The sequence below is a fragment of the Anomaloglossus baeobatrachus genome, chromosome 7 (assembly GCF_048569485.1).
Source record: "Anomaloglossus baeobatrachus isolate aAnoBae1 chromosome 7, aAnoBae1.hap1, whole genome shotgun sequence".
NCBI lineage: Eukaryota > Metazoa > Chordata > Amphibia > Anura > Aromobatidae > Anomaloglossus > Anomaloglossus baeobatrachus.
This window is the reverse complement of record NC_134359.1, coordinates 304,078,792-304,222,970: the sequence shown is the minus strand read 5'-3', so window position 1 is coordinate 304,222,970 and position 144,179 is coordinate 304,078,792. Positions and strand designations below refer to the sequence as shown.

Genomic DNA, 144,179 nt, shown 5'->3' with positions numbered 1-144,179 from the left:
ACCCTACACCACCAGGGACTGTACTAATATCCTCATTCACTGCTCTACACCACCAGGGACTCTACTAATATCCTCATTCACTGCTCTACACCACCAGGGACTCTACTAATATCCTCATTCACTGCCCTACACCACCAGGGACTTTACTAATATCCCCATTCACTGCCCTACACCACCAGGGACTTTACTAATATCCCCATTCACTGCCCTACACCACCAGGGACTTTACTAATATCCCCATTCACTGCCCTACACCACCAGGGACTTTACTAATATCCCCATTCACTGTCCTACACCACCAGGGACTCTACTAATATCCACATTCACTGCCCTACACCACCAGGGACTGTACTAATATCTTCATTCACTGCTCTACACCACCAGGGACTGTACTAATATCCTCATTCACTGCTCTACACCACCAGGGACTCTACTAATATCCTCATTCACTGCCCTACACCACCAGGGACTCTACTAATATCCCCATTCACTGCCCTACACCACCAGGGACTCTACTAATATCCCCATTCACTGCCCTAGACCACCAGGGACTCTACTAATATCCCCATTCACTGCCCTACACCACCAGGGACTCTACTAATATCCCCATTCACTGCCCTACACCACCAGGGACTCTACTAATATCCCCATTCACTGCCCTACACCACCAGGGACTCTACTAATATCCCCATTCACTGCCCTACACCACCAGGGACTTTACTAATATCCCCATTCACTGCCCTACACTACCAGGGACTCTACTAATATCCCCATTCACTGCCCTACACCACCAGGGACTCTACTAATATCCCCATTCACTGCCCTACACCACCAGGGACTCTACTAATATCCCCATTCACTGCCCTACACCACCAGGGACTCTACTAATATCCCCATTCACTGCCCTACACCACCAGGGACTCTACTAATATCCCCATTCACTGCTCTACACCACCAGGGACTCTACTAATACCCCCATTCACTGCCCTACACCACCAGGGACTCTACTAATATCCCCATTCACTGCCCTACACCACCAGGGACTTTACTAATATCCCCATTCACTGCCCTACACTACCAGGGACTCTACTAATATCCCCATTCACTGCCCTACACCACCAGGGACTCTACTAATATCCCCATTCACTGCCCTACACCACCAGGGACTCTACTAATATCCCCATTCACTGCCCTACACCACCAGGGACTCTACTAATATCCCCATTCACTGCCCTACACCACCAGGGACTCTACTAATATCCCCATTCACTGCTCTACACCACCAGGGACTCTACTAATACCCCCATTCACTGCCCTACACCACCAGGGACTTTACTAATATCCCCATTCACTGCTGTACACCACCAGGGACTTTACTAATATCCCCATTCACTGCTCTACACCACCAGGGACTTTACTAATATCCCCATTCACTGCTCTACACCACCAGGGACTCTACTAATATCCTCATTCACTGCTCTACACCACCAGGGACTTTACTAATATCCCCATTCACTGCCCTACACCACCAGGGACTCTACTAATATCCTCATTCACTGCTCTACACCACCAGGGACTTTACTAATATCCCCATTCACTGCTCTACACCACCAGGGACTCTACTAATATCCCCATTCACTGCCCTACACCACCAGGGACTTTACTAATATCCCCATTCACTGCTCTACACCACCAGGGACTTTACTAATATCCCCATTCACTGCTCTACACCACCAGGGACTCTACTAATATCCTCATTCACTGCCCTACACCACCAAGGACTCTACTAATATCCCCATTCACTGCCCTACACGACCAGGGACTCTACTAATATCCCCATTCACTGCCCTACACCACCAGGGACTCTACTAATATCCTCATTCACTGCCCTACACGACCAGGGACTCTACTAATATCCCCATTCACTGCCCTACACGACCAGGGACTCTACTAATATCCTCATTCACTGCCCTACACCACCAAGGACTCTACTAATATCCCCATTCACTGCCCTACACGACCAGGGACTCTACTAATATCCCCATTCACTGCTCTACACCACCAGGGACTCTACTAATATCCTCATTCACTGCCCTACACCACCAAGGACTCTACTAATATCCCCATTCACTGCCCTACACCACCAGGGACTCTACTAATATCCCCATTCACTGCCCTACACTACCAGGGACTCTACTAATATCCTCATTCACTACCCTACACCACCAGGGACTCTACTAATATCCTCATTCACTGCTCTACACTACCAGGGACTCTACTAATATCCTCATTCACTGCTCTACACTACCAGGGACTCTACTAATATCCTCATTCACTACCCTACACCACCAGGGACTCTACTAATATCCTCATTCACTGCTCTACACTACCAGGGACTCTACTAATATCCTCATTCACTGCTCTACACTACCAGGGACTCTACTAATATCCTCATTCACTACCCTACACCACCAGGGACTCTACTAATATCCCCATTCACTGCCCTACACCACCAGGGACTCTACTAATATCCTCATTCACTGCCCTACACGACCAGGGACTCTACTAATATCCCCATTCACTGCCCTACACCACCAGGGACTCTACTAATATCCCCATTCACTGCCCTACACCAACAGGGACTCTACTAATATCCTCATTCACTACCCTACACCACCAGGGACTCTAATAATATCCTCATTCACTGCTCTACACTACCAGGGACTCTACTAATATCCCCATTCACTGCTCTACACCACCAGGGACTCTACTAATATCCCCATTCACTGCTCTACACCACCAGGGACTCTACTAATATCCCCATTCACTGCTCTACACCACCAGGGACTCTACTAATATCCTCATTCACTGCCCTACACCACCAGGGACTTTACTAATATCCCCATTCACTGCCCTACACCACCAGGGACTTTACTAATATCCCCATTCACTGCTCTACACCACCAGGGACTCTACTAATATCCTCATTCACTGCCCTACACCACCAGGGACTTTACTAATATCCTCATACACTGCCCTACACCACCAGGGACTTTACTAATATCCCCATTCACTGCCCTACACCACCAGGGACTTTACTAATATCCCCATTCACTGCCCTACACCACCAGGGACTCTACTAATATCCCCATTCACTGCCCTACACCACCAGGGACTCTACTAATATCCCCATTCACTGCCCTACACCACCAGGGACTGTACTAATATCCTCATTCACTGCCCTACACCACCAGGGATTCTACTAATATCCTCATTCACTGCCCTACACCACCAGGGACTCTACTAATATCCCCATTCACTGCCCTACACCACCAGGGATTCTACTAATATCCTCATTCACTGCCCTACACCACCAGGGACTTTACTAATATCCCCATTCACTGTCCTACACCACCAGGGACTCTACTAATATCCCCATTCACTGCCCTACACCACCAGGGACTGTACTAATATCTTCATTCACTGCTCTACACCACCAGGGACTGTACTAATATCCTCATTCACTGCTCTACACCACCAGGGACTCTACTAATATCCCCATTCACTGCCCTACACCACCAGGGACTCTACTAATATCCCCATTCACTGCCCTACACCACCAGGGACTCTACTAATATCCCCATTCACTGCCCTACACCACCAGGGACTCTACTAATATCCCCATTCACTGCCCTACACCACCAGGGACTCTACTAATATCCCCATTCACTGCCCTACACCACCAGGGACTCTACTAATATCCCCATTCACTGCCCTACACCACCAGGGACTCTACTAATATCCCCATTCACTGCCCTACACCACCAGAGACTTTACTAATATCCCCATTCACTGCTCTACACCACCAGGGACTCTACTAATATCCCCATTCACTGCCCTACACCACCAGGGACTCTACTAATATCCCCATTCACTGCCCTACACCACCAGGGACTTTACTAATATCCCCATTCACTGCCCTACACCACCAGGGACTTTACTAATATCCCCATTCACTGCCCTACACCACCAGGGACTCTACTAATATCCCCATTCACTGCCCTACACCACCAGGGACTCTACTAATATCCCCATTCACTGCCCTACACCACCAGGGACTCTACTAATATCCCCATTCACTGCTCTACACCACCAGGGACTCTACTAATATCCCCATTCACTGCCCTACACCACCAGGGACTTTACTAATATCCCCATTCACTGCTCTACACCACCAGGGACTTTACTAATATCCCCATTCACTGCTCTACACCACCAGGGACTCTACTAATATCCTCATTCACTGCCCTACACCACCAGGGACTTTACTAATATCCCCATTCACTGCCCTACACGACCAGGGACTCTACTAATATCCTCATTCACTACCCTACACCACCAGGGACTCTACTAATATCCTCATTCACTGCTCTACACCACCAGGGACTCTACTAATATCCCCATTCACTGCTCTACACCACCAGGGACTCTACTAATATCCCCATTCACTGCTCTACACCACCAGGGACTCTACTAATATCCACATTCACTGCTTTACACCACCAGGGACTCTACTAATATCCCCATTCCCTGCTCTACACCACCAGGGACTCTACTAATATCCCCATTCACTGCTCTACACCACCAGGGACTCTACTAATATCCCCATTCACTGCCCTACACCACCAGGGACTCTACTAATATCCCCATTCACTGCCCTACACCACCAGGGACTTTACTAATATCCCCATTCACTGCCCTACACCACCAGGGACTTTACTAATATCCCCATTCACTGCCCTACACCACCAGGGACTCTACTAATATCCCCATTCACTGCCCTACACCACCAGGGACTCTACTAATATCCCCATTCACTGCCCTACACCACCAGGGACTCTACTAATATCCCCATTCACTGCTCTACACCACCAGGGACTTTACTAATATCCCCATTCACTGCCCTACACCACCAGGGACTTTACTAATATCCTCATTCACTGCTCTACACCACCAGGGACTCTACTAATATCCCCATTCACTGCCCTACACCACCAGGGACTTTACTAATATCCCCATTCACTGCTCTACACCACCAGGGACTTTACTAATATCCCCATTCACTGCTCTACACCACCAGGGACTTTACTAATATCCCCATTCACTGCTCTACACCACCAGGGACTCTACTAATATCCTCATTCACTGCCCTACACCACCAGGGACTTTACTAATATCCCCATTCACTGCCCTACACCACCAGGGACTCTACTAATATCCTCATTCACTACCCTACACCACCAGGGACTCTACTAATATCCTCATTCACTGCTCTACACCACCAGGGACTCTACTAATATCCCCATTCACTGCTCTACACCACCAGGGACTCTACTAATATCCCCATTCACTGCTCTACACCACCAGGGACTCTACTAATATCCCCATTCACTGCTCTACACCACCAGGGACTCTACTAATATCCCCATTCACTGCTCTACACCACCAGGGACTCTACTAATATCCTCATTCACTGCCCTACACCACCAGCGACTTTACTAATATCCCCATTCACTGCTCTACACCACCATGGACTCTACTAATATCCCCATTCACTGCTCTACACCATCAGGGACTTTACTAATATCCTCATTCACTGCTCTACACCACCAGGGACTCTACTAATATCCCCATTCACTGCTCTACACCACCAGGGACTGTACTAATATCCTCATTCACTGCTCTACACCACCAGGGACTCTACTAATATCCCCATTCACTGCTCTACACCACCAGGGACTCTACTAATATCCCCATTCACTGCCCTACACCACCAGGGACTTTACTAATATCCCCATTCACTGCTCTACACCACCAGGGACTGTACTAATATCCTCATTCACTGCTCTACACCACCAGGGACTCTACTAATATCCCCATTCACTGCTCTACACCACCAGGGACTCTACTAATATCCCCATTCACTGCTCTACACCACCAGGGACTCTACTAATATCCCCATTCCCTGCTCTACACCACCAGGGACTCTATTAATATCCCCATTCACTGCTCTACACCACCAGGGACTCTACTAATATCCTCATTCACTGCTCTACACCACCAGGGACTTTACTAATATCCCCATTCACTGCCCTACACCACCAGGGACTCTACTAATATCCTCATTCACTGCTCTACACCACCAGGGACTTTACTAATATCCCCATTCACTGCTCTACATCACCAGGGACTCTACTAATATCCCCATTCACTGCCCTACACCACCAGGGACTTTACTAATATCCCCATTCACTGCTCTACACCACCAGGGACTTTACTAATATCCCCATTCACTGCTCTACACCACCAGGGACTTTACTAATATCCCCATTCACTGCTCTACACCACCAGGGACTTTACTAATATCCCCATTCACTGCTCTACACCACCAGGGACTCTACTAATATCCTCATTCACTGCCCTACACCACCAGGGACTCTACTAATATCCCCATTCACTGCCCTACACCACCAGGGACTCTACTAATATCCCCATTCACTGCCCTACACCACCAGGGACTTTACTAATATCCCCATTCACTGCCCTACACCACCAGGGACTCTACTAATATCCCCATTCACTACCCTACACCACCAGGGACTCTACTAATATCCTCATTCACTACCCTACACCACCAGGGACTCTACTAATATCCTCATTCACTGCTCTACACCACCAGGGACTCTACTAATATCCTCATTCACTACCCTACACCACCAGGGACTCTACTAATATCCTCATTCACTGCTCTACACCACCAGGGACTCTACTAATATCCCCATTCACTGCTCTACACCACCAGGGACTCTACTAATATCCCCATTCACTGCTCTACACCACCAGGGACTCTACTAATATCCCCATTCACTGCTCTACACCACCAGGGACTCTACTAATATCCCCATTCACTGCTCTACACCACCAGGGACTCTACTAATATCCCCATTCACTGCTCTACACCTCCAGGGACTCTACTAATATCCTCATTCACTGCTCTACACTACCAGGGACTTTACTAATATCCCCATTCACTGCCCTACACCACCAGGGACTTTACTAATATCCCCATTCACTGCTCTACACCACCAGGGACTCTACTAATATCCCCATTCACTGCTCTACACCACCAGGGACTCTACTAATATCCCCATTCACTGCTCTACACCACCAGGGACTCTACTAATATCCCCATTCACTGCTCTACACCACCAGGGACTCTACTAATATCCCCATTCACTGCTCTACACCACCAGGGACTCTACTAATATCCCCATTCACTGCTCTACACCACCAGGGACTCTACTAATATCCCCATTCACTGCTCTACACCACCAGGGACTCTACTAATATCCCCATTCACTGCTCTACACCACCAGGGACTCTACTAATATCCCCATTCACTGCTCTACACCACCAGGGACTCTACTAATATCCTCATTCACTGCCCTACACCACCAGGGACTTTACTAATATCCCCATTCACTGCCCTACACCACCAGGGACTTTACTAATATCCCCATTCACTGCTCTACACCACCAGGGACTCTACTAATATCCTCATTCACTGCCCTACACCACCAGGGACTTTACTAATATCCTCATACACTGCCCTACACCACCAGGGACTCTACTAATATCCCCATTCACTGCCCTACACCACCAGGGACTTTACTAATATCCCCATTCACTGCCCTACACCACCAGGGACTCTACTAATATCCCCATTCACTGCCCTACACCACCAGGGACTCTACTAATATCCCCATTCACTGCCCTACACCACCAGGGACTTTACTAATAGCCTCATTCACTGCCCTACACCACCAGGGACTCTACTAATATCCCCATTCACTGCCCTACACCCCCAGGGACTTTACTAATATCCCCATTCACTGCTCTACACCACCAGGGACTCTACTAATATCCCCATTCACTGCTCTACACCACCAGGGACTCTACTAATATCCCCATTCACTGCCCTACACCACCAGGGACTCTACTATTATCCCCATTCACTGCTCTACACCACCAGGGACTCTACTAATATCCCCATTCACTGCCCTACACCACCAGGGACTTTACTAATATCCCCATTCACTGCCCTACACCACCAGGGACTCTACTAATATCCCCATTCACTGCCCTACACCACCAGGGACTCTACTAATATCCCCATTCACTGCCCTACACCACCAGGGACTTTACTAATATCCCCATTCACTGCCCTACAATACCAGGGACTTTACTAATATCCCCATTCACTGCCCTACACCACCAGGGACTCTACTAATATCCTCATTCACTGCCCTACACCACCAGAGACTTTACTAATATCCCCATTCACTGCCCTACACCACCAGGGACTTTACTAATATCCCCATTCACTGCCCTACACCACCAAGGACTCTACTAATATCCTCATTCACTGCCCTACACCACCAGAGACTTTACTAATATCCCCATTCACTGCCCTACATCACCAGGGACTCTACTAATATCCCCATTCACTGCTCTACACCACCAGGGACTCTTCTAATATCCTCATTCACTGCTCTACACCACCAGGGACTCTACTAATATCCTCATTCACTGCCCTACACCACCAGGGACTTTACTAATATCCCCATTCACTGCTCTACACCACCAGGGACTCTACTAATATCCCCATTCACTGCCCTACACCACCAGGGACTTTACTAATATCCCCATTCACTGCTCTACACCACCAGGGACTCTACTAATATCCCCATTCACTGCCCTACACCACCAGGGACTCTACTAATATCCCCATTCACTGCCCTACACCACCAGGGACTCTACTAATATCCCCATTCACTGCCCTACACCACCAGGGACTCTACTAATATCCTAATTCACTGCTCTACACCACCAGGGACTTTACTAATATCCTCATTCACTGCCCTACACCACCAGGGACTTTACTAATATCCCCATTCACTGCTCTACATCACCAGGGACTCTACTAATATCCTCATTCACTGCTCTACATCACCAGGGACTGTACTAATATCCCCATTCACTGCCCTACACCACCAGGGACTTTACTAATATCCCCATTCACTGCTCTACACCACCAGGGACTTTACTAATATCCCCATTCACTGCCCTACACCACCAGGGACTTTTTTAATATCCCCATTCACTGCCCTACACCACCAGGGACTTTACTAATATCCACATTCACTGCCCTACACCACCAGGGACTTTACTAATATCCCCATTCACTGCCCTACACCACCAGGGACTCTACTAATATCCTCATTCACTGTCCTACACCACCAGGGACTCTACTAATATCCCCATTCACTGCCCTACCCCACCAGGGACTTTACTAATATCCTCATACACTGCCCTACCCCACCAGGGACTTTACTAATATCCTCATACACTGCCCTACACCACCAGGGACTTTACTAATATCCCCATTCACTGCCCTACACCACCAGGGACTTTACTAATATCCCCATTCACTGCCCTACACCACCAGGGACTCTACTAATATCCCCATTCACTGCCCTACACCACCAGGGATTCTACTAATATCCTCATTCTTTGCCCTACAACACCCGGGACTCTACTAATATCCCCATTCACTGCCCTACACCACCAGGGACTCTACTAATATCCTCATTCACTGCCCTACACCACCAGGGACTCTACTAATATCCTCATTCACTGCCCTACACCACCATGGACTCTACTAATATCCCCATTCACTGCCCTACACCACCAGGGACTTTACTAATATCCCCATTCACTGCCCTACACCACCAGAGACTTTACTAATATCCCCATTCACTGCCCTACACCACCAGGGACTCTACTAATATCCCCATTCACTGCCCTACACCACCAGGGACTCTACTAATATCCCCATTCACTGCCCTACACCACCAGGGACTTTACTAATATCCCCATTCACTGCCCTACACCACCAGGGACTTTACTAATATCCCCATTCACTGCCCTACACCACCAAGGACTCTACTAATATCCTCATTCACTGCCCTACACCACCAGAGACTTTACTAATATCCCCATTCACTGCCCTACATCACCAGGGACTCTACTAATATCCCCATTCACTGCTCTACACCACCAGGGACTCTACTAATATCCTCATTCACTGCTCTACACCACCAGGGACTCTACTAATATCCTCATTCACTGCCCTACACCACCAGGGACTTTACTAATATCCCCATTCACTGCTCTACACCACCAGGGACTCTACTAATATCCCCATTCACTGCCCTACACCACCAGGGACTTTACTAATATCCCCATTCACTGCTCTACACCACCAGGGACTCTTCTAATATCCTCATTCACTGCTCTACACCACCAGGGACTCTACTAATATCCTCATTCACTGCCCTACACCACCAGGGACTTTACTAATATCCCCATTCACTGCTCTACACCACCAGGGACTCTACTAATATCCCCATTCACTGCCCTACACCACCAGGGACTTTACTAATATCCCCATTCACTGCTCTACACCACCAGGGACTCTTCTAATATCCTCATTCACTGCCCTACACCACCAGGGACTTTACTAATATCCCCATTCACTGCTCTACACCACCAGGGACTCTACTAATATCCCCATTCACTGCCCTACACCACCAGGGACTTTACTAATATCCCCATTCACTGCTCTACACCACCAGGGACTCTTCTAATATCCTCATTCACTGCTCTACACCACCAGGGACTCTACTAATATCCTCATTCACTGCCCTACACCACCAGGGACTTTACTAATATCCCCATTCACTGCTCTACATCACCAGGGACTCTACTAATATCCTCATTCACTGCTCTACATCACCAGGGACTGTACTAATATCCCCATTCACTGCCCTACACCACCAGGGACTTTACTAATATCCCCATTCACTGCTCTACACCACCAGGGACTTTACTAATATCCCCATTCACTGCCCTACACCACCAGGGACTTTTTTAATATCCCCATTCACTGCCCTACACCACCAGGGACTTTACTAATATCCACATTCACTGCCCTACACCACCAGGGACTTTACTAATATCCCCATTCACTGCCCTACACCACCAGGGACTCTACTAATATCCTCATTCACTGTCCTACACCACCAGGGACTCTACTAATATCCCCATTCACTGCCCTACCCCACCAGGGACTTTACTAATATCCTCATACACTGCCCTACCCCACCAGGGACTTTACTAATATCCTCATACACTGCCCTACACCACCAGGGACTTTACTAATATCCCCATTCACTGCCCTACACCACCAGGGACTTTACTAATATCCCCATTCACTGCCCTACACCACCAGGGACTCTACTAATATCCCCATTCACTGCCCTACACCACCAGGGATTCTACTAATATCCTCATTCTTTGCCCTACAACACCCGGGACTCTACTAATATCCCCATTCACTGCCCTACACCACCAGGGACTCTACTAATATCCTCATTCACTGCCCTACACCACCAGGGACTCTACTAATATCCTCATTCACTGCCCTACACCACCATGGACTCTACTAATATCCCCATTCACTGCCCTACGCCACCAGGGACTTTACTAATATCCCCATTCACTGCCCTACACCACCAGAGACTTTACTAATATCCCCATTCACTGCCCTACACCACCAGGGACTCTACTAATATCCCCATTCACTGCCCTACACCACCAGGGACTCTACTAATATCCCCATTCACTGCCCTACACCACCAGGGACTTTACTAATATCCCCATTCACTGCCCTACACCACCAGGGACTTTACTAATATCCCCATTCACTGCCCTACACCACCAAGGACTCTACTAATATCCTCATTCACTGCCCTACACCACCAGAGACTTTACTAATATCCCCATTCACTGCCCTACATCACCAGGGACTCTACTAATATCCCCATTCACTGCTCTACACCACCAGGGACTCTACTAATATCCTCATTCACTGCTCTACACCACCAGGGACTCTACTAATATCCTCATTCACTGCCCTACACCACCAGGGACTTTACTAATATCCCCATTCACTGCTCTACACCACCAGGGACTCTACTAATATCCCCATTCACTGCCCTACACCACCAGGGACTTTACTAATATCCCCATTCACTGCTCTACACCACCAGGGACTCTACTAATATCCCCATTCACTGCCCTACACCACCAGGGACTCTACTAATATCCCCATTCACTGCCCTACACCACCAGGGACTCTACTAATATCCCCATTCACTGCCCTACACCACCAGGGACTCTACTAATATCCTAATTCACTGCTCTACACCACCAGGGACTCTACTAATATCCTAATTCACTGCTCTACACCACCAGGGACTCTACTAATATCCTCATTCACTGCCCTACACCACCAGGGACTTTACTAATATCCTCATTCACTGCCCTACACCACCAGAGACTCTACTAATATCCCCATTCACTGCCCTACACCACCAGGGACTTTACTAATATCCCCATTCACTGCTCTACATCACCAGGGACTCTACTAATATCCTCATTCACTGCTCTACATCACCAGGGACTGTACTAATATCCCCATTCACTGCCCTACACCACCAGGGACTTTACTAATATCCCCATTCACTGCTCTACACCACCAGGGACTTTACTAATATCCCCATTCACTGCCCTACACCACCAGGGACTTTATTAATATCCCCATTCACTGCCCTACACCACCAGGGACTTTACTAATATCCCCATTCACTGCCCTACACCACCAGGGACTTTACTAATATCCCCATTCACTGCCCTACACCACCAGGGACTCTACTAATATCCTCATTCACTGTCCTACACCACCAGGGACTCTACTAATATCCCCATTCACTGCCCTACCCCACCAGGGACTTTACTAATATCCTCATACACTGCCCTACCCCACCAGGGACTTTACTAATATCCTCATACACTGCCCTACACCACCAGGGACTTTACTAATATCCCCATTCACTGCCCTACACCACCAGGGACTTTACTAATATCCCCATTCACTGCCCTACACCACCAGGGACTCTACTAATATCCCCATTCACTGCCCTACACCACCAGGGATTCTACTAATATCCTCATTCTTTGCCCTACAACACCCGGGACTCTACTAATATCCCCATTCACTGCCCTACACCACCAGGGACTCTACTAATATCCTCATTCACTGCCCTACACCACCAGGGACTCTACTAATATCCTCATTCACTGCCCTACACCACCATGGACTCTACTAATATCCCCATTCACTGCCCTACACCACCAGGGACTTTACTAATATCCTTATTCACTGCCCTACACCACCAGGGACTTTACTAATATCCCCATTCACTGCCCTACACCACCAGGGACTCTACTAATATCCCCATTCACTGCCCTACACCACCAGGGACTTTACTAATATCCTCATTCACTGCCCTACACCACCAGGGACTTTATTAATATCCTCATTCACTGCCCTACCCCACCAGGGACTTTACTAATATCCTCATTCACTGCCCTACACCACCAGGGACTGTACTAATATCCCCATTCACTGCCCGCTCCCCTGCCACTCCCCTGCTGCTCCCCTGCCGCTCTCCTGCTGCTGCTCCCCTGCTGCTGCTCCCCTGACGCTCCCCTGCTGCTCCGCTGCTGCTGCTCCCCGGACACTCCCCTGCTGCTCTGCTGCTGCTTCTCCCCTGCTGCTGCTCCCCTGACGCTCCCCTGCTGCTGCTCCCCTGACGCTCCCCTGCTTCTCCCCTGCTGCTGCTTCCCTGCTGCTCCGCTGCTACTACAGTGCTGCCGGTCCCCTGCTGCTTCGCTGCTGCTGCTCCCCTGCCGCTCCCCTGCTGCTCCGCTGCTGCCGCTCCCCTGACGCTCCCCTGCTGCTCCGCTGCTGCTGCTCCCCTGACGCTCCCCTGCTGCTCCGCTGCTGCTGCTCCCCTGACGCTCCCCTGCTGCTTCGCTGCTGCTTCTCCCCTGCTGCTGCTCCCCTGCTTCTCCCCTGCTCCTGCTTCCCTGCCGTTCCACTGCTACTACAGTGCTGCCGGTTCCCTGCTGCTGCGGTGCTGCCGTTCCCCTGATGCTCCGGTGCTGCCGCTCCCTGCTGCTCCGGTGCTGCCGCTCTCCTGCTGCTCCGCTTCTGCCGCTCCCCTGCTGCTCCGGTGCTGCCACTCCCCTGCTGCTCCGGTGCTGCCGCTCCCCTGCTGCTCTGGTGCTGCTGGTCCCCTGCTGCTCCGGTGCTGCTGCTCCCCTGACGCTCCCCTGCTGCTCACCTGCTGCTGCTTCCCTGACGCTCAGCTGCTGCTCCAGTGCTGCCGGTCCCCTGCTGCTCTGGTACTGCCACTCTCCTGCTGCTCTCGTGCTGCCGCTCCCCTGCTGCTCTGGTGCTGCCGCTCCCCTGCTGCTCTGCTGCTGCTGCTCCCCTGATGCTCCCCTGCTGCTCTGCTGCTGCTGCTCCCCTGCCACTCCCCTGCTGCTGCTCCCCTGACGCTGCCCTGCTGCTTCTCCCCTGCTGCTGCTCCCCTGCCGCTCCCCTGCTTCTCCCCTGCTGCTGCTTCCCTGCCGCTCAGCTGCTGCTCCAGTGCTGCCGGTCCCCTGCTGCTCCGCTGCTGCTCCTCTGCTGCTCTGGTACTGCCGCTCCCCTGCTGCTCTGGTGCTGCCGCTCCCCTGCTGCTCTGGGCTGCCGCTCCCCTGCTCCTCCGGTGCTGCCGCTTCCCTGCTGCTCTGGGCTGCCGCTCCCCTGCTTCTCCGGTGCTGCCGCTCCCCTGCTGCTCTGGGCTGCCGCTCCCCTGCTTCTCCAGTGCTGCCGCTCCCCTGCTGCTCCGGTGCTGCTGCTCCCCTGCCGCTCCACTGCTGCCGCTCCCCTGCTGCTCCCCTGCCGCTCCCCTGCTGCTCCTCCCCTGATGCTCCCCTGCTGCTCCTCCCCTGACGCTCCCCTGCTGCTCCGCTGCTGCTGCTCCAGTGGTGCCGCTCCCCTGCTGCTCCACTGCTGCTGCTCCCCTGCCGCTCCCCTGCCACTCCCCTGCTCCCTTGCCGCTCCGCTGCTGCTCCAGTGCTGCCGCTCCCCTGCTGCTCCGGTGCTGCCGCTCTCCTGCTACTCCGGTGCTGCCACTCCCCTGCTGCTCCGGTGCTGCCGCTCCCCTGCTGCTCCAGTGCTGCCGCTCCCCTGCTGCTCCGGTGCTGCCGCTCCCCTGCTACTCCGGTGCTGCCGCTCCCCTGCTGTTCCGGTGCTGCCGCTCCCCTGCTGCTCCAGTGCTGCCGCTCCCCTGCTGCTCCAGTGCTGCTGCTCCCCTGCTGCTCCGGTGCTGCCGCTCCCCTGCCGCTCTGTTACTGCCGCTCTTCCTCTTAGTTACAGGGACATGACAACTTCAACAAAGTTCATTTATAACTGTACGTCCTGTAAATAATCGCACAGGGCGGCGCTGCTATAAAAATGCTTCACTTATCAGAAGCAGGACTAGACCGGTCAGGATACAGGATAGAGGATAGAGAATGGAGGATAGAGGATACAGTATAGAGGATTGAGGATAGAGGATGATAGATGGAGGATGACGGATAGAGAATGGCAGATAGAGGATACAGGATAGAGAATAAAGGATAGATAATAGAGAATGGAGGATAGAGGATATAGTATAGAGCATGGAGGATAGAGGATGATGGATGGAGGCTAGAGGACAGAGGATGGAGTATGAAGAATAGAGGTTGGAGGATAGTGGATGGAGGGTAGAGGATACAAGATAGAGGATACAGGATGGAGAATAGAAGATGGAGATGGAGGATAGAGGATGGGGATAGAGTATAGCGGATACAGGGTAGAGGATAGAGGATACAGGATAGAAGATGGAGAATAAATGATAGAGAATAAAGGATGGATGATACAGGATAAAGGATGGATGATAGAGGATGAAGTATGGAGGATAGAGACTACAGGATAGAGGATGGAGGATACAGGATTTATAATTAGACTGGAGGATGAAGGATAGATGATAGAGGATGGAGGATACAGGATAGAAGATAGAGGATAAAGGATATAGGATGGGGGATAGAGGAGGATGGATGATAAAGGATAGAGGATGGTGTATGGAGGAGGGTCATCATCATGATGAGGGAGATGATGATGATGATGATTATGATGATGATGAAGATGGAGAGGATGATAATGGTAATGGAGATGATGATAGAGATGATGATAGAGATGATGATGATGATGATGATGGAGATGATAACAATGATGGAGATGATGCTGGTGATAATGATGATAATGGAAATCATGATGAAGATGATGATGATAGAAATGATGCTGGTAATGATAATAATGGAGATGTTGATGATGATGGAGATGATGATAGCAGAGATAATAATAGTGGTGGAGATGATGATGATGATGATGATGATGATCTTTTAATGTGGTGTTTCCGGCAGGTGGATGAAATGTTTACGTGACTGCTGCAGTTGCTGCACATCAAGAGAAGGGTAAGAGAAGCCTGTGATCACCTGATGATGATGATGATGATGATGATGATGATGATGATGATGGAGGTCACCTGTGATCTCCTGATGATGATAGAGGTCGCCTGTGATCTCCTGATGATGATGATGATGGAGGTCGCCTGTGATCTCCTGATGATGATGATGATGGAGGTCGCCTGTGATCTCCTGATGATGATGATGATGGAGGTCGCCTGTGATCTCCTGATGATGATGATGATGGAGGTCGCCTGTGATCTCCTGATGATGATGATGATGATGATGGAGGTCGCCTGTGATCTCCTGATGATGATGATGATGGAGGTCGCCTGTGATCTCCTGATGATGATGATGATGGAGGTCGCCTGTGATCTCCTGATGATGATGATGATGGAGGTCGCCTGTGATCTCCTGATGATGATGATGATGATGATGATGGAGGTCGCCTGTGATCTCCTGATGATGATGATGATGGAGGTCGCCTGTGATCTCCTGATGATGATGATGATGGAGGTCGCCTGTGATCTCCTGATGATGATGATGATGGAGGTCGCCTGTGATCTCCTGATGATGATGATGATGGAGGTCGCCTGTGATCTCCTGATGATGATGATGTTGATGGTCATAATCCTTTACTCCTGTTTCCGGCAGGTGGATGAAATGTTTGTCTTGTGATCCGGTCTGCTGTGATAGCTGTAAATCAGGAGAGGGGTAAGTGAATAAATGTGACCTACCAATGATGATGATGATGATGATGATGATGGAGGTTACCTGTGATCTCCTGATGATGATGATGATGATGGAGGTCACCTGTGATCTCCTGATGATGATGATGATGATGGAGGTTACCTGTGATCTCCTGATGATGATGATGATGATGGAGGTTACCTGTGATCTCCTGATGATGATGATGATGGAGGTCGCCTGTGATCTCCTGATGATGATGATGATGGAGGTCGCCTGTGATCTCCTGATGATGATGATGATGATGATGATGGAGGTCGCCTGTGATCTCCTGATGATGATGATGATGGAGGTCGCCTGTGATCTCCTGATGATGATGATGATGGAGGTCGCCTGTGATCTCCTGATGATGATGATGTTGATGGTCATAATCCTTTACTCCTGTTTCCGGCAGGTGGATGAAATGTTTGTCTTGTGATCCGGTCTGCTGTGATATCTGTAAATCAGGAGAGGGGTAAGTGAATAAATGTGACCTACCAATGATGATGATGATGATGATGATGATGGAGGTTACCTGTGATCTCCTGATGATGATGATGATGATGGAGGTTACCTGTGATCTCCTGATGATGATGATGATGATGGAGGTTACCTGTGATCTCCTGATGATGATGGAGGTCGCCTGTGATCTCCTGATGATGATGATGATGATGATGATGATGATGGAGGTCACCTGTGATCTCCTGATGATGATGATGATGATGATGGAGGTCACCTGTGATCTCCTGATGATGATGATGATGATGGAGGTCGCCTGTGATCTCCTGATGCTGATGATGATGATGATGATGATGATGGAGGTCACCTGTGATCTCCTGATGATGATGATGATGATGGAGGTCGCCTGTGATCTCCTGATGCTGATGATGATGATGGAGGTCGCCTGTGATCTGATGATGATGATGATGATGATGATGCTGGAGGTCGCCTGTGATCTCCTGATGATGATGATGGAGGTCGCCTGTGATCTCCTGATGCTGATGATGATGATGGAGGTCGCCTGTGATCTCCTGATGCTGATGATGATGATGGAGGTCGCCTGTGATCTCCTGATGATGATGATGGAGGTCGCCTGTGATCTCCTGATGCTGATGATGATGATGGAGGTCGCCTGTGATCTCCTGATGCTGATGATGATGATGGAGGTCGCCTGTGATCTCCTGATGATGATGATGGAGGTCGCCTGTGATCTGATGATGATGATGATGATGATGCTGGAGGTCGCCTGTGATCTCCTGATGATGATGATGGAGGTCGCCTGTGATCTCCTGATGCTGATGATGATGATGGAGGTCGCCTGTGATCTCCTGATGCTGATGATGATGATGGAGGTCGCCTGTGATCTCCTGATGATGATGATGGAGGTCGCCTGTGATCTCCTGATGATGATGATGGAGGTCGCCTGTGATCTCCTGATGCTGATGATGATGATGGAGGTCGCCTGTGATCTCCTGATGCTGATGATGATGATGGAGGTCGCCTGTGATCTCCTGATGATGATGATGGAGGTCGCCTGTGATCTCCTGATGCTGATGATGATGATGGAGGTCGCCTGTGATCTGATGATGATGATGTTGATGATGATGTTGATGGTCATAATCCTTTACTCTTCTGTTTCCGGCAGGTGGATGAAATGTTTGTCTTGTGATCCTCTCTGCTGTGATATCTGTAAATCAGGAGAGGGGTAAGTGAATAAATGTGACCTACCGATGATGATGATGATGATGACGATGATGACGATGATGATAGCGCTCAGCCTCCTCGCACTCCTGCATTGTCTCCAGTCTTGCAGACCTGACTCATCTCTTGGTGTAGCAATGAAGCAAAGAAAGAACCACAGAAACTGAAGTTTAATATTCCGCATGTGGGAACCGTGGTGGGGACGGCCACAATCCCGTCTGCCCAACACCTTGATTGCGGCCTGTCTTATGTGGGTGATAATGGAGGCTGACAAGTTATGGCTCACATAGGACTCAGGCCGTGATCAAGGCATTGGACAGCCGGGATTGTGGCCGTCCCCACTACGGTCCTCGCACACAGACATCGCTATTTTCAGCCGTGGTTCTTTCTTCACTACTTGGCACTCAGCAGCATCTATGAGCTACGAGTGACAGCCGTGCTGAGACCTGATGTAACACTGTGGACTTTCCCTCCAGGTTACAAGGTGGTCAAGTCTCTGGTCCATGCCCTCGCATGGGGGAACACTGTGGATTTTCCCTCCAGGTCCCAGGGTGGCGGAGCCCCTGGTCCATGCCCTGACCTGGTGGGACACTGTGGACTTTCCCTCCAGGTCCCGGGGTGGTGAAGCCCCTGGTCCATGCCCTGACCTGGTGTAACACTGTGGACTTTCCTTCAGGTTTCAGGGTGGCAGAGCCTCTGGTCCATGCCCTGATCTGGTGGAACACTGTGGACTTCCCTCCAGGTTCCGGGGTGGCAGAGCCTCTGGTCTGTGCCCTGACCTGGTGTAACACTGCGGACTTCTCTCCAGGTTCCGGGGTGGTGGAGCCTCTGGTCCGTGCCCTGATCTGGTGGAACACTGTGGACTTTCCTCCAGGTCCCGGGGTGGTGGAGCCTCTGGTCCGTGCCCTGATCTGGTGGAACACTGTGGACTTTCCTCCAGGTTCCAGGGTGGTGGAGTCTCTGGTCCGTGCCCTGATCTGGTGGAACACTGTGGACTTTCCTTCAGGTTTCAGGGTGGCAGAGCCTCTGGTCCATGCCCTGATCTGGTGGAACACTGTGGACTTCCCTCCAGGTTCCGGGGTGGCAGAGCCTCTGGTCTGTGCCCTGACCTGGTGTAACACTGCGGACTTCTCTCCAGGTTCCGGGGTGGTGGAGCCTCTGGTCCGTGCCCTGATCTGGTGGAACACTGTGGACTTTCCTCCAGGTCCCGGGGTGGTGGAGCCTCTGGTCCGTGCCCTGATCTGGTGGAACACTGTGGACTTCCCTCCAGGTTCCGGGGTGGTGGAGCCTCTGGTCTGTGCCCTGACCTGGTGTAACACTGCGGACTTCTCTCCAGGTTCCGGGGTGGTGGAGCCTCTGGTCCGTGCCCTGATCTGGTGCAACACTGTGGACTTCCCTCCAGGTTCCGGGGTGGCAGAGCCTCTGGTCTGTGCCCGGACCTGGTGTAACACTGCGGACTTCTCTCCAGGTTCCGGGGTGGCAGAGCCTCTGGTCTGTGCCCGGACCTGGTGTAACACTGCGGACTTCCCTCCAGGTTCCGGGGTGGCAGAGCCTCTGGTCTGTGCCCTGACCTGGTGTAACACTGCGGACTTCTCTCCAGGTTCCGGGGTGGCGGAGCCTCTGGTCCGTGCCCTGATCTGGTGGAACACTGTGGACTTTCCTCCAGGTTCCGGGGTGGCGGAGCCTCTGGTCCGTGCCCTGATCTGGTGGAACACTGTGGACTTTCCTCCAGGTTCCGGGGTGGCGGAGCCTCTGGTCCGTGCCCTGATCTGGTGGAACACTGTGGACTTTCCTCCAGGTTCCGGGGTGGCAGAGCCTCTGGTCTGTGCCCGGACCTGGTGTAACACTGCGGACTTCTCTCCAGGTTCCGGGGTGGCAGAGCCTCTGGTCTGTGCCCGGACCTGGTGTAACACTGCGGACTTCCCTCCAGGTTCCGGGGTGGCAGAGCCTCTGGTCTGTGCCCTGACCTGGTGTAACACTGCGGACTTCTCTCCAGGTTCCGGGGTGGCGGAGCCTCTGTTCCGTGCCCTGATCTGGTGGAACACTGTGGACTTTCCTCCAGGTTCCGGGGTGGCGGAGCCTCTGGTCCGTGCCCTGATCTGGTGGAACACTGCGGACTTCTCTCCAGGTTCCGGGGTGGCAGAGCCTCTGGTCTGTGCCCGGACCTGGTGTAACACTGCGGACTTCCCTCCAGGTTCCGGGGTGGCGGAGCCTCTGGTCCGTGCCCTGATCTGGTGGAACACTGTGGACTTTCCTCCAGGTTCCGGGGTGGCGGAGCCTCTGGTCCATGCCCTGATCTGGTGGAACACTGCGGACTTCTCTCCAGGTTCCGGGGTGGCAGAGCCTCTGGTCTGTGCCCTGACCTGGTGTAACACTGCGGACTTCTCTCCAGGTTCCGGGGTGGCGGAGCCTCTGGTCCGTGCCCTGATCTGGTGGAACACTGTGGACTTTCCTCCAGGTTCCGGGGTGGCGGAGCCTCTGGTCCATGCCCTGATCTGATGGAACACTGCGGACTTCTCTCCAGGTTCCGGGGTGGCGGAGCCTCTGGTCCGTGCCCTGATCTGGTGGAACACTGCGGACTTCTCTCCAGGTTCCGGGGTGGCGGAGCCTCTGGTCTGTGCCCTGACCTGGTGTAACACTGCGGACTTCTCTCCAGGTTCCGGGGTGGCGGAGCCTCTGGTCCGTGCCCTGATCTGGTGGAACACTGTGGACTTTCCTCCGGGGTGGCAGAATCTCTAATCCGTGCCCCATCAAGGACCTGACCGTTGTTGCTCCCGATGCTGCTCTGGGTTGAACTGGCTCTGCCATTACCTTATAATTTAATAAGGGAGATGTTACACACTTCTGCTCTTTGCACCCCCCTGTGGCCCTATTGATAAATCTCTTATTTTGGGGCCACACGGGAGGCCTCAGGGGCCGGCGGTGTCCGGGGCCTCGTCTAATCTACTTGTGTTTTATTGCAGTGAGAATGGGGCGCTGTTGGGTAAGAAGCCGAAATCACCGCGACAATGTAATGTAATAATCCTGATCCTGGAGAAATGTCCCCACAACTGACGGAGATACATCCCCCTCCCCCGGTCCATGGCCCAGCGCAGAACCCGCCACCGTCATCTCCTGGAGAATGGACGCTCCTGCAGCTTTATGAGGGACTTTGTGCAGAACGTCTCGCCATGTCCGGACCTCCGCCTGCCGACCATGAATGGGGCAATCCTGAGGACATTCACAGCATTGAACGCTGGTCCTGCGCACACAGCTGAGGGGCGTTACAATGTGTCAGTCCAGTCAAGAGTGACCGGCTCAGAAGAGAGAATTGTGATACACTGTGACAAAACCTCAGCTGTGTGAGCTGGACCTGGGCAGGGGGACCTTCACGAGCAGTTCACCGACCGCAAACACTGATCCAAGGGCTGAGTAATTGTAAAGTTCCTATTGAGCAGCGGACACTGATGATAGAGGGATGGAGGATGTGACCGCGCTCACCACTCACATTGCCAGGATATAAAGGCTCTGGAGCCGCTTTTCATTGCACCGATCCTCTGTTATTCCTCCTGGAAATGTATGAATACACTGACAACTGGGCGTTACCATTTCCCCAGTCAAAGTGGTTTATCCCTGCACAGTCCGATACCGTCAGTGCTGATTGGACAGTGAGGTGTGCACGGACACCTACTTTTTAAGTTTAGATTCATACATTTCCAGGAGGAATAGTGTTTTAATAATGGGGAAAACAAACATTTTCTAACCAAACAAGTCAGGAGAGGGGACGGATCCCCCACAATCTGCCGTAAAAATAGGCTGGACACTGGCCCTTTAAGAAACGTCTGAAGCCTGGCCGTGGTAGAGTGTGGACGTGTGACCCGCGTGACAGCTTGGTGGAGAGACTGCAGCGGTGACTGTCTGCAGCGCTGCCGTATCCTTCATTCATTCCTGCATGCACTGGTTACAGGGGCCTCAGAAATGAGATATTCCAGCTCCGCCTATGGAAGTGACACTGGTAACACTGGGCTCGGGGGGAGGGCGGCTGGCACTGGATACGGGGGCACTATACTGTGATTAATGTGCAGTGTTGGGGGGCTCTAATAACCCTGCATTATTTACACCGCTGTCTATCACCCCCAGGAAACAACAAGCAGCGGGCGACGCCTCCACGAAGCGCCATCATCTCCCGGCAGCCAACGCCGACCCCACCAGGTGAGAAAAGCTTCAACTCCGCCAAAAGTGCCCCAACTTCTCCAAAAGTGCCCCAACTCCTCCAAAAGTGCCCCAACTCCTCCAAAAGTGCCCCAACTTCTCCAAAAGTGCCCCAACTCTGCTAAAAGTGCCCCAACTCTGCCAAAAAGTACCCCAACTCCGCCAAAAGTGCCCCAACTCCTCCAAAAGTGCCCCAACTCCTCCAAAAGTGCCCCAACTCCTCCAAAAGTGCCCCAACTCCGCCAAAAGTGCCCCAACTTCTCCAAAAGTGCCCCAACTCCGCCAAAAGTGCCCCAACTCCGCCAAAAGTGCCCCAACTCCGCCAAAAGTGCCCCAACTTCTCCAAAAGTGCCCCAACTCCTCCAAAAGTGCCCCAACTCCTCCAAAAGTGCCCCAACTTCTCCAAAAGTGCCCCAACTCTGCTAAAAGTGCCCCAACTCTGCCAAAAAGTACCCCAACTCCGCCAAAAGTGCCCCAACTCCTCCAAAAGTGCCCCAACTCCTCCAAAAGTGCCCCAACTCCTCCAAAAGTGCCCCAACTCCGCCAAAAGTGCCCCAACTTCTCCAAAAGTGCCCCAACTCCGCCAAAAAGTGCCCCAACTCCGCCAAAAGTGCCCCAACTCCTCCAAAAGTGTCCCAACTCCTCCAAAAGTGCCCCAACTCCGCCAAAAGTGCCCCAACTCCGCCAAAAGTGCCCCAACTCCTCCAAAAGTGCCCCAACTCCGCCAAAAGTGCCCCAACTCCTCCAAAAGTGCCCCAACTCCGCCAAAAGTGCCCCAACTCCGCCAAAAGTGCCCCAACTTCTCCAAAAGTGCCCCAACTCCGCCAAAAAGTGCCCCAACTCCGCCAAAAGTGCCCCAACTCCGCCAAAAGTGCCCCAACTTCTCCAAAAGTGCCCTAACTCCGCCAAAAAGTGCCCCAACTCCGCCAAAAGTGCCCCAACTCCTCCAAAAGTACCCCAACTCCTCCAAAAGTGCCCCAACTACTCCAAAAGTGCCCCAACTCCTCCAAAAGTGCCCCAACTTCTCCAAAAGTGCCCCAACTCTGCCAAAAGTGCCCCAACTCCTCCAAAAGTGCCCCAACTCTGCCAAAAAGTGCCCCAACTCCGCCAAAAGTGCCCCAACTCCTCCAAAAGTGCCGCAACTGCTCCAAAAGTGCCCCAACTCCGCCAAAAGTGCCCCAACTCCTCCAAAAGTGCCCCAACTCCTCCAAAAGTGCCCCAACTCCGCCAAAAGTGCCCCAACTCCTCCAAAAGTGCCCCAACTCCGCCAAAAGTGCCCCAACTCCGCCAAAAAGTGCCCCAACTCCGCCAAAAGTGCCCCAACTCCTCCAAAAGTGCTCCAACTCCTCCAAAAGAGCCATAACTCTGCCAAAAATGCCACAACTCCGCCAATAATGCCACAACGCCTCCAATAATGCCACAACTCTGCAAAAAGTGCCACAACTCTGCAAAACGTTTTGTTTTTTGTTTGTTTTTTTGTCAGTGTGGTCGCAGTGTAAATGTTCTGACCTCCAGAATCGTGTCACTGGGTCATTTTTAATGAACTCTGTAAAAACAAAACCCAAAAAACATTTTTTTTCCCAGTTTTCCATCTCATTTTATGGTAAAATGATGGGTGTCATTCAACAGAACAAAAACATCAAGGTTTCGCCCCATCGCGGACGCTCATTGTCTGTCACACTGTCAGCCTTTTTTCAAGATGGATTCAGAAAGTTTCATCCTCTTTAGACTGTTGGGATTCCCAAGAGGGAGACCCCAGCCTGACAGGTCCACCATTAGGGTTGGACCGTTATCTCCATAATGGACGGGGTTGGATTACGAATGATGCAGCTGAGGCCGGATATAAAGCAGTATCGTGCAAAGACAATTATTTGGTAAAACTGCGTTTCCTCTATATTGCACAAGGAGTAATTCCATCCTCTGGCAATACTAATGTAATCCTGATGGGCCGTGAGGACTGAAGTGGAGAAGCGCTGCTCTATAGCTTCTTTCCATTTGTCTTGATGTGATGTAGGAAGAAATCTGTGATGCCTCAGTTTCGGGACTCGATCCGGTGACCTCTTGCTCCGTGGCCGGTCTCCTTCCCTGCTGAGCCACAGTCTGGTTGGTCCTGTTGAATTGCTGATGGTTCTTTTATCTTTTCTTTTCTCCTTTCCTTTGCTGCTGTCAGGTGTTCTCACTTTCTCATTTTGTCTCTGTCCTATCACATCTCGGGTGGGGCTAGTTATACTTTCCCCAGCCTTATTTGCGGCTAGAGTTCTTCGTTGTTTGCCAAGGACATCCGGCCCTGCAGCCAATTGATTTCCCCTGCTAGGCAGAGACCGGTTCTTTTACTCCTCTGTGTTTTCTTATTGATCTTTTCAGCCCCTTTCCTCTTTTTCTTTCCTCTCTCCTTTTTCCTCCCTTGACTCTAATAAACAATATTAAAGTCAATGACCCTTATTGGATCCAGAGGATTAGATACACTTTTGTACATCTTAACACTACATGAAGATGTTACCACCAGGCTTGGATGAACCAACTGCAGGAACATCTTCTTGCACGTTTCACTACAAAGCTTCATCAGGAGATATAGTTTGTGTCACTAAGTTCTAGCATCAGCCTTATCTCTTTGTCAGTTGGTGTGCTGCTCTGTTTAGCACTGTATCCTGAATGTCCTGGTGGTTAGTTCCTGACCTTGGCTTGTTTTTTTACTACGTCTCATAATTCTGTCCCTGACTTTTATGTGCTGATTTATTCCTGGCATCACAGCAATTCTCCGCCAGCTCGCTCCACCAGCCAGCTGCTACTGTGTAGATGTAGGGAGGCCCTGAATACGTCCAGAACCCTGTATAAGGCATAAAGGATAAAGGATCTCCTGGGATCTACTAAGAGGAGTAACTTTTGCAAGTTTTGTCTGTGGAAGTTCTATTAAGAGCTACCAGACTTTTAAAAAAATGTGACTTTACAGCTATAAACTCCCCAGTAATCTTGCCAAAGACTGGTGTCTGGGGATGCATCACGTGAACAGCAGGTCATAACAGCCAGAGCGGAAGCAGGTCATAACAGCCAGAGAGGAGGAAGGTCATAACAGCCAGAGGGGTGCCAGGTCATAACAGCCAGAGGGGTGCCAGGTCATAACAGCCAGAGTGGTGCCAGGTCATAACAGCCAGAGTGGAAGCAGGTCATAACAGCCAGAGGGGCAGCAGGTCATAACAGCCAGAGGGTCAGCAGGTCATAACAGCCAGAGGGTCAGCAAGTCATAACAGCCAGAGGACAGCTGATCATAATAGCCAGAGGAGCATCAGGTCATAACAACCAGGACACAGCAGGTTATAATAGCCAGAGCAGAAGCAGGTCATAACAGCCAGAGGGGAGGAAGATCATAACAGCCAGAGGGGAGGAAGATCATAACAGCCAGAGGGGCATCAGGTCATAACAGCCAGAGGGGCATCAGATCATAACAGCCAGAGGGGCATCAGATCATAACAGCCAGAGGGGCATCAGGTCATAACAGCCAGAGGGGCATCAGGTCATAACAGCCAGAGGGGCATCAGGTCATAACAGCCAGAGGGGCATCAGGTCATAACAGCCAGAGGGGCATCAGGTCATAACAGCCAGAGGGGCATCAGGTCATAACAGCCAGAGGGGCATCAGGTCATAACAGCCAGAGGGGCATCAGGTCATAACAGCCAGAGGGGCATCAGGTCATAACAACCAGGACACAGCAGGTTATAATAGCCAGAGCAGAAGCAGGTCATAACAGCCAGAGGGGAGGAAGATCATAACAGCCAGAGGGGAGGAAGATCATAACAGCCAGAGGGGCATCAGGTCATAACAGCCAGAGGGGCATCAGATCATAACAGCCAGAGTGGAAGCAGGTCATAACAGCCTGAGGGTCAGCAAGTCATAACAGCCAGAGGACAGCTGATCATAATAGCCAGAGGAGCATCAGGTCATAACAACCAGGACACAGCAGGTTATAATAGCCAGAGCAGAAGCAGGTCATAACAGCCAGAGGGGAGGAAGATCATAACAGCCAGAGGGGAGGAAGATCATAACAGCCAGAGGGGCATCAGGTCATAACAGCCAGAGGGGCATCAGGTCATAACAGCCAGAGGGGCATCAGATCATAACAGCCAGAGGGGCATCAGATCATAACAGCCAGAGGGGCATCAGGTCATAACAGCCAGAGGGGCATCAGGTCATAACAGCCAGAGGGGCATCAGGTCATAACAGCCAGAGGGGCATCAGGTCATAACAGCCAGAGGGGCATCAGGTCATAACAACCAGAATGGCATCAGGTCATAACAGCCAGAGGGGCATCAGGTCATAACAGCCAGAGGGGCATCAGGTCATAACAGCCAGAGGGGCATCAGGTCATAACAGCCAGAGGGGCATCAGGTCATAACAACCAGAAGGGCAGCAGGTCATAACAGCCTGAGGTTCAGCAGATCATATCAGCCAGAGGGGAGGAAGATCATAACAGCCAGAGGGGCAGCAGGTTATATCAGCTAGAGGTGAAGCAAGTCATAACAGCCAGAGGAGCATCAGGTCATAACAGCCAGAGGGGCATCAGGTCATAACAGCCAGAGGAGCATCAGGTCATAACAGCTAGAGAGGAAGCAAGTCATAGCCAAAGGGGAAGACGATCATAACAGCCCGAGGAGCACCAGGTCTTAACAGCTAGATGGGCAGCAGGTTATAACAGCCAGATAGGCTGCAGATAACAACAGCCAGAGGAGCTCTTCTAGGTAGTAAAGACTCCGGTGATGATGGGGTGAATATCCCTTAGATTGCAGTAGACAGTAAAAGTTATATTTTTTAGTGAATCAAGAGAAAATATTTTATTTAGTTGCGCTCAGTCGTTTATATTGTTCTTGTTCATTGTTTTAGTGAAAACAGCAGAAACTTTGTAGATTTTCCTAATATAGATAAAAACAGGGAAAATAATAGTTTTGATTCCAACTGGATCCGCATCATCCACAGGAAACGTCACATCAGAGGAGCGGATCCCACAAAGGACAGAGGATCCCCCAGAGACTCCACACACAACGCCAGGTAAGAGACAATGGAGGAGAAATCATCACTCCATACTGAGCACAAGAGGGATAAAGGTCATAACAGCCAGAGGGACACCAGGTCATAACAGCCAGAGGAGCATCAGGTCATAACAGCCAGAGGAGCATCAGGTCATAACAGCCAGAGGGGCAGCAGGTCATAACAGCCAGAGGAGCATCAGGTCATAACAGCCAGAGGAGCATCAGGTCATAACAGCCAGAGGGGCAGCAGGTCATAACAGCCAGAGGAGCATCAGGTCATAACAGCCAGAGGAGCATCAGGTCATAACAGCCAGAGGAGCATCAGGTCATAACAGCCAGAGGAGCATCAGGTCATAACAGCCAGAGGAGCATCAGGTCATAACAGCCAGAGGAGCATCAGGTCATAACAGCCAGAGGAGCATCATGTCATAACAGCCAGAGGAGCATCATGTCATAACAGCCAGAGGAGCATCATGTCATAACAGCCAGAGGAGCATCAGGTCATAATAGCCAGAGGAGCATCAGGTCATAATAGCCAGAGGAGCATCAGGTCATAACAGCCAGAAGAGCATCAGGTGATAACAGCCAGAGGAGCATCAGGTGATAACAGCCAGAGGAGCATCAGGTGATAACAGCCAGAGGAGCATCAGGTGATAACAGCCAGAGGAGCATCAGGTCATAACAGCCAGAGGAGCATTAGGTCATAACAGATAGATGGGCAGAATGTAATAACATTCAGAGGGGAAGCAGCTCATAACAGCTAGGTGACAGCAGGTCATAACAGCCAGAGGGGCAGCAGGTCATAACAGCCAGAGGGGCAGCAGGTCATAACAGCCAGAGGGGCAGCAGGTCATAACAGCCAGAGGGGCAGCAGGTCATAACAGCTAGAGAGAAAGCAAGTCATAGCCAAACGGGAAGAAGGTCATAACAGTTGGAGGGGCAGCAGGTCATATCAGCCCAAGGAGCACCAGGTCTTAACAGATAGATGGACAGCAGGTTATAACAGCCAGAGGGGCAGCAGGTGATAACAGCCAGAAGGGCAGCAGATTATAACAGCTCTACTAGGTAGTAAAGACTCCGGTCATGATGAAGTGAATATCCCTTAGATTGCAGTAGTCAGTAAAAGTTACATTTTATAGTGAATCGAGAGAAAATATTTTCTATATTAGTTGCGCTCAGTCATTTATATTGTTCTTGTTCATTGTTTTACTGAAAACAGCAGAAACTTTGTAGATTTTACTAATATAGTTAAAAACAGGGAAAATAATAGTTTTGATTCCAACTGGATCCGCATCATCCATAGGAAGCGTCACATCAGAGGAGCGGACCCCACAAAGGACAGAGGATCCCCCAGAGACTCCCCAGACCACGCCAGGTAAGAGACAATGGAGCAGAAATCATCACTCCATACTGAGCACAAGAGGGATAAAGGTCAGGAAAAAGCAAGCGATGGACACAAGGCTATATATATATATATATGTGTGTGTGTGATAGCGGCATGTAACATCACAGTAAGTGTGTAACACACTGAGATACATACACTGGTGCATACAGTGCCTCGAAAATTATTCATCCCCCACGAACGTTTCCACATTTTTTAATGTTGGTCCTACAAAGTACTGACTCGGGGGGCTGAATATTAATGCATGTTTCCTTTTTCAGATTTTTAGTTTTAAAATATTTAGAAAACCAGGTACTATTTCCTTTACACGTCACAGATACTTGGTATTACATAAAATCCCAATAAAATACATCTGTTTGTGGCTTTAGCATTAAAAAATGTAAAAAAGTTTACAGGGTATGAATACTTTTTCAATGCACTGTATATATCCAGAAATGTGTGATGTACTCAGCAGAGAACTTGTATATGTCACGGGCGGAGGGGACGCGCTTGCCACGCTCGGTCCGGGGCTTCTGCTGCTCGGTGGCTCGAGCGGTGGACCGGACCCGGGGACTCGAGCAGCGCTCCTCACCTGTGAGTGAAAAGGGATGGTTTGTGACGCCACCCACGGGTCGTGGTGATGATGGGCACCACCGCTGCTGGTGATGGGGATCCCGGGAGCGATGGTAGGGAGCAGCTGGGATGTTGTCCCCTCCGTGGGTAGGGGTTGGTGATCCCGGGGCCTGGTGGTGTAACGGGAAGGCTGGATGGCTGAGGTGCAGGGTTGCAGGGGCAGCGCGGCGCGGTGCCGGACGGCACTGGTGTTACTCACTCAGGCAGTCAATGACAGAGTCTCTGGTAAACCAAAACGGCTGGATGGACGGGTCCCGCAGCCGGCTGCAGTGTTGTTGTGCTCTCCCCGGACGGCTGATGGTGGCTGTCTTTTCCTGCACCTGTTAGAATGTTCTGACTCCTGTGGTTGCCCACCCGTAGTCCACTCCCCGGCGTATAGATGCCGTAGGAGCCCGTTTTGCCCGCAGGCGCTGGCCCTTAAATCTCTAGCCTGTGGCGGTGGCTGTATATCCTCACGGTGTGAGCGGTTGCCTTCTGTCGGGACTTGGTTGTAGGGAAACCCCTGGGGTTCCTGTCACACTCCGATTTGACCATTGTCGGCGGCTCCAAGCCTGGTCGGGGTCCCTACCCAGACACCGACAGTTTCTGACCTCTCGCTTTCACCTCCAAACTCTAACTAACTGCTTTTCCCGCCTCCAGGCCTGTGAACTCCTCGGTGGGTGGGGCCAACCGCCTGGCTCCGCCCCACCTGGTGTGGAGGACATCAGACCCTGGAGGAGGCAACAAGGGTTTTTGTCTGACTGTTGTGACTGTCTAGGGTGGGGGTGTGTGTGATGTTATGTCTGTGACTACCTGGCTAGTCCAGGGCATCACATATACAGGTATAATAATAATCCTACAGACACAATTACGCACACAGCGCCCCCTGTGGCCGACTGACCCCTAATGACAGCGCTGCCCATCCCCCCACAGGAGACAGTGACAACCAGAGCGAGAAGACTCCACAAAGGACGGAGAGTAACGAGGAGCAGCCACTGGAGACTGCAGGTAACGTATACATAGAAAGCACACAGGTATGGGGTCTGAGGCTGTGGTGCAGGGTCTGTGTCATGGCCGTATACTGTCCTTGTCTATATAGTGTCTATATATTATCTATGATTTGTGTCTTGTCCATGTCTTGTCCATGTCTTGTCTGTGCCTTGTCTGTGCCTTGTCTGTGCTCCTTTCGTGCCTTGCCCATGTCTTGCTTTGCATTGTCCGTACCTTGTCCCGTTCCTTGTCAATGCCTTCTCTGTGCATTGTCTGTTCTATCCGTGCCTTGTCTGTGCCTTGCCCGTGTCTTGTCCGTGTTTTATCCATGCCTTGCCCGTGTCTTGTCTGTGTTTTATCCATGCTTTGCCGTGTCTTGTCCGTGTTTTATCCATGCCTTGCCCGTGTCTTGTCCGTGTTTTATCCATGCCTTGCCCGTGTCTTGTCTGTGTTTTATCCATGCCTTGCCCGTGTCTTGTCTGTGTTTTATCCATGCCTTGCCCGTGTCTTGTCCGTGTTTTATCCATGCCTTGCCCGTGTCTTGTCCGTGTTTTATCCATGCCTTGCCCGTGTCTTGTCTGTGTTTTATCCATGCCTTGCCCGTGTCTTGTCCATATCTTATCCGTACCTTCTCTGTGCCTTGTCTGTGCCTTGCCCGTGTCTTGTCCGTGTTTTGTCCATGCCGTGCCCGTGCCTTGTCCATATCTTATCCGTACCTTCTCTGTGCCTTGTCTGAGTGTTGTCAGTACCTTGTCTGTGCCTTGCCCGTATAGTGATAACATCCAGAGAGGCAGCAGGTCATATCAGCCTGAGGAGTACCAGGTCATAACAGCTAGAGGTGAAGCAAATCATAGCCAAAGGAGAAGAAGGTCATATCAGCCCGAGGAGCACCAGGTCACAACAGCCTGAGGAGCAGAAGGTTATAATAGTCAGAGGGGCAGCAAGTCATAACAGCCAGAGGGACAGCAGGTGATAACAGCCAGAGGGACAGCAGGTGATAACAGCCAGAGGGACAGCAGGTGATAACAGCCAGAGGGACACCAGGTGATAACAGCCAGAGGGGCAGAAGGTCATAAATGCTAGAGGGGCATATCATATCAACCTGTGGGGCACCAGATCATAACAGTTGGAGGGGAAGCAAATCATAGCCAGAGAGATAGCAGGTTATATCAGCCTGAAGGGCAGGAAGTCATAACAGCCAGAGGAGCAGCAGGTCATAACAGCCAGAGAGGTAGCAGATCATAACAACCAAAGGGGCAGCAGGTCATATCAGCTAGAGGGGCTCTTCTAGGTAGTAAAGACTGGTCATGATGGGGTGATGGGGTGAATATTTCTTAGATTGCAGTAGTCAGTAAAAGTTACATTTTTTTAGTGAATCAAGAGAAAATATTTTGTGTATTAGTTGCGCTCAGTCCTTTATATTGTTCTTGTTCATTGTTTTGCTGAAAACAGCAGAAACTTTGTAGATTTTCCTAATATAGATAAAAACAGGGAAAATAATAGTTTTGATTCCAACTGGATCCGCATCATCCACAGGAAGCGTCACATCAGAGGAGCGGATCCCACAAAGGACAGAGGATCCCCCAGAGACTCCCCAGACCACGCCAGGTAAGAGACAATGGAGGAGAAATCATCGCTCCATGCTGAGCACAAGAGGGATAAAGGTCAGGAAAAAGCAAGCGAGGGACACAAGGCTATATATATATATATGTGATAGCGGTATGTAACATCACAGTTAATGTGTAACACACTGAGATACATACACTGCTGCATACAGTGCCTTGAAAAGTATTCATCCCCCATGAACGTTTCCACATTTTTTCACGTTACATCCACAAACTTAAATTATTTGGATTTTAAGTGACACCAACACTGAGTGCAAGGATTTGTGACGTGTAAAGGAAGTGATTCCTGGTTTTGTGATCAGCCCCCTGTAGTCTGGTCCCCTAAAAAAATCCTGAGTGACCAGTCACCCCCAGAAGTCACATTATCAGTACATTGTCTCCCCCTGTGTGTGATTTCTTCTCACTATAACTACAGCTGTTCTGTGATGGCCTCAGAGGTTTCAGGGATCAAACAGCATTAAGAAAACCAAGGAACCCACCAGACAGGTCAGGGATAAAGAGGAGGAAAGTAGGGTTAGGTTATAGAAAATAGCCCAAGCTCTGATCATCTCATGGAGCACTGTTCAATCCATGCAGGAGATCACAGATCAGGGGAGAGTCTGTCCACAGGACGACTATTAGTCATAAACTCCACACATCTGGCCTTTATGGGACAGCGGCAAAAAAAACCCAAAACATTTTTGAAAGCGAAACATAAGAGGGCCTGTAGCAGTTTCCAAAATGTCATGTATATGGCACAGCGAGCAGAGGAGGAAGGGGCTCTGGTCAGATCAGACCAAAGGAGAACCTTTTGGGCTAAATGCAATACATTATGTGTGGCAGAAAACTAACACTACACATCACACTGAAAACCCCCTCCCCACCATCACACATGGTGGAGGCAGCATCCCGCTGTGGGGGCGCTTTTCTTCAGCAGGGGCTGGTCAGAGGTGATGGGAAGATGGATGAAGATAAACACAGGAAAATTTGGGAGGAAAACCTGTAGAGGCTGCAGAAGACATGAAACCGGGGCGTAGGTTCACCTTCCAGAAGGACAACGACCCCCTCAACATCCTGTACAGCTACAATGGAGTGTTCAGATCAGAGCATATTCCTGTGAGTGAGCGGCCGAGTCACAGTCCAGACCCAAATCCACCCAGAATCTGTGACAAGACGGGAAAATCACCGATCACAGACGTCTCCATCCAACCTCACTGATCACAGACGTCTCCATCCAACCTCACTGATCACAGACGTCTCCATCCAACCTCACCGATCACAGACGTCTCCATCCAACCTCACCGATCACAGACGTCTCCATCCAACCTCACCGATCACAGACGTCTCCATCCAACCTCACTGATCACAGACGTCTCCATCCAACCTCACTGATCACAGACGTCTCCATCCAATCTCACCGATCACAGACGTCTCCATCCAACCTCACCGATCACAGACGTCTCCATCCAACCTCACCGATCACAGACGTCTCCATCCAACCTCACCGATCACAGACGTCTCCATCCAACCTCACCGATCACAGACGTCTCCATCCAACCTCACCGATCACAGACGTCTCCATCCAATCTCACTGATCACAGACGTCTCCATCCAATCTCACTGATCACAGACGTCTCCATCCAATCTCACCGATCACAGACGTCTCCATCCAACCTCACCGATCACAGACGTCTCCATCCAATCTCACCGATCACAGACGTCTCCATCCAATCTCACCGATCACAGACGTCTCCATCCAACCTCACCGATCACAGACGTCTCCATCCAACCTCACCGATCACAGACGTCTCCATCCAACCTCACCGATCACAGACGTCTCCATCCAACCTCACCGATCACAGACGTCGCCATCCAACCTCACCGATCACAGACGTCGCCATCCAACCTCACCGATCACAGACGTCGCCATCCAACCTCACTGATCACAGACGTCTCCATCCAATCTCACTGATCACAGACGTCTCCATCCAACCTCACCGATCACAGACGTCTCCATCCAATCTCACCGATCACAGACGTCTCCATCCAACCTCGCCGATCACAGACGTCTCCGTCCAATCTCACCGATCACAGACGTCTCCATCCAATCTCACCGATCACAGACGTCTCCATCCAACCTCGCCGATCACAGACGTCTCCATCCAACCTCACCGATCACAGACGTCTCCATCCAATCTCACCGATCACAGACGTCTCCATCCAACCTCACCGATCACAGACGTCTCCATCCAATCTCACTGATCACAGACGTCTCCATCCAACCTCACTGAGCGAGAGGAGAGGAAGACAATATCACCTCTAGATGAGCAAAGCTGGAGAGAGACCCCAAAAGACAGAGGAAGGTGGTCCCACAAAGTGCTGACTCCAGGGGCTGAATACTAATGCAAGGCAGAGTAAGGTGCTCCTACAAACCACTGACTCCAGGGGCTGAATAGAAATGCAAAACAGAGAAAGGTGCTCCTACAAAGTATTGACTCCAGGGGCTGAACAATAATGCATGTTACCTATATCAGATTTTTATTAACATTTAGAAAACCAGGTTCTATTTTCTTTTCACGTCACAGATACTTGATATTACATAAAATCCCAATAAAATGCATTTGTTTGTGTCTTTAGCGGCAAAAAATGTGGAAAGGTTCCCAGGGTATGAATACTTTTTCAATGCACTGTATATATCCAGAAATGTGTGACGTATGCAGCATAGAGCTTGTATACAGGTATAATAATCCTACAGACACAATTACGCACACAGCGCCCCCTGTGGCCGGACTGACCCCTAATTACAGCGCTGCCCATCCCCCCACAGGAGACAGTGACAACCAGAGCGAGAAGACTCCACAAAGGACGGAGAGTAACGAGGAGCAGCCACTGGAGACTGCAGGTAACGTATACATAGAATGCACACAAGTCTGGGGTCTGAGGCTGTAGTGCAGGGTCTGTGTCATGGCCGTATACTGTCCTTGTCTATATAGTGTCTATATATTATCTATGATTTGTGCCTTGCCCATGTCTTGCCCGTGCCTTGTCTGTGCTTTGTATGTGCTTTTCCCGTGCCTTGTCTGTGCCCCTTCCATGCCTTTCCCTTGTCTTGCCCTGCCTTGTCCATGCTTTGTCTGTGCTTTTCCCGTGCCTTGTCCATGCCTTGTCTGTGCCTTGCCTGTGCCTTGCCCTGCCTTGTCTGTGCTTTGTCTGTGCTTTTCCCGTGCCTTGTCTGTGCCTTGCCCTGCCTTGTCTGTGCTTTGTCTGTGCTTTTCCCGTGCCTTGTCTGTGCCTTGCCCTCCCTTGTCTGTGCTTTGTCCATGCTTTTTCTGTGCTTTGTCTGTGCTTTTCCTGTGCCTTGTCCATGACTTGTGACTCGCCCACCCCAGGGCTATGGGACACCCGGTGCCGGGCCGGACTAGTCCGGAGGTAGCCAGTGGTGGCGGGGCCCGGCTCCGTGGCCCTGGTGGGTGTCAGTTAAATATGGCTGCAGTGTTGGGGGTGAATAAAGTTTGTGTTCGTGACGCCACCTGTGGTATGCAGCTATTAAGCCGCCGCTGCTGTATGAGGCCTCCGGGGTGATGGTATGGCAGCAATGATGGTCCTGCTCCCCACAGGTGGAGCAATACCCCGGGACACAGTTGGTGCTTATTAGTGTCTATGCAGAGAAATAACTGAGGCAACACCAGGGGTGCAGTTTCAAGGTCTTTACTCACAGTTCTTGTCAAGGCCTGCAGGAGCCTTTGGACTGCTGGGACCACCGTCAGGGACCTCCTCCGATCCCGGGTAGATCTGGGGGTTGATGCCAGTGCACCCCTCTAATTGTGTCCTTTCTCAGCTGACTTCACTGGCCACCAGCTCTGAAGCTATCTGTGGCCCTGGAATCCCTTCGTTCCCTGCTTGGTGTCACCTGGACCCTCCGAGTCCCAGGGTCTTCACCAAGAAGCGTCTCTTTCTTTCCTTTCAGCTCCTGACTGACTTGGAGCTTTCTTTCCTTTCTCTTCTCCTCCTTGCCTGCCTCCTGCAGACCTCTTCCTCCTTCCCCACTCTCTCAGACTTCTGTTGCTTTCTTTCTCTGTTGCGGACGCTCTGAGCTCACAGAGCTCCTTTCTCTTTCATAGCTACATGCTGTCTCCTCACTCTCTCACTCTCTGAGGTAAACTGAAACTCTGACCTTCCTCTCTGCTCTACACTCGGCTGGCTCTCCCCACCCCCCGGTTGCTAAGCTACCACCCTATGGGAGCAGGGATGGGTCTTACGTCTCCTCCCAGCATGCAGCATGGGAGGGTTTCTGCCACTGTCCCTGGTCCCAGTGTGTGCCTAGCAATGGGTGTAGTGCAGTTTTACCTGTGAACTGGCATGTACCCCCTTTCTTACCCAGGATGGGACATCACACCTCTGACTGGGGTGCAATGTCTCTGTGGCGACGGAAGCCTCAGGGGCGCCACACTTGTCCGTGCCTCGTCCGTGCCTTGTTTGTGCCATGCTTAAGCCTTGCCCGTACCTTGTTCATACCTTCTTTGTATATTGTCGCATGCGTTGTCTACCTTCCCCCCAGTACCAGACCCATACCCCCCTCTGTCCTGTATGTCACTCCCTCACTTTATTTTCCTGTATATATTTCTTGTAGGTGACTCTACTGATGGTAAAAGTTCTTCTTTTGAAGCTAAAATGCAGCAGATCCTCGGAGCCATGAGAAGTAATCGTCTTTCCTTCCTTTGTCTCCAGCTCAATGTGAACATCACTAAAATCTTCTTTTGTTCTATTTTTTAGGGAAACCTCTCAGGCAGGTAGGTGGACATGTTCAATATTTTCCTCCCGTAGAGGCACAATCTGAACCTGGGCCCGGTGTATAACCTGTACAAGGGCCCCAACCTACCTTATATAATACTAGTGTCTTCTTATGTGACAGAGGGGCCCCAGGTCTCAGGGTCCCGGTGTTAGTGCCCCTCTGCACCCCCAATAGTGCAGAGAAAGGACAGAAGACGTGTTCCCTCCACGCTGCTGCTGAAGACTTTCCAAAGAAGATCCAGGACACTGGTGGGGTGGAGAGAAGTGGTTTATATTCAACACATTTCCAAGCCCTTACAAGCTTCTTCTTCAGGACCGGAGCTACAGCCGTGATTCCTTCCTGAAGAAGAAGAAGAAGCTTGAAATGGCTTTGAAATGGGTTGAATATAAACCACTTCTCTCCACTGGTGTCCTGCATCTTTCTTGGAAAGTCTCCAGCAGCAGCGCAGAGGGAACACATCTTCTGTCCTTGCACTTGAGAATCTGCAGCAGCGGCTCCATTATTAGGCGCATGTCTTCTTGTGTGTCACACTACTTGGATATGTGAGCGGACCTCTTGCTCTTTTATTCCGTTTATACCAGATGAGACCCTATATGACGCTTCTGCTCCTTAGTGTTCTTTCACTCCGCTATGGGGCCCCGGTGATAATCTAGTCCCAGTAGAGATCTTTGTGTTTTCCACTAGTCCCCGTAGAGATCTTTGTGGTCTCCACTGCTCCCAGTACAGATCCTTGTGGTCTTCACTGCTCCCAGTACAGATTCTTGTGGTCTTCACTGCTCCCAGTACAGATCCTTGTGGTCTTCACTGCTCCCAGTACAGATCCTTGTGGTCTTCACTGCTCCCAGTACAGATCCTTGTGGTCTCCACTGCTCCCAGTACAGATCCTTGTGGTCTTCACTGCTCCCAGTACAGATTCTTGTGGTCTTCACTGCTCCCAGTACAGATCCTTGTGGTCTTCACTACTCCTAGTACAGATCCGTGTGGTCTCCACTGCTCCCAGTACAGATCCTTGTGGTCTCCACTGCTCCCAGTACAGATCCTTGTGATCTCCACTGCTCCCAGTACAGATCCTTGTGGTGTGGTCTCCACTGCTCTCAGTACAGATCCTTGTGGTCTTTACTGTTCGTAGTAAAGATCCTTGTGATCCTCACTACTTCCAGTACAGATACTTGTAGTATCTACTGCTCCCAGTACAGATCCTTGTGGTCTTCACTACTTCTAGTACAGATCCTTGTGGTATCTACTGCACCCAGTACAGATCCTTGTGGTCTCCACTGCTCCCAGTACAGATCCTTCTGGTCTTCCTGCTCACAGTACAGATCCTTGTGGTCTTCCTGCTCCCAGTACAGATCCTTGTGGTCTCCACTGCTCCCAGTACAGATCCTTGTGGTATTCACTGCTCGCAGTACAGATCCTTGTGGTCTTCACTGCTCCCAGTACAGATCCTTGTGGTATTCACTGCTCGCAGTGCAGATCTTTGTGGTCTCCACTGCATCCAATACAGATCCTTGTGGTCTTCACTGCTCACAGTACAGATCCTTGTGGTCTTCACTGCTCACAGTACAGATCCTTGTGGTCTTCACTGCTCACAGTACAGATCCTTGTGGTCTTCACTGCTCACAGTACAGATCTTTGTGGTCTCCACTGCACCCAATACAGATCCTTGTGGTCTCCACTGCTCCCAGTACAGATCCTTGTAGTCTTCACTGCTCACAGTACAGATCCTTGTGGTCTTCACTGCTCACAGTACATATCTTTGTGGTCTCCACTGCACCCAATACAGATCCTTGTGGTCTCCACTGCTCCCAGTACAGATCCTTGTGGTCTCCACTGCTCCCAGTACAGATCCTTGTGGTCTCCACTGCACCCAATACAGATCCTTGTGGTCTCCACTGCTCCCAGTACAGATTCTTGTGGTCTCCACTGCTCCCAGTACTGATCCTTGTGGTCTTCACTGCTCCCAGTACAGATCCTTGTGGTTTTCACTGCTCCCAGTACAGATCCTTGTAGTCTCCACTACTCCTAGTACAGATCCTTGTGGTCTTCACTGCTTGCAGTACAGATCCTTGTAGTCTTCACTACTCCTAGTACAGATCCCCGTGGTCTCCACTGCTCCCAGTACAGGTCCTTGTGATCTCCACTGCTCCCAGTACAGATCCTTGTGGTCTCCACTGCTCCCAGTACAGATCCTTGTGATCTCCACTGCTCCCAGTACAGATCCTTGTGGTGTGGTCTCCACTGCTCTCAGTACAGATCCTTGTGGTCTTCACTGTTCGTAGTAAAGATCCTTGTGATCCTCACTACTTCTAGTACAGATACTTGTAGTATCTACTGCTCCCAGTACAGATCCTTGTGATCTCCACTGCTCGCAGTACAGATCCTTGTGGTCTTCACTACTTCTAGTACAGATCCTTGTGGTCTCCACTGCTCGCAGTACAGATCCTTGTGGTCTTCACTACTTCTAGTACAGATCCTTGTGGTCTTCCTGCTCACAGTACAGATCCTTGTGGTCTCCACTGCTCCCAGTACAGATCCTTGTGGTCTTCCTGCTCACAGTGCAGATCCTTGTGGTCTCCACTGCTCCCAGTACAGATCCTTGTGGTATTCACTGCTCACAGTACAGATCCTTGTGGTCTTCCTGCTCACAGTACAGATCCTTGTGGTCTCCACTGCTCCCAGTACAGATCCTTCTGGTATTCACTGCTCACAGTACAGATCCTTGTGGTCTTCACTGCTCCCAGTACAGATCTTTGTGGTCTCCACTGCATCCAATACAGATCCTTGTGGTCTCCACTGCTCCCAGTACAGATCCTTGTGGTCTTCACTGCTCACAGTACAGATCCTTGTGGTCTTCACTGCTCACAGTACAGATCCTTGTGGTCTTCACTGCTCACAGTACAGATCCTTGTGGTCTTCACTGCTCACAGTACAGATCCTTGTGGTCTTCACTGCTCACAGTACAGATCCTTGTGGTCTTCACTGCTCACAGTACAGATCCTTGTGGTCTTCACTGCTCACAGTACAGATCCTTGTGGTCTTCACTGCTCCCAGTACAGATCCTTGTGGTCTTCCTGCTCCCAGTACAGATCCTTGTGGTCTCCACTGCTCCCAGTACAGATCCTTGTGGTATTCACTGCTCGCAGTACAGATCCTTGTGGTCTTCACTGCTCCCAGTACAGATCCTTGTGGTATTCACTGCTCGCAGTACAGATCTTTGTGGTCTCCACTGCATCCAATACAGATCCTTGTGGTCTTCACTGCTCACAGTACAGATCCTTGTGGTCTTCACTGCTCACAGTACAGATCCTTGTGGTCTTCACTGCTCACAGTACAGATCCTTGTGGTCTTCACTGCTCACAGTACAGATCTTTGTGGTCTCCACTGCACCCAATACAGATCCTTGTGGTCTCCACTGCTCCCAGTACAGATCCTTGTAGTCTTCACTGCTCACAGTACAGATCCTTGTGGTCTTCACTGCTCACAGTACATATCTTTGTGGTCTCCACTGCACCCAATACAGATCCTTGTGGTCTCCACTGCTCCCAGTACAGATCCTTGTGGTCTCCACTGCTCCCAGTACAGATCCTTGTGGTCTCCACTGCTCCCAGTACAGATCCTTGTGGTCTCCACTGCACCCAATACAGATCCTTGTGGTCTCCACTGCTCCCAGTACAGATTCTTGTGGTCTCCACTGCTCCCAGTACTGATCCTTGTGGTCTTCACTGCTCCCAGTACAGATCCTTGTGGTTTTCACTGCTCCCAGTACAGATCCTTGTAGTCTCCACTACTCCTAGTACAGATCCTTGTGGTCTTCACTGCTTGCAGTACAGATCCTTGTAGTCTTCACTACTCCTAGTACAGATCCCCGTGGTCTCCACTGCTCCCAGTACAGGTCCTTGTGATCTCCACTGCTCCCAGTACAGATCCTTGTGGTCTCCACTGCTCCCAGTACAGATCCTTGTGATCTCCACTGCTCCCAGTACAGATCCTTGTGGTGTGGTCTCCACTGCTCTCAGTACAGATCCTTGTGGTCTTCACTGTTCGTAGTAAAGATCCTTGTGATCCTCACTACTTCTAGTACAGATACTTGTAGTATCTACTGCTCCCAGTACAGATCCTTGTGATCTCCACTGCTCGCAGTACAGATCCTTGTGGTCTTCACTACTTCTAGTACAGATCCTTGTGGTCTCCACTGCTCGCAGTACAGATCCTTGTGGTCTTCACTACTTCTAGTACAGATCCTTGTGGTCTTCCTGCTCACAGTACAGATCCTTGTGGTCTCCACTGCTCCCAGTACAGATCCTTGTGGTCTTCCTGCTCACAGTGCAGATCCTTGTGGTCTCCACTGCTCCCAGTACAGATCCTTGTGGTATTCACTGCTCACAGTACAGATCCTTGTGGTCTTCCTGCTCACAGTACAGATCCTTGTGGTCTCCACTGCTCCCAGTACAGATCCTTCTGGTATTCACTGCTCACAGTACAGATCCTTGTGGTCTTCACTGCTCCCAGTACAGATCTTTGTGGTCTCCACTGCATCCAATACAGATCCTTGTGGTCTCCACTGCTCCCAGTACAGATCCTTGTGGTCTCCACTGCTCCCAGTACAGATCCTTGTGGTCTTCACTGCTCACAGTACAGATCCTTGTGGTCTTCACTGCTCACAGTACAGATCCTTGTGGTCTTCACTGCTCACAGTACAGATCCTTGTGGTCTTCACTGCTCACAGTACAGATCCTTGTGGTCTTCACTGCTCACAGTACAGATCCTTGTGGTCTTCACTGCTCACAGTACAGATCCTTGTGGTCTTCACTGCTCACAGTACAGATCCTTGTGGTCTTCACTGCTCCCAGTACAGATCCTTGTGGTCTTCACTGCTCCCAGTACAGATCCTTGTGGTCTTAACTACTCCTAGTACAGATCCTTGTGGTCTCCTGCTCACAGTACAGATCCTTGTGGTTTCCTGCTCACAGTACAGATCCTTGTGGTCTTAACTACTCCCAGTACAGATCCTTGTGGTCTCCACTGCTCCCAGTACAGATCCTTGTGGTCTCCTGCTCACAGTACAGATCCTTGTGGTTTCCTGCTCACAGTACAGATCCTTGTGGTCTTAACTACTCCCAGTACAGATCCTTGTGGTCTCCACTGCTCCCAGTACAGATCCTTGTGGTTTCCTGCTCCCAGTACAGATCCTTGTGGTATTCACTGCTCACAGTGGTTTTTATGTTCTTATTTTAACAAGGTAAATGTCGGGATATTTACGAGGTCGGCGAAGAGTGATTATGAATGGCTGAAAACGAGGCTGGAATCTGAGTTCTCTGTAAGACCTTGTTACATCTCCAATAATGGATACCGGGAATTCTCAAACAATGTGTCCTGGTGCAACGTCGGGATCCTGTATCACACACAGAATAGAGGACGGGTCAATCTCACCGATGTCACTGACGCTCTGTATGACGAGGAGATACAAGAACTGTCCAGGAGGCTGGGTAAGAGAAAGAGATGAGACCGGGGAAAGGACGGGTGATACAGGGATGAGGCCATAGAGGTGCTTCCGAGGTATCGGGTAAAGGGGAACACTTCTTAATAAGTATTTATTAGACTCATCCAACGGGAGAACTCCCACATCATTGACCGACCACTAAAAGATAAATGGTGACGGCCATATTGTGCATGTAGCCACTGGTCATTGGCTAAACATTCACCTGACTACACCAATCACTAATCTGATCCAGTCAATCCTCCATTGTCATCAGGCCATCAAGTCAGTTCTTGGACGTCACCATTGGAAAACTACAACTCCCAGCATGCATAGATTGCACATCATAATTCCGGTTATATGTCTGATGGGTATTGGCTTCCATGATGTCCAGTCCACAGTGTTACTCATGGCCGTCAGCGAGCGCCTCGTCCTCCACTTCTAAAGACTCCTGTCCGGGCAAAGCTCCATCACTTGTACCAAGTCAATTGCTGCACCCCTTATCGCCTTGGGACAACTTAGCCAAAGTTTCAAATTGTAACATCTGCTGATGTTTGCATTACAAATATGGAGCGAGCTTAAGAGCTAAGTCCCCTTCATACAGCACAGGTGGTGGCTGTGTTATACAGCTGGCGTCTGAGCTAACTCCGATCAGTGGTGTTTAAGAGGTGGAAATGATGGAAGGTGTCCATTACCAAGTTCATCAATTTCTACTCTGAAAATTGTGCGCCGAGGCTGGAGGCATTGTGGTAGTGTGGCGCCCTGTACAAGCCAGGGGCCACAGAGCACAACACCCTACACACCCCACACTCCCAGCAGGCACACCGAAGTCAGACAAAAACCCTTGTTGCCTTCCTCCAGGGGCTGATGATCACACCAGGGGGTGGGCCAGGCGGTTGGTCCCGCCCACCGAGGAGTTCACAGTCCTGGAGGCGGGAAAAGAGCTCAGTTTAGTTTGAGAGGAGTTGAGGAGTGGACAGAGTTAAGCTAGGGAAGTGAAAGTGGTAGGAGGAAAGTGGTAAAGGAGCAACTGACGGACGGCGTCTGGGTGTGTGGCCTGGGCGAGACAGCAAGGTTGGCAGATGGTGGTGACCGTCTGCAGGAGTGGCCTATCGGAGTTACCGTGAGGACCGTGGACGGACGGTGGCCCGGCGGTACCGGACCGGTACACGAAGAGAAGTCAGCACAATCTGGCAGGGGCTTGCGGACCCCGGCAAGGCTAGGAGTCGCCGTGAATTTGCCGAATCCGTTAGTGAAGGGGACCTCCTGGGTTTCCAAACAACTAAGTCCCGACAGAAGGCAACAGTCCAACCAGAATAGGGAAACACCGCCACCGCCAAGGCAACCGTTTCTCAGGGCCAGAGCCTGCGGGCAAGAAGGGGCTCCTCCAGCCCACATCCAAGCTGGGGAGCGGGTTACCGGTGGGGACCCATCGGAACCAACAACCGTACACAGGTGCAGGGAAAGGCAGTCACCATCAACCTGCTGGGAGTAACAACACCGCAGCCGTCTGTGGGACCTGTCCATCCAGCCGAGTGTTTTACCGAGAACTGTGTCTTCATCATTGGGCTGAGTGAGTACCACCGTGCCGTGCGGCACCGCGCTGCCCCCGCGACCCTGCACCTCACCAGGCCCCGTAACCCGCCTGCCATCCACCCCTACCCCATCACCGGTCAACCAACCCCCTACTCACGGAGGGAGGAATTAACAACAAAGCTGCTCCCTGTCATCGCTCCCGGGATCCCCGTCCAGAGCAGCGGTGGTGTCACCAAAATCACCACAACCGTGGGTGGCGTCACGGACAATAAATCCTCACCATGAATCCCCCTCTTTTCACTCATGGGCGAGGAGCGCCGCTCGAGTCCCCGGGATCCGGCCCACCGCTCGAGCCACCACCGAGCAGCGGCAGCCGCAGCAGCAGCCGGACCCGAGAAGGGGGAGCGCGGCGTCCCCTCCTCCACCCGCGACAGTAGCAGTAGGGGACCTTGTGAAGGCCACTGTGTCTGCCAAAAAAAGAGGTGATCAGTACATTTACAATACATTGCAATCAGAGATGAGCAGAACAGAAGGAATTCACATGTTTACGTGGATTTTCCTGGGAAATTCGATTAGTGCAATTAAGGTCATGAACTCACCACGTGTTGTGAACTTTGGAGAAAAACCTTCCCTGGTGCCATGACAGCTGTAAGTCCGGCACAGTGTGAGAGGTCCGAATATTAGAACGCAAGCAGTGGAGAATCAGAAGACGAGATCTGGACAGGTGGTGGTGAGGAGCGGAGGGGCCGGAGAGGTGAGCGGAGAGGACAGAGAGGTGAGCGGTGAGAAGCAGAGGGGCCGGAGGGGTGAGCGGTGAGGAACGTTGTAGCAGGTGAGGAGCGGAGGGGCCGGAGTGGTGAGTGGTGTGGAGCGTTGTAGCAGGAGAGGTGAGCGGTGAGGAGCGGAGGGGACAGAGAGGTGAGCGGAGAGGACGGAGAGACGAGCGGTGAGAAGCAGAGGGGCCGGAGGGGTGAGCGGTGAGGAACGTTGTAGCAGGTGAGGAGCGGAGGGGCCGGAGTGGTGAGTGGTGTGGAGCGTTGTAGCAGGAGAGGTGAGTGGTGAGGAGCGTTGTAGCAGGAGAGGTGAGCGGTGAGGAGCGGAGGGGACGGAGAGGTGAGCGGTGAGGAGCGTTGTAGCAGGAGAGGTGAGCGGTGAGGAGTAGAGGGACCAGAGAGGTGAGCGGTGAGGAGCAGAGGGACCAGAGAGGTGAGCGGTGAGGAGCAGAGGGACCAGAGAGGTGAGCGGTGAGGAGCAGAGGGACCAGAGAGGTGAGCGGTGAGGAGCAGAGGGACCAGAGAGGTGAGCGGTGAGGAGCGTTGTAGCAGGAGAGGTGAGCGATGAGGAGCGTTGTAGCAGGAGAGGTGAGCGGTGAGGAGCGTAGGGGCTGGAGAGGTGAGCGGTGAGGAGCGTAGGGGCTGGAGAGGTGAGCGGTGAGGAGCGTTGTAGCAGGAGAGGTGAGCGGTGAGGAGCGTTGTAGCAGGAGAGGTGAGCGGTGAGGAGCGTTGTAGCAGGAGAGGTGAGTGGTGAGGAGCGGAGGGGCCGGAGGGGTGAGCGGTGAGGAACAGAGGGGCTAGAGAGGTGAGCGGTGAGGAGCGGAGGGGCCGGAGGAGTGAGCGGTGAGGAGCGGAGGGGCCGGAGAGGTGAGCGGTGAGGAGCAGAGGGGCTGGAGAGGTGAGCGGTGAGGAGCGGAGGGGCTAGAGAGGTGAGCGGTGAGGAGCAGAGGGGCTGGAGAGGTGAGCGGTGAGGAGCGGAGGGGCCGGAGGAGTGAGCAATGAGAAGCAGAGGGGTCGGAGGAGTGAGCGGTGAGAAGCAGAGGGGCTGGAGAGGTGAGCGGTGAGGAGCGGAGGGGCCGGAGGAGTGAGCGGTGAGGAGCGGAGGGGCCGGAGGGGTGAGCGGTGAGGAGCGGAGGGGCCGGATGAGTGAGCGGTGAGGAGCGGAGGGGCCGGAGGAGTGAGCGGTGAGGAGCGGAGGGGCCGGAGAGGTGAGCGGTGAGGAGCAGAGGGGCTGGAGAGGTGAGCGGTGAGGAGCGGAGGGGCTAGAGAGGTGAGCGGTGAGGAGCAGAGGGGCTGGAGAGGTGAGCGGTGAGGAGCGGAGGGGCCGGAGAGGTGAGCGGTGAGGAGCAGAGGGGCTGGAGAGGTGAGCGGTGAGGAGCGGAGGGGCCGGAGAGGTGAGCGGTGAGGAGCAGAGGGGCTGGAGAGGTGAGCGGTGAGGAGCGGAGGGGCCGGAGGAGTGAGCAATGAGAAGCAGAGGGGCCGGAGGAGTGAGCGGTGAGAAGCAGAGGGGCCGGAGAGGTGAGCGGTGAGGAGCGGAGGGGCCAGAGGAGTGAGCGGTGGGGAACGTTGTAGCAGGAGAGGTGAGCGGTGAGGAGCGGAGGGGCCGGAGAGGTGAGCGGTGAGGAGCAGAGGGGCTGGAGAGGTGAGCGGTGAGGAGCGGAGGGGCCGGAGGAGTGAGCAATGAGAAGCAGAGGGGCCGGAGGAGTGAGCGGTGAGAAGCAGAGGGGCCGGAGGAGTGAGCGGTGAGAAGCAGAGGGGCCGGAGGAGTGAGCGGTGAGGAGCGGAGGGGCCGGAGGAGTGAGCAATGAGAAGCAGAGGGGCCGGAGGAGTGAGCGGTGAGAAGCAGAGGGGCCGGAGAGGTGAGCGGTGAGGAGCGGAGGGGCCGGAGGAGTGAGCGGTGGGGAACGTTGTAGCAGGAGAGGTGAGCGGTGAGGAGCGGAGGGGCCGGAGAGGTGAGCGGTGAGGAGCAGAGGGGCTGGAGAGGTGAGCGGTGAGGAGCGGAGGGGCCGGAGGAGTGAGCAATGAGAAGCAGAGGGGCCGGAGGAGTGAGCGGTGAGAAGCAGAGGGGCCGGAGGAGTGAGCGGTGAGGAGCGGAGGGGCTAGAGAGGTGAGCGGTGAGGAGCGGAGGGGCCGGAGGAGTGAGCGGTGAGAAGCAGAGGGGCCGGAGAGGTGAGCGGTGAGGAGCGGAGGGGCCGGAGGAGTGAGCGGTGAGGAGCGGAGGGGCCGGAGAGGTGAGCGGTGAGGAGCGGAGGGGCCGGAGGAGTGAGCGGTGAGGAGCAGAGGGACCAGAGAGGTGAGCAGTGAGGAATCTGGGAATCTGTCACCCCCAAACAGCGCAGAAGCCTGGAGCGGGCACTAAGGGACCCCACTGAGCAGGCACCAAATAATAAAGTTTAGAAGAAACGGCAAAAGCTGAGCAGACGAGCGCCGCTCTGGGGGTCCGAGATGGCACCACAGGTGATGGACCCAGGGGGGACCCATGGAAGTCTCATTATAGGACAGCATTTCTCCTGACGCTTCTTCTTCTCGTCTTTTTATTACTTTTATTATAATCTTGTAATTTTGTTCTAAAGAGAAAATATTATTTTCCCGAAATCCAGAAAAGAAGAACGTGATTGTGGTGATCGACGACCTGAAGGACAGCGGCGAGGAGCGGAGGAACCAGATCCTGGAGGGTCAGCCCAAACTCAGGGATCTGGCCGCGGAGGTGATCTTATTCTCCGGAGACGAAAAGAAAGAAGGGAAAGAAGGAAAAGAAGGATCCTGCGATAAATGATGGGTAAGACACAGCGAGGCCTGAGAGGAGGAAGCGCACAGATCACTCGCTCCTCCCCGCTGTCACAGATCACACGCTCCTCCCCGCTGTCACAGATCACACACGCTCCTCCCCGCTGTCACAGATCACACGCTCCTCCCCGCTGTCACAGATCACACACGCTCCTCCCCGCTGTCACAGATCACACGCTCCTCCCCGCTGTCACAGATCACACACGCTCCTCCCCGCTGTCACAGATCACACGCTCCTCCCCGCTGTCACAGATCACATGCTCCTCCCCGCTGTCACAGATCACTCGCTCCTCCCCGCTGTCACAGATCACACGCTCCTCCCCGCTGTCACAGATCACACACGCTCCTCCCCGCTGTCACAGATCACACACGCTCCTCCCCGCTGTCACAGATCACACGCTCCTCCCCGCTGTCACAGATCACACACGCTCCTCCCCGCTGTCACAGATCACACAAGCTCCTCCCCGCTGTCACAGATCACACATGCTCCTCCCCGCTGTCACAGATCACACGCTCCTCCCCGCTGTCACAGATCACACGATCCTCCCCGCTGTCACAGATCACTCGCTCCTCCCCGCTGTCACAGATCACACGCTCCTCCCCGCTGTCACAGATCACACGCTCCTCCCCGCTGTCACAGATCACACACACTCCTCCCCGCTGTCACAGATCACACGCTCCTCCCCGCTGTCACAGATCACACACGCTCCTCCCCGCTGTCACAGATCACACGCTCCTCCCCGCTGTCACAGATCACACACGCTCCTCCCCGCTGTCACAGATCACACGCTCCTCCCCGCTGTCACAGATCACACACGCTCCTCCCCGCTATCACAGATCACACACGCTCCTCCCCGCTGTCACAGATCACACGCTCCTCCCCGCTGTCACAGATCACACACGCTCCTCCCCGCTGTCACAGATCACACACGCTCCTCCCCGCTGTCACAGATCACACGCTCCTCCCCGCTGTCACAGATCACACGCTCCTCCCCGCTGTCACAGATCACACATGCTCCTCCCCGCTGTCACAGATCACACGCTCCTCCCCACTGTCACAGATCACACACGCTCCTCCCCGCTGTCACAGATCACACGCTCCTCTCCGCTGTCACAGATCACACGCTCCTCCCCGCTGTCACAGATCACACACGCTCCTCCCCGCTGTCACAGATCACACGCTCCTCCCCGCTGTCACAGATCACACACGCTCCTCCCCGCTGTCACAGATCACACGCTCCTCCTCGCTGTCACAGATCACACACGCTCCTCCCCGCTGTCACAGATCACACGCTCCTCTCCGCTGTCACAGATCACACGCTCCTCCCCGCTGTCACAGATCACACGCTCCTCTCCGTTGTCACAGATCACACGCTCCTCTCCGCTGTCACAGATCACACACGCTCCTCCCCGCTGTCACAGATCACATGCTCCTCTCCGCTGTCACAGATCACACGCTCCTCCCCGCTGTCACAGATCACACGCTCCTCCCCGCTGTCACAGATCACACGCTCCTCCCCGCTGTCACAGATCACACACGCTCCTCCCCGCTGTCACAGATCACACACGCTCCTCCCCGCTGTCACAGATCACACACGCTCCTCCCCGCTGTCACAGATCACACACTCCTCCCCGCTGTCACAGATCACACACGCTCCTCCCCGCTGTCACACATCACACGCTCCTAACCGCTGTCACAGATCACACGCTCCTCCCCGCTGTCACAGATCACACACGCTCCTCCCCGCTGTCACGGATCACACACGCTCCTCCCCACTGTCACAGATCACACACGCTCCTCCCCGCTGTCACACATCACACACGCTCCTCCCCGCTGTCACAGATCACACGCTCCTCCCCGCTGTCACAGATCACACACGCTCCTCCCCGCTGTCACAGATCACACACGCTCCTCCCCGCTGTCACAGCTCACACGCTCCTCCCCGCTGTCACAGATCACACGCTCCTCCCCGCTGTCACACATCACACACGCTCCTCCCCGCTGTCACAGATCACACGCTCTTCCCCGCTGTCACACATCACACACGCTCCTCCCCGCTGTTACAGATCACACGCTCCTCTCCGCTGTCACAGATCACACGCTCCTCCCCGCTGTCACAGATCACACGCTCCTCCCCGCTGTCACAGATCACACACGCTCCTCCCCGCTGTCACAGATCACACGCTCCTCCCCGCTGTCACAGATCACACGCTCCTCCCCGCTGTCACAGATCACTCGCTCCTCCCCGCTGTCACAGATCACACACGCTCCTCCCCGCTGTCACAGATCACACGCTCCTCCCCGCTGTCACAGATCACACGCTCCTCCCCGCTGTCACAGATCACACAAGCTCCTCCCCGCTGTCACAGATCACACACGCTCCTCCCCGCTGTCACAGATCACACACGCTCCTCCCCGCTGTCACAGATCACACGCTCCTCCCCGCTGTCACAGATCACACGCTCCTCCCCGCTGTCACACATCACACACGCTCCTCCCCGCTGTCACAGATCACACGCTCCTCCCCGCTGTCAGAGATCACACACGATCCTCCCCGCTGTCACAGATCACACGCTCCTCCCCGCTGTCACAGATCACACACTCCTCCCCGCTGTCACAGATCACACGCTCCTCCCCGCTGTCACAGATCACACGCTCCTCCCCGCTGTCACACATCACACACGCTCCTCCCCGCTGTCACAGATCACACGCTCCTCCCCGCTGTCACAGATCACACACGCTCCTCCCCACTGTCACATATCACACACGCTCCTCCCCGCTGTCACAGATCACTCGCTCCTCCCCGCTGTCACAGATCACACGCTCCTCCCCGCTGTCACAGATCACACACGCTCCTCCCCGCTGTCACACATCACACTTGCTCCTCCCCGCTGTCACAGATCACACACGCTCCTCCCCGCTGTCACAGATCACTCGCTCCTCCCCGCTGTCACAGATCACTCTCTCCTCCCCGCTGTCACACATCACACTTGCTCCTCCCCGCTGTCACAGATCACTCGCTCCTCCCCGCTGTCACAGATCACTCGCTCCTCCCTGCTGTCACAGATCACACTCGCTCCTCCCCGCTGTCACAGATCACACGCTCCTCCCCGCTGTCACAGATCACACACGCTCCTCCCCGCTGTCACAGATCACACACGCTCCTCCCCGCTGTCACACATCACACTTGCCCCTCCCCGCTGTCACAGATCACACACGCTCCTCCCCGCTGTCACAGATCACACACGCTCCTCCCCGCTGTCACAGATCACACACGCTCCTCCCCGCTGTCACAGATCACACGCTCCTCCCCGCTGTCACAGACCACACACGCTCCTCCCCGCTGTCACAGATCACACACGCTCCTCCCCGCTGTCACAGATCACACACGCTCCTCCCCGCTGTCACAGATCACACGCTCCTCCCCGCTGTCACACATCACACACGCTCCTCCCCGCTGTTACAGATCACACGCTCCTCCCCGCTGTCACTGATCACACACGCTCCTCCCCGCTGTCACAGATCACTCGCTCCTCCCCGCTGTCACAGATCACACGCTCCTCCCCGCTGTCACACATCACACACGCTCCTCCCCGCTGTTACAGATCACACGCTCCTCCCCGCTGTCACAGATCACACACGCTCCTCCCCGCTGTCACACATCACACACGCTCCTCCCCGCTGTTACAGATCACACGCTCCTCCCCGCTGTCACAGATCACACGCTCCTCCCCGCTGTCACAGATCACACGCTCCTCCCCGCTATCACAGATCACACGCTCCTCCCCGCTGTCACACATCACACGCTCCTCCCCGCTGTCACACATCACACTTGCCCCTCCCCGCTGTCACAGATCACACACGCTCCTCCCCGCTATCACAGATCACACACGCTCCTCCCCGCTGTCACACATCACACTTGCCCCTCCCCGCTGTCACAGATCACACACGCTCCTCCCCACTGTCACAGATCACACGCTCCTCCCTGCTGTCACAGATCACAGGTTACCTATCATTATTACTGGAAAAGAGAGCGGCCGCTGCTCAAAAACCAGTCTACAACAACAGGACCATTGGTATTATTTATACAGAGGGGTAATCAGTCATGGTAAGGGAGGGGAGGAGGTGAGCTGTGACATCACCTATTGTGTATGGATTGTGGATCCTGTGATATCAGCTGTATATAGAGGTTTTATCGGTCCGTGTACAGAAGGAGGAGGTGAGCTGTGATGTCGCCTATTGTGAATGGTGAATCCTGTGTTACCAGTTGTTTACAGAGGTGTTATCAGTCATTGTACAGAAGGAGGAAGAGGTGAGCTGTGACATCACCTATTGTGAATGGTGAATCCTGTGTTACCAGTTGTTTACAGAGGTGTTATCAGTCATTGTACAGAAGGAGGAAGAGGTGAGCTGTGACATCACCTATTGTGAATGGTGGATCCTGTGTAATCAGCTGTATATAGAGGTGTTATCAGGTATGTTGTGTCTGGCTAGGAACTCGCGGAGTGTCAGGACAACTTCTGACACAGTTCACACAGCAGATTCAGACACTCCACACGACGCTGCTTTTGAGTTGCACAGACAGGCTCAGGTGTCGACCAGCTGTGCTCTTGTTAGCTATCGGGCTTGCAGGAGTTAATTTCCGCTAGCCTGTGGATTGCTGCTGGAGTCACATGATGCAGGAGACCTATCACAGTCGCCTCTGTCCTTTGTAAGAGGGTGGAGCCTGTTCTCCCATGCCGATGATAGCTTTGTGTGATCCCGGTCCTTGTGCTTTGATATCCAGCTGCTGGTGAACTTCTGGTGTGTTGTGGAGATACTCTTGTTATCTTATTGTTTCCTCCCTTCGCTTGGTTTCCTCCTGATCACATATTGTCTATACCTCTGTGAGTGATTGCTGTGAGTTTGAGTTTTGTTTTTTCCCCATCTATTTGTGGGGTATTAATCCCTCCTGTCCAGGCCCTCTTCTGGGTGGAGGTAGAGGGGCCACTAGACCAGGGCAGTACAGGACCTAGGGCAAGGAAGGCGGCCCACACGTCATCACCTTCAGACGTATCTTTGGGATCAGGGTCAGGGATTGTTCCGCTACCCTGAGGGCCACTTTAGGCTCCCCTGTTCCTAGTAATCTCGTCACGCCCTGTGATAACATTATCAGTCATTGTACAGGAAGAGGAGGAGGTGAGCTGTGACATCACCGATTGTAAATGTTGTGTCCTGTGTTATCACTGCCACCTGCTGTCTGCCTATGAAGTAAAGGGATCGTCCGAGGCGCCTGTGCGAGCAGGAGTGGTCATGCGGACAGTCTGCAATATTGGTGGAAGTGAGAGGAGCACACGAGCTATTATTTATTATGTATTTTTTCTATAGCACCAGCATATTCCGCAGCGTTTTACACTGATGATCCTCGCAGACGGCCGGCGGAGCGCCTCCTCACACCATCCTCCGGAGCTGCGCTCACTTTACAGTACGACTCTCATCTGTGGTCCCTGAAAAGGAATATCGGCAGCAGAAGACGGCATGTGGTCCATCCGACATCCCGGCGTTCCTGCCTCATTCTGCACGTTTATATACTCGTCCGCATTGTGAACTGATTGCCGTCCGCCTGACTCTAATATCATTTATGCCTCTTACTAACATTATCCTGGTCTCCGACCTTCCCCTTTTATTATATTTTTATTGCAGTTTTTGTCTTTCTATATTGGGTCAAACTTTTTGAAGAGCAGAAAAGCATTTGATGATGTAAAACCTGATGGCAGAGTTAGCAACTGCAGGACGTCAGACACAGCCAGACTCCACATACAGAAGGCAGAGGTGGTTAATTACTGATATGTCTGCGCGCTGAATACACATCTCTGATAAATGCGGTAATAGCCCCTCCCCCGAGACACAGCCAGACTCCGTATACAGAAGGCAAAGGTGGTTAATTACTGATATGTCTGTGCGCTGAATACACATCTCTGATCAATGCGGTAATAGCCCCTCCCCCGAGACACAGCCAGACTCCGTATACAGAAGGCAAAGGTGGTTAATTACTGATATGTCTGTGCGCTGAATACACATCTCTGATAAATGCGGTAATAGCCCCTCCCCCGAGACACAGCCAGACTCCGTATACAGAAGGCAAAGGTGGTTAATTACTGATATGTCTGCACACTGAATACACAGCTCTGATAAATGTGGTAGGAGCCCATCACCCAAGACACAGCCAGACTCCGTATATAGAAGGCAGAGGTGGTTAAATACTGATATGTCTGCACACTGAATACATATCTCTGATAAACGCGGTAAGAGCCTCTCGCCAAGACACAGCCAGACTCCGTATATAGAAGGCAAAGGTGGTTAATTACTGATATGTCTGTGCGCTGAATACACATCTCTGATAAATGCGGTAAGCGCCTCTCGCCAAGACACAGCCAGACTCCGTATATAGAAGGCAGAGGTGGTTAAATACTGATATGTCTGCACACTGAATACATATCTCTGATAAATGCGGTAAGCGCCTCTCGCCAAGACACAGCCAGACTCCGTATATAGAAGGCAGAGGTGGTTAATTACTGATATGTCTGCACACTGAATACACAGCTCTGATAAATGTGGTAGGAGCCCCTCACCCAAGACACAGCCAGACTCTGTATATAGAAGGCAGAGGTGGTTAAATACTGATATGTCTGCACACTGAATACATATCTCTGATAAACGCGGTAAGAGCCCCTCCCCAAAACACAGCCAGACTCCATATATAGAAGGCAGAGGTGGTTAAATACTGATATGTCTGTGCGCTGAATACACATCTCTGATATCACTCTCAGATCACCTCCTCCGATACACAGCCAGACTCCATACACAGAAGGCAGAGGTGGATAATTACTGATATGTCTGCTCACTGAATACACATCTCTGATAACATGCTCAGATCACCTCCTCCAAGACACAACCAGACTCCATACACAGAAGGCAGAGGTGGTTAATTACTGATATGTCTGCGCACTGAATACATATCTCTGATAAACGCGGTAAGAGCCCCTCCCCAAGACACAGCCAGACTCCGTATATAGAAGGCAGAGGTGGTTAAATACTGATATGTCTGCGCACTGAATACATATCTCTGATAAACGCGGTAAGAGCCCCTCCCCAAGACACAGCCAGACTCCATATATAGAAGGCAGAGGTGGTTAAATACTGATATGTCTGCGCACTGAATACACATCTCTGATAAATGCGGTAATAGCCCCTCCCCCGAGACACAGCCAGACTCCACATACAGAAGGCAGAGGTGGTTAATTACTGATATGTCTGTGCGCTGAATACACATCTCTGATAACATGCTCAGATCACCTCCTCCGATACACAGCCAGACTCCATACACAGAAGGCAGAGGTGGTTAATTACTGATATGTCTTCGCACTGAATACACAGCTCTGATAACGTGCTCAGATCACCTCCTCCGAGACACAGCCAGACTCCATACACAGAAGGCAGAGGTGGTTAAATACTGATATGTCTGTGCGCTGAATACACATCTCTGATATCACTCTCAGATCACCTCCTCCGATACACAGCCAGACTCCATACACAGAAGGCAGAGGTGGATAATTACTGATATGTCTGCGCACTGAATACACATCTCTGATAACATGCTCAGATCTCCTCATCCAAGACACAACCAGACTCCATACACAGAAGGCAAAGGTGGTTAATTACTGATATGTCTGCGCACTGAATACACAGCTCTGATAACATGCTCAGATCACCTCCTCCGAGACACAGCCAGACTCCACATACAGAAGGCAGAGGTGATTAATTACTTAATATGCCTGAGCCCTAAATACACAGCTCTGATAAATGCAATAAAAGCCCCTTCACTTCTGGACCCCGCGATCGAGTCATTGCCGAGCGCCAGGAGGGAACAGAAGCTGCGACATATCATCCATTCAATGCTGCAATGTCTTCTATCATATTATCATGAGAAACTAATCAAATAAATAATAACAATTGTTAGAATATCCGACTGTGAAAAAACACTGGTATGTACAGAAAAAATAAAAATAGGTGATAAAGTTACTTTTCAACATCCACACCATTATAATATTAATACAAAATGTTACACCAGTATATTATAAATCCAAAGTGTGGTATATAAGGACCATGGAAAAATCGCTAGAACAACACCAAAACCAAAGAAAGAAAGCGATCAGACTTCCTATATAAATATGATATTTATTGATGCAAGATATGAAGCACAGTGACAATCATACAAAAAGGGTGTACCATCCAGTGCGGACCACAAGTATAAGATAGATGGAGCCCAAATGTGTGGAACTTAACCCGAATAAGGTCTATAACCAATAGCCATAACACATGTGAAAAGCAATTCAGTATATAAACAGAGATCCATAAGGGCCCATTGCGGGAGACAGGTAATGAAAAAGTACAGACATGCAATCAGCATAATAACATTGCTTACCAATAGTCTAACCGCACACACTGGACGCCACCCCACCCGACGGACGTGCGTTTCGGCGGATGCCTACGTCAGGGGTGGTGTCATGCCAAAAAGTGTGCCCGTATATAAAGAGTCCTGGAGCCAATCAGCCGAAGGTAATCCTAATGACGCATGAGCGTCCATAGCGACGGTTCATCGCATCCACCGCCGCGTCACGAGCCAGGCAACGCCCCCCAGGTCACGCGGCAATCACATGACCGGGCGAGCGGCGCCCCACACAAGATACAGCGGATGAATGTAAGGAACACGTCACCAACGGGTGCGCATGCGTACAACTACCAAAACGGCACTTAAAGATTTTATAGGTCTCCACACCACACAGATGTATAAATCCAATAACACAAGCCCGATCCATATGAAATCACATGTGGGCTAAGTGAAAGGAAGTATATACAATAAGGATACCCCACACCTACTCCCTCCATAATAGCAATACATATATATATATAATCATATCCTCAGGGAGATGGTGAGATAGAATACAACAATTCCAAAAACCTCTATACAAACAATGTCCTTAAATGAACGTCGTCGATGGTGGTGGGAAGAAATTCCTCCGTAATTGGTAGCAATTGCTTAGATGTTTCAACATGGCAGATGTAAATACCAGGCAAACAACACTGTGAAAATAATTAAAATAGTATTAAAACCATATAAAAACATGACTAAGAAAGTGCTTATAAAAAGGCAGAAAAACCGATATTTTCATTTAAACCCAAAGGTTGCACTGTTTTTAAAGTCCAAATCCATTTGGCTTCCAAACGTGCCAAATTAGTCCCAATTCTTCCTCCCCTGATATTGGTTTCAATGGAATCAATGCCACGGAATCTCAACAATGTTCCATCCGAATTATGGTGCATTTTAAAATGCTTCGGCAGAGTTTTTAAGCTAGAGATATCCATCTCATCAGCCGCGGCATTGATCCCATTCACATGTTCCCTGATGCGTATTTTCAATGGACGTGTGGTCAACCCAACATAGATCTTAGTACACGGGCAAACCGCATAGTATATAACCGCACAGGTGGTACAAGTGATGGATTTCCTTATTTTAAAGTTTTTTACCCCTGTTGAATCCAGGAAATGATCATGGCGATCCATATTCGTACATGCTATGCAATGTCCACATGGCCTGGAACCCACCAATCGTTTACCCAGGTCAAGGAAAGATGGAATTGATTCCTTCACCTCATAATGACTAGCAACCAATAAATCACGTAAGTTTTGGGACCTCCGTATAGAAATAAGTGGTCGTTCCGGAAGGATTTTAGACAAAACAGGGTCGGTCAACAAAATAGGCCATGCTTTTTCAAGGCAACTCCTCATATGTGAAAACCTGGAATGGTAATTGGTCACAAACCTCGGTGGTTCTGAACCACACGTTTTCTTGGGGCTATACAGCAGATTATCCCTAGAGGCATGTTTAGCTCTATTATAGGCCCGCTTAATTGCCCGCCTGCTGTATCCCCGTTCCAAGAATCTATCTTTAAGTTCTTGTGCGCGAAATTCAAACTCGGACTCGACTGAACAGATCCTGCGTAACCGCAGGAACTGTCCAGTCGGAACCGAGCCCACCATATAACCAGGATGCGCTGAGGCCGCATGAAGCAGCATGTTGCAAGATGTTTCCTTCCTGAATATATCAGTCTGAATCATATTCAGACTGTCCCTCCTCACTGTGACATCCAAAAAGTCCACAGTCCTCGTACTACACTGGTAAATAATCTTAATGTTCTTATCATTCTTATTCAATGTCGCCATGAGCTCCTCTAGTTCACCCTCAGAACCCCGCCAGATCAAGAACATGTCGTCAATGTACCGTGTCCATAAAAGGACACGGCCCATTGACGACTCAAGATCCGGCAGGGAGAGGTCTCTCTCCCACAGCCCCAGGAACAGGTGGCATAGGAGGGGGCAAAAGATGCCCCCATCGCTGTTCCCTGGAGCTGCAGATAGAAGGACCCCTTAAACACAAAGTAATTATGAGTCAGTGAAAATTCAAGGAGCTCCATAACCAGTGAGACGAAGACCGCGGACAAATTGGAGCCACGGAGGAAGAATTGAACCACTGAGAGACCGTCAGCGTGGCGAATGTTCGTATATAACGATTCAATATCCCCAGTGACCATCATTGTACCATCCTCCATATATAGTCCGTCCATTTTTCTCAAGAAGTCACCAGTATCTTTGATGTAAGAGGGCAATTCCTCCACAAACGGGTGCAGTATTGACTCTATCCACCGGTTGATGTTCTCCAAAAAGCTCCCTCGACCCGACACAATGGGTCTGCCTGGTGGTGACTGTATATTTTTGTGCACCTTCGGTAAAAGATATAGAGTAGGGGCTACAGGTTTGCTGTGTTTTGCTGTGCAAAACACAGCAAAATTGGTGATAAAGTTACTTTTCAACATCCACACCATTATAATATTAATACAAAATGTTACACCAGTATATTATAAATCCAAAGTGTGGTATATAAGGACCATGGAAAAATCGCTAGAACAACACCAAAACCAAAGAAAGAAAGCGATCAGACTTCCTATATAAATATGATATTTATTGATGCAAGATATGAAGCACAGTGACAATCATACAAAAAGGGTGTACCATCCAGTGCGGACCACAAGTATAAGACACTTTTATGACGCTAATATTGATGTCCTCTTCCCCACAGAAGAGGAACAAACAGCATTACGGGAACTAGAGGAATTAGCTATTGAGCATAACTCCACAGACGGAGGTAAGATCCCTCTCTCCATTCGTCCGAAATCCAAAAAGTTTCCTCCATTATCTGCCTGTACGAGTGTGGACCTGTTTGTAAAGGTGGTCAGTGGTGAATTTGAAAAAATCCCCACTTCCATTAGGAATGATAATCTGACCAAGGAGGAACGGAAACGATTACAGGAGTTGCGGTCTCTGCCTGACATAGTGCTGAAGCCAGCAGATAAGGGCGGAAATGTTGTTATCTGGCCGAGGATGATGTATGAGAGGGAGGCTTTTAAACAATTGAATAACAAAATTTGTTATAAAAAATTAACTTTTAACCCTCTCAGCACATTCTCGGCGCAGTTGAGAACAATCATAGATAATGCTCTGTCTAATGATATTATCACAAAAGAACTGGCTTCGGCACTGTGGGTGGCGGAACCTGTAGCCCCTACTCTATATCTTTTACCGAAGGTGCACAAAAATATACAGTCACCACCAGGCAGACCCATTGTGTCGGGTCGAGGGAGCTTTTTGGAGAACATCAACCGGTGGATAGAGTCAATACTGCACCCGTTTGTGGAGGAATTGCCCTCTTACATCAAAGATACTGGTGACTTCTTGAGAAAAATGGACGGACTATATATGGAGGATGGTACAATGATGGTCACTGGGGATATTGAATCGTTATATACGAACATTCGCCACGCTGACGGTCTCTCAGCGGTTCAATTCTTCCTCCGTGGCTCCAATTTGTCCGCGGTCTTCGTCTCACTGGTTATGGAGCTCCTTGAATTTTCACTGACTCATAATTACTTTGTGTTTAAGGGGTCCTTCTATCTGCAGCTCCAGGGAACAGCGATGGGGGCATCTTTTGCCCCCTCCTATGCCACCTGTTCCTGGGGCTGTGGGAGAGAGACCTCTCCCTGCCGGATCTTGAGTCGTCAATGGGCCGTGTCCTTTTATGGACACGGTACATTGACGACATGTTCTTGATCTGGCGGGGTTCTGAGGGTGAACTAGAGGAGCTCATGGCGACATTGAATAAGAATGATAAGAACATTAAGATTATTTACCAGTGTAGTACGAGGACTGTGGACTTTTTGGATGTCACAGTGAGGAGGGACAGTCTGAATATGATTCAGACTGATATATTCAGGAAGGAAACATCTTGCAACATGCTGCTTCATGCGGCCTCAGCGCATCCTGGTTATATGGTGGGCTCGGTTCCGACTGGACAGTTCCTGCGGTTACGCAGGATCTGTTCAGTCGAGTCCGAGTTTGAATTTCGCGCACAAGAACTTAAAGATAGATTCTTGGAACGGGGATACAGCAGGCGGGCAATTAAGCGGGCCTATAATAGAGCTAAACATGCCTCTAGGGATAATCTGCTGTATAGCCCCAAGAAAACGTGTGGTTCAGAACCACCGAGGTTTGTGACCAATTACCATTCCAGGTTTTCACATATGAGGAGTTGCCTTGAAAAAGCATGGCCTATTTTGTTGACCGACCCTGTTTTGTCTAAAATCCTTCCGGAACGACCACTTATTTCTATACGGAGGTCCCAAAACTTACGTGATTTATTGGTTGCTAGTCATTATGAGGTGAAGGAATCAATTCCATCTTTCCTTGACCTGGGTAAACGATTGGTGGGTTCCAGGCCATGTGGACATTGCATAGCATGTACGAATATGGATCGCCATGATCATTTCCTGGATTCAACAGGGGTAAAAAACTTTAAAATAAGGAAATCCATCACTTGTACCACCTGTGCGGTTATATACTATGCGGTTTGCCCGTGTACTAAGATCTATGTTGGGTTGACCACACGTCCATTGAAAATACGCATCAGGGAACATGTGAATGGGATCAATGCCGCGGCTGATGAGATGGATATCTCTAGCTTAAAAACTCTGCCGAAGCATTTTAAAATGCACCATAATTCGGATGGAACATTGTTGAGATTCCGTGGCATTGATTCCATTGAAACCAATATCAGGGGAGGAAGAATTGGGACTAATTTGGCACGTTTGGAAGCCAAATGGATTTGGACTTTAAAAACAGTGCAACCTTTGGGTTTAAATGAAAATATCGGTTTTTCTGCCTTTTTATAAGCACTTTCTTAGTCATGTTTTTATATGGTTTTAATACTATTTTAATTATTTTCACAGTGTTGTTTGCCTGGTATTTACATCTGCCATGTTGAAACATCTAAGCAATTGCTACCAATTACGGAGGAATTTCTTCCCACCACCATCGACGACGTTCATTTAAGGACATTGTTTGTATAGAGGTTTTTGGAATTGTTGTATTCTATCTCACCATCTCCCTGAGGATATGATTCTATATATATATATATGTATTGCTATTATGGAGGGAGTAGGTGTGGGGTATCTTTATTGTATATACTTCCTTTCACTTAGCCCACATGTGATTTCATATGGATCGGGCTTGTGTTATTGGATTTATACATCTGTGTGGTGTGGAGACCTATAAAATCTTTAAGTGCCGTTTTGGTAGTTGTACGCATGCGCACCCGTTGGTGACGTGTTCCTTACATTCATCCGCTGTATCTTGTGTGGGGCGCCGCTCGCCCGGTCATGTGATTGCCGCGTGACCTGGGGGGCGTTGCCTGGCTCGTGACGCGGCGGTGGATGCGATGAACCGTCGCTATGGACGCTCATGCGTCATTAGGATTACCTTCGGCTGATTGGCTCCAGGACTCTTTTTATACGGGCACACTTTTTGGCATGACACCACCCCTGACGTAGGCATCCGCCGAAACGCACGTCCGTCGGGTGGGGTGGCGTCCAGTGTGTGCGGTTAGACTATTGGTAAGCAATGTTATTATGCTGATTGCATGTCTGTACTTTTTCATTACCTGTCTCCCGCAATGGGCCCTTATGGATCTCTGTTTATATACTAATCGCTTTTCACATGTGTTATGGCTATTGGTTATAGACCTTATTCGGGTTAAGTTCCACACATTTGGGCTCCATCTATCTTATACTTGTGGTCCGCACTGGATGGTACACCCTTTTTGTATGATTGTCACTGTGCTTCATATCTTGCATCAATAAATATCAAATTTATATAGGAAGTCTGATCGCTTTCTTTCTTTGGTTTTAGAAAAAATAAAAAACCTGAAAATGTGACTGGTCCTGAACTGGGGGAAATGGAGCATTATTGAACAGGTTGAGATGGTAGAAATACACGGAAATCCAGTGGAAGGTTCTGGCACATTCTATATCACTACATTGTGTTTCTGATTCTGATAATGTTTCTCAATCTGATGCATAATTAGAGGGGGGGAGGGGCGCGTCACCATTATCCTGCCGAAGCCAAGAATTTCGCTCTCAGAAGATAAATAATTATGACTTCCCAGGCAGCCACGTCACCTTGTCCTGTCTGGGTGCATGCAGTGCACAGATACGGCCAGAGGGGGCGCTCTTACACACCGATGTAGGAGGTTATGGTCTAGGATAACACTGTGGACCCTCGACACCTGGTGGGTGACCCCCGAGCAGCTTTTACCAATATTATTTCTCCGCACTGACAACCAGCACTCATCAACCTCCTGTCCCTCACTTCATTCTTTGCTCTTACTCACTGATCCTCCATAGTCTTGTAGGAGATGTCAGGAGACCCCACTCCTAGTAAGTGTAATTGCATAATGTGTGTTGTGGGACCTCTTTAGAGTGTGAGCTCTGCGTGTCACACATGTATTATACTATATGTCTTGGAACAGATGGAAGGCTTGTCAGTGCAGGAAGAGTGTTATATACAGGTGCAGCAAGCACAGACCTGGATACTGGTAACTAAGGCAACAATGGCCCCTGTTCCAGGTGTGCGTTGGACTGGCCGACGCCTCCCCTCCTGGAGACTGTGAATGGTTTAACCCGGACAGAAAAAGAGCAGGAAAGAGTCTGTGAGGAGAGAAAGGCTGAGGGAGATTCAGGAGGTGGTTGTGTCACCCAGAGCATTGCTCAGTCAGTACCAGACCTGGGAGAAGACGTCGCCTGGATGAGTCCAGCTGCCCCATGACCCAAGAGAAAAAAATCTGCCTCAACCTGGTTAAGGTTTAGCACAGGCCTCTGTAGTTAGTGCGGTGTCCACATGCTCCCGCTAGCGGAGGCAGTTAGGTTACAGCGCAGGGTGGTGTAGTGGAAGTATATATATTTCCTGCAGATGTTTGCACTAATTCCATTGTAACAGTTGAGGCGACGGTTGTAGTTCACTCCAGCTAAACCGCTCAGATTGTGCATTATCTCCTGTTCCAAAATATCTTTGTTTTACCTGATCCCCACAGCCCCTACATGTCACCCCCTTACCATAAAAAGAACCCCATGTTCATCTGCAAACTCATCTGGTACCATAACTTACTCTGCATCATGGTGGTCCCTCTGTCATTGCATCAGCCCCACAGAAACCTGAGACACACACCCCAAGAACCTCACACCCCTCACAGGAACCTCACACTCCCCCCAGAAACCTCATACACTCATGCTGAAACCTCACCCCCCCCCCCCGCGCAGAAACCTGACACTCCCCACAGAAACTTCACCCCCCCGCAGAAACCTCATATACCTCCACAGGAATCACCCCCTCACACCCCCGCAGAAATTTCACACACGCCACTGCAGAAACTTCACCCCCCCTGCAGGAACCCCCCCACCCCCTGCAGAACCCTCCACACTCCCCACAGAAACATCACACACACCCCAGGAACCTCTCCTCTCCTGGCAGGAACCTCACCCCATCCCCACAGAAAACTCACATACACATTGAAAGAACCTCACACCCCAAGAAACCTCACACACCCCTGCAGAAACCACCCCCTCACACCCCTGCAGAAACTTACATACACCCCCGGAGGAACCTCACATACCTCCACAGGAACCACCCCCTCACACCCCCGCAGAAACTTATATACACCCCCGGAGGAACCTCACATACCTCCACAGGAACCACCCCCTCACACCCCCGGAGAAACTTACATACACCCCCGGAGGAACCTCACATACCTCCACAGGAACCACTCCCTCACACCCCCGGAGAAACTTACATACACCCCCGGAGGAACCTCACATACCTCCACAGGAACCACCCCCTCACCCCCCCGCAGAAACTTACATACACCCCCGGAGGAACCTCACATACCTCCACAGGAACCACCCCCTCACCCCCCCCCCCCCCCCCCGCAGAAACTTACATACACCCCCGGAGGAACCTCACATACCTCCACAGGAACCACCCCCTCACACCCCCGGAGAAACTTACATACACCCCCGGAGGAACCTCACATACCTCCACAGGAACCACCCCCTCACACCCCCGCAGAAACTTACATACACCCCCGCAGGAACCTCACATACCTCCACAGGAACCACTCCCTCACACCCCTGCAGAAACTTACATACACCCCCGCAGGAACCTCACATACCTCCACAGGAACCACCCCCTCACACCCCCGCAGAAACTTACATACACCCCCGCAGGAACCTCACATACCTCCACAGGAACCACCCCCTCACACCCCCGGAGAAACTTACATACACCCCCGGAGGAACCTCACATACCTCCACAGGAACCACTCCCTCACACCCCCGGAGAAACTTACATACACCCCCGGAGGAACCTCACATACCTCCACAGGAACCACCCCCTCACCCCCCCGCAGAAACTTACATACACCCCCGGAGGAACCTCACATACCTCCACAGGAACCACCCCCTCACCCCCCCCACCCCCGCAGAAACTTACATACACCCTCGGAGGAACCTCACATACCCCCACAGGAACCACCCCCTCACACCCCCGCAGAAACTTACATACACCCCCGCAGGAACCTCACATACCTCCACAGGAACCACCTCCTCACACCCCCGCAGAAATTTTACACACACCACTGCAGAAACTTCATACCCCTTGCAGGAATCTCCCCCTTTCCCCCCCGCAGAACCCTCCACACTCCCCACAGAAACATCACACACACCCCAGGAACCTCTCCTCCCCTGGCAGGAACCTCACCCCATCCCCACAGAAAACTCACATACACATTGAAGGAACCTGACACCTCCCCAAGAAACTTCACACACCTCTGCAGAAACTTCACATACACCCCCGCAGAAACCTTACACACCCATGCAAGAACCTCACCCCCCCACATAAACCTCACACACCCACACAGGAACCTCTCCCCCCGACATAAACCTCACACACCCCCACAGGAACCTCACACTCCCCAAAGAAACCTCACACCCACATCCCCAGGAACCTTACACTCCCACAGAAACCCCACATAGATCCTGAAGGAACCTTACCCCCTTCCCCAAGAAACCACACACCTCTACAGAAGCCTCACACCCCACCTGCCGGAACCTCAGCCACCATTGCAGGAACTTCGCACACCCCTGCAGAGACCTCACACCCTTCCCTGCATAGACCTCACACCCTTCCCTTCAGTAACCTCACCCCCCTGCAGAAAACTCAAACATACCCCCTGCCAGCCACATCACCAGAAGGTCTTTTAATCTCCACCCAGACAGAAAGGTGGAGCAGAGATCTGACAGCTCCCTGCTCTACCATTAGATTCCAGTATATCTGTGTAGTGGGCCTACTCTGACAGTGGTACAGATCCCCAAATTCTGGACTCTCCCCTGGATCTGGAACAGTTGGGATGTTTGAGGGCGTGTGTGGTGTCAGTCTTTATTCAAATAATCATTTTTTTTTCCTGTGTGTTTTTTAACTTTACACTTACCGGGTTAATAATGGAGGTGTCTGATAGACCCCCTCTCCAATACTAACCCCAGGGATTCATACCAGCTGTCATTACACAGCTGACATCAACTACATATATTACCCCTATTGCCACCAGACCGGGGCAGTCAGGAAGAGACGGGAAAAGTGCCAGAATTAGAGAATCTTATGGATGCGCCACTTCTGGGGCGACTGTGGGCTGTTATTATTAGACTTGGAAGGGCCAAATAACCATGAACCATCCCACCCTGATAATACTGGCCACCAGCTGTCTGCTTTACCCACACTGGTGATCAAAAATAGGGGGGACCCCATGCCGTTTTTTTTTTGTTTTGTTTTTTATTGTGTGGTTCTTTATTGTGTGGTGCTTTATTGTGTTGTGGTTTATTGTGCGGTTCTTTATTGTGCGGTCCTTTATTGTGTGGTTCTTTATTGTGCGGTGCTGTATTGTGCGGTCCTTTATTGTGTGGTTCTTTATTGTGTGGTGCTTTATTGTGTTGTGGTTTATTGTGCGGTTCTTTATTGTGCGGTTCTTTATTGTGCGGTTCTTTATTGTGCGGTGCTTTATTGTGTTGTGGTTTATTGTGCAGTTCTTTATTGTGCGGTTCTTTATTGTGCGGTTCTTTTATTGTGCGGTTCTTTATTGTGCAGTTCTTTATTGTGCGGTTCTTTATTGTGCGGTTCTTTATTGTGCGGTTCTTTATTGTGCAGTTCTTTATTGTGCGGTTCTTTATTGTGCGGTGCTTTATTGTGTTGTGGTTTATTGTGCGGTTCTTTATTGTGCAGTTCTTTATTGTGCAGTTCTTTATTGTGCGGTTCTTTATTGTGTGGTTCTTTATTGTGCGGTTCTTTATTGTGTGGTTCTTTATTGTGTGGTCCTTTATTGTGCGGTTCTTTATTGTGTGGTTCTTTATTGTGCGGTTCTTTATTGTGCGGTTCTTTATTGTGCGGTCCTTTATTGTGTGGTCCTTTATTGTGTGGTTCTTTATTGTGCGGTGCTTTATTGTGCGGTTCTTTATTGTGCGGTGCTTTATTGTGTGGTGCTTTATTGTGCGGTTCTTTATTATGCAGTTCTTTATTGTGCGGTTCTTTATTATGCAGTTCTTTATTGTGCGGTTCTTTATTGTGCGGTGCTTTATTGTGCGGTTCTTTATTGTGCGGTTCTTTATTGTGCGGTTCTTTATTGTGCGGTTCTTTATTATGCAGTTCTTTATTGTGCGGTTCTTTATTATGCAGTTCTTTATTGTGTGGTCCTTTATTGTGTGGTTCTTTATTGTGCGGTTCTTTATTGTGCGGTTCTTTATTGTGTGGTCCTTTATTGTGTGGTTCTTTATTGTGTGGTGCTTTATTGTGCGGTTCTTTATTGTGTGGTTCTTTATTGTGTGGTCCTTTATTGTGCGGTGCTTTATTGTGCGGTTCTTTATTGTGTGGTGCTTTATTGTGCGGTTCTTTATTGTGTGGTGTTTTATTGTGCGGTTCTTTATTGTGTGGTTCTTTATTGTGCGGTTCTTTATTGTGCGGTTCTTTATTGTGTGGTCCTTTATTGTGCGGTTCTTTATTGTGCGGTCCTTTATTGTGTGGTTCTTTATTGTGTGGTGCTTTATTGTGCGGTTCTTTATTGTGTCGTTCTTTATTGTGCGGTTCTTTCTTGTGCGGTTCTTTCTTGTGCGGTTCTTTCTTGTGCGGTCCTTTATTGTGCGGTTCTTTATTGTGTGGTGCTTTATTGTGCGGTTCTTTATTGTGCGGTGCTTTATTGTGCGGTTCTTTATTGTGCGGTCCTTTATTGTGTGGTGCTTTATTGTGCGGTTCTTTATTGTGCGGTTCTTTATTGTGCGGTGCTTTATTGTGCGGTTCTTTCTTGTGCGGTTCTTTCTTGTGCGGTTCTTTATTGTGTGGTGCTTTATTGTGTGGTTCTTTATTGTGCGGTTCTCTATTGTGCGGTTCTTTATTGTGTGGTGCTTTATTGTGCAGTTCTCTATTGTGCGGTTCTTTATTGTGCGGTTCTTTATTGTGTGGTGCTTTATTGTGCGGTGCTTTATTGTGCGGTTCTCTATTGTGCGGTTCTTTATTGTGCGGTTCTTTATTGTGTGGTGCTTTATTGTGCGGTGCCTTTTTGTGCGGTGCTTTATTGTGCGGTTCTTTCTTGTGCGGTTCTTTATTGTGCAGTTCTTTATTGTGTGGTGCTTTATTGTGTGGTTCTTTATTGTGTGGTGCTTTATTGTGTGGTTCTTTATTGTGCGGTTCTCTTTTGTGCGGTTCTTTATTGTGTGGTGCTTTATTATGCAGTTCTTTATTGTGCGGTGCTTTATTGTGCGGTTCTTTCTTGTGCGGTTCTTTCTTGTGCGGTTCTTTATTGTGTGGTGCTTTATTGTGCAGTTCTTTATTGTGCAGTTCTTTATTGTGCGGTTCTCTATTGTGCGGTTCTTTATTGTGCAGTTCTTTATTGTGTGGTGCTTTATTGTGCGGTTCTTTATTGTGTGGTTCTTTATTGTGCGGTTCTCTATTGTGCGGTTCTTTATTGTGCGGTGCTTTATTGTGTGGTTCTTTATTGTGCGGTTCTTTATTGTGCGGTTCTTTATTGTGCGGTTCTTTATTGTGCGGTTCTTTATTGTGCGGTTCTTTATTGTGTGGTGCTTTATTGTGCGTTTCTTTTCTGCTGGTGCTGTTCTATCAGAGCGCTCCTGTCTCTCTTTTCTGCTTTTATCGCTGTCCTTCCCCTTAAGGCGATGCAGCAGAGCTTTCTCTGTGTCTTGTATTCCTGGCACTGGGGAGGGATCTAGGGAAAATGAAAGTGAAAGAAACTTTCTCTTCAGATACAACCACAAAAGGAAAAAAAAATCACAGAATCTGCAAACTGTTCTCATCAGGAGGAAATCCGGATAAAATTCCAGAATCTGCCAAGTGTTCTTATCAGGAGGAAACTGGAGGAGACCCTGGTAATATTACAGGGGTCATAGAAATCACAGGAGGCAGAAAAGGAAGAAGTGACGTCAGGAATGGCCGAAACCCGAGGATCAGAAAGGAGCAGGTACTAAATATAGATACGGCGCAGCCACCGAGAGCAAAGAAGAACAGCGCCCCCCGTGTGCGCAGGCTGTGCCCGGTATTACAGGATCTCTGACAGTGAATGGGACTGAGCTGTAATACCGCACACAACCTGTGCTCCAGGGGGCGCTATCTCTGGAGCAAAGCAACCATGTGTATGTAATCCTGACAATTGTATATAGTTACATAGTAATGTCTGGCAGTGAGAGAGTCAGTACTGATACATAGTAACACAGGCACATTGTATATAGTCATGTAGTAACTGACACATTGTATTTAGTTACATAGTAACGTCTGGCAGAAGATTCCAGAAGCCTCGCTGCAGATCATTTTCTGATCTTTTCTCGCTTTTTCTTTCTTCTCTTCGTTTATTTTCCCTCTTTCTCCCGTGGCTTTGTTAGTTTTGTCCCTCCGTGGCTTTGTTAGTTTTGTCCCTCCGTGGCTTTGTTAGTTTTGTCCCTCCGTGGCTTTGTTAGTTTTGTCCCTCCATGGCTTTGTTAGTTTTGTCCCTCCGTGGCTTTGTTAGTTTTGTCCCTCCGTGGCTTTGTTAGTTTTGTCCCTCCATGGCTTTGTTAGTTTTGTCCCTCCGTGGCTTTGTTAGTTTTGTCCCTCCGTGGCTTTGTTAGTTTTGTCCCTCCATGGCTTTGTTAGTTTTGTCCCTCCATGGCTTTGTTAGTTTTGTCCCTCCGTGGCTTTGTTAGTTTTGTCCCTCCGTGGCTTTGTTAGTTTTGTCCCTCCATGGCTTTGTTAGTTTTGTCCCTCCGTGGCTTTGCTAGTTTTGTCCCTCCGTGGCTTTGTTAGTTTTGTCCCTCCGTGGCTTTGTTAGTTTTGTCCCTCCGTGGCTTTGTTAGTTTTGTCCCTCCGTGGCTTTGTTAGTTTTGTCCCTCCGTGGCTTTGTTAGTTTTGTCCCTCCGTGGCTTTGTTAGTTTTGTCCCTCCGTGGCTTTGTTAGTTTTGTCCCTCCGTGGCTTTGTTAGTTTTGTCCCTCCGTGGCTTTGTTAGTTTTGTCCCTCCGTGGCTTTGTTAGTTTTGTCCCTCCGTGGCTTTGTTAGTTTTGTCCCTCCGTGGCTTTGTTAGTTTTGTCCCTCCGTGGCTTTGTTAGTTTTGTCCCTCCATGGCTTTGTTAGTTTTGTCCCTCCGTGGCTTTGTTAGTTTTGTCCCTCCGTGGCTTTGTTAGTTTTGTCCCTCCGTGGCTTTGTTAGTTTTGTCCCTCCATGGCTTTGTTAGTTTGGTCCCTCCATGGCTTTGTTAGTTTGGTCCCTCCATGGCTTTGTTAGTTTGGTCCCTCCATGGCTTTGTTAGTTTGGTCCCTCCATGGCTTTGTTAGTTTGGTCCCTCCATGGCTTTGTTAGTTTTGTCCCTCCATGGCTTTGTTAGTTTGGTCCCTCCGTGGCTTTGTTAGTTTGGTCCCTCCGTGGCTTTGTTAGTTTTGTCCCTCCGTGGCTTTGTTAGTTTTGTCCCTCCGTGGCTTTGTTAGTTTTGTCCCTCCGTGGCTTTGTTAGTTTTGTCCCTCCGTGGCTTTGTTAGTTTTGTCCCTCCGTGGCTTTGTTAGTTTTGTCCCTCCATGGCTTTGTTAGTTTTGTCCCTCCATGGCTTTGTTAGTTTGGTCCCTCCATGGCTTTGTTAGTTTTGTCCCTCCGTGGCTTTGTTAGTTTGGTCCCTCCGTGGCTTTGTTAGTTTTGTCCCTCCATGGCTTTGTTAGTTTTGTCCCTCCATGGCTTTGTTAGTTTTGTCCCTCCATGGCTTTGTTAGTTTGGTCCCTCCATGGCTTTGTTAGTTTTGTCCCTCCATGGCTTTGTTAGTTTTGTCCCTCCATGGCTTTGTTAGTTTGGCTTTGTTAGTTTTGTCCCTCCATGGCTTTGTTAGTTTGGCTTTGTTAGTTTTGTCCCTCCGTGGCTTTGTTAGTTTTGTCCCTCCGTGGCTTTGTTAGTTTTGTCCCTCCATGGCTTTGTTAGTTTTGTCCCTCCGTGGCTTTGTTAGTTTTGTCCCTCCATGGCTTTGTTAGTTTTGTCCCTCCATGGCTTTGTTAGTTTTGTCCCTCCATGGCTTTGTTAGTTTGGTCCCTCCATGGCTTTGTTAGTTTTGTCCCTCCGTGGCTTTGTTAGTTTGGTCCCTCCGTGGCTTTGTTAGTTTTGTCCCTCCATGGCTTTGTTAGTTTTCTCCCTCCATGGCTTTGTTAGTTTGGTCCCTCCATGGCTTTGTTAGTTTTGTCCCTCCATGGCTTTGTTAGTTTTGTCCCTCCATGGCTTTGTTAGTTTGGCTTTGTTAGTTTTGTCCCTCCGTGGCTTTGTTAGTTTTGTCCCTCCATGGCTTTGTTAGTTTTGTCCCTCCGTGGCTTTGTTAGTTTTGTCCCTCCGTGGCTTTGTTAGTTTTGTCCCTCCATGGCTTTGTTAGTTTGGCTTTGTTAGTTTTGTCCCTCCGTGGCTTTGTTAGTTTTGTCCCTCCGTGGCTTTGTTAGTTTTGTCCCTCCATGGCTTTGTTAGTTTTGTCCCTCCGTGGCTTTGTTAGTTTTGTCCCTCCGTGGCTTTGTTAGTTTTGTCCCTCCATGGCTTTGTTAGTTTTGTCCCTCCGTGGCTTTGTTAGTTTTGTCCCTCCATGGCTTTGTTAGTTTTGTCCCTCCGTGGCTTTGTTAGTTTGGTCCCTCCATGGCTTTGTTAGTTTTGTCCCTCCATGGCTTTGTTAGTTTTGTCCCTCCATGGCTTTGTTAGTTTTGTCCCTCTTCGCTGCCAACTCCTTGTTTGTTTTTTGCTGGATGAGCTGTAGTTTGTAATGGGAGAAAAATGGGAACGAATATCACAAATGGTGAAAAAGAAATCGCATGACACCATTGTTTTTTGGGTTTTGATTGCGGTTTATTGCATTTATTGATCTTCACCGTATTCTCCGCGCACTTTATATATTATTATTTGGTGACAGATGAAATGTTTGCGGTTGATTTGAGACCAGAATTGTTTCCTTTTTTGTATTTGGAAAAGGGGAAGCAATGAACCTTCTATGCTTCTTACTTGTTCCTTTTCTTCGCCCCCCCGCCATCATTCATACACTGCTGGGACTCTTTGTATTTGGATAGGGGAAGCCATCATTCATACACTGCTGGGACTCTTTGTATTTGGATAGGGGAAGCCATCATTCATACACTGCTGGGACTCTTTGTATTTGGATAGGGGAAGCCATCATTCATACACTGCTGGGACTCTTTGTATTTGGATAGGGGAAGCCATCATTCATACACTGCTGGGACTCTTTGTATTTGGATAGGGGAAGCCATCATTCATACACTGCTGGGACTCTTTGTATTTGGATAGGGGAAGCCATCATTCATACACTGCTGGGACTCTTTGTATTTGGATAGGGGAAGCCATCATTCATACACTGCTGGGACTCTTTGTATTTGGATAGGGGAAGCCATCATTCATACACTGCTGGGACTCTTTGTATTTGGATAGGGGAAGCAATGAACCTTCTGTTTCATTTGTTCCTTTCTTCACCCTCCCCGGGGACGTCACCCTGCCATCATATATACACTGCTGGGATTCATTGCTGCCGTATACAGTGTCTCTGATATGAAGCTCGGCCACAATGATGTCTATGATGGGGGCTATCAGTAGACCCCCAGCTGCCATAGCAATTCATCCACACCAGGAACATGGCAGATTCTGACAGCACCATTAATCGTGGCTGCCTTCTTTCATGCACAGCGCCCCCCTGGTCATAGCTTGTGTCCGGTATTGCAGCTCAGCTCTGTTCACCTCAATGTGTAGGGCTGTAACCTCAGACACGAGCTATGGTCAGGGGCGGGGCGGTCTCTGAAATAAAATACCTACGTTTTTCTATTTCTGGACAAACCCTTAAAGTGGTTAAACAGCAGTGATCTGAGCCAGCTCTGGTCACTGTCGGGGCCGGTGCTGGCTGTGTGACGCTGCTCCATGTATCCAGTATGCGTTATAAATCTACAAAAGATGGCGGGAAGGGATTTATCATATGAAAGAATGCGGAGACTTATAGATTCTGTCCTATTAGAGAAGTAAGAAAATGGTGGATCAGGGGCCCTCTTTGAGCAAAAGTCGGGACCCTTTGAGCACGAGTCCGGCCCCTGTGGGCACGAGTCCGGACCCTTCAGACTCGGTCCCTTTCATTCTGCAGATTCTATTCTTTGGTTCCTTCGTTCTCGCAGATCCTAATAATCCGGTTTGCCCGATATCTCAGCAGAAAAAGTGACAGCCGCACCTGATACTAGTGATACAAGAAAACTGGGAGCAATACTGGATCCAACATAGAGTTTGAGGGGGCACCGGGGGTCCCCACAGCTATTGACACTGAGGGTCCCGCATCTATTGGCACCGAGGGTCCTGCATCTATTGGCACCGAGGGTCCCGCATCTATTGGCACCGAGGGTCCTGCATCTATTGGCACCGAGGGTCCCACATCTATTGGCACTGAGGGTCCCACATCTATTGGCACTGAGGGTCCTCGCACTTATTGGCACCGAGGGTCGCCGCATCTATTGGCACCGAGGGTCCTGCATCTATTGGCACTGAGGGTCCCACATCTATTGGCACTGAGGGTCCTCGCACTTATTGGCACCGAGGGTCCTCGCACTTATTGGCACCGAGGGTCGCCGCATCTATTGGCACCGAGGGTCCTGCATCTATTGGCACTGAGGGTCCCACATCTATTGGCACTGAGGGTCCTCGCACTTATTGGCACCGAGGGTCCTCGCACTTATTGGCACCGAGGGTCCCCGCAGCTATTGGCACTGATGGTCCCGCATCTATTGGCACTGAGGGTCCCCGCACCTATTGGCACTGAGGGTCCCCGCACCTATTGGCACCGAGGATCCCCGTGTCTATGGTCACCGGAGTGGTCCGCCGGCCCAGAAGGGGCATCCAGATCATCTGCTCTTATCCTTATCATTTATACAATAGTATTGGGCTCGCCTGGAGCTGTGGCCCCTGGGAACGCTGAGGAACCTGACTCCCACCAAACCTCCTGGAAAAGCCCAATATCCGGCACAGAGGCAGAGGACCCGCACAGGACAATGCCACAAATATGGGACGCCGGGAAGCTTCCTACCTCTCACTATAGGGCATTCTAACAGCCCACCAGGGAACATACTAATAACCCCTTCACCACCATAGAATAATAACCCTTAAAGAACCCTACACCAGCAGGGACTTTACTAATATGTATCTGCACTAGACCACCATCATCACCTACCTCAGACCACCAGGGACTTTACTGATAAACCCTTTGCTGCAATTGACCAGAGATATTTCTAACATCTTCACCCTAGACCACCTAAGGCTTAATCCAAAACTCCTTCATTGCCCCAGACCACCAGGGACTTTACTAATAACTTCTGCACTTACCTCGACCACCTTACTTCCTAATCCTTTATGTACGTAAATCTCTGGAGACGTTAATAACTCCTTCAACTTCATTGACCACCAAAAACGTTACTAATAAATCTTTCACAATCTTAGGCCACCAGGGACTTTACTTATAACCTTTTCATGGCCAACGACCACCAGGGACTTTACTAAGAACCACTTTGGACCACCAGAAACTTTACTAATAACCTGTTCACCACCGGAGAATTTACTAATAATCACTTTGACTAGACCACCAGGGACTAATAACTTCTTCACTTCCCAGGACCACCAGGGATATTACTAACAACCTTTTTGTTCCCCTAGCCCACCAGGGACATTATTAATAATCACTCTGACCAGACCACCAGGGACTTTACTGATAACCTCTTCAGTGTCTAAGACCACCACAGACATTACTAACAACCCTTTTGCTACCCTAGCCCACCTGGGACATTATTAATAACCATTCCACTGCTGTAGGCCACATCAGACTTTACTAAACGCGTCTCCACCACTTTTGACCACCAGGAACTTCTCCGATAACCCCTTCACCGTTGTTGACTATGGATTTTGTGGAATATCTGTTTTCTGCCCTAGACTATTAATGAATTTACTAAAAATCCTTCTCTGCTCCAGACCACCAGGAACTGTACTACTAAAACCTTTATTGCTTGAAATTACATGACACTAAAAGCCCCTTCACTGCCTAAGGTCACAAGAAACTTAAATAATAGCCCCGGGGCTGCCCTAGCCCACCAGGGCTTTAAAATTAGATATCACTTTGCCACTTTAATCCCCTAAAAAATGGCGTGATGAACCCTTCACTGTATTTGATCAGGGATTTTGATAAAAAAAACTCTTTGCTTTAGACCACTGAAGAATTTATTAATAACGTCTTCACTGACCTACATGACCAGGAACATTACCAATAACTTTTTCTCCACCCTAGGTCATCAGGGACTTTACTAAGAAGCCCTTCACTTACATAGACCACCAGGGACTTTACTAAGAAGCCCTTCACTTACATAGACCACCAGGGACTTTACTAAGAAGCCCTTCACTTACATAGACCACCAGGGACTTTACTAAGAAGCCCTTCACTTACATAGACCACCAGGGACTTTACTAAGCAGCCCTTCACTTACATAGACCACCAGGGACTTTACTAAGAAGCCCTTCACTTACATAGACCACCAGGGACTTTACTAAGAAGCCCTTCACTTACATAGACCACCAGGGACTTTACTAAGAAGCCCTTCGCTTACATAGACCACCAGGGACTTTACTAAGAAGCCCTTCGCTTACATAGACCACCAGGGACTTTACTAAGAAGCCCTTCGCTTACATAGACCACCAGGGACTTTACTAAGAAGCCCTTCACTTACATAGACCACCAGGGACTTTACTAAGAAGCCCTTCACTTACATAGACCACCAGGGACTTTACTAAGAAGCCCTTCCCTTACATAGACCACCAGGGACTTTACTAAGAAGCCATTCGCTTACATAGACCACCAGGGACTTTACTAAGAAGCCCTTCACTTACATAGACCACCAGGGACTTTACTAAGAAGCCCTTCACTTACATAGACCACCAGGGACTTTACTAAGAAGCCCTTCACTTACATAGACCACCAGGGACTTTACTAAGAAGCCCTTCACTTACATAGACCACCAGGGACTTTACTAAGAAGCCCTTCACTTACATAGACCACCAGGGACTTTACTAAGAAGCCCTTCGCTTACATAGACCACCAGGGACTTTACTAAGAAGCCCTTCACTTACATAGACCACCAGGGACTTTACTAAGAAGCCCTTCACTTACATAGACCACCAGGGACTTTACTAAGAAGCCATTCGCTTACATAGACCACCAGGGACTTTACTAAGAAGCCCTTCACTTACATAGACCACCAGGGACTTTACTAAGAAGCCCTTCACTTACATAGACCACCAGGGACTTTACTAAGAAGCCCTTCACTTACATAGACCACCAGGGACTTTACTAAGAAGCCCTTCACTTACATAGACCACCAGGGACTTTACTAAGAAGCCCTTCACTTACATAGACCACCAGGGACTTTACTAAGAAGCCCTTCGCTTACATAGACCACCAGGGACTTTACTAAGAAGCCCTTCACTTACATAGACCACCAGGGACTTTACTAAGAAGCCATTCGCTTACATAGACCACCAGGGACTTTACTAAGAAGCCCTTCACTTACATAGACCACCAGGGACTTTACTAAGAAGCCCTTCACTTACATAGACCACCAGGGACTTTACTAAGAAGCCCTTCACTTACATAGACCACCAGGGACTTTACTAAGAAGCCATTCACTTACATAGACCACCAGGGACTTTACTAAGAAGCCATTCGCTTACATAGACCACCAGGGACTTTACTAAGAAGCCCTTCACTTACATAGACCACCAGGGACTTTACTAAGAAGCCCTTCACTTACATAGACCACCAGGGACTTTACTAAGAAGCCCTTCACTTACATAGACCACCAGGGACTTTACTAAGAAGCCCTTCGCTTACATAGACCACCAGGGACTTTACTAAGAAGCCCTTCACTTACATAGACCACCAGGGACTTTACTAAGAAGCCCTTCACTTACATAGACCACCAGGGACTTTACTAAGAAGCCCTTCACTTACATAGACCACCAGGGACTTTACTAAGAAGCCCTTCACTTACATAGACCACCAGGGACTTTACTAAGAAGCCCTTCACTTACATAGACCACCAGGTACATTATTAGTAACTAATTAGACTTCTTAGACAGCCAGGATTTTTTATATTAATTCCTTCACTTCCCTAGACCACCAGGGACTGTGCTATTAACCCCATAATAGTTGTGGGAGAAAAAGGTGTTCAACACTGTTTATTGTCACATGTTTAAATCCATATCGAGGCGCAGGTCATCGTATGTATTGATGATCATTTCTGTGTTTTTACTAGGAAGGTAGTTCACATTTATCCAATCAATATCTCATACATAAAGTGTGCGGGAGGGGCATGAAACAATGGGGAGGAGCATAACTCAATGGGGGAGGGGCATGAAACAATAAGAGGCATGAACCAATGGGGAGGGGCATGAACATTAGGGAGGGGTTTGAAACAATGTTGGAGGAGTATTAAACTATGGGTGAGGAGAATACATAAAATAAGAGCCACTGTTTCATCTTTAGACTTCTGGAACCTTCAGGAGTGACGATAATGGTGATGTTCATGGTTATTTTGTTGTTTTTATCAGGAAGAAGACTTCATGTTGTAAGACGTTTTGTTGCTTCTTTCCTTTTTTTCAACCAAGCGAAAGGTAAGTAAATTCCGATGATGATGATGATGATGATGATGATGATGATGATGATGATGATGAAGTAAATCTAGAGGGGAACGTCTCCCTCCATTAGTCTGCGTGGCCTCTGCTCCTTCATGATGTGACCAGTGTCTTGGTGTGACATTGTGGACTTTCCCTCCAGGTCCTGGGGTGGCAGAGTCTCTGGTCCATGCCCTGACCTGGTGTAATGTCGCGGGCGGAGGGCCGGCAAGGCCGCTCGTCTGGGATCGCTGGCGCTCGGGTCCGGTGCTTCTGCTCCTCGGTGGCTCGAGCACGGGGCCGGACCCGGGGCTCGAGCGGCGCTCCTCGCCCACGACTAAAAAGGGGAGGTTTTTGGGATGTCGGCTGTGACGCCACCCATGGGTTGTGGTGATGGTGGGCACCACCGCTGCTGATGACGGGGGATCCCGGGAGCGATGGCGGAGAGCAGCTAAGGTGTTGACCCCTCCGTGGGTAGGGGCTGTTGGTCCCGGGGCCCGGTTGGGGGAGTAGGGAGGAGGTGTAGGTGCAGGTGCCGAGGCGGGGAGGCAGCGTGGGCGTGGGTGCAACGTTGCGGTGCAGCGCGGTGCCGGATGGCACTGTTGTACTCACTCAGACACAGAAGGACAGAGTCTCTGGTAAACCAAACGGCTGGATGGACGGGACCCGCAGCCGGCTGCGGTGTTCTCACTCTCCCCGGACGGGTTGATATTGGCTGTCTTTCCCTGCACCTGTATATGTGTATTTGACTCCTATGGATTCCCACGGGTAGTCCGCTCCCCGGCGTGTACGTGTTGGGAGAGCCCGTTTTTCCCGCAGGCGCTGGCCCTTAGATCTCTGGCCTATAGCGGTGGCTCTTATCCGGACGGGTTGGGCTGTTGCCTTCTGACGGGACTTTGTTGGGGATCAACCGCTGAGGTCCAGACCGCAATCAGATAATTTGACCTTTACGGCAGCTCCTAGCCTATTCGGGGTCTGAGTACCCTGCCTTGGTGATTGGCTTCAATCTGCTCCCCGGTTCGGTACCGGCGGGCCTACCGCTGCCCTGCACCAAATCATCATCTCACTTCTTGGTGGCACCACCAAAGGGGTCACATCCATCACCCGCACTCCACCAATCTCTCCACCCGTCAAGTTCACTTGCTGCCGATGCAGGAGGGTCCGGATCTCACGCTGCACAGCCCTCTGTCGGCCTCCTCCTGCAGTGGCGGACAACTTCTGCAACAAACTCAGTACTTCACCCATACAATGCTCAATTACATTAGTCCCTAAAATTACTTTTGGGTTACGGTCACTGGATTCATTCAGCACCACAATCATCCCTTGATGTTTTAACTCGGTACGTCCCACGGTTAGGGTCACCTCTTTGAAGCCCACCTGTGTCATAGGGAGCCCATTGGCCGCAATAATGGTCAGGCTGTCATCAGGGGGGGAAAGTTCACTATCATCCCAATACCGCTGGTACAATGTATATGGCATAGTGGTTACCTGTGATCCTGTGTCCAACAAAGCCATGGTCGGGATGCCGTCCACTGCCAGGGGGATGATGGGGCGGCCTCCAACGTACCGGTCTCGCCAATCGGTAGGGCCGTTAGGGTCTACTCCTGAGGATTGGCCCTTGGCCCCAGGGGTTGCTCGTTTAACGGGCATCGCCTGGAGTAGTGGCCAGGCTTGCCGCACCTGTAACAGGTAGGGGGTCCATACCGCTGGTCGTTGGTCTTTGTCCGCTGCATCCAGGGGATGTCCTCCGGACTGTCAGCGAGCTGGATCTTCGGGGGCTTGACTCTCGTCGGGAGCTGGAGTCCGGCGAGGAATCGGGCGAGGTCTCCATCCATGCGGCGGACCTGTGCGGCCAGCTCATCCATCATCCCGCCGGGCGCTGCAGGGGCCGGTAGAGCCGGGAGGGGAGGTGGTACTGAGATTGGAGCGGTCTCAGGCGGCCATGGGGCCACATCAGGAGCGTCAGGGTTTGGGGCTTGCAGAGCCTTGATGGCCCGCTCTTTCAATACTGTAAAGTCCAGATCGGGATGTTCCAAGGCCCACAGCCGCAGCTGCTTGCGGTCCTCCGTGGACCCCAGCCCCTGTAGGAATTGTTCCACTAGCATCTTATTGCTGTTCACATCGTTAATGGTGTCCACTCGTTTCAGCGTACGACGGGCAGTCTGCAGGCGCAAGGCATAGTCTCTTATGTTATCTGCAGGTCGCTGTTGGCATTGGTAAAATTGCATCCGCAATTCAGCTTCTGTGTGGGTCTCAAAAGCGGTTTGGAGTTTCTCAAAAATGATAGTCACTGAGGCCCGGTCCGCATCGGTCCAGGTCTCTGTCTCCTGCTCAGCCGCGCCGGTTAGCTGTCCTAGCACCACCGCCGCACGCTGTCTGCCGGTCATGGCATACAGGTCAAGGACCGGACTAATCTTTTTCCGGAACGCCTGCAAAGTATCAGGCTTCCCATTGTATTGCGGCAGCCAGGTAGCACCGGGCACATAGGGCAGGGAGATCGGCATTACCTGGGCGACTGCTGGACCCGCGGCCTCCCTCGCCCCTGCGGCTGGAGCGAGAGCTGCCATATTATCATCTCTGTGCGAAGCCGCGACCGGCGCCCCTCCGTCAGCCCCGTCAGGTGCAGACATCTTTTTCGCTCCCCCCCTTGGTTCTCTCTAGCACCTCCTTTCTTTGGCGGCGGGGCTTCACCTTCGCGCCTTCCCTGCTCGGGGAAGACGACTCGAGTGGGAAACATTCGCGCCTAAGATGGCGGATCTTCAAATTTTTCGGCCGGACACCGCCGGCGGGGACTGCAAGGCGCATTTCTACTGGTAAGTAGACTGGTAGGATCCTGTTCGTGATGCCAAGTTGTCGCGGGCGGAAGACCGGGAAGGCCGCTCGTTTGGGATCGCTGGCTCTCGGGTCCAGTGCTTCTGCTCCTCGGTGGCTCGAGCACGGGGCCGGACCAGGGGCTCGAGCGGCGCTCCTCGCCCACGACTGAAAAGGGGAGGTTTTTGGGATGTCGGTTGTGACGCCACCCACGGGTTGTGGTGATGGTGGGCACCACCGCTGCTGATGACGGGGGATCCCAGGAGCGATGGCGGAGAGCAGCTAAGGTGTTGACCCCTCCGTGGGTAGGGGCTGTTGGTCCTGGGGCCCGGTTGGGAGCAGGGAGGAGGTATAGGTGCAGGTGCCGAGGCGGGGAGGCAGCGTGGGCGCGGGTGCAATGTTGCGGTGCCGGATGGCATTGCTGTACTCACTCAGACACAGAAGGACAGAGTCTCTGGTAAACCAAACGGCTGGATGGACGGGGCCCGCAGCCCCGGACGGGTTGATGGTGGCTGTCTTTCCCTGCACCGGTGTAAGTGTGTTTGACTCCTATGGATTCCCACAGGTAGTCCGCTCCCCAGCGTGTACGTGTTGGGAAAGCCCGTTTTGCCCGCAGGCGCTGGCCCTTGGATCTCTGGCCTATAGTGGTGGCTCTTATCCGGACAGGTTGGGCTGTTGCCTTCTGACGGGACTTGGTTGGGGATGAACTGCTGAGGTCCAGACCGCAATCAGATAATTTGACCTTTACGGCGGCTCCTAGCCTAGTCGGGGTCTGAGTACCCTGCCTTGGTACTTGGCTTCAATCTGCTCCCCGGTTCGGTACCGGCGGGCCACCGCTCGACCCCGGTCCTACGGTTCCGCTGACCTACGCCAACTCCTGCAGACGGCCACCACCGTCTGCCGACCTTGCTGAACATGCCTGGGCTCCAACCCAGACACCAACAGTTTTTACTCCTCTCACTTTCGCAGTCCACTACAATCTACTGTCTTTTCCCGCCTCCAAGCCTGTGAACTTCTCGGTGGGCGGGGCCAACCGCCTGGCTCTGCCCCACCTGGTGTGAACATCAACCCTGGAGGGAGGCAACAAGGATTTGATTGACTGGTATCACCTATCCAGGGGAGGGTGTGTGTGTGTGTGGTGTTAGTGTACTGTGACCCCTGGGGTCCAGGGTGTCACAGTAACACTGTGGACTTTCCCTCCAGGTCCTGGGGTGGAGGAGTCTCTGGTCCATGCCCTGACCTGGTGAAACACTGCGGACTTTCCCTCCAGGTGCTGAGGTGGCGGAGTCTCTGGTCCATGCCCTGACCTGGTGTAACACTGTGGACTTTCCCTCCAGGTCTCGGGGTGGTGGAGTCTCTGGTCCATGCCCTGACCTGGTGTAACACTGTGGACTTTCCCTCCAGGTGCTGAGGTGGCAGAGTCTCTGGTCCATGCCCTGACCTGGTGTAACACTGTGGACTTTCCTCCAGATTCCGGGGTGGCAGAGTCTCTGATCCATGCCCTGACCTGGTGTAACACTGTGGACTTTCCCTCCAGGTACTGAGGCGGCAGAGTCTCTGGTCCATGCCCTGACCTGGTGTAACACTGTGGACTTTCCTCCAGGTTCCGGGGTGGCGGAGTCTCTGATCCATGCCCTGACCTGGTGTAACACTGTGGACTTTCCTCCAGGTCTCGGGGTGGTGGAGTCTCTGGTCCATGCCCTGACCTGGTGTAACACTGTGGACTTTCCCTCCAGGTCTCGGGGTGGTGGAGTCTCTGGTCCATGCCCTGACCTGGTGTAACACTGTGGACTTTCCTCCAGGTTCCGGGGTGGCGGAGTCTCTGATCCATGCCCAGACCTGGTGTAACACTGTGGACTTTCCTCCAGGTTCCGGGGTGGCGGAGTCTCTGATCCATGCCCTGACCTGGTGGAACACTGTGGACTTTCCTCCAGGTCTCGGGGTGGTGGAGTCTCTGGTCCATGCCCTGACCTGGTGTAACACTGTGGACTTTCCTCCAGGTTCCGGGGTGGCGGAGTCTCTGATCCATGCCCAGACCTGGTCCATACCTCCCAACCGTCCCGGATACAGCGGGACAGTCCCTCTTCTGAGCCTTTGATCCCGGGTCCCGCCCGTGAGGCTGTTTATCCCGGCTCCACCCACCCACTGTAGCCCCGCCTCGCTGTTTCTCCCTTCTATTCATTACAGAGCCGACCGCGCACCTACTCCTGTGACTGCTGCTGAGGTATGAATCACCCCCTGCAGCAGAGCGACCCCTCCCTGCAGCAGAGCGATCCCCCCTCCCCCAGAGCCGACCCCCCCAGTCCTGGAGCCTGCGTTTGTCTGCAGCTGTTCTCTGATTCCCCGTGTGCGGCTTCTCACTGCTGCAGACACGCGGGGAGTCAGGAAGCTGAGGAGACCGTGCAATCAGCACTTCTCTCTCCTGCAGATAGCACTGGCCAGTAATAACCTATGCAGAGTGACATCTGCAGGCTTCTATTACCGATCAGTGGTCTCCTGCCTGTGGAGCAGAGCTGCTGGGTCCTAGCTTCCCAACAACTTCAGCTCTGCTTTATCCTGGCTCCCCTACCAGTTAAAGGGAACCTGTCAGCAGAAATTTCACAATAAAAGTAATAGATTCCCCTCTGCAGCTCCTGGGCTGCATTCTAGAAAGGTTCCTGTTGTTATTGTGCCCCCTTTGAGACCTACAAAAATACTTTATGAAGTCTTACCTTTTTGTATGCAAATGTGTTTTTATGGTCACGGGGGCGGGCTGTCTGGCGTCCGTTATTCCCCCTCCTGCCGCTTTACGCAGTCCCCCATTGCTCATTTACATACACAAGAACGCCTTCCTCATGTAACTGTCCTCCCGAAGATTTGCGCATGTGAACGCTTTTTCAGGTGATTGCGCAGGCACGAGATTATGGGCGGCGCTGTGATTGTCATCAGCAGCGTTAACCAAGTACCCGCCCATAATCTCGTGCCCGCACTTTTCCCTCTGACTCCACCGTTATGCGCAAGTGCTGGCCATATGAACCATGTTACCTATTACCGCTTGCACGAGATTATGGGCGGGTACTTGGATGACTTTGCTGATGACAATCACAGCGCCGCCCATAATCTCGCGCCCACGGTAATAGGTAACATGGTTCATATGGCCAGTGCTTGCGCATAACGGTGGAGGCAGAGTGAGAAGCGCGGGCACGAGATTATGGGTGGGTACTTGGATGACTTTGCTGATGACAATCACAGCGCCGCCCATAATCTCGCGCCCACGGTAATAGGTAACATGGTTCATATGGCCAGTGCTTGCGCATAACGGTGGAGGCAGAGTGAGAAGCGCGGGCACAAGATTATGGGCAGGTACTTGGATGACGCTGCTGATGACAATCACAGCGCAGCCCATGATCTCGCGCCCATGGTAATAGGTAACGTGGTTCATATGGCCAGTGCTTGCGCATAACAGTGGAGGCAGAGTGAGAAGCGCGGGCACGAGATTATGGGCAGGTACTTGGATGACGCTGCTGATGACAATCACAGCGCCGCCCATAATCTCGCGCCCATGATAATAGGTAACGTGGTTCATATGGCCAGTGCTTGCGCATAACGGTGGAGGCAGAGTGAGAAGCGCGGGCACAAGATTATGGGCAGGTACTTGGATGACGCTGCTGATGACAATCACAGCGCCGCCCATAATCTCGCGCCCATGATAATAGGTAACGTGGTTCATATGGCCAGTGCTTGCGCATAACGGTGGAGGCAGAGTGAGAAGCGCGGGCACAAGATTATGGGCGGGTACTTGGATGACGCTGCTGATGACAATCACAGCGCCGCCCATAATCTCGCGCCCATGGTAATAGGTAACATGGTTCATATGGCCAGTGCTTGCGCATAACGGTGGAGGCAGAGTGAGAAGCGCGGGCACGAGATTATGGGCAGGTACTTGGATGACGCTGCTGATGACAATCACAGCGCCGCCCATAATCTCGCGCCCATGGTAATAGGTAACGTGGTTCATATGGCCAGTGCTTGCGCATAACGGTGGAGGCAGAGTGAGAAGCGCGGGCACGAGATTATGGGCGGGTACTTGGATGACGCTGCTGATGACAATCACAGCGCCGCCCATAATCTCGCGCCCATGGTAATAGGTAACGTGGTTCATATGGCCAGTGCTTGCGCATAATGGTGGAGGCAGAGTGAGAAGCGCGGGCACGAGATTATGGGCAGGTACTTGGATGACGCTGCTGATGACAATCACAGCGCCGCCCATAATCTCGCGCCCATGGTAATAGGTAACGTGGTTCATATGGACAGTGCTTGCGCATAACGGTGGAGGCAGAGTGAGAAGCGTGGGTACAAGATTATGGGCGGGTACTTGGATGACGCTGCTGATGACAATCACAGCGCCGCCCATAATCTCGCGCCTGCGCAATCACCTCAAAAGCGTTCACACTTTGCACAGTGCTCAGTCCCGCGAGAGTGGCACTGGGCATGCACAAAACTTCAGGAGGACAGTTACATGAGGAAGGCGTCCTCATGTATGGAAATGAGCAATGGGGGACGGCGTACAGCGGCAGGAGGGGGAATAACGGACGCCAGGCAGCCCGCCCCCGTGACCATAAAAACAGATTTGCATACAAAAAGGTAAGACTTCATAAAGTATTTTTTTAGGTCTCAAAGTGGGCACAATAACAACAGGAACCTTTCCAGAATTCATCCCAGGAGCTGCAGAGGGGAATCTTTTATTTTTTTTGCTAAATTTCTGGTGACAGTTTCCCTTTAAAGGGAACCTATCAGGTGCAATCTGCACTCAGAGCCAGGAGCAGTTCTGGGTGTATATTGCTAATCCCTCCCTAACTGTCCCTGTATACACCAGCATAGATAAAGGCATCTATAGAAAAAGTATTTTTAAAGAGCTTATATCTTATGCTAATTAGCGCGGGGACTAGTCCCAAGGGCGTTACTTCACTTGGCTAGTCGGCTCATATAGCGTGTTAGTACTCACACAGGGGCGTAATAACATGCTAACATGCTATGCGAGCCGACTAGCCAAGTGAAGTAACACCCTTGGGACTAGTCCCCGCGCTCATTAGCATAAGATATAAGATCTTTAAAAATATTTGTTCTTGATCTCTTTATCTATGCTAGTGTATACAGGGACGGTTAGGCAGGGATTAGCAATATACACCCAGAACTGCTCCTGGCTCTGAGTGCATATTGCACCTGACAGGTTCACTTTAAAGGGAACCTGTCACCAGATTTGGGGCCTATAAGCTGCGGCCACCACCAGCGGGATCTTATGTACACATTCTAACATGCTGCATACCTCCCAACCGTCCCGGATACAGCGGGACTTTCACGCTTTACGTTGTTTGTCCCGTTGCCACGGGCGGGACGGCCGGCTCCCGGGCTCCGCCCACCCACTCTCTCTCCGCCTCCCTGCTTTTCCCTCCTACCATCCTAGTAGACGTGGCATAGAGAGGAGCGCTGCCTGTGCTGCTGCTGGTACAGTAAACTAATCTCCCCAGCGCTGATTTCCCTCCCTCCCCCCTCACCCCCGGCCGGAGCCTGTCTGTGCGGGCGCCCCCCTGCCGCCTGTCTGTGCGGGCGCCCCCCTGCCGCCTGTCTGTGCGGGCGCCCCCCGCCGCCTGTCTGTGCGGGCGGCCCGCCGCCTCATTGTGCGGGCAGCCGGCCGCCTCTCTGTGCGGGCGGCTGGCCGCCTCTCTGTGCGGGCGGCCCGCCGCCTGTCTGTGAAGGCGGCCGGCCGCCTGTCTGTGAAGGCGACCGGCCGCCTCACTGTGCGGGCGACCGGCCGCCTCACTGTGGCTGCCTGCGTGTCCGTGCTGGAGGCCCGCCGGCTGCCTGCGTGTCCGTGCTGGAGGCCCGCCGGCTGCCTGCGTGTCCGTGCTGGAGGCCCGCCGGCTGCCTGCGTGTCCGTGCTGGAGGCCCGCCGGCTGCCTGCGTGTCCGTGCTGGAGGCCCGCCGGCTGCCTGCGTGTCCGTGCTGGAGGCCCGCCGGCTGCCTGCGTGTTTGTGCTGAATGGGTGTGGATGGGGAGTGGATATGGGCGTGACTGTGAAATGGGTGTGGTTAGGGGGCGTGGCCTAAAAATTTGCCGCGGCGCGCTACGCGCGCCGCAAACTTTGTCCCTCTTTTCCTTCTTTAAAAGTTGGGAGGTATGGTAACACTGTGGACTTTTCCTCCAGGTCCCGAGGCGGCAGAGTCTCTGATCCATGCCCTGACCTGGTGTAACACTGTGGACTTTCCCTCCAGGTACTGAGGTGGCAGAGTCTCTGGTCCATGCCCTGACCTGGTGTAACACTGTGGACTTTCCTCCAGGTTCCGGGGTGGCGGAGTCTCTGATCCATGCCCTGACCTGGTGTAACACTGTGGACTTTCCTTCCAGGTCCTGGGGTGGCAGAGTGTCTGATCCATGCCCTGACCTGGTGTAACACTGTGGACTTTCCTTCCAGGTCCTGGGGTGGCAGAGTCTCTGGTCCATGCCCTGACCTGGTGTAACACTGTGGACTTTCCTCCAGGTCCCGGGGCGGCAGAGTCTCTGGTCCATGCCCTGACCTGGTGTAACACTGTGGACTTTCCTTCCAGGTCCTGGGGTGGCAGAGTGTCTGATCCATGCCCTGACCTGGTGTAACACTGTGGACTTTCCTCCAGGTTCCGGGGCGGCAGAGTCTCTGGTCCATGCCCTGACCTGGTGTAACACTGTGGACTTTCCTTCCAGGTCCTGGGGTGGCAGAGTGTCTGATCCATGCCCTGACCTGGTGTAACACTGTGGACTTTCCTCCAGGTCCCGGGGCGGCAGAGTCTCTGGTCCATGCCCTGACCTGGTGTAACACTGTGGACTTTCCTCCAGGTCTCGGGGTGGCAGAGTCTCTGGTCCATGCCCTGACCTGGTGTAACACTGTGGACTTTCCTCCAGGTTCTGAGGTGGCAGAGTGTCTGATCCATGCCCTGACCTGGTGTAACACTGTGGACTTTCCTCCAGGTCCCGGGGCGGCAGAGTCTCTGGTCCATGCCCTGACCTGGTGTAACACTGGGGACTTTCCCTCGAGGTCTCGGGGTTGTGGAGTCTCTGGTCTGTGCCCCATTGAGGACTTGACCATGCACAGCCCCAGGGGCTGCTCTGGGGTTCAACCGGCCCCTCCATAACCTCATGGGATGTTTTATAAATCCTGCTATTTTCATTCCTCCTTCTGTGAAAGTAATGATAAATCTCCTCTTCTGGGGCCACACGTGAGGCATAAAGGGCCGGCGGCGTCCAGGACTTCACTCTAATCTGTTTGTCTTTTATTATAGGAATAAACGGACAACACCAGGTAAGAAGCCGAAATGACAGCAACAATGTACTGTAATAATCCTTGAACGGCTCTCAGGAGAAATGACCCCACAACTGACGGACATACATCCCCCACCGCGGCCAAGCACAGAGCCCGCCACCGTCGTCTCCTCGGATGCTCTTGCTCCTTTATAAGGGACTTTGTATCTCAGGTTTCTCAGCATTTCATGATGTCCGCTTGCCGTCCATGAATGGGGCAATTACTGCACACTTTATCCAACACTAGTCCTGCTCACACAGCTGAGGGACGTTACAATGGATCAGTGCAAGGAGCGATTGGCACAAAGCCCAAACAGATGAGACATATGTGATACACTGGCACACTGTAACAAGACCTCAGCTGTATGAGCAGGACATGGTCAGGAGGGACCTTTACCAGCATTTCACTGATGGCAAACACTGATCCTTAACAATTTGTCATGTACAATAATAGAGGATAGGTCCAGATTCCTTAGAATTGTGACACTATAATCAGACAAGTCAGGAGCGGACTGATCCGATCTGCACAAGCTGCAGTAAAAAAGACCGGACACCGACCCTTTAAAACCAGCCAGGTGTTAAAAATCAAAGTGTAGTAGAATGGGGTGTCCAAGCCGCGCCAATGACTATCCGATCATGAAGATTGTGGATTAATGTTGCTTTTATTCAATGCACAGGTCAGGTCAACGCGTTTCGGGAGGCACAGCTCCCTTCATCAGGACAGACTCGTATCCAAAAAATTGTGTCATGGTCAGAGAACCAAAAGGATGACGTGAATGGAATCTGCTAGTCCAGAGGTGTAAACAATCTCTTTACACCTCTGGACTAGCAGATTCCATTCACGTTATCCTTTTGGTTCTCTGACCATGACACAATTTTTTGGATACGAGTCTGTCCTGATGAAGGGAGCTGTGCCTCCCGAAACGCGTTGACCTGACCTGTGCATTGAATAAAAGCAACATTAATCCACAATCTTCATGATCGGATAGTCATTGGCGCGGCTTGGACACCCCATTCTACTACTCTCTGTTATCTGCCTTTTTTGGGACCGCTGCCGTGGCTTGGAGTAACTTACATGCTGTTATAGGAGTTGTGACTTTCACAACCCCTATAGGTGAGTAATACCACCCCTCCTTATCCCCCCCATGCTACTGGGGTAAGACCCTATTGCGCTTCTTTTTCCACAGTTTATCTCCTAAAAATCAAAGTGTGGAAGAAGCAAGGACAATATGTGCACATGCATGACTCAGATATGACAGCACGGAGGTGAGACCACGACGGTAAAGACCAGCCGCACTGCTGGACTCCACCGCTGACGTAGCCACCATCCAGTCTGTGGCCCGATCTTGGAGGCCCAGGCGAGATGCCCCAGCACTGTTTATAGAGAGGATCAAACAGTTTATTGGGGAAGTCCTGCAATATGTTATGTTGGAGGACGGAACTATATACGGGGGCACACTTGACTGACACATTATAGGGTCATTATGATCAGTATTTGGGGGGCGGGGCACTTATGAACCTTCATTGTTCACACTGCTGCCTATTGCAGGAAACCATGTCTCACCATCTAAGGAGCCTTCACGCAGGACGACTGATTCCCGGCAGCCACCACGGCCACCACCAAGTAAGTGATAATGGAGGAAAGGTGACAAAAAGCTTCATGCAGAGTGTGAAAATGGAAAAGATCTAACCAAAACGTACAAAGAAAAGTCACCCAAGGGTTAACCCCGCTGATATGTCACAAATACATAATTATACAGATTCATATGTCAAGTACAGGCAATGGATAGCCTTGTTCTTGTCAGAATGTGCACAATGTAGATTCAGACTGAAGGAAGCAAATCCATAGAGGACACATAGAGAAACAAGCAGTAAAGAAATAATGTGACAGAAACTAGAATATCTGACAGCTTTTGCCGCCGTCGTATATGTACTTTCCTCACTTTTGCCGCCGGCCTGTATGTTTGTTCTTCACTTTTGCCGCCATCCTGTATGTACGTTCCTCGCTTTTGCCGACGTCCTGTATGTACGTTCCTCGCTTTTGCCGCCGTCCTGTATGTACGTTCCTCGCTTTTGCCGCCGTCCTGTATGTACATTCCTCGCTTTTGCCGCCGTCCTGTATGTACGTTCCTCGCTTTTGCCGCCGTCCTGTATGTACATTCCTCGCTTTTGCCACCGTCCTGTATGTACATTCCTTGCTTTTGCCACCGTCCTGTATGTACATTCCTCGCTTTTGCCGCCGTCCTGTATGTACATTCCTCGCTTTTGCCGCCGTCCTGTATGTACATTCCTCGCTTTTGCCACCGTCCTGTATGTACGTTCCTCGCTTTTGCCGCCGTCCTGTATGTACGTTCCTCGCTTTTGCCGCCGTCCTGTATGTACGTTCCTCACTTTTGCCGCCGTCCTGTATGTACGTTCCTCGCTTTTGCCGCCGTCCTGTATGTACGTTCCTCGCTTTTGCCGCCGGCCTGTATGTACGTTCCTCGCTTTTGCCGCCGTCCTGTATGTACGTTCCTCGCTTTTGCCGCCGGCCTGTATGTACGTTCCTCGCTTTTGCCGCCGTCCTGTATGTACGTTCCTCGCTTTTGCCGCCGTCCTGTATGTACGTTCCTCGCTTTTGCCGCCGTCCTGTATGTACGTTCCTCGCTTTTGCCGCCGGCCTGTATGTACGTTCCTCGCTTTTGCCGCCGTCTTGTATGTACGTTCCTCACTTTTGCCGCCGTCCTGTATGTTTGCTTCTCACTTTCTTTATTTTCTTGTTTCCATTTCTTGTAGGTGAATTTAGTTATGAAGAAAGTTCCTCTTTTGAAGCTAAAGTGCAGCAGATCCTGAGAGCCATGAGAAGTAATCGTCTTTCCTTACTTTGTCTCCAGCTCAATGTGAATATCACTAATATCTTCTTTTATTCTACTTTTTAGGGAATCCTCCCAGGCCGGTAAGTTCCTTATTTTCGTCCCATAGAGGCATAATCTGTACAAGGGCCCCAACCTGCCTTATATAATACTAGAAGGTGGCCGGATTCTACGCATCGGGTATTCTAGAATTTACGTATTGTGTAGTTCATGTATGATTTTTGTTATATATATATATAGATGTTGTTGTGTGTAGTTACCAAGTGTTTGTGTAGGGCGCTGTACATGTTCTGAGTGTCGCGGGGGGTGAGAGCGGTGTTGTATGTGTGTTGCGTGTGTTGCGTTGTTTGTGGAGTGCTGTGTGTCTGTAGCGTTGTGTGTGTGTGTGTGTTGTGCGGTTTGTGTGGGTGTGGTGTGTTTTGGGGGGAGGTATGTTTTGAGCAATGTGTGTGTTGTGCAGTATGTGCGTATATTTGTGTGTGCAGCGTTGTCTGTGTGTGTGTGGGTGTCTGTGTAGGGCGTTGTTTGTGATTCCTAGTGTGTGTGTGTTGTGCAGTGCGCGTGTGTGTGTGTGTTGGGGGGAGGTGTGCACCTCCCATCGTGCTCCATCCCCCATGCTGCGCACCCCCCATCGTGCTGCATCCCTCATGCTGCGCACTCCCAAACGTGCTCCATCCGCCATGCTGCGCACTCCCAAACGTGGTCCATCCGCCATGCTGCGCACTCCCAAACGTGCTCCATCCGCCATACAGCGCACTCCCCATCGTGCTGCATCCCCCATGCTGCGCACTCCCAAACGTGCTCCATCCGCCATGCTGCGCACTCCCCATCGTGCTCTATCCGCCATGCTGCACACTCCCAAACGTGCTCCATCCGCCATGCTGCGCACTCCCAAACGTGCTCCATCCGCCATGCTGCGCACCCCCTATCATGCTCCATCCGCCATGCTGCGCACTCCCAAACGTGCTCCACCCGCCATGCTGCGCACTCCCAAACGTGCTCCATCCGCCATGCTGCGCACTCCCAAACGTGGTCCATCCGCCATGCTGCGCACTCCCAAACGTGCTCCATCCGCCATGCTGCGCACTCCCAAACGTGCTCCATCCGCCATACTGCGCACTCCCCATCGTGCTCCATCCGCCATGCTGCGCACTCCCAAACGTGCTCCATCCGCCATGCTGCGCACTCCCAAACGTGCTCCATCCGCCATGCTGCGCACTCCCAAACGTGCTCCATCCGCCATGCTGCGCACTCCCAAACGTGCTCCATCCGCCATGCTGCGCACTCCCAAACGTGGTCCATCCGCCATGCTGCGCACTCCCAAACGTGCTCCATCCGCCATGCTGCGCACTCCCAAACGTGCTCCATCCGCCATGCTGCGCACTCCCAAACGTGCTCCATCCGCCATACTGCGCACTCCCAAACGTGCTCCATCCGCCATACTGCGCACTCCCCATCGTGCACCATCCGGCATGCTGCGCACTCCCAAACGTGCTCCATCCGTCATGCTGCGCACTCCCAAACGTGCTCCATCCGTCATGCTGCGCACTCCCAAACGTGCTCCATCCGCCATGCTGCGCACTCCCAAACGTGCTCCATCCGCCATACTGCGCACTCCCAAACGTGCTCTATCCCCCATGCTGCGCACTCCCCATCGTGCTGCATCCCCCATGCTGCGCACTCCCAAACGTGGTCCATCCGCCATGCTGCGCACTCCCAAACGTGGTCCATCCGCCATGCTGCGCACTCCCAAACGTGGTCCATCCACCATGCTGCGCACTCCCAAACGTGCTCCATCCGCCATACTGCGCACTCCCAAACGTGCTCCATCCGCCATACTGCGCACTCCCCATCGTGCACCATCCGGCATGCTGCGCACTCCCAAGCGGATGGAGCCTCTCAGCCTCTCTCCTTCCAGCCTCCCTCAGCATCAGCCTCCCCCTCCCAGCCTTCCCCAAGATCAGCCTCTCTGCTCCCAGCCTCCTCCAGCACGCCGTGCTCCTCTGCCGACACTCACCCACACCCGATCGCATCCACTCACCCACACCCGATCGCATCCACTCACCCACACAACCGATCGCATCCACTCACCCACACAACCGATCGCATCCACTCACACACACAACCGATCGCATCCACTCACACACACACCCGATCGCATCCACTCACACACACACCCCCGATCGCATCCACTCACACACACCCGATCGCATCCACTCACACACACCCGATCGCATCCACTCACACACACCCGATCGCATCCACTCACACACACCCGATCGCATCCACTCACACACACCCGATCGCATACACTCACACACACAGACACTGACGATATTGCACATACGCGCTGATACTCACAACATCCGGGGATATCACATGCTTCTGGCCATGTGATCCTCCGTCAGGTCCTGGAAGCTCACAGCACAATATCGCCGCCGAGAAGCAAGCGATATCCCAGGATGTTGTGAGTATGTGGATGCGATGTGATGTGTGAGGTATGTGTGAGTGTGATCTGATTTGTGTGTGTGTGTGTGTGTGCTGTTATGTTATGTATGTTCCGCAGCTGCAGGACCTTGATGTGTGGATGCGATGTGATGTGTGTGTGATGTGTGTGTGAGGTGTGTGTGAGAGTGAGTGTGAGCCGGTGTACACTGGTAACTATGATACACATCGGGTAACCAAGGGACCTTAGTTACCCGATGTGTATAATGGTTACCAGCTTTCACGGCCTCCGTTAAGATCCCAGCATCGCAAGGTTATGTCTGGCGCTGCCGGGATCCTGATGGAGCCGGTGTAGAAGCAAGCGATATCCCAGCATGTTGTGATGTGTGGATGTGATGTGTGAGGTGTGTGTGAGGTGTGTGTGTGATCTGATGTGTGTGTACTCACCTGGGAATCGGAGCCCCGTGTCAGTTGGGCCACAGCGAGCGTGCATTGCGTGAGGGGGGCGGGGCCTGCAGAGAGCCGGGGCGAGAGGCCAATCCGTGTGGGGGGGCGGGGCCATGGCGAGCCCAGCGGCCAATCAGCTTTGTGTCACCGTAAGGACACAATTTCGGAGCATGACAGACAGACAGACAGATAGACAGACAGATAGACAGACAGACAGACAGAATAAGGCAATTATATATATAGACTAGTATCTTCTTACGTGACAGAGGGGCCCCAGGTTCCAGGGTTCGGGTGTTAGTGCCCCTCTGCACCCACTATAGTCACACTTCTGCATTTTATCACATTACTTGGGCTTGAGGATTGATTTAGACTTTCTAGGACTCTTTGGATTGTGTCTTCTGCAGAAAATACACCCCGTTCTCCAGCCAGCCCCAAGGAGAATTAAATAATTTAGCCACAAGAGAAATTTACTGCAATAAAATAAGATCTAACCACCATCCAAAAACTCCTGGAGTGTATTTACGTGGGAGTAAGTGCTAAGCCAATCAAGTGTCCAACAGCAAAGAATCCCAGTTTGATTCTCTATCACTAGGTGTCACTAGATACCACTAGTAAAGGAGTAGTCAAACAAGCCGGGGTCAGAAAGCGGGAGGACATGACAGGAAACTGGTAGTTGGAAACATAACCAGGGAACAAGCCAGAGGTCTGGAGCCAGGAGATCACATATGGAACAGAGGGAGAAAGCAAAGCCGAGGTCAGAGTACAAGCCGGAGGTCAGGAGCCAAGGGGGTAATGTCAGAGTCAGGGACACAAGCGGAGAAGGGTAACTAGGGTCCGAGGTAGAGAGAAAAGAATAGAACAGTTCACTTACGGAAGCGTAAAGCACAACTACAATACAGGAAGTACAATTTGCGGCATTCTGGGTGAGGTTGCTTCCAATGAAGCAGAGCAATCACCCGGAATGAGGTGCCTGGAACAGATCCCAACATAGGAGCAGAGGCCGGGAAACAACCCGTCCACCAAAGCACAAGGCACACGGCATGGGCTCTGCAGGAGAGCAGAGCACCACAAGTCAGAACCATGACACCCAGTGAATTTGAAGGAAGAGTGGAGTGACCGCTCATCCGACACGAGATTCCAGACCGGCGGCAGCCGTTAGTTACTTAGTTGCACACTTTCTGGATCAATTACACATTATTGATCTCTAGATCATATATTACCCCCTGCAATCAGTGATTACTACTTCTTAGGCTGGTTTCAGACATTCGTGTTTAATCAGGTACCATTCACACGCATGGTTATGGTTATACGTGTGTCATACGTGTGTTACACGTATGTCACGCGTGTGACATCCGTGTTTACATACGTGTGACACGTACCGGGTAAAACATGTGTCTCTGCAGTGAAAAGATGTTCTATTTTTACCTGTATCCAGCGATGCTGTCTCCGGCTCTGCTGCGTCCCGCTCCTGATCCCCGCTCATTATTTTCATTGATTATTCAATGCCCGAGGATTTGGAAGCCGGAGCATCGCGGGGACAGGCTGGGTACAGCACAGCCGAGGACAGCAGCGCCGGGGACATCGCCGGTGACAGGTGAGTATACAGCAGTTTGTGCAGTGACATCCAGGGACTCATCAGGGTTCCCAATGAACTCTCATGAACCCCTGGAAGTCACCATCGTGACACTCGCTGTAACGCAGTTGTCGCAGGGGTGTCATCAGGAGGTCATCAGAGTTCATTGGGAAATCCGATGACCTCCTGGACGTCCCTGCACACACAATGCTGGCAGGATACTCACCTGTCACTAGCGATGTCCCCAGCCATGCTGTCCTCGGCGGTGCTGTCGTCGGTGGTAATGTCTCTTTTGCTGTCACCGCGATGCCCCTGCTCTCAGCTGCTCAACGCAGTGAATAATCAATGAAAATAATGAGCGTGGGTCAGGAGCGGGAGGCAGGAAAGCCGGAGACAGAATCACTGGATACAGGTAAATTAAATATAGAAAATCTTTTTCTTTAAAAACCCGTGTTTTCTCCGGTACGTGTCACACTGATGTCACACGGATCACATCAGTGTGCAGTCCGTGTGACACCCGTGCTGCTGGAGAAAAAACGGACACGTCTCTGTGTGAAATAGCGGGGCCACACGGTCCGTGTGAGAGTGCACAATAGGGTAACATAGGTACGTGTGACATCCGTGTAAAATACGGATGTCACACGTACCTAAAACACGGACGTCTGAAACCAGCCTTAGAATCGGTGATTCCAGAGGGAGCCGGCTCTAACTTTAAAGAACCTTTCCAGTATCGACGTTCTCATTTGTGAGGTCCTTGTCAGGAAAACTAAAGTGTGGGCTCTTTGTTTCCAGCTCACGTCTTTCTACATGCTGATCAGATACCTCTGGGGTTTTCTGAATTAAACAAGCTCAGTTTTTCTACGTTCTCATTTTCAGAGATGAGAGAATCAATGTTGATACTAATTTTCCAAAACATCTCACAAAGGGTTAGGGCTAAGGGAACAATAAACCCTTAAGGCTACTTTACACACTGCGATATCGGTCCCGATATCGCTAGTGTGGGTACCCGCCCCCATCTGTTGCGCGACACGGGCAAATCGCTGCCCGTGCCGCACAACATTGCCCAGAGCCATCACACATACATACCTGTCCGGCGACGTCGCTGTGACCGGCGAACCGCCTCCTTTCTAAGGGGGCGGTCCGTGCGGCGTCACAGCGACGTCACTGAAACGTCACTGAACCGCCGCCCAATAGCAGCGGAGGGGCGGAGATGAGCAGGACGTAACATCCCGCCCACCTCCTTCCTTCCGCATAGCGGCCGGGAGGCAGGTAAGGGGAGCTTCCTCGTTCCTGCGGCGTCACACGGAGCGATGTGTGCTGCCGCAGGAACGAGGAACAACTTTGTTACTGCTGCATTATCGATTTTTAAGAATGGACCCCCGTGTCGCCGATTAGCAATTTTGCACGTTTTGGCAACGATGCAAAATCGCTTATCGGTGTCACACGCAACGGCATCGCTAATGCGGCCGGATGTGCGTCACAAATTCCGTGACCCCAACGACTCCGCATTAGCGATGTCGCAGCGTGTAAAGCCCCCTTTACACTCCCCTCGCCCTAACCCTGCCCATTCCTCACCCGTTTGTCTGGTCCTCCTCTGTCTTCCCTTTCTGGCAGTTTCTCTTCTGACATCGCCTATATTCTCAGCCGTCATGTGGGGTAAGATGCCTGTGACGAATGTGAATCACATCCCATACAACAGTGCCGGACATGTCGCAGGTCAACAGGGTCAGTGACGCGAATTATGCCCATGTAAATCCATGGGGCCTGGTGGTTGTGTGAGCAGAGACAAGACCTGGAAGAAATCAGCCAAGGGTGCAGATGAGAAAACCCACTGGTGAAGGGACAGGAATGGAGAGGTCTTTTTTTTTTTTTTAATCCGACAGATTTAATTTACTAAATGCTACTCATTATACAAGAGACCTCCCATCCTATTGGTAAATGGGACTTACCTGCCTGTCACGATCAGGGGGTTAATAAGCAGAAGTCACACCCCTCCTTACCACCTCCCGACCTACAGACAGAGCACGTGACGCGCTCTCTAGCGCCCCTCTTATAGTCAGGCCAATTATGGACAATAAGCAAGGAGGCCGCTATTCTACTTATGCCGATGATTGAAGGGTTCCTGGTGAGAGTAAGGTGTATATTTCCCCGACCTCCGCGGGCGGAATATATATAAACCTCCCCAAATCTCACCAGCCGTCCCACAATGATCCTTTGCATAAACTCGCTGCCACCAACCAATTACGGTAACTATTGCGCCAAGCACACAGACGTGGGATGCAAGATCGAGATAACAGAACAGCACAAGATTAATTATATAATTTAATCGGCCTAAGCCACACTAGAAACTACATTATATACAATATGGGATTTACAAAATATACATATATAGGTCAGAGTACATCTACAAATAAGGCATGGTTACAAACAGGTATCAATAGAATAAGGGTCAGCGCTAGACCCAATGTTGCAATGATTCTGCAGCTAATTTTATTAGGCTAAAAACCCTTTAATGCCCAGAAATAAATTCATCTGTATAATATAGAATTACCTATATGTAAAAATTTGCGCTGAACCACAACAATGCATTGAGAAATAATTTTTTATTCTGTTTTATTCTCCACTCACACCAAAAAATATATAGAACCTCTACTAAAACATCACATAACATAAAAAACAAATATACAAGTACTTGATTATGATTTAAAACTACTGAATATAAGTCTCAAGAAAGGGTTTTATATGAGTCTTTACAAAATACACAAAAGCCCATAATATAAATGAATAATAATTTGTATTACTACACCAGAGTCCTCAAATGTCACTTTGAGTCACGCACTTCACATAAGCTGCAGTTGCCTTTATAAGGTTAAATATTAACACCACATCTAGCGCATTACCGCTAGATGTGTCCAAAATGTAACAATTCAGCAGGCAATGAAAGTCTCTGCACTATATGTTTGTTTCTTCAGTGCAAGGCTCCAGCAGATTAAAGACAACTTATGCTCTGTGGATTTCAAAGTGTGCCTGAATACAAGTTTACAACGGGACACCACAGATTCTTCCTTTGCAGGCTCCTGGATTCCTAAAAAGCAGATAACACTTCAGTGTTTAAATAACAACTTAAATACACAGGCTCCGGCAGATTAAAGGAATTTCTGCGCTGCCGGTTTTTAATTGTGCCTGATTGCAGGTCCACAGCAGGGCACTGTGAACTTCTCCTGTGCAGGCTCCTGGATTCCTAGAAAGCAGACACCGCTTGATTACCAACCATGGGACTCCAGGGTATGAATGCCTTCCCGGGTAAGAAGTTTGAATGAAGGACACAGTCCACTTATTCTGCCACGGGTAAATTAACACTTTGACAGGTAGACAAGTCTCTATATTGTGGGTTATTATTAAAGGTACCTGATCGCAGAATCTTCAGCGGGGGTGCAGTGATTCCTCCCCTATGTGAGCTCCTGCGTTCCTGTAGTGGAGATACCGCCAAGGCTTTTAGTTTGCAGCAGAGCTCCAAGGTACAAAATCCTTCTAGATTCCGAAGAATTGATTAGGGCATTCACTCTTTCCAGCAAAGTTAAACTTTGGAGGTTTGAATCCACACACAATCCGGCTGTTCCGTCGCAGAAAGAAAGTAGGTGCAAATGAGCTTGATCAATCTCATTTGCACCTACTTTCTTTCTACGGCGGAACAGCCGGATTGTGTGTGGATTCAAACCTCCAAAGTTTAACTTTGCTGGAAAGAGTGAATGCCCTAATCAATTCTTCGGAATCTAGAAGGATTTTGTACCTTGGAGCTCTGCTGCAAACTAAAAGCCTTGGCGGTATCTCCACTACAGGAACGCAGGAGCTCACATAGGGGAGGAATCACTGCACCCCCGCTGAAGATTCTGCGATCAGGTACCTTTAAGGCTATGTGCGCACTAGGCGTTTTTTTCACGCTGCGTTTTTATGTGCGTTTTTGTCTAAAAAACGCACCCGCGGCTAAAAAAAACGCGGCAAAAACGCATGCGTTTTTGCCGCGATTTGGTGCGTTTTTTGCTGCGTTTTTGCTCACTGCGTTTTTAATCAGTGCACAATGCCATTAAAGATTGTTGATGAAAAAAAAAAAAAAAAAAAAGGTCTGATGTCATTTCCTTCTTCAAAATGTTCATTGTATGCAGGAGAGCAGACAGCTGCAGAACTAGTGTATGCAGGAGAGCAGACAGCAGCTGCAGAACTACAAGGCTCAGCATCCTCCATTCACTAGTGTATGGAGGAGAGCAGACAGCAGCTGCAGAACTACAAGTCTCAGCATCCTCCATTCACTAGTGTATGCAGGAGAGCAGACAGCAGCTGCAGAACTACAAGTCTCAGCATCCTCCATTCACTAGTGTATGCAGGAGAGCAGACAGCAGCTGCAGAACTACAAGTCTCAGCATCCTCCATTCACTAGTGTATGCAGGAGAGCAGACAGCAGCTGCAGAACTACAAGTCTCAGCATCCTCCATTCACTAGTGTATGCAGGAGAGCAGACAGCAGCTGCAGAACTACAAGGCTCAGCATCCTCCATTCACTAGTGTATGCAGGAGAGCAGACAGCAGCTGCAGAACTACAAGTCTCAGCATCCTCCATTCACTAGTGTATGGAGGAGAGCAGACAGCAGCTGCAGAACTACAAGTCTCAGCATCCTCCATTCACTAGTGTATGCAGGAGAGCAGACAGCAGCTGCAGAACTACAAGTCTCAGCATCCTCCATTCACTAGTGTATGCAGGAGAGCAGACAGCAGCTGCAGAACTACAAGTCTCAGCATCCTCCATTCACTAGTGTATGCAGGAGAGCAGACAGCAGCTGCAGAACCACAAGTCTCAGCATCCTCCATTCACTAGTGTATGCAGGAGAGCAGACAGCAGCTGCAGAACTACAAGTCTCAGCATCCTCCATTCACTAGTGTATGCAGGAGAGCAGACAGCAGCTGCAGAACTACAAGTCTCAGCATCCTCCATTCACTAGTGTATGCAGGAGAGCAGACAGCAGCTGCAGAACCACAAGTCTCAGCATCCTCCATTCACTAGTGTATGCAGGAGAGCAGACAGCAGCTGCAGAACTACAAGTCTCAGCATCCTCCATTCACTAGTGTATGCAGGAGAGCAGACAGCAGCTGCAGAACTACAAGTCTCAGCATCCTCCATTCACTAGTGTATGCAGGAGAGCAGACAGCAGCTGCAGAACTACAAGTCTCAGCATCCTCCATCCAGGACTGTATGCAGTTTTTTGCCCAAAAAGAAAAAAAAAATGACATGGGCTTCGCCATATTTTTGTATGCTAGCCGGGTACAGCAGGCAGGTACGGGCTGCCCCCAACCCCCAGCTGCCTAGTTGTACCCGGCTGGGAACCAAAAATATAGAGAAGCCCTTTTTTTTTAATTATTTCATGAAATAATTAAAAAAAAAAAATGACGTGGGCTTCGCCTAATTTTTGAGTCCAGCCGGGTACAACTAGGCAGCTGGGGATTGGAATCCACAGTGCAGGGTGCCCATGCTTTCTGGGCACCCCCACTGCGAATTGCAGTCCGCAGCCACCCCAGAAAATGGCGCTTTCATAGAAGCGCCATCTTCTGGCGCTGTATCCAACTCTTCTAGCTGCCCTGGTGACGGGTGGCTAGCTAGGTAATAATGGAGTTAGGGCTAGCTGTATATTATCAGCTAGCCCTAAGCCCGAAATTCATGGTGTCACGCCAATATTAGACATGGCCACCATGAATTTCTAGTAATGATAAAAAAAAAACACAACACACAGAAAAATATTTTTATTAGAAATAAAACACAACACAATTAGTGACTCCATCTTTATTGAAATAAACCCCCCTCCGCAGTAATCCTGGGTCAGGGTCCCGCGCCGTCCAATCAGGATCCAATATCATCTGATCGGTTTGCTGGAAGGCAAAGCGATCAGATGATGTGTCAGGTTAAAGGATGTGAATCACATCACACATCAGCTGATTGCATAAAAGCCGATTATACAATCAGCAGATGCATCGGTGCAAAAGAAAAAAAAAAATAATACATACTCACTTATGTGCTGTGGTGATTACCGGCAGCTCCTGGAGCGATCGATTGGACAGGAGTCTGATCCTATACGATCGCTGCCGGAGCTGCCGGTAATCAGCTGATGAAGTCCCCTGACGGCAGGATCAGCTGATAGCCGGCCGGGCGCGAAAAAGCCGGCGACACCGCGATCAGCTGATGCGTCAGGTGACTGCATCAAGTGATCAGCGCCAGGTCCTGCAAGCAAGGTCCTGCACCGGGGAGACTGCACACAGCCAGAGCGGCGGTACCGGGAGGAGCTGGGAGCGGGCATGGCACCGGGACCCTGCGGACAGGTGAGTATATGACATTTTTTTTTTTCTACTGTTCACTTTTGTTTTCGCCGCTGCCTCCACCTCCTGCCTGTACATGGCGCCGCACGGAGCTGACATGCACAGGACGGGAGGTGGAAGCAGCGGTGACGGTACCGGGAGGATTCACGCTTCTGTGTTTACCAACAGAAGGAATCCTCTTCCTGTACACGTCACTGTAGTGCCCACCCCTTGCGTGTATAGCTGCGTTTTTAGTCATAGAAACGCGGCTATATGCGTTTTTCATTGCGTTTTTAACATCTCATTGAATTCAATGAGTGAAAAACGCAGTGGAAAACGCAGAAATAATTGACATGCTGCGTTTTTGTGGTCACCACAAAAACGCAGCTAAAAAAAAAACGCTGTGTGAGGACAGCACTTCTGAAAACCCATTGACATTGCTGGGGAAGCAATATCACTGCGTTTTCAGCACAAAAACGCGGTAAAAAACGCCGCTAAAAACGCGGCAAAAACGCCTAGTGCGCACATAGCCTAATAATAACCCACAATATAGAGACTTGTCTACCTGTCAAAGTGTTAATTTACCCGTGGCAGAATAAGTGGACTGTGTCCTTCATTCAAACTTCTTACCCGGGAAGGCATTCATACCCTGGAGTCCCGTGGTTGGTAATCAAGCGGTGTCTGCTTTCTAGGAATCCAGGAGCCTGCACAGGAGAAGTTTACAGTGCCCTGCTGTGGACCTGCAATCAGGCACAATTAAAAACCGGCAGCGCAGAAATTCCTTTAATCTGCCGGAGCCTGTGTATTTAAGTTGTTATTTAAACACTGAAGTGTTATCTGCTTTTTAGGAATCCAGGAGCCTGCAAAGGAAGAATCTGTGGTGTCCCGTTGTAAACTTGTATTCAGGCACACTTTGAAATCCACAGAGCATAAGTTGTCTTTAATCTGCTGGAGCCTTGCACTGAAGAAACAAACATATAGTGCAGAGACTTTCATTGCCTGCTGAATTGTTACATTTTGGACACATCTAGCGGTAATGCGCTAGATGTGGTGTTAATATTTAACCCTATAAAGGCAACTGCAGCTTATGTGAAGTGCGTGACTCAAAGTGACATTTGAGGACTCTGGTTTAGTAACACAAATTATTATTCATTTATATTATGGGCTTTTGTGTATTTTGTAAAGACTCATATAAAACCCTTTCTTGAGACTTATATTCAGTAGTTTTAAATCATAATTAAGTACTTGTATATTTGTTTTTTATGTTATGTGATGTTTTAGTAGAGGTTCTATATATTTTTTGGTGTGAGTGGAGAATAAAACAGAATAAAAAATTATTTCTCAATGCATTGTTGTGGTTCAGCGCAAATTTTTACATATAGGTAATTCTATATTATACAGACAAACAGGTATCAGTTCAAGCAGTTACCTTGTGCGTCTGGCCACAGGGGGGCGCTGTTTGACCAGGGTTCCAGGAACTTTCTCACATGTGTTCTCAGACACAAGACCCCCGAGCAAGAACACCTAAAAATGGCTGCACTGCGGTTATCAACTGGCTACAATTCCTGTCCCCTCCTACCTTAGTGACCTCAGAGGGAAGCACTGCCACTCCCTCTGCCTGGAGTCCAACATAATATCCCAAAAGTGAATTTTATCCACAACTTCGGACTGGGAGGTCCGATTGGGACGGTTTTGGTGTCATCAAACCCGTCTGGGTCCCCTCTGCATATTGAGTCCAAGCACGACTCATCTGCCGGACTCCTACTCGCAGTTCTCTGTATCTTGCCACCCCAGGGTACAACAAAGAATTTGAGGGTATGCAGAGATGCGGCTCGAAGTCCCAATTCTAACGATGTAGGGGGTGTATATCTGAGACGCACGGTAGTATCATAACTGTGTATGATATTACGGAGCCAAGAATATGCACTCCTGCTGTGATTAGCTTCTTAGAGGTCTCTTGAAGCTTCCTTTTTGTTTTGCTAAGTTCCTGTCCACTCTCTTTGATGAATGGACACAACCCCCCAGGGGTCTTCCTCTCCCTTTGTTCTAAAAGGCCTGAACAGGACACCTAATCTCCATATCATCGGAGATTGCCTTGGGATGTGTACTGGGATTTGACACCTTTCCAGATGTTGGGGATCTGAGAAGGATCTCTGTGTGAGAAGGGAGGGGGGGTGACATCAGGAGGGCTGACTGACATGACTGAATATCATAATTTATCGTCATATCTCCGGATTCCCCTCACACTGCCCAATCCTGAACTCTCTCTAGCTCTCTAATATCCTTTTAGAATGCAGAACTCAGAACTAAATCACATAGAGATCTTTGTAGTCCCCACTGTTCCCTGTACAGATCCCTGCGGTCCCCATTGCTCCAAGTACAGATCCTTGTGGACCCCACTACTCCCAGTACAGATTCTTGTAGACCCCACTGCTCCCAATATAGATCCTTGTGGTCCCCACTGCTCCCCATTACAGATCTTTGTGGTCCCTACTGCTCCCAATATAGATCCTTGTGGTCCCCACTGCTCCCAAGTACAGATCCTTGTGGTCTCCACTGCTCCCAATACAGTCCCTTGTGGTCTCCACTGCTCCCAATACAGTCCCTTGTGGTCTCCACTGCTCCCAATACAGACCCTTTTGGTTTCCACTGCTCCCAGTAAAGATCCTCGTGCTCTACACTGCTGCCAGTACAGATCCTTGGGTTCCCCTCTGTTCCTAGTACACATCCTTGTGGTCTACTCTGCTCTCAGTACAGATCATTTGGTCTCCTCTGATACCAGTACAGATCCTTCTGATCCCAATACGGATCCATGAGGTTTCACCGCTGCCAGAACAGATCCTTGTGGTCTCCTCTGTTCCCAGTACTGATCCTTGGGGTATCTGCTCCCAGTACTGATCCTTGTGGTCTCTACTACTCCCAGTACAGACCCTTGTGGTATTCACTACCCCCAGCATAGATTCTTGAGTCCTTCATTGCTCCCAGTATAAATCCTTGTGGTCCCCATTGCTTCCACTACACTGAGGACAGATTCTTGGGGGTCTTCCCTGCTCCCAGTACAGAGCCTATTGACTCCACTGCTCCCAGTACAGATCCTATTAAAGTCAACCATTACATTTTTCTTAACTTGAAGGAAGAGACTCTGAGACCTCATGACGATAAGAAGCAGTCACTGGTTGTCTTTATATATAGTTACAATGGTTTTTATATTCTTATTTTCACAAGCTTAAAGTCGGGATATTTTCGAGATCAGCGGAGAGTGAATATGAATGGCTGAAGAAAAGGCTGGAGTCTCAGTCCATTGTAAGGAGCGTCCGGCCTTGTTACATCTCCAATAATAGCTTCCGGGAATTCTCGGACAACGTGTCCTGGTGCAACTTCGGGATCCTGTATCACACACAGAACAGAGGACGGATCAATCTCACCGATGTCACCGACGCTCTGTACGACGAGGAGATACAAGAACTGTCCAGGAGGCTGGGTAAGAGATAGAGATGGGACCAGGAGAGGGGACGGGTGATACAGGGATGAGGCCATAGAGGCGCCTCCGAGGTACAGAGTATAGAAAAGGGGAATGCGTCTTAAAGCACCACTCCAGTAATGAGGGGGGGGAGTTCAGTGCCGGAGTGGCCTTTACATCTAACCTCCTTGTTGTATACGTACCTTCCAGCAGCTGCTTCATCTTTTTTCAGCATCGGTCTTGTAGTGCCATTTTGTTCCCGTAACTTCTGAGTGACCAGAAGTCAAAAATTATGTCACAAGCGCTCAATGCATCTCTATGGAAGCAACAATGAGGCGAGCACAAGGCCACAGTAAGACCAGAGAGAGACAAGAATGGAGCTAGAACGAGTCTGGAACAAAGCTGTAGTGAGGCCAGAAAAAGGCCGGGACAAAGCCAGAAGGATGCCAGAACGAGGACAGGACAAGGCCAGAGCAAGAAGAGAACAGGGCTAGAACGAGGATGAGAAAGCCGTACCAAAGCCAGGATGAAGTCATAACGAGGCCAGAACAAGACCAGGATGAAACCAGAAGGAGGCCAGAACAAGGCCGGGACAAGGCCAGAACAAGACCAAAGAGAGACCAGAACAGGGCTAGAACGAGGCTGTAATGAAGCCGTAATGATGCCAAGATGAAGTAAGAACAAGGCCAGGATGAAACCAGAAAGAGGCCAGAACAAGGCCGCGACAAGAACAGAACGAGGCCAGAGAGAGACCAGAACAGGGCAAGAACGAGGCCATAATGAAGCTGTAATGAAGCCAAGACAAAGTAAGAATGAGGCCAGAACAAGGCCAGAATGAAACCAGAAGGAGGCAAGAATAAGAACAGAACGGGGGTAGAACGAGGTGGGAACGAAGCCGTACCAAGACGAAGCCAAAATGAGGCTAGAATGAGGTGAGGACAAGGCCAGAAAGAGACCAGAATGGTGCTAAAACGAGGCCAGAACGAAATCAAAATGAGGCCAGAACGAGGCTGGAACTAAGCTGGAACAAGGCCAGGGCAAAGTTAGAACGAGACCAGGACAAGGCTAGGGTGAGGCCAGAATGAGGCTCTCATGGAGATTCATTGATTTGTGACCTCCGGTGCTCTACACGAAACACTGGAGACTGACCGGAGTGTCAGTGATAGAAGATGAAGCCACTGAGAGGCGACTATAATACAGGGGCCAGGGACAACTGCTGGAGTGCTGCTTTAAGAAGTATTTATTAAAATCAGTCAATATTCAATGGCAGACGTCCACCTCACTGACCGGCCACTAAAAAAAAAAAAATCAAATGGTGGGGGCCATATTGTGCATGTAGCCATTGGTCAATGGTCCATCATCTATCTGATCACATAACACAATCACTGATCTGATCCAGCCCATCCTCCATTATCATCAGAGTGTCAAGTGAGTGCACTGGTGTCACCAGTGTGCGCCATCCAAAACTCCCAGCGTGTAAGCAGAGCTGAATCCTAACTGTGTGTTCAGTACACCCCACTGCACACTACATAGACCTCATTACTTTGCGGATTTTCCACGCTGGTCTCTAATCCTTTGCGATTCTTTTTCTCCTCTTATTACTATTTTTATAGTCAGAATCTTGTAATTTTCTTCTAACGTGAGACTATTATGTTCCCGGAATACAGAAAAGAAGAACGTGGTGGTGGTGATCGATGACCTGACGGACAGCGGTGAGGAGCGGAAGAGACAGATCCTGCAGGATCAGCCCAAACTCAGGGATCTGGCCGCGGAGGTGATCTTAGTCTCTGCAGACGAAAAGAAGTAACGGAGGAGAAATAAGGGAAACCTCTGTGAAGGAAGGATGGCTGTGCCCAAACTGACGCCTACGAGGATGAGCCGCACAAATCAGAGATTACCAGAGATCTTTTATTGGAGACCTTTTAAAATCCCCATTGTGTGAAAACCAATCTATAACGATGGTCAACCATGTCCGCCTATCAATGAATCTTTTGAAGTTCGTATTTGCCAATTTTGCCACAAAAAAAATTTGATTCAAGGGAAATTGATTTGCCGGTAATTGCAAATACTGAAAATCCTCCATGTGCATGTCCATGTAACACTCTGAGGTCTCCTAGGACTGTATCCAACCCCGGCCTCAGTGTCAGAGGTAGCTCCACATATGTGGCTCCGAGTACACGGATAGAGACCACTACTAACCAACAGCTGGTTAATAACTCTGAGGTATTCTAGGACTATATCCAACCCCAGCATCAGTGTCAGCGGTACCTCCACATAGGTATATGGATCGAGACCACTACTAACTAACAGCTGGTTAATAACACTCTGAGGTATTTTAGGACTGTATCCAACCCCGGCCTCAGTGTCAGCGGTACCTCCACATAGGTATATGGATCGAGACCACTACTAACTAACAGCTGGTTAATAACACTCTGAGGTATTTTAGGACTGTATCCAACCCCGGCCTCAGTGTCAGCGGTACCTCCACATAGGTATATGGATCGAGACCACTACTAACAGCTGGTTAATAACACTCTGAGGTCTTCTAGGACTGTATCCAACCCCGGCCTCAGTTTTAGAGGTACCTCCAGATATGTGGTTCTGGGTACACAGATGGAGACCACTACTAACTAACAGCTGGTTAATAACACTCTGAGGACTTCTAGCACTGTATCCAATCCCATCCTCAAAGGCACCTCCACATATGTGGCTCTGGGTAAACGGACGGAGGCCACGACTAACCAACAGCTGGTTAATAACACTGAGGTCTCCAAGGACTCTATCCAACCCTAGCTTCAGTGTCAGAGGTACCTCCACATGTTTGGCCTCAGGTAAACGGATGGAGAACACTACTAACCAACAGCTGGTTAATAACACTCTGAGGTCTCCTAGGACTGTATCCAATCCCGGCCTCAGTGTCAGAGGTACCTCCCCATATGTGGCTCCGGGTAAACGGATGGAGACTGCTACTAACCAACAGCTGGTTAATAACACTGGGGTCTCCTAGGACTATATTCAACCCCATCTTCAGTGTCAGAGGTACCTCCACATATGTGGCTCCGGGTAAACGGATGGAGACCGCTACTAACCAACAGCTGGTTAATAACACTGGGGTCTCCTAGGACTATATTCAACCCTAGCTTCAGTGTCAGAGGTACCTTCACATATTTGGCCTCAGGTAAACGGATGGAGAACACTACTAACCAACAGCTGGTTAATAACACTCTGAGGTCTCCTAGGACTGTATCCAATCCCGGCCTCAGTGTCAGAGGTACCTCCCCATATGTGGCTCCGGGTAAACGGATGGAGACTGCTACTAACCAACAGCTGGTTAATAACACTGGGGTCTCCTAGGACTATATTCAACCCCATCTTCAGTGTCAGAGGTACCTCCACATATGTGGCTCCAGGTAAATGGATGGAGACCACTACTAACCACCAGTTAGTTAATAACACTCTGAGGTCTCCTAGGACTGTATCTAACCTCGGCCTCAGTATCAGAGGTACCTCCACATATGTGGCTGCGGCTACACGGATGGAGACCACTACTAACCAACAGCTGGTTAATAACACTCTGGGGTTTTAAAATGCAAAAATTATCCAAAAATGATCCCTTTTGGTAGGCAGAAGCCTGGCAATAAATGTACATGTAAAGAGCCATGATTTTTTTGATACGTGGTGATGAAAATATCCTTTTTTGGAGAGTAGCAACGAGCAATTCCTTCTCTGACAGGTATTGAGGTGGCATGTCAAAATACACTAATATATGAGCAGGTGACCCGCCCGGTTCAGACACTTGTGACCCGCACACATTGTCTGACAGTTACTGCGTTAGTAGATTTTTTTTTTCCTTGAACACTATTGTTGGATTACTTCTGCATGAAAAACAAAACATTGTGCAGCAGCCGCACAGTAATGGCTGAGATCAGGCACTGCGGTCAGCTCTAGCCTTATCAATCAAGTCTCTGTATTATCCCTTCCCTCACACCCTAATCTTCTTCATGACTGAGCTGTTACACACCATCATTCTTCTGACTGCTGTCTTCATGTTATTAGGACGCTGCATTCCCTGCCTCTGCTTTTATACAGCCTGCGATAGACAACATTCAACACTAATTTGAATAGATTTGCTCCTCTGTAACCACCACCAATCTGAGCTGAGGGCACCCCTCTGGCCAGTCACATATGGCCCCCGATGTCCAGACAATCCCTCCGCTATCCCCACTGCCAGTCCTCGCCTGGTTTAGACACAGTTTATTGCTGCAGGTGTCGTAGTCACCGATGTAACGTACAATCTGTCACATAGGAAATCAGCAAGGCATGAAATCATGTGATGGATGGAGGCAGGGAGGATTATTCTGGGGTAATGAGGATATTCCACATATACTGTATACCGCAGGGATCAGTGTTGGTGCACAAAAGAAACAATTTATCACCGCCTGTCTCCAATCCATGCAGCGGTGACGTCATCACGAGCTCCGGGAAACCCACGAATGAAGCAGAAATTCTGAATGTCTCTGACAACTGACATCAGACGCGGCTGGTTACATTATTGCAGGTTTTTGTTTACTAATGTTACAAGTGCTAGATCTGGTTTAATGGAAAAATGACAATGGAACAAATAATAATAATAAAAAAATAAAAAAAAGACAAGTTTCCTGAGTTGTAACTCTCTGCCAATATATATCACAATGTCATTCTATCAGTGATGTCATCACCAGGGGGCGGGGCTTTATATAAGGGGTGTGGTCTCATGTCATTACATCAGTGATGTCATCACCAGGGGGTGGGGCTGACACCTCACATGTTTACAGGCTGGTTGTCCGCAGTAATAGATGAAGAGCTGGTGCTGTATAAGGGGGTGTGGTCTCATCTCATTACATTAGTGATGTCATCACCGGGGGGCAGGGCTGTATATAAGGGGGTGTGGTCTCATGTCTGGTCACATGTCATTACATCAGTGATGTCATCACCGGGGGGCAGGGCTGTATATAAGGGGGTGTGGTCTCATGTCTGGTCACATGTCATTACATCAGTGATGTCATCACCGGGGGGCAGGGCTGCATATAAGGGGGTGTGGTCTCATGTCTGGTCACATGTCATTACATCAGTGATGTCATCACCGGGGGGCAGGGCTGTATATAAGGGGGTGTGGTCTCATGTCTGGTCACATGTCATTACATCAGTGATGTCATCACCGGGGGGCAGGGCTGTATATAAGGGGGTGTGGTCTCATGTCTGGTCACATGTCATTACATCAGTGATGTCATTACCAGCGGGTTGGGCTGCATATAAGTGGTGTGGTCTCATGTCTGGTCACATGTCATTACATCAGTGATGTCATCACCGGGGGGCAGGGCTGTATATAAGGGGGTGTGGTCTCATGTCTGGTCACATGTCATTACATCAGTGATGTCATCACCGGGGGCAGGGCTGTATGTAAGGGGGTGTGGTCTCATGTCACTCTTATCAGTGATGATGTCATCACCGGGGGGCAGGGCTGTATATAAGGGGGTGTGGTCTCATGTCACGCTTATCAGTGATGTCATCACCAGGGGGCGTGGCTGACACCTCTCACTCATGTATACAGGCCGGTTGTCAGCAGTGATAGAGGAGGCGCTGGTATGTTTCCGTCCAGCAGGCAGTGGGAGCGTCCTTCTTTATTAGTCACACCTGTATACAGGCCGGTTGTCAGCAGTGATAGAGGAGGCGCTGGTATGTTTCCGTCCAGCAGGCAGTGTGTACTTCTTTCGTTATTAGTCACACGTTGTGTTTGCTGACACCGCGCCCTGAACTCTGAATTCTTTCACTTTCCGTGTGTGTTATAACATTTCAGAGAATATGGAGGCTCCGCAGAGATCCGTGGATGAGATGTTGGCGTATATCCGTGAGTTCAGCCTGGATGGCGGCGTGCACGGTGATCAGGGGTACCAGCGGGTGCTACTACAGCTGTTTGGTCCGGTAGGGTCAGGAAAGTCCATGCTGATAAACTCCTGTAAATACGTCCTGGAGGGAGGAGAGTACGTCATGCACGTCAGCGATGAGCAGACGGCGGTCAGGAAGACGTTCCAGCTCACCCCCATCATCACCATAGCGGACAACAGAGGCACAGGCCACCTGATATACCACAGGGACATACCCACCCTCTACGCTCAGCTCGGTGAGAACTGTCCTCTGCACCAGGGTATAGATCGGTCACATTCCTGGTCTTAAAGTTCTTCCTTCTATCGATAATGTGCGAGCCTCATTTCTCCATCCCTTCCTTCACACGCAGGATCCTTCCTCCCCCTGGATGAGCGCGTGGACAGACTCTATGAATATGAAGACCTGGTAGAGAAAGTGGAGAAGACGGATCTGGCTCCAAATTACTCCGATCTCACCGTCCCCGTGCTCGTGCACAGGTAGGCCCTATGAGAAATCCCCTGCATCAGCACTGCTCTGTATGAGCTCTGCTCCCGGGGGAGGGGTGGGCACTAGTGATGAGTGAATTAATTCATCACTATTCGCTATTCGCAGAATAGTACGGTATTTGGGCTATTCGTTATATAGTGAGTAATGGTGTATATGCATCGCTATATTCGGATGTTCCGCACAGCAGGTTTGGCGCCCAATTTTCAGCCCCTAAACATACTGGGCTTCTTAACCAATCAGTAATGCCGCAGCCATCTTGGTTGTGGCATTACTGTGATTGGCTAGCCACTCAGCGTCATAGGGTCTATAAAAGCCGTTCTGCCGTCATTTTGTGACAATACATTGCCAGCGCCTCTCTCCAAGATCTTCATACTCACCGATCACCAGTGTGACGCGGCTATCACACTGCTCTGGGTCTAAAACATACAGTAAAATAAAGAATTAAAAAAAAATGGTATGTAATCCCCCCCAATTTTGATACCCAGCCAAGATAAAGCCCCACAGCTGGGGCCTGGTATTCTCAGGCTGGAGAGACCCACGTTATTGGGAGCTCCCAAGCCTAAAATTAACAGCCAGCAGCCGCCCGGCATTACCACACCCATTAGATCCGACAGTGCTGGGATTTTACCCAGCTCATCCCGATTGCCCTGATGCGGTAGCAATCAGGGTAATGAGGGGTTAATAACAGCACACAGCTGTAGTGAAGTCAAGAATTAGTGATGGGAAGGGGTCTTCTATGAGACCCCCATCACTAATCCCACAATTAAAAAGTACACATATACCGAGAAAAATCCTTTATTTGGAATAAAATACAAAACCACCCTCTTTCACCACTTCATTAACCCCAAAAACCCAGGTCCAATGTAATCCACAGTGATTTGTACGACGGTCCTGGCTCTGCTACAGTGGAGCCTGGAGAGACTGAAAACATGTCCGATCTCTCCAGGCTCCGGGAAACACTGGCAAGAAGAATTCGGCTGGCAGCAGTGACGTCACTCAGTTCATCGGAGGCCTACGGTACGACCTCTGATGACCTAAAGCACTCTAACTTAAAGTGCGGGGCCATGGCCCACTCCCCGCCAGCACTTTCACAGTGGTAGTGCCGGTATGGAGGTGTGGGCTGCCCTACACGGCATTGTCAGTAATAAAGGGCTGGTGGGGAGCAGGACATAGTCCCGCACTTTAGGCCACAGTGCTTCAGGTCACCAGAGGTCATACTTTGGGAACCCAGGTGTGAGGAAATAGGGATATATTCTGAGCTATGAAGCCATATTCCTTTAGCCGCCATCTTGTCAGGGTACAACCATGTCTCTTGTGGGTGACTGGGCCTTCAGGCCTAAGGAAGCTTCAATCAGTATGCTAACTAACTTGAGGAAATTGTCTGTTAGCAATGGAGTGAACAAAAGGCAATCTCTTATGATATGGAAATTAGATGAGCTGTTTAGGAAAAACCAAAGAAAGAAAAAACTCCTAAAAAAATGACTTTATTAGAATTAAATATTAAAATCTATGAGTATAAAAACAAAATTGCTTTTACATGGTCGTTATATAAACTAATTTGTTTAAGTGGGTGTAGAAGGGTGATAGATCCGATTTGTGAGCATAGTGCTAGTTGTTTACTATTCTCAAGGTAGGGACAACTATAATAGTTGCACTTCTTACTCCAGTAGCTTTTATAAGGAGATTGGGAATGAAATATCTATCCCTCCCTTTCACCTACCTACCAGCGGAGGTGCACCATACGTTTTTGGGTACCCCCCGCTCCACGTCGTCTCTCCCTATTTTCTCCCTGCAGCTCGTCAGTTGCAACCGGGAGACCCGCCACCAAAGAAAATAGATAGTGCAATTAGTCACAATTCACTGTTCAGCCGTACATAAGTATGTTGCAGCCATATTATAGATATTAAATAAATCTCAGATCAAATGAAAAAAAAAAAATAATTTTATATATAGATATAAACTCCAGCAGGGATAACTTATCTGCCAGGATCATCCAATAGTCTATCCCGTAATCCCGACGCGTTTCCCCCCTATATTTTTCTTAGGGGTTCATCAGGGGAATAACTGATCCGAGGCTTGTTTCTAGAAAAGATATTACATATCTCTAATATAATGCATTATAATGTCTTAAAGTCTAGATAGGTTCTCAAAGAAATGGCACTTAGAATGTTAATACATAATGGGGGAGCATACCTTAAAGATCCAATGGTACCAGTAAGCAGAGCATGACGTCAATGGCCCATAATGGGGTCAGTCGTCCAATATACAATAGCTGGCTGCATTCAAAGTCCTGCAGGTCCCATAGTGCCGGCTGTTATGTAGTAACGCCTCCCTCATCTATCCCTCTCTTTTAAATGAGTAAACTTCTTACCGTTCTTGGCTCCCCAATCCCGCGCCGGAAATGCTACATATGTCATTGCCATATCCGCTCCATGGGGCCGCATTGTTGCGCACCATGGCGACCAACCGGAAATAATCCGGCTTCCGGCCGGAAGTATGATATCGTTCCTGGCTGGATAATATTAACACATTGATGTACCATTAGCAGTAATATATATATATGGCTTAACTAAGCAATCATAAGATCTGGCCTATAAGATGTTGATAGGAGGAGTGGCTCTTTGGTAGCGGGTTATCTCACTCCCAGCGATATATACGGTATTCATTATATCGAGATACATATGGATATATATGTGTAAATTTATTAAATTGCTGCCCTACACTTAGGTTGCAAATTGCAGGGAGCCATAGTCCCAACATCGATAGCTATACAGAGAGGCCGGCACGTTGTAATCTACCTGGCCCAGTACAAACATGCACAGGGTGGGCGATGTCAACAATGCCCCGTGACATGTCTACTGCGCATGTCTGGGAGTGACGACGATACCATGTGTTGATCAGGCAGCACGAGGAGGAATGGAGAAGCCGTATATCGGAGGTGACGTTACTAGTCACTTCCGGTCCGGCACCGTGGAACGCACCATACTGCGCATGTGCGGAAGTGACCTCCGGATTATTTCCGGTTGGTCGCCATGGTGCGCAACAATGCGGCCCCATGGAGCGGATATGGAAATGACATATGTAGCATTTCCGGCGCGGGATTGGGGAACCGGGAACGGTAAGAAGTTTACTCATTTAAAAGAGAGGGATAGATGAGGGAGGCGTTACTACATAACAGCCGGCACTATGGGACCTGCAGGACTTTGAATGCAGCCAGCTATTGTATATTGGACGACTGACCCCATTATGGGCCATTGACGTCATGCTCTGCTTACCGGTACCATTGGATCTTTAAGGTATGCTCCCCCATTATGTTTTAACATTCTAAGTGCCATTTCTTTGAGAACCTATCTAGACTTTAAGACATTATAATGCATTATATTAGAGATATGTAATATCTTTTCTAGAAACAAGCCTCGGATCAGTTATTCCCCTGATGAACCCCTAAGAAAAATATAGGGGGGAAACGCGTCGGGATTACGGGATAGACTATTGGATGATCCTGGCAGATAAGTTATCCCTGCTGGAGTTTATATCTATATATATAAAATTATTTTTTTTTTTCATTTGATCTGAGATTTATTTAATATCTATAATATGGCTGCAACATACTTATGTACGGCTGAACAGTGAATTGTGACTAATTGCACTATCTATTTTCTTTGATGGTGGGTCTCCCGGTTGCAACTGACGAGCTGCAGGGAGAAAATAGGGAGAGACGACGTGGAGCGGGGGGTACCCAAAAACGTATGGTGCACCTCCGCTGGTAGGTAGGTGAAAGGGAGGGATATATATTTCATTCCCAATCTCCTTATAAAAGCTACTGGAGTAAGAAGTGCAACTATTATAGTTGTCCCTACCTTGAGAATAGTAAACAACTAGCACTATGCTCACAAATCGGATCTATCACCCTTCTACACCCACTTAAACAAATTAGTTTATATAACGACCATGTAAAAGCAATTTTGTTTTTATACTCATAGATTTTAATATTTAATTCTAATAAAGTCATTTTTTTTAGGAGTTTTTTCTTTCTTTGGTTTTTCACAATTTTACTCCTACTATATATCAGCTTTGGTTATAAATGAGCTGTTTAGGCCCTGGGAGCACAAAAGGAAAGGAAGACCCCCCCCTCTGGGACCCTGTAGAAGCCACAGACTACTTACAGGTATCCTGTACTCCTGAGACAGACAGGCACCAGGAATAAATGTGTAATATCTCGTGAGCCGTGCTTCCTATAAATGTCAAGCAGAAATATGGCATCCCGCCATGCTGACGATTCCAGCACATATTTTATATAGGTGTGGGACCTCTGTAGGTATCCCAAACTTGATATTGGCCAGTGGGGCACCAGCAGACTACCCATGTGTCCTATCATTGTGAAGATAAAATCATAACTGTAAAAATGAGAGCATTGGCGTCCGCCTACGACATTCCCAGGCAAAGTTATGGCCAATAATCACTTTGGGATATTATTTCAAACTCAAGACAGGGGTGGGGCAGTGCTCCCCTGTGAGGTCACTAGGTAGAAGGGAATGTGGAGGGGAGCCAATTTGATAAAGGCAAGGTGGCCAGGTTTTGGTTTGCCTTTGCTCGGGGGTTTTGTGTCGGATACACATGTGAGAAGTCCACGGAACCCTGGTCGAATGGCGCCCCCCCTGTGGCCAGACGCATAAGGTAACTGCTTACCTGCATAACTGCTTGATCTGCCTCTATTTGTAACCATGTCTTCTTTGTAGATGTACTCTGGCCTATGTATATATTCTGTAAATTCCATATTGTATATATTGTAGTTTCTAGTGTGTCATTTAGGGCGATTAAAATATATAATTTAATCTTGGGCTGTTCTGTTATCTCGATCCTGAATCCCACGTCTGTGTGCTCGGCGAATAGTTATCGTAATCGATTGGTGGCAGCGAGTTTATGCCAAGGATCATTGTGGGGCAACCAGTGAGATCTGAGGGAGGTTTAGATATATTCCGTCCGCAGAGGTCGAGGGAATATATACCTTACTCTCACCGGGAGCCCTTGAATCATCGGCATAGTAGAATAGTGGCCTCCTTGCTTATTGTCGGGCATTTCCATAATTGGCCTGACTATAAGAGGGGCGCTAGAGAGCGTGTCACGTGCTCGGTCAGTCGGGTGGTGGAATGGGGGGCTGTAACGTCCACTTCCTACCCCCCGTTTCGTGACACCAGGTATGACCTCCGATGAACTGAGTGATGTCACTGCTGCCATCCGGGTCCTTCTTGTCAGGGTTTCCCGGAGCCTGGAGAGATCAGACATGTTTTTGGTCTCTCTAGACTTTGATGTAGCTGAGCCAGGACTGTCATGAGACCTCATGTGGATTATGTTGGACCTGGAGATGTGTTTGGGGTTAATAAAGTGGTGAAAGAGGGTGGTTTCTTATCTTTTACTTCAAATAAAGGATTTTTGGGGTGTTTGTATTTATTTACTTTCACTTACAGATTAGTGATGGGGTGGGGTGCCATGACTAATCTAGGACTTTGTGGCTGCTGCGGGCTGCCATTAACTCCTTATTACTCAGATTGCCACCGCACCAGCGCAATTGGGAAAAACTGAGAAAAAGGGCCAGGACTGTCACATCTAATGGATGCGGCAATTCCGGGTAGCTGCTGGCTGATATTGTTAAGCTGGGGAGAGCCTAATAAACATAAGCCTCCCCATCCTGAGAATACCAGCCCCCAGCTGTGAGGCTTTATTTTGGCTGGTATCAAAATTGGTGGGGACCGCACGCTATTTATGTTTTTAATTACGTATTTTACTGTACGATATAGACTTGCCCACCGGAGGCTGTGAATGGTTGCAGTCAGATAGCTGTCACTCAGCATGGGGGCGAGTCTGACTGCAACCAATCACAGACGCCGGCGGTCGGGAGAATGAGTGAATACGAATAAGCAGAGAACGAGAGAGAGAGAGAATGTGAATTATTCCCAGAAACCACATGTGAGTCAGAAATGCATGCAGGCATCGTCTCCAGGCTCTCCCCGTTCAGTGTCATCACTTTCCCATCCATTGCAGCCTTTTCCTCAGGCCCCAGACCACTTTGTTGGGTCCAGCAAAAAATTACTCGCATTTCCCATTGACTTGCATTGTACTCGATATTCGGTGCGAATACACGAGCATTACAAAGTACTCGTTACGAGTATAGCGGTCACCAATATTACGGTACTCGCTCATCTCTAGTGGACACCATTACGCTGCCAGGGAGGCTCTTGGAAAGGTTTCTTTCCTTTCGGTACGTCGGTGTGTCAGTCTTTACTGTTCTGCTTCCATTCTCTTCAGTGCTTCATCTCTAATAACACACACAGGTATTTATAATAAATAAATAATTCCTCAAACGTTTCCTGGATATAAAACAATCACAAGAATCTCTGCCCCGCCCGCGATCCCTGCGTGTCCTCACCACTGCAGACGGGGGTATGGTATGTGGTTACAGAACAACGCAGGGTCTTAGTGGATCCAGCACCCACCCAAATTCCAAAGAATAATTAGGTTTTCATTTCATATTGTTATAATTTACAGCGGTTCATTGTATCCATATGAAGAAGCAAGTGAGATAAACGCCCTGCTGCGAGGCTGCACAACCATGACGGGTGAGTGCCACAGAAAACTAAACCAAAAACAACCAAAAATAGAGAAATAAAATGAGTGATTATAACATGTGGGATCATACGATCACGCTGCACCGGACAGGAGGTGACACAAGGAAAATAACTGCTCCTGCTGGGGGACAACCATGGAGAACAAGCTTTGGTCAGTCACTTACAGTCACTTCTCTGTACAGGATCATACACTGACATCATGGAGACACAAAGCAACACAACATTTTGCCTCAACTTTTTCCCCCCCAAGTAGGATGTCCTGACACACAGTATGATGTCCCCACAGTACATTCCCCCCACACACAGTATGATGTCCCCACAGTACATTCCCCCCACACACAGTATGATGTCCCCACAGTACATTCCCCCCCACACACAGTATAATGTCCCCACAGTACATTCCCCCACACACAGTATAATGTCCCCACAGTACATTCCCCCCACATACAGTATGATGTCCTCACAGTACATTCCCCCCAAACACAGTATGATGTCCCCACAGTACATTCCCCCAAACACAGTATGATGTCCTCACAGTACATTCCCCCCAAACACAGTATGATGTCCTCACAGTACATTCCCCCAAACACAGTATGATGTCCTCACAGTACATTCCCCCCAAACACAGTATGATGTCCCCACAGTACATTCCCCCCACACACAGTATGATGTCCCCACAGTACATTCCCCCACACACAGTATGATGTCCTCACAGTACATTCCCCACACACACAGTATAATGTCCCCACAGTACATTCCCCCCACACACAGTATGATGCCCTCACAGTACATTCCCCCCAAACACAGTATGATGTCCTCACAGTACATTCCCCCCAAACACAGTATGATGTCCCCACAGTACATTCCCCCCACACACAGTATGATGTCCCCACAGTACATTCCCCCCAAACACAGTATGATGTCCCCACAGTACATTCCCCCCAAACACAGTATGATGTCCTCACAGTACATTCCCCCACACACAGTATAATGTCCTCACAGTACATTCTCCCCACACACAGTATGATGTCCTCACAGTAGATTCCCCCACCCACAGTATGATGTCCTCACAGTACATTCCCCCACACACAGTATGATGTCCTCACAGTATATTCCCCCAAACACAGTATGATGTCCTCACAGTACATTCCCCCACACACAGTATGATGTCCCCACAGTACATTCCCCCACCCACAGTATGATGTCCTCACAGTACATTCCCCCACACACAGTATGATGTCCTCACAGTACATTCCCCCAAACACAGTATGATGTCCTCACAGTACATTCCCCCACACACAGTATGATGTCCTCCCAGTACATTCCCCCAAACACAGTATGATGTCCTCACAGTACATTCCCCCATACACAGTATAATGTCCTCACAGTAGATTCCCCCCAAACACAGTATGATGTCCCCACAGTAGATTCCCCCACCCACAGTATAATGTCCTCACAGTACATTCCCCCACACACAGTATGATGTCCTCACAGTACATTCCCCCACACACAGTATGATGTCCTCACAGTACATTCTCCCCACACACAGTATGATGTCCTCACAGTAGATTCCCCCACCCACAGTATAATGTCCCCACAATACATTCCCCCCACACACAGTATGATGTCCTCACAGTACATTCTCCCCACACACAGTATGATGTCCCGACAATACATCCCCCCCACACAGTATGATGTCCTCACAGTACATTCCCCCCACACAGTATGATGTCCTCACAGTACATTCCCCCCACACACAGTATGATGTCCCCACAATACATTCCCCCCACACACAAAATGATGTCCCCACAGTACATTCCCCCCACACACAGTATAATGTCCCCACAGTACATTCCCCCCACACACAGTATGATGTCCCCACAGTACATTCCCCCCACACACAGTATGATGTCCCAACAGTACATTCCTCCCACAGACAATATGATGTCCCCACAGTACATTCCCCCCAAACACAGTATGATGTCCCCACAGTACATTCCCCCCACACACAGTATGATGTCCCCACAGTACATTCCCCACCACACACAGTATGATGTCCTCACAGTACATTCCCCCACACACAGTATGATGTCCCCACAGTACATTCCCCCCACACACAGTATGATGTCCTCACAGTACATTCCCCCCACACACAGTATGATGTCCTCACAGTACATTCCCCCCACACACAGTATGATGTCCTCACAGTACATTCCCCCCACACACAGTATGATGTCCCAACAGTACATTCCCCCACACACAGTATGATGTCCTCGCAGTACATTCCTCCACACACAGTATGATGTCCCAACAGTACATTCCCCCCACACACAGTATGATGTCCACACAGTACATTCCCCCACACACAGTATGATGTCCCCACAGTACATTCCCCCCCACACAGTATGATGCCCTCACAGTACATTCCCCCCACACACAGTATAATGCCCTCACAGTACATTCCCCCACACAGTATGATGGCATCACAGTACATTCCCACACACACAGTATGATGTCCTCACATTACATTCCCCCCACAGACAGTATGATGTCCACACAGTACATTCCCCCACACACACAGTATGATGCCCTCACAGTACATTCCCCCCCCCACAGTATAATGTCCCCACAGTACATTCCCCCCCACACAGTATGATGTCCTCACCGCACATTCCCTCACACACAGTATGATGTCCCCACAGTACATTCCCCCCACACACAGTATGATGTCCCCACAGTACATTCCCCCCCACACACAGTATGATATACCCACAGTACATTCCCCGCACACACAGTATATTGTCCTCACAGTACATTCCCCCACACAGTATGATGGCCTCACAGTACATTCCCCCACACACAGTATGATGCCCTCACATTACATTCCCCCCACAGATAGTATGATGTCCACACAGTACATTCCCCCACACACACAGTATAATGCCCTCACAGTACATTCCGCCCCACACACAGTATGATGTCCTCACCATACATTCCCTCACACACAGTATGATGTCCCCACAGTACATTCCCCCCACACACAGTATGATATACCCACAGTACATTCCCCCCACACACAGTATAATGTCCTCACAGTACATTCCCCCACACAGTATGATGGCCTCACAGTACATTCCCCCACACAGTATGATGTCCTTACAGTACATTTTCCCCACAGACAGTATGATGTCCACACAGTACATTTCCCCCACACACACAGTATGATGCCCTCACAGTACATTCCCCCCACACACAGTATGATGTCCTCACATTACATTCCCCCACACACAGTATGATGTCCACACAGTACATTCCCCCACACACACAGTATGATGCCCTCACAGTACATTCCCCCCACACACAGTATGATGTCCTCACATTACATTCCCCCACACACAGTATGATGTCCCCACAGTACATCCCCCCCCACACACAGTATGATGTCCTCACAGTACATTCCCCCCCACACACAGTATAATGTCCCCACAGTACATTCCTCCCACACACAGTATGATGTCCCCACAGTACATTCCTCCCACACACAGTATGATGTCCCCACAGTACATTCCCTCCACACACAGTATGATGCCCTCACAGTACATTCCCCCCCACACACAGTATGATGTCCCCCACAGTACATTCCCCCCCACACACAGTATGATGCCCTCACAGCACATTCCCCCACACACAGTATGATGTCCTCACAGTACATTCCTCCCACACACAGTATGATGCCCTCACAGCACATTCCCCCACACACAGTATGATGTCCTCACAGTACATTCCCCCACACACAGTATGATGCCCTCACAGTACATTCCCCCCCCACACACAGTATGATGTTCCCACAGTACATTCCCCACACACACAGTATGATGCCCTCACAGCACATTCCCCCACACACAGTATGATGTCCTGACAGTACATTCCCCCCACACACAGTATGATGCCCTCACAGCACATTCCCCCACACACAGTATGATGTCCCCACAGTACATTCCCCCCACACACAGTATGATGCCCTCACATCACATTCCCCCACACACAGTATGATGCCCTCACAGTACATTCTTCCCACACACAGTATGATGCCCTCACAGTTCATTCCTCCCACACACAGTATGATGTCCTCACAGTACATTCCCCCTGGTTCTTATAGTCCGCAGGTATGTGTATCTGGTTACCATCGTTACCGATGCCGGAGCTTCTGCTGTCAGAGCGCTGACGTCATAAGCAGGAGCCGCTTGCCTCCGATTGGTCAGTGCGCTGCCTTTAAGAAGCGGCTGACAGTTGAAGTTCCTCCATGATTGCGTTGGTTATCTGATACACACCCTGTATTGGTGAACTACAAGAACCAGGAGGTCTGCACACCAAGTTACTCGTAATCCGAGATCCCACTGTACTGGTGAGGATATATTGATACATTATGATTGCGTATTGTTTTCTGTACCGTTGAGAAAGCTCCCGGGACGGCGTTGAGGCGTGCAGTGGTAAGAACCTGCAGAGCTATCGCCTTCTTTTCCAGCCGTGCGGCCGTTCTTAAACATGACTCTTATCCTGACTGGTGAAGATCTATTGATGACGTCTGTGGATGGAATTAGGTGATTTCTGTCTTCTTCTCGCAGGAATCTCTCCCATAGTCATCATTACCCGCAAGAACAATCCGAATGCGGCGGAGATAGAAAGACAGTTCCATCTGGCGGGTGCGGAGCAAGTGCTGCTGGTGGAGAACTACACAAGAGAAGACCACCTGCGGACCCTCGGCAGGGACCACGCGGTGCTGACCTTCCTCTACAACGCTCTGCAGGACGTCACCTTCCGGATGTCGGAGAGACGCGACGTTATAAAGGAGAGAACCGAGCGTAAAAAGTTCCTGATCAAATATATGCACCAGACAGTGCTGGAGCGAGAGATCCAAAAACTGAGACCCTAGAGGAGGTCTAGATAATGGCCATCAGCGCCATCACCAGGACTGACCATATCGGACTCCTGACCCCACACCGGGCTCCAGACCCCCCACACCGGACTCCTGATCCCCCACACCGGACTCCTGATCCCCCAAACCGGACTCCTGATCCCACACCGGACTCCTGATCCCTCACCGGACTCCTGATCCCCCACACCGGACTCCTGATCCCCCACACCGGGCTCCTGATCCCCCACACCGGGCTCCTGACCCCCCACACCGGACTCCTGACCCCCCACACCGGGCTCCTGATCCCCCACACCGGGCTCCTGATCCCCCACACCGGGCTCCTGATCCCCCACACCGGGCTCCTGATCCCCCACACCGGACTCCTGATCCCCCACACCGGACTCCTGATCCCTCACACCGGACTCCTGATCCCCCACACCGGACTCCTGATCCCCCACACCGGGCTCCTGATCCCCCACACCGGGCTCCTGATCCCCCACACCGGGCTCCTGATCCCCCACACCGGGCTCCTGATCCCCCACACCGGACTCCTGATCCCCCACACCGGACTCCTGACCCCCACACCGGACTCCTGACCCCACACCGGACTCCTGATCCCCCACACCGGACTCCTGACCCCCACACCGGACTCTTGATCCCCACACCGGACACCTGACTCCACACCGGACTCCTGATCCCCACACCGGGCTCCTGATCCCCACACCGGACTCCTGATCCCCCACACCGGACTCCTGATCCCCCACACCGGACTCCTGATCCCCCACACCGGACTCCTGATCCCCCACACCGGACTCCTGATCCCCCACACCGGACTCCTGATCCCCACACCGGGCTCCTGATCCCCCACACCGGGCTCCTAATCCCCCACACCGGGCTCCTAATCCCCCACACCGGACTCCTAATCCCCCACACCGGACTCCTAATCCCCACACCGGGCTCCTGATCCTCCACACCGGGCTCCTGATCCCAGTCACTAGGCTTTTGCTATATAATTTGACATAATGTAGGGATAGAGACACTGATTCCTGGGTGCAGCAGTTGTCAGTCGGGCTCCTGATCCCCCACACCGGACTCCTGATCCCCCACACCGGACTCCGGACCCCACACCGGACTCCTGACCCCACACCGGACTCCTGACCCCACACCGGACTCTTGATCCCCACACCGGACACCTGACTCCACACCGGACTCCTGACCCCACACCGGACTCTTGATCCCCACACCGGACTCCTGATCCCCACACCGGACTCCTGATCCCCACACCGGGCTCCTGATCCCCACACCGGGCTCCTGATCCCCCACACCGGGCTCCTGGTCCCCCACACCGGGCTCCTGATCCCCCACACCGGACTCCTGATCCCCCACACCGGACTCCTGATCCCCCACACCGGACTCCTGATCCCAGTCACTAGGCTTTTGCTATATAATTTGACATAATGTAGGGATAGAGACACTGATTCCTGGGTGCAGCAGTTGTCAGTCACAGTTTTCTCAGCTGCAGATTTAGGAGAGGCAAGATGTTTGTGGCTTTCTGGATACACTGTGCATAGGCAGAAAGTAGCTAATCGTTGTTGGGAGTGGGATTGGTCTAAGGGCGCTCTCACACATCCGGCTTTTCGCCGGTTTGCCGGTTCCAGCGCATGCCAGTACAGTGTATACAGTACAGTGGCAGCACTGTAACTTCCGGGTCACATGCTCCGGTCACATGACAGCATGTGACCAGAGCTTGTCGCGCTGCCACTGTACTGTATACACTGTACTGGCATGCGCCGGAACCGGCAAACCGGCGAAAAGCCGGATGTGTGAGAGCTCCCTAAGAGGCATGGAAAACATACTCCAATAATGATAATCTCCTGCTGATAAAACACTGATTGCTTTGAAGAAGCAACACTCAGCCAAGTAAGTGTCACATCGCAGGAATCCGGGTCCCAGCCCCTGCACCATGACACAGGAAATGAAAGTCATTTCACTATTTCATAGTTTACTGCATGTTGCTAAGTCACCGGCCACCTCTGCAGTATGATCAGTGGAGGCTGGTCTCCTAGGTAACAAGTGCAAGAGCTGTGATGACAGACCACGAGCGGACCCTCTGCTCGTACACTCCACTGTATGAATACTGCTGCTGATTCTCAGGCCTCTATGGTTGGACTGATATTAGTTTATGTATATGGTTACTGTATGGCGGTATTATGTGTGTGCTTGTATTACAGTGTATAGATACACAGCGCTATAAATCAGGCACGGGGTATGTTACTTAATCATCCAGTAAATGTTATGCAGCTTCTGTAATCATTGTCAGCTGACGTGTGCAGAGTATTTAAGACCGGAGTATCTCATATTGGAGAGAGGAAGGTGTTTGATAGCGAGGGGGGTGGGGGGGGGGGTATACATGGATGGACCTGGGAAGAGGAGAATCATCCACCCCTCCCCGATAATGAATCCACTGATTATATACAGTGCATTATCTTATAGAAGAGGACCTCAACCTATGCCTCAGGAGCTACTGTAAATGTGGCTGGCGGGGCCTGGGGGGGCGCGCGCGGCTGGCGGGGCCTGGGGGGGCGGCGCGCGGCTGGCGGGGCCTGGGGGGGCGCGCGGCTGGCGGGGCCGGGAGGGGGACGTACGGCTGGCGGGGCCGGGGGGGGGGACGTACGGCTGGCGGGGCCGGGGGGGGGACGTACAGCTGGCGGGGCCTGGGGGGCGGCGCGCGGCTGGCGGGGCCTGGGGGGGGCACGCGGCTGGCGGGGCCTGGGGGGGCGCGCGGGCTGGCGGGGCCGGGAGGGGGACGTACGGCTGGCGGGGGCCGGGGGGGGGGACGTACAGCTGGCGGGGCTTGGGGGGCGGCGCGCGGCTGGCGGGGCCTGGGGGGGGGCGCGCGGCTGGCGGGGCCTGGGGGGGGCGCGAGGCTGGCGGGGCCTGGGGGGGGGCGCGAGGCTGGCGGGGCCTGGGGGGCGCGCGGCTGTTTTCCAGCTTGGGGCATAAGCGCCAGGTCTAGCAATCAGCTATGAAGGTCTCCAGATGGTGAGTTTTTGAGTAGCCCCCACAGAAGAGCAGATATGATTGGGGGTGAGTTAGGACTACCTCGGTGGCATTTTTGTGGATAAGCTTTGGGACCATCATTGTATTGTAAATGTGGGCTCTAAATGTCACTACTGTGAGGGGCAGGAGCTGGATGTGGCTCACGTGGACAGAAAAGATGGGGACCTATGCCTTATGGTGACACGTTGGGGAAACAAAGCACATTTTGTCCATGTTCCTGGGAGCAGCAAAGGGCGTTCTTACATGGGACTGCTAAGAATCAAAAATTATATCATCCATTTTACAAAACCCAACTCATCCTGTAAAATACAAGGCCTCATGCAGCTGTGTGAACATGGCTGGCCGCTGCCGCTCCTGCTTCAGCTTTTATACAGCTCTGAATGATGCATTATGGTGAAGCCCCCTAGAGTCCGGTGATGCCCCCTAGAATCCGGTGAAGCCCCCTAGAGTCCGGTGAAGCCCCTCTGGCTGACCAATCATCTACCGGGTGTAAAATAACAGACACTGTTTTGGGTGATTCAAGAGAAGACAGTCACAAATTGTTCAAATTCATCGAGTTCAGCGAATTCCTATAAACGTAACATGAATTTGATGTCCATCACACTTATCCCCCCCTCGAGTGCTGGGATTTAAGGCTCTCTTTATGGGGGCGGAAGGGTGGGGGGGGGGTGTGTGTAAAATCCCTTCCAAGGAGGTACAACTCTCCCGTACGGAGGAGGCCGCACCATGTCCTCCGACCTCAGCGCTTGTGAAGGTTCTCATTGTCCTAATACCTGATCATATGATAGTGATGGGGCGACAGGCGGACGGCCGGGTGCGGGGCTTCTGGTTCCTGAGCTCTTCCTCCTTATTTTAGGATCATATAGGTGCTCACATTCCTGTGAGATATGGAGACCCTGGAGACCATTATCCACAGAGGTCCTCAGATGGCCAGGAGACATGTGACACTGAAGCGTCTGAGGAGGAAACCGTCATAGGATTCTTGGTGGAGAAGAACAGAGGATTCTCAGCTTTGAGGTCTTCACATCTTCATTGGAGGGAGGTTTGTGAGTTACAGCTCTTACTTCTACCAGTTTGTTTTTCAATGAACCAAACAGTAATTAGACAATTACCGCAAAAGCTCTTTCCCTCATTATCCATCTTGAACTAATCAGGTAAAAGGTCTGGAGCTGATTCCAGGAGCGGCATTTGCATTTAAAGCCTGAGCGGTGACCGCACAACATGAGGGCAGATGAAGAGAAACCGACCGTCATAGCACTGAAAAAAAAGGACTCAAAGAGGGCAGAAATGTCAGGAGCCGCCAAATCAACAGTTTGGTAGAAAAAAAAATAAAATAAAAAAGAATCTCTTGTGATCCGGGAAATGAAAAACTCGAACATCCCCGGAAGACACCAAGGGTGGATGGTGACCGAATCTCCTCCATGGTGAAGAAAAAAAATCACAACATACACCCTAAGTAAAGAACAATCTCCAGAAGGCCTGTGCTCCAAGACCGAAGTCCACCATAAACAGAGGGGTCACCACAAGGGGCAAATACAGAGGGGTCACCACAAGGGGCAAATACAGAGGAGTCACCACAAGGAGCAAATACAGAGGAGTCACCACAAGGAGCAAATACAGAGGAGTCACCACAAGGAACAAATACAGAGGGGTCACCACAAGGTGCAAATACAGAGGAGTCACCACAAGGAGCAAATACAGAGGAGTCACCACAAGGAGCAAATACAGAGGAGTCACCACAAGGAGCAAATACAGAGGAGTCACCACAAGGAGCAAATACAGAGGGGTCACCACAAGAAGCAAATACAGAGGGGTCACCACAAGAAGCAAATACAGAGGAGTCACCACAAGGAGCAAATACAGAGGAGTCACCACAAGGAGCAAATACAGAGGGGTCACCACAAGGGGCAAATACAGAGGGGTCACCACAAGGGGCAAATACAGAGGAGTCACCACAAGGAGCAAATACAGAGGAGTCACCACAAGGAGCAAATACAGAGGAGTCACCACAAGGTGCAAATACAGAGGGGTCACCACAAGGTGCAAATACAGAGGAGTCACCACAAGGAGCAAATACAGAGGAGTCACCACAAGGAGCAAATACAGAGGAGTCACCACAAGGAGCAAATACAGAGGAGTCACCACAAGGAGCAAATACAGAGGGGTCACCACAAGGAGCAAATACAGAGGAGTCACCACAAGGAGCAAATACAGAGGAGTCACCACAAGGAGCAAATACAGAGGGGTCACCACAAGGTGCAAATACAGAGGAGTCACCACAAGGGGCAAATACAGAGGAGTCACCACAAGGGGCAAATACAGAGGAGTCACCACAAGGAGCAAATACAGAGGAGACACCACAAGGGGCAAATACAGAGGAGTCACCACAAGGAGCAAATACAGAGGAGTCACCACAAGGAGCAAATACAGAGGAGTCACCACAAGGTGCAAATACAGAGGGGTCACCACAAGGAGCAAATACAGAGGAGTCACCACAAGGTGCAAATACAGAGGAGTCACCACAAGGAGCAAATACAGAGGAGTCACCACAAGGTGCAAATACAGAGGAGTCACCACAAGGTGCAAATACCGAGGAGTCACCACAAGGAGCAAATACAGAGAAGTCACCACAAGGAGCAAATACAGAGGAGTCACCACAAGGAGCAAATACAGAGGGGTCACCACAAGGAGCAAATACAGAGGGGTCACCACAAGGAGCAAATACAGAGGGGTCACCACAAGGAGCAAATACAGAGGGGTCACCACAAGGAGCAAATACAGAGGGGTCACCACAAGGAGCAAATACAGAGGAGTCACCACAAGGAGCAAATACAGAGGAGTCACCACAAGGAGCAAATACAGAGGAGTCACCACAAGGAGCAAATACAGAGGAGTCACCACAAGGAGCAAATACAGAGGAGTCACCACAAGGAGCAAATACAGAGGGGTCACCACAAGAAGCAAATACAGAGGGGTCACCACAAGGAGCAAATACAGAGGAGTCACCACAAGGACCAAATACAGAGGAATCACCACACGGAGCAAATACAGAGGAGTCACCACAAGGAGCAAATACAGAGGAGTCACCACAAGGAGCAAATACAGAGGAGTCACCACAAGGAGCAAATACAGAGGAATCACCACAAGGAGCAAATACAGAGGGGTCACCACAAGAAGCAAATACAGAGGGGTCACCACAAGGAGCAAATACAGAGGAGTCACCACAAGGAGCAAATACAGAGGAATCACCACAAGGAGCAAATACAGAGGAGTCACCACAAGGACCAAATACAGAGGAGTCACCACAAGGAGCAAATACAGAGGAGTCATCACAAGGTGCAAATACAGAGGGGTCACCACAAGGAGCAAATACAGAGGGGTCACCACAAGGAGCAAATACAGAGGAGTCACCACAAGAGGCAAATACAGAGGAGTCACCACAAGGAGCAAATACAGAGGAATCACCACAAGGAGCAAATACAGAGGAATCACCACAAGGAGCAAATACAGAGGAGTCACCACAAGGAGCAAATACAGAGGAGTCACCACAAGGAGCAAATACAGAGGAGTCACCACAAGGAGCAAATACAGAGGAGTCACCACAAGGAGCAAATACAGAGAGGTCACCGCAAGGAGCAAATACAGAGGAGTCACCACAAGGAGCAAATACAGAGAAGTCACCACAAGGAGCAAATACAGAGGAGTCACCACAAGGAGCAGATACAGAGGAGTCACCACAAGGTGCAAATACAGAGGAGTCACCACAAGGAGCAAATACAGAGGAGTCACCACAAGGTGCAAATACAGAGGAGTCACCACAAGGAGCAAATACAGAGGAGTCACCACAAGGAGCAAATACAGAGGGGTCACCACAAGGAGCAAATACAGAGGAGTCACCACAAGGTGCAAATACCGAGGAGTCACCACAAGGAGCAAATACAGAGAAGTCACCACAGGAACAAATACAGAGGAGTCACCACAAGGAGCAAATACAGAGGAGTCACCACAAGGACCAAATACAGAGGAGTCACCACAAGGACCAAATACAGAGGAGTCACCACAAGGAGCAAATACAGAGGAGTCACCACAAGGAGCAAATACAGAGGAATCACCACAAGGAGCAAATACAGAGGAGTCACCACAAGGAGCAAATACAGAGGAATCACCACAAGGAGCAAATACAGAGGAGTCACCACAAGGAGCAAATACAAAGGAGTCACCACAAGGAGCAAATACAGAGGAGTCACCACAAGGAGCAAATACAGAGGAGTCACCACAAGGAGCAAATACAGAGGGGTCACCACAAGAAGCAAATACAGAGGGGTCACCACAAGGAGCAAATACAGAGGAGTCACCACAAGAAGCAAATACAGAGGAGTCACCACAAGGAGGAAATACAGAGGAGTCACCACAAGGAGCAAATACAGAGGAGTCACCACAAGGAGCAAATACAGAGGAGTCACCACAAGGAGCAAATACAGAGGAATCACCACAAGGAGCAAATACAGAGGGGTCACCACAAGAAGCAAATACAGAGGGGTGACCACAAGAAGCAAATACAGAGGAGTCACCACAAGAAGCAAATACAGAGGAGTCACCACAAGGAGCAAATACAGAGGAGTCACCACAAGGAGCAAATACAGAGGAGTCACCACAAGGTGCAAATACAGAGGGATCACCACAAGGAGCAAATACAGAGGAGTCACCACAAGGAGCAAATACAGAGGAATCACCACAAGGAGCAAATACAGAGGAGTCACCACAAGGAGCAAATACAGAGGAGTCACCACAAGGAGCAAATACAGAGAGGTCACCACAAGGAGCAAATACAGAGGAGTCACCACAAGAGGCAAATACAGAGGAGTCACCACAAGAGGCAAATACAGAGGAGTCACCACAAGGAGCAAATACAGAGGAGTCACCACAAGGAGCAAATACAGAGGAGTCACCACAAGGGGCAAATACAGAGGAGTCACCACAAGGAGCAAATACAGAGGAGTCACCACAAGGAGCAAATACAGAGGAGTCACCACAAGGGGCAAATACAGAGGGGTCACCACAAGGAGCAAATACAGAGGAGTCACCACAAGAGGCAAATACAGAGGAGTCACCACAAGAGGCAAATACAGAGGAGTCACCACAAGGAGAAAATACAGAGGAGTCACCACAAGGAGCAAATACAGAGGAGTCACCACAAGGAGCAAATACAGAGGAGTCACCACAAAGAGCAAATACAGAGGAGTCACCACAAGGGGCAAATACAGAGGAGTCACCACAAGGGGCAAATACAGAGGAGTCACCACAAGGTGCAAATACAGAGGAGTCACCACAAGGTGCAAATACAGAGGAGTCACCACAAGGAGCAAATACAGAGGGGTCACCACAAGGGGCAAATACAGAGGAGTCACCACAAGGAGCAGATACAGAGGGGACACCACAAGGAGCAAATACAGAGGAGTCACCACAAGGGGCAAATACAGAGGAGTCACCACAAGGGGCAAATACAGAGGAGTCACCACAAGGTGCAAATACAGAGGAGTCACCACAAGGAGCAAATACAGAGGGGTCACCACAAGGAGCAAATACAGAGGGGACACCACAAGGAGCAAATACAGAGGAGTCACCACAAGGAGCAAATACAGAGGAGTCACCACAAGGAGCAAATACAGAGGGGTCACCACAAGGAGCAAATACAGAGGGTCACCACAAGGAGCAAATACAGAGGAGTCACCACAAGGAGCAAATACAGAGGAGTCACCACAAGGAGCAAATACAGAGGAGTCACCACAAGGAGCAAATACAGAGGAATCACCACAAGGAGCAAATACAGAGGAGTCACCACAAGGATCAAATACAGAGGAGTCACCACAAGGAGCAAATACAGAGGAGTCACCACAAGGAGCAAATACAGAGGAGTCACCACAAGGAGCAAATACAGAGGAGTTACTACAAGGAGCAAATACAGAGGAGTCACCACAAGGTGCAAATACAGAGGAGTCACCACAAGGAGCAAATACAGAGAAATCACCACAAGAAGCAAATACAGAGGAGTCACCACAAGAAGCAAATACAGAGGAGTCACCACAAGGAGCAAATACAGAGGAGTCACCACAAGGAGTAAATACAGAGGGGTCACCAGAAGGGGCAAATACAGAGGAGTCACCACAAGGGGCAAATACAGAGGAGTCACCACAAGGAGCAAATACAGAGGAATCACCACAAGGAGCAAATACAGAGGAGTCACCACAAGAGGCAAATACAGAGGAGTCATCACAAGGAGCAAATACAGAGGAATCACCTCAAGGAGCAAATACAGAGGAGTCATTACAAGGTGCAAATACAGAGGAGTCACCACAAGAGGCAAATACAGAGGAGTCACCACAAGAGGCAAATACAGAGGAGTCACCACAAGGAGCAAATACAGAGGAGTCACCACAAGGAACAAATACAGAGGAGTCACCACAAGGAGCAAATACAGAGGAGTCACCACAAGGAGCAAATACAGAGGAGTCACCACAAGGTGCAAATACAGAGGAGACACCACAAGGAGCAAATACAGAGGAGTCACCACAAGGAGCAAATACAGAGGAGTCACCACAAGGAGCAAATACAGAGGAGTCACCACAAGGAGCAAATACAGAGGAGTCACCACAAGGAGCAAATACAGAGGAGTCACCACAAGGAGCAAATACAGAGGGGTCACCACAAGGGGCAAATACAGAGGAGTCACCACAAGGAGCAAATACAGAGGAGTCACCACAAGGAGCAAATACAGAGGAGTCACCACAAGGAGCAACTCCAGAGGAGTCACCACAGGAGCAAATACAGAGGAGTTACTACAAGGGGCAAATACAGAGGATACACCACAAGGAGCAAATACAGAGGAGTCACCACAAGGGGCAAATACAGAGGAGTCACCACAAGGGGCAAATACAGAGGAGTCACCACAAGGAGCAAATACAGAGGAGTTACTACAAGGAGCAAATACAGAGGATACACCACAAGGAGCAAATACAGAGGATACACCACAAGGGGCAAATACAGAGGAGACACCACAAGGAGCAAATACAGAGGAGTCACCACAAGGGGCAAATACAGAGGAGTCACCACAAGGGGCAAATACAGAGGATACACCACAAGGAGCAAATACAGAGGAGTCACCACAAGGAGCAAATACAGAGGAGTCACCACAAGGAGCAAATACAGAGGAGTCACCACAAGGGGCAAATACAGAGGAGTCACCACAAGGAGCAAATACAGAGGGGTCACCACAAGGAGCAAATACAGAGGAGTCACCACAAGAAGCAAATACAGAGGAGTCACCACAAGGAGCAAATACAGAGGGGTCACCACAAGGTGCAAATACAGAGGAGTCACCACAAGGAGCAAATACAGAGGAGTCACCACAAGGAGCAAATACAGAGGAGTCACCACAAGGAGCAAATACAGAGGAGTCACCACAAGGAGCAAATACAGAGAAGTCACCACAAGGAGCAAATACAGAGGAGTCACCACAAGGAGCAAATACAGAGGAGTCACCACAAGGAGCAAATACAGAGGAGTCACCACAAGGAACAAATACAGAGGAGTCACCACAAGGAGCAAATACAGAGGAGTCACCACAAGGAGCAAATACAGAGGGGTCACCACAAGGAGCAAATACAGAGGAGTCACCACAAGGGGCAAATACAGAGGATACACCACAAGGAGCAAATACAGAGGATACACCACAAGGAGCAAATACAGAGGATACACCACAAGGAGCAAATACAGAGGAGTCACCACAAGGGGCAAATACAGAGGATACACCACAAGGAGCAAATACAGAGGAGTCACCACAAGGGGCAAATACAGAGGAGTCACCACAAGGGGCAAATACAGAGGAGTCACCACAAGGAGCAAATACAGAGGAGTCACTACAAGGAGCAAATACAGAGGAGTCACCACAAGGAGCAAATACAGAGGATACACCACAAGGGGCAAATACAGAGGAGACACCACAAGGAGCAAATACAGAGGAGTCACCACAAGGGGCAAATACAGAGGAGTCACCACAAGGGGCAAATACAGAGGATACACCACAAGGAGCAAATACAGAAGAGTCACCACAAGGAGCAAATACAGAGGAGTCACCACAAGGAGCAAATACAGAGGAGTCACCACAAGGGGCAAATACAGAGGAGTCACCACAAGGAGCAAATACAGAGGGGTCACCACAAGGAGCAAATACAGAGGAGTCACCACAAGAAGCAAATACAGAGGGGTCACCACAAGGAGCAAATACAGAGGAGGCACCACAAGGTGCAAATACAGAGGAGTCACCACAAGGAGCAAATACAGAGGAGGCACCACAAGGTGCAAATACAGAGGAGTCACCACAAGGGGCAAATACAGAGGAGTCACCACAAGGGGCAAATACAGAGGATACACCACAAGGAGCAAATACAGAGGAGTCACCACAAGGAGCAAATACAGAGGAGTCACCACAAGGAGCAAATACAGAGGAGTCACCACAAGGAGCAAATACAGAGGAGTCACCTCAAGGGGCAAATACAGAGGAGTCACCACAAGGAGCAAATACAGAGGAGTCACCACAAGGTGCAAATACAGAGGAGTCACCACAAGGAGCAAATACAGAGGAGTCACCACAAGGAGAAAATACAGAAGAGTCACCACAAGGTGCAAATACAGAGGGGTCACCACAAGGAGCAAATACAGAGGAGTCACCACAAGGAGCAAATACAGAGGGGTCACCACAAGGGGCAAATACAGAGGAGTCACCACAAGGAGCAAATACAGAGGAGTCACCACAAGGAGCAAATACAGAGGGGTCACCACAAGGAGCAAATACAGAGGAGTCACCACAAGGAGCAAATACAGAGGAGTCACCACAAGGAGCAAATACAGAGGAGTCACCACAAGGGGCAAATACAGAGGAGTCACCACAAGGGGCAAATACAGAGGAGTCACCACAAGGAGCAAATACAGAGGAGTCACCACAAGGAGCAAATACAGAGGGGTCACCACAAGGAGCAAATACAGAGGAGTCACCACAAGGTGCAAATACAGAGGAGTCACCACAAGATGCAAATACAGAGGAGTCACCACAAGGAGCAAATACAGAGGGGTCACCACAAGGAGCAAATACAGAGGAGTCACCACAAGGTGCAAATACAGAGGAGTCACCACAAGAGGCAAATACAGAGGAGTCACCACAAGGAGCAAATACAGAGGGGTCACCACAAGATGCAAATACAGAGGAGTCACCACAAGGAACAAATACAGAGGGGTCACCACAAGGAGCAAATACAGAGGAGCCACCACAAGGTGCAAATACAGAGGAGTCACCGGAGACCAACAATGGAGACATCCATAGCTGAAAGCCTAATACCAGAGGAGAGCCCCTGAAACGAGGAGACTTTGTAGAAAAATGGCTGCAATTCCTGAAAGTCTCCATCTCCGTTGTTTCAGGTTACATCAGAAATAGCGGCCTGCAGAGCTGAAATCACAATGATTTATCACTGGCCAAAAGATTTCTGGACCTCACTTATCCACTTGCGATCAAAAAATCTCTGCCAAACTTGCCCAGAAAATGGAGTTGAGTGGTCCGCGTATGGTCCGTGCTTTATTTCTCACCTAGCATGCGTGTGACATGCGAGTGACATGCGAGTCTGTAGATTTTTCTCACCCAGGATCCGTGTGACATGCGTATGCCATCCGTATTGCGATATTTTTCTCGCTCCCGTAGGCTTGTATGGGGGTGCGAGAGCCGAGACTCGGTACAAAATGAGGCATTCTGTGATTGTACCGACAGCACGAGTCGTGTGGAGAAAAAAAACCAGGAGAAATAAAGAGCCGGCTCTCTCCAGACATCCCGCACACACATCCGGGCCCGGCCGGGGGGCGATGGTTTCTCATTATTCGGCTCTCTCCGGGCTCATCCCTCGCACACATCCGGGCCCGGCCGGGGGGGCGATGGTTTCTCATTATTCGTATCTCCGGACTCATCCCTCACACACATCCGGGCCCGGCCGGTGGGCGATGGTTTCTCATTATTCGTATCTCCGGACTCATCCCTCACACACATCCGGGCCCGGCCGGGGGGCGATGGTTTCTCATTATTCATATCTCCGGACTCATCCCGCACACACATCCGGGCCCGGCCGGGGGTGCGATGGTTTCTCATTATTTGGCTCTCTCCGGACTCATCCCTCACACACATCCGGGCCCGGCCAGGGGTGCGATGGTTTCTCATTATTTGGCTCTCTCCGGACTCATCCCTCGCACACATCCGGGCCCGGCCAGGGGTGCGATGGTTTCTCATTATTCGGCTCGCTCCGGACTCATCCCTCACACACATCCGGGCCCGGCCAGGGGGGCGATGGTTTCTCATTATTCGGCTCTCTCCGGGCTCATCCCTCGCACACATCCGGGCCCGGCCGGGGGGCGATGGTTTCTCATTATTCGTATCTCCGGACTCATCCCGCACACATCCGGGCCCGGCCGGGGGGCGATGGCTTCTCATTATTCGTATCTCCGGACTCATCCCGCACACACATCCGGGCCCGGCCGGGGGGCGATGGCTTCTCATTATTCGTATCTCCGGACTCATCCCGCACACATCCGGGCCCGGCCGGGGGGCGATGGTTTCTCATTATTCGGCTCGCTCCGGACTCATCCCGCACACATCCGGGCCCGGCCGGGGGGCGATGGCTTCTCATTATTCGTATCTCCGGACTCATCCCGCACACATCCGGGCCCGGCCGGGGGGCGATGGTTTCTCATTATTTGGCTCCCAGGCACCTCGGATTGGGAAGATCCAGGTGTGACATTATCAACCACAACAAGAGGCTTTATATAAGAAAATCTGTTTTAATTTTTCAACAAAATATTATCATATATAAAAACAACAACACACGGAACTGATGTCCGTACTGAGCATGTGCAGGAGTCCCCGTGCCTTAAACACTCTGCACTGCTGTTCCACAATGCAGCATCTGATACAGATGAGATCCGGCCGGGGCACAGGTCACAGGGCGAAGGGGTTGGCGTGGATGGTGACATCTTTGATCCGCACTTCTGTCAGTGGCCGGAAGGATTTCTCATGTACCGGAAGTTTCTCCAGTTCATCCAACGTGTCCAGCCCATCAATGACTCTGCAAAACACAGGGGAAGCAACACTCAGCTCCTGACATCCTCTGTGCTGCTGTGGTCTCTGCTCCCTCCTCTCCTGACATCCTCTGTGCGGCTGTGGACCCGGCTCCCCCCTCTCCTGACATCCTCTGTGCTGATGTGGACTCTGCTCCCTCCTCTCCTGACATCCTCTGTGCTGCTGTGGACTCTGCTCCCTCCTCTCCTGACATCCTCTGTGCGGCTGTGGACCCGGCTCCCTCCTCTCCTGACATCCTCTCTGCAGCTGTGGACCCGGCTCCCTCCTCTCCTGACATCCTGTGTGCTGCTGTGGACTCTGCTCCCTCCTCTCCTGACATCCTCTGTGCTGCTGTGGACTTTGCTCCCTCCTCTCCTGACATCCTCTGTGCTGCTGTGGTCTCTGCTCCTCCTCTCCTGACATCCTCTGTGCTGCTGTGGACTCTGCTCCCTCCTCTCATGACATCCTCTGTGCTGCTGTGGACTCTGCTCCCTCCTCTCCTGACATCCTCTGTGCTGCTGTGGACTCTGCTCCCTCCTCTCCTGACATCCTCTGTGCTGCTGTGGACTCTGCTCCCTCCTCTCCTGACATCCTCTGTGCGGCTGTGGACTCTGCTCCCTCCTCTCCTGACATCCTCTGTGCGGCTGTGGACTCTGCTCCCTCCTCTCCTGACATCCTCTGTGCGGCTGTGGACTCTGCTCCATCCTCTCCTGACATCCTCTGTGCTGCTGTGGACTCTGCTCCATCCTCTCCTGACATCCTCTGTGCGGCTGTGGACTCTGCTCCCTCCTCTCCTGACACCCTCTGTGCTGCTGTGGACTCTGCTCCCTCCTCTCCTGACATCCTCTGTGCTGCTGTGGACTGTGCTCCCTCCTCTCCTGACATCCTCTGTGCGGCTGTGGACTCTGCTCCCTCCTCTCCTGACATCCTCTGTGCTGCTGTGGACTCTGCTCCCTCCTCTCCTGACATCCTCTGTGCTGCTGTGGACTCTGCTCCCTCCTCTCCTGACATCCTCTGTGCTGCTGTGGACTCTGCTCCCTCCTCTCCTGACATCCTCTGTGCTGCTGTGGACCCGGCTCCCTCCTCTCCTGACATCCTCTGTGCTGCTGTGGCCCCTGCTCCCTCCTCTCCTGACATCCTCTGTGCTGCTCTGGTCTCTGCTCCCTCCTCTCCTGACATCCTCTGTGCTGCTGTGGGCTCTGCTCCTCCTCTCCTGACATCCTCTGTGCTGCTGTGGACTCTGCTCCCTCCTCTCCTGACATCCTCTGTGCTGCTGTGGACTCTGCTCCCTCCTCTCCTGACATCCTCTGTGCTGCTGTGGACTCTGCTCCCTCCTCTCCTGACATCCTCTGTGCTGCTCTGGTCTCTGCTCCCTCCTCTCCTGACATCCTCTGTGCTGCTGTGGACTCTGCTCCCTCCTCTCCTGACATCCTCTGTGCTGCTCTGGTCTCTGCTCCCTCCTCTCCTGACATCCTCTGTGCTGCTGTGGGCTCTGCTCCTCCTCTCCTGACATCCTCTGTGCTGCTGTGGACTCTGCTCCCTCCTCTCCTGACATCCTCTGTGCTGCTGTGGCCGGTCACTTACTTTCCCAGTATGGTGTACTTCATGTCCAGGTGCGGCTGTTTTCCATATGTGATGAAGAACTGGAGGCGTTGGTGTTGGGGCCGCTATTCGCCATGGAGACGACGCCGCGGACGCTGTGCTGCGGGAGACATGAGGGTGGGGCTGAGCTCATCACAGTCTGATAGTCTGGCACTGATTCTGGACTATCAGCCCTGCCCTCCCTCCTCCCGTCGGCCCGCGCGCGGCACAGGTGCAGTCTGGGAGAAGGCGACGGTTTAAGTACTTTTCTAAATAATGCTTGGAACAGATCTTACCTTTAGATATTCACTGAACTCGTCCTCAAATTTTCTCCCCCAGATGCTCTGACCGCCCTTACCTGTGCCTGAAAAAGAGAAGGATCAACAGTAAACTGAAGGATTAGCGGCGACAAAAAAGAGTGAGAGACGACCAGGGGCGACAGGGAAGAGCCAGAGACGATCAGGGGCGACAGGGAAGAGCCAGAGACGATCAGGGGCGACAGAGAAGAGACGACCGGGGGATCAGGGGCGACAGGGAAGAGACGACCGGGGGATCAGGGGCGACAGGGAAGAGACGACCGGGGGATCAGGGGCGACAGGGAAGAGACGACCGGGGGATCAGGGGCGACAGGGAAGAGACGACCGGGGGATCAGGGGCGACAGGGAAGAGACGACCGGGGGATCAGGGGCGACAGGGAAGAGACGACCGGGGATCAGGGGCGACAGGGAAGAGACGACCGGGGGATCAGGGGCGACAGGGAAGAGACGACCGGGGGATCAGGGGCGACAGGGAAGAGACGACCGGGGGATCAGGGGCGACAGGGAAGAGACGACCGGGGGATCAGGGGCGACAGGGAAGAGACGACCGGGGGATCAGGGGCGACAGGGAAGAGCCAGAGACGACCGGGGGATCAGGGGCGACAGGGAAGAGACGACCGGGGGATCAGGGGCGACAGGGAAGAGCCAGAGACGACCGGGGGATCAGGGGCGACAGGGAAGAGCCAGAGACGACCGGGGGATCAGGGGCGACAGGGAAGAGACGACCGGGGATCAGGGGCGACAGGGAAGAGACGACCGGGGGATCAGGGGCGACAGGGAAGAGCCAGAGACGACCGGGGGATCAGGGGCGACAGGAAGAGCCAGAGACGACCGGGGGATCAGGGGCGACAGGGAAGAGCCAGAGACGACCGGGGGATCAGGGGGCGACAGGGAAGAGCCAGAGACGACCGGGAAATCAGGGGGCGACAGGGAAGAGCCAGAGACGACCGGGGGATCAGGGGCGACAGGGAAGAGCCAGAGACGACCGGGGGATCAGGGGCGACAGGGAAGAGCCAGAGACGACCGGGGGATCAGGGGCGACAGGGAAGAGACGACCGGGGGATCAGGGGCGACAGGGAAGAGACGACCGGGGGATCAGGGGCGACAGGGAAGAGCCAGAGACGACCGGGGGATCAGGGGCGACAGGGAAGAGCCAGAGACGACCGGGGGATCAGGGGCGACAGGGAAGAGCCAGAGACGACCGGGGGATCAGGGGCGACAGGGAAGAGCCAGAGACGACCGGGGGATCAGGGGCGACAGGGAAGAGCCAGAGACGACCGGGGGATCAGGGGCGACAGGGAAGAGCCAGAGACGACCGGGGGATCAGGGGCGACAGGGAAGAGCCAGAGACGACCGGGGGATCAGGGGCGACAGGGAAGAGCCAGAGACGACCGGGGAAATCAGGGGGCGACAGGGAAGAGCCAGAGACGACCGGCGGGATCAGGGGGCGACAGGGAAGAGCCAGAGACGACCGGGGGATCAGGGGGCGACAGGGAAGAGCCAGAGACGACCGGGGGATCGGGGGCGACAGGAAAGAGCCAGAGACGACCGGGGGATCAGGGGCGACAGGGAAGAGACGACCGGGGGATCAGGGGCGACAGGGAAGAGCCAGAGACGACCGGGGATCAGGGGATCTCCTCCTTACGTGTCTTACCCTCACATACATGCAGCACACCCCCCTGGATCAGCGGCGTCTCACCTGTGGGGTCTCCCGTCTGCACCATGAAGCCCTTGATGTTGCGGTGAAACGTGCAGCCGCTGTAGTAGTTCCCAGCGCACAGAGCCATGAAGTTCTGCAGAGGAGGATGGAGAGCGTCAGCAGTGGGAGGGGGTCAGTACAGCGGGTGCGGGGGCCATGGGGGCGGTATGGTAGGGTGCAGGGATGGCATAGTGGGATGCGGGAAGTGAGTGGGGTCAGCATGGCGAGGATCAGCATGGCAGGGTACGGGATGATGTGGGGGCAGCACAGCAGGGTACAGGGGGGGGGAATGTGGGGGCGGATGCAGGGGCGGCACGGCGGGGTACGGGGGAGGATGCGGGGGCGGCACGTCAGGGAATGTGGGGGCGGCACGGTGGGGGTGCAACGCAGCGAGGATGAGGGTCGGCACGGCATGGTACAGGGGGGGATGTGGGGGGCGGCACAGCGAGGGTGAGGTGGAATACTCGGCATGGGTCACTCACCTCGTCCCCCCCCTCCCCGGGGTCACTCACCTGGCCCCCCCCCCCGGGGTCACTCACCTCGCCCCCCCCCTCCCCTCCCCGGGGTCACTCACCTCGCCCGCCCCCCCCCTCCCCTCCCCGGGGTCACTCACCTCGCCCGCCCCCCCCCCTCCACCGGGGTCACTCACCTCGCCCCCCCCCCTCCCCGGGGTCACTCACCTCGCCCCCCCCCTCCCCCTCCCCTCCCCGGGGTCACTCACCTCCCCCCTCCCCCCCCCTCCCCTCCCCAGGGTCACTCACCTCGCCCCCCCTCTGCTCCCCGGGGTCACTCACCTCGCCCCCCCTCCCCTCCCCGGGGTCACTCACCTCGCCCCCCCCTCCTCTCCCCGGGGGTCACTCACCTCGCCCGCCCCCCCTCCCCTCCCCGGGGTCACTCACCTCGCCCGCCCCCCCCCTCCCCGGGGTCACTCACCTCGCCCCCCCCTCCCCTCCCCGGGGTCACTCACCCCTCGCCCCCCCTCCCCTCCCCGGGGTCACTCACCTCGCCCCCCCCTCCCCTCCCCGGGGTCACTCACCTCGCCCCCCCCCCTCCCCGGGGTCACTCACCTCGCCCGCCCCCCCCCTCCCCTCCCCGGGTCACTCACCTCGCCCCGCTCCACCCCTCCCCTCCCCGGGGTCACTCACCTCGCCCCCCCTCCCCTCCCCGGGGTCACTCACCTCGCCCCCCCCCCCTCCCCGGGGTCACTCACCTCGCCCGCCCCCCCCCCCTCCCCTCCCCTCCCCGGGTCACTCACCTCGCCCCCCCCTCCCCTCCCCTCCCCGGGGTCACTCACCTCGCCCCCCCCCTCCCCGGGGTCACTCACCTCGCCCCCCCCTCCCCTCCCCGGGGTCACTCACCTCGCCCGCCCCTCCCCGGGGTCACTCACCTCGCCCCCCCCTCCCCTCCCCGGGGTCACTCACCTCGCCCGCCCCCCCCTCCCCTCCCCTCCCCGGGGTCACTCACCTCGCCCGCCCCCCCCCCTCCCCGGGGTCACTCACCTCGCCCCCCCCTCCCCTCCCCGGGTCACTCACCTCGCCCGCCCCCCCTCCCCTCCCCGGGGTCACTCACCTCGCCCGCCCCCCCCCTCCCCTCCCCGGGGTCACTCACCTCCCCGGGGTCACTCACCTCGCCCCCCCTCCAATCCCCGGGGTCACTCACCTCGCCCGCCCCCCCCCCTCCCCTCCCTGGGGTAACTCACCTCGCCCGCCCGCCCCCCCCTCCCCGGGGTAACTCACCTCGCCCGCCCCCCCCCTCCCCTCCCTGGGGTCACTCACCTCGCCCCCCCCCTCCCCCTCCCCTCCTCTCCCCGGGGTCACTCACCTCGCCCCCCCTCCCCTCCCCGGGGTCACTCACCTCGCCCCCCCCTCCCCTCCCCTCCCCGGGGTCACTCACCTCGCCCGCCCCCCCCCTCCCCTCCCCGGGGTCACTCACCTCGCCCGCCCCCCCCCTCCCCGGGGTCACTCACCTCGCCCCCCCCCCTCCCCTCCCCGGGGTCACTCACCTCCCCTCCCCTCCCCGGGGTCACTCACCTCGCCCCCCCCTCCCCTCCCCTCCCCGGGGTCACTCACCTCGCCCGCCCCCCCCCTCCCCGGGGTCACTCACCTCGCCCGCCCCCCCCCTCCCCTCCCCTCCCCGGGGTCACTCACCTCGCCCCCCCCCCCCCTCCCCGGGGTCACTCACCTCGCCCGCCCCCCCTCCCCTCCCCTCCCCTCCCCGGGGTCACTCACCTCGCCCCCCCCTGCCCTCCCCTCCTTCCCCGGGGTCACTCACCTCGCCCCCCCTGCCCTCCCCTCCCTTCCCCGGGGTCACTCACCTCGCCCGCCCCCTCCCCTCCCCGGGGTCACTCACCTCGCCCCCCCCTCCCCTCCCCTCCCCGGGGTCACTCACCTCGCCCGCCCCGCCCCTCCCCGGGGTCACTCACCTCGCCCGCCCCACCCCTCCCCTCCCCTCCCCGGGGTCACTCACCTCGCCCGCCCGCCCCTCCCCTCCCCGGGGTCACTCACCTCGCCCTCCCCTCCCCTCCCCTCCCCGGGGTCACTCACCTCGCCCCGCCCCGCCCCTCCCCGGGGTCACTCACCTCGCCCCCCCCTCCCCTCCCCGGGGTCACTTACCTCGCCCCCCCCCTCCCCTCCCCGGGGTCACTTACCTCGCCCCCCCCCTCCCCTCCCCTCCCCGGGGTCACTCACCTCGCCCGCCCCTCCCCTCCCCTCCCCGGGGTCACTCACCTCGCCCGCCCCCCCCTCCCCTCCCCGGGGTCACTCACCTCGCCCCCCCCTCCCCTCCCGGGTCACTCACCTCGCCCTCCCCTCCCCGGGGTCACTCACCTCGCCCTCACCCTCCCCGGGGTCACTCACCTCGCCCCTCCCCTCCCGGGGTCACTCACCTCGCCCCCCCCCTCCCCGGGGTCACTCACCTCGCCCCCCCCCTCCCCTCCCCTCCCCGGGGTCACTCACCTCGCCCCCCCCTCCCCTCCCCGGGGTCACTCACCTCGCCCGCCCCCCCTCCCCTCCCCGGGGTCACTCACCTCGCCCCCCCCTCCCCTCCCCTCCCCGGGGTCACTCACCTCGCCCCCCCCTCCCCCCCCGGGGTCACTCACCTCGTCCCCCCCTCCCCTCCCCGGGGTCACTCACCCTCGCCCCCCCTCCCCTCCCCTCCCCGGGGTCACTCACCTCGCCCGCCCCCCCTCCCCTCCCCTCCCGGGGTCACTCACCTCGCCCCCCCCTCCCCTCCCCTCCCCCGGGTCACTCACCTCGCCCGCCCCCCCCTCCCCTCCCCGGGGTCACTCACCTCGCCCGCCCCCCCCCTCCCCTCCCCGGGGT

At 51.4% G+C, this 144,179-nt stretch overlaps 3 protein-coding genes across 6 annotated transcripts; 2 read left to right on the top strand and 1 right to left on the bottom strand.

Annotated features, from left to right (window-relative positions):
- The first annotated feature begins 22,911 nt into the window (after window positions 1-22,911).
- LOC142245709 (uncharacterized) lies at window positions 22,912-109,715 on the top strand. Of its 4 annotated transcripts, XM_075318648.1 has the most exons (12): window positions 22,912-22,984; window positions 23,110-23,181; window positions 28,150-28,221; window positions 29,506-29,577; window positions 31,129-31,203; window positions 32,722-32,793; window positions 35,617-35,691; window positions 37,420-37,488; window positions 37,563-37,579; window positions 42,821-43,067; window positions 47,967-48,145; window positions 53,522-56,196. In XM_075318648.1, exons 1-11 carry the CDS (start codon window positions 22,948-22,950, stop codon window positions 48,140-48,142), a joined length of 984 nt encoding a protein of 327 aa, XP_075174763.1. In that variant the 5' UTR covers window positions 22,912-22,947; the 3' UTR covers window positions 48,143-48,145; window positions 53,522-56,196. The 4 variants fall into 4 exon arrangements, with proteins under 4 accessions (XP_075174763.1, XP_075174764.1, XP_075174765.1 ...); XM_075318649.1 differs by lacking the exons at window positions 37,563-37,579; window positions 42,821-43,067; window positions 47,967-48,145; window positions 53,522-56,196 and adding exons at window positions 90,905-90,921; window positions 104,867-105,122; window positions 106,769-109,715; XM_075318650.1 differs by lacking the exon at window positions 31,129-31,203.
- Window positions 109,716-110,936: 1,221 nt separating this feature from the next.
- On the top strand, window positions 110,937-124,842 carry LOC142246563 (uncharacterized). Its single transcript, XM_075319631.1, has 4 exons — window positions 110,937-111,261; window positions 111,376-111,502; window positions 118,059-118,129; window positions 122,764-124,842. The coding sequence occupies exons 1-4, from the start codon at window positions 110,943-110,945 to the stop codon at window positions 123,069-123,071; spliced, it is 825 nt and encodes a 274-aa protein (XP_075175746.1). The 5' UTR covers window positions 110,937-110,942; the 3' UTR covers window positions 123,072-124,842.
- A 12,141-nt stretch (window positions 124,843-136,983) lies between these two features.
- Window positions 136,984-140,976, bottom strand: PPIL3 (peptidylprolyl isomerase like 3). The gene is given in 5 exon segments (XM_075319630.1): window positions 136,984-137,269; window positions 138,847-138,910; window positions 138,913-138,964; window positions 139,140-139,207; window positions 140,860-140,976. Coding segments are annotated over 5 exon segments (399 nt in total). The 5' UTR covers window positions 140,948-140,976; the 3' UTR covers window positions 136,984-137,142.
- Between the last annotated feature and the right edge of the window lie 3,203 nt (window positions 140,977-144,179).

What these genes read in the sequence shown, in the direction of transcription:
- LOC142245709 (XM_075318648.1), top strand. Translation starts at nt 22,948, where the DNA reads ATGAGATATTCCAGCTCCGCCTATGGAAGTGACACTG. An exon ending in GCAGCCACTGGAGACTGCAG is followed by an intron (nt 31,204 to 32,721) that starts GTAACGTATACA and finishes CATCATCCACAG; the next exon opens with GAAGCGTCACATCAGAGGAG. An exon ending in AGAACTGTCCAGGAGGCTGG is followed by an intron (nt 43,068 to 47,966) that starts GTAAGAGAAAGA and finishes CCCGAAATCCAG; the next exon opens with AAAAGAAGAACGTGATTGTG.
- LOC142246563 (XM_075319631.1), top strand. Translation starts at nt 110,943, where the DNA reads ATGGAGGCTCCGCAGAGATCCGTGGATGAGATGTTGGCGTATATCCGT. An exon ending in CACCCTCTACGCTCAGCTCG is followed by an intron (nt 111,262 to 111,375) that starts GTGAGAACTGTC and finishes CTTCACACGCAG; the next exon opens with GATCCTTCCTCCCCCTGGAT. An exon ending in GTCCCCGTGCTCGTGCACAG is followed by an intron (nt 111,503 to 118,058) that starts GTAGGCCCTATG and finishes TATAATTTACAG; the next exon opens with CGGTTCATTGTATCCATATG.